This window comes from Bos indicus x Bos taurus, chromosome 11, assembly GCF_003369695.1.
Source record: "Bos indicus x Bos taurus breed Angus x Brahman F1 hybrid chromosome 11, Bos_hybrid_MaternalHap_v2.0, whole genome shotgun sequence".
NCBI classification, from domain to species: domain Eukaryota; kingdom Metazoa; phylum Chordata; class Mammalia; order Artiodactyla; family Bovidae; genus Bos; species Bos indicus x Bos taurus.
The window spans coordinates 30,686,781-30,830,959 of NC_040086.1; the positions used below are offsets into that span (position 1 = coordinate 30,686,781).

Here is a 144,179-nt window from a genome sequence, read left to right on the forward strand (position 1 = left end):
TACAAATACTACTATGTTGTCCTCTTTATTTATGCAGTACATTTTATCAGAGAAAAAAGTCACTGTCTCATTTGTATCTTTGCATGCCCTCATGCCTCTGATTCTGTAAAAATGTAAAAGCATCCATTTAAAATAGACTTACCACAAAACAAAACAAGCTCCGTAATGATTACCTTTGCACGATAGTATAAATGATGATAGTTTGGGTGGTGAATGCACAGAGAACTAAGAGTCCCAATTATTGTGGGCCTAGGTGCCCTTTTATTGGTCTCAAATAGTACTAGAAAAGAATCCTGAGTCTTGAAAAGTTGTGTAAATTAATGGTTTAAATGTTATTTTGGCCAGTGCCACACTAAGAAATGGGCTCCCCTGGTGGCTCAGATGGTACAGAATCCGCCTGCAACACAGGAGACTGGGTTTGATCCCCGGGTGGGGAAGATCCCCTGGACGAGGGCATGGCAACCCACTCCAGTATTCCTGCCTGGAGAATCCCCATGGACAGAGGAGCCTGGTGGGCTATAGTCCATGGGGTCGCAAAGAGCTGGACATGGCTTTGAGTGACTAAGCACCCACTAAGAAGTAAACTTTAACAACCAGTATGCATTTGCATGTACATAGATACATATAGCACAAATAGAAGTATCGGAAAATCATATCTGCTTTTAACATGATAGCCTCCTATATTTGATTCTATTCTGTTCATTAGAAAAAAGTTGTTGATGGTATTGGCCCTATAAGTTGTTTCACTACCTACTGATGGGTCATATTAAAAAAAAATTTTTTTAACCCATGTGTTAAAGATAAAATGAAACATATTAATCTATTTTAAAAGAGAAGATTATTCTCTAAATCCTGTAAGTTGTGAGTGTATCTGAGACCTGGCTTTAATATGGTATTACTTTTAGGAACCTCTTTATCATGTCCAAGCTTAACATTTCTTGTTACATATTTTAGCAAAATGTCATAAAGTGAGTTATATGTTCTTGTAAATACCATCCTACACCCTTTTATAGATGGTGAATGTGTCCCTAATAAAGAGGTTACAGTTTATTGTGTTATGTGAAATTCACATATCATGTATAGTAATTCCTAACCCAGACTTTTTCTCATGCATGCATCCCATAGAGTTTTTTTCTTTTACACATACTTTCCACCTCTCCCTGTCAACTGCGAAGATCTTGAGTTTGCATAGTTAGTCTCTTAGGGACTGACCAGCTGACCTTGCCTGGATTACCTTCTTACCTGTTTCATTCAATGTGCTATAATATATGTAAAAAAATCATCTGTATAGCTCAGACTTCATAGGGCAATGAGAAGCCAGTTCTGGCTGAGGAACTCAGTTGAAGTCATTTAAGTTGTGTAGCAAAACTAGTAACTTTAGAATCAATCAGTTCAGTTCAGTTAGTTCAGTTGCTCAGTCATGTCTGACTCTTTGCGACCCCATGAATCACATCATGCCAGGCCTCCCTGTCCATCACCAACTCCCAGAGTTCACTGAGACTCACGTCCATCGAGTCAGTGAGGCCATCCAGCCATCTCATCCTCTGCCGTCCCCTTCTCCTCCTGCCCCCAATCCCTCCCAGCATCAGAGTCTTCTCCAATGAGTCAACTCTTCGCATGAGGTGGCCAAAGTACTGGAGTTTCAGCTTTAGCATCATTCCTTCCAAAGAAATCCCAGGGCTGATCTCCTTCAGAATGGACTGGTTGGATCTCCTTGCAGTCCAAGGGACTCTCAAGAGTCTTCTCCAACACCACAGTTCAAAAGCATCAATTCTTCGGCACTCAGCCTTCTTCACAGTCCAACTCTCACATCCATACATGACCACAGGAAAAACCATAGCCTTGACTAGATGGATCTTTGTTGGCAAAGTAATGTCTCTGCTTTTGAATATGCTATCTAAGTTGGACATAACTTTCCTTCCAAGGAGTAAGCGTCTTTTAATTTCATGGCTGCAGTCACCATCTGCAGTGATTTTGGAGCCCAGAAAAATAAAGTCTGACACTGTTTCCCCTGTTTCCCCATCTATTTGCCATGAAGTGATGGGACTGGATGCCATGATCTTCGTTTTCTGAATGTTGAGCTTTAAGCCAACTTTTTCACTCTCCACTTTCACTTTCATCAAGAGGCTTTTTAGTTCCTCTTCACTTTCTGCCATAAGGGTGGTATCATCTGCATATCTGAGGTCATTGATATTTCTCCCGGCAATCTTGATTCCAGCTTGTGTTTCTTTCAGTCCAGCGTTTCTCATGATGTACTCTGCATATAAGTTAAATAAGCAGGGTGACAATATACAGCCTTGATGTACTCCTTTTCCTATTTGGAACCAGTCTGTTGTTCCATGTCCAGTTCTAACTGTTGCTTCCTGACCTGCATACAGTTTTCTCAAGAGGCAGATCAGGTGGTCTGGTATTCCCATCTCTTTCAGAATTTCCCAGTTTTTTTTGTGATCCACACAGTCAAGGCTTTGGCATAGTCTATAAAGCAGAAATAGATGTTTTTCTGGAACTCTCTTGCTTTTTCGATGATCCAGCGGATGTTGGCAATTTGATCTCTGGTTCCTCTGCCTTTTCTAAAACCAGCTTGAACATCAGGAAGTTCACGGTTCACATATTGCTGAAGCCTGGCTTGGAGAATTTTGAGCATTACTTTATAGCAGTGGTTAAATGGGCGGTGAGAAGGGGAATTTAGTGGGGGAATTTATTTCAAATTTTGTTAGTAGGTTAGTACAGTGCTGTTTGTCTGTAAATATACTCTGAGCTAGTTGGAAATTTTATAATTTGTAACTAGAAAGCTAAATTATAAATAGGAAGCTCATGGTAGCAACTCTTAGGAAGTAACTTGATATTAATAAAAATGTACATTATGAAAAAACTTTTTCCAGTTGTGAACATGTTTTATTGAAATCTTTGTGGCATAAAGATTCTTAATTTGCATGTGAACTTAATACATTTTTGAAAAAAACTAAAACCAGGCTCTTTATCATAAATGTTATAGCTTTTGGACAAAATGCCTTCTAAAAATATTTTGTAAGTTTAGATGAATTACTCCAAATTGATTAAATCTTTTTAGTCATTCTGCAGCGTACATCAAACATGGTAATAAAAACCCCCAAAATACAAGATAGAAATATAAATTTTTTGAGCACTTGATGTTTTATGTATGAGAGATTATGTAAATTAGGAACGTACACTTTCTATGAGACCATCTCATAAGGAAAATGCTCCTTAACAAAGATTGTTTTATATTTCAGTGATGAAAGTGAATCAGCTAAAAATATTAATTGCCTTACATGTAAGACTAGAATAGATATAGTGGGAGAAACAAAGAAGTAGGTGAGAAATTACTAAAGGAATTTATAATGTGTGTGAAATAAGAGATATACATGCAAGATAATAATACCGTCAGTGTAGAACAAAAAGAAGTGATACAGATGATAGGTGCTAAAGAAGTTTAAAGAGATAAACCATTGTGGATTACATATTATGTATGCCCTGCTCTATTTGAAGTAAAGACAGTGTCTTGACTTTAGTGGATTGGGGAGGGAATCTTGAATTTTTGGTAGGTATATAATAAGATGAGATAGGATTTTAGGAAGGTTAATCAGTGGTGGAAGAACTTTTCTTTGGAAGAAAAGTTATGACCATCCTAGACAGTATGTTAAAAGGCAGAGACATTACTTTGCCAACAAAGCTCCATCTAGTCAAAGCTATGGTTTTTTCAGTAGTCATGTGTGGATGTGAGAGTTGGACTATAAAGAAAGCTGAGGACCAAAGATTGATACTTTTGAACTGTGGTATTGGAGAAGACTCTTGAGAGTCCCTTGGACAGCAAGGAGATCCAGCGAGTCCTTCCTAAAGGAAATCAGTCCTGAATATTCATTGGAAGGACTGATGCTGATGCTGAAACTCCAATACTCTGGCCACCTGATGAGAAGAACTGACTCATTGGAAAAGACCCTGATGCTGGGAAAGATTGAGGGCAGGAGGAGAAGGGGATGACAGAGGATGAGATGGTTGGATGGCATCACTGACTCAATGCACATGAGTTTGAGTAAACTCCAGGAGTTGGTGATAGACAGGGAAACCTGTCCATGAGATGCTGCAGTCCATGGGGTTGCAAAGAGTTGGACACAACTGAGCGGCTGAACTGAAGTAAACTGAATCAGTGGTGGTGGGTATGAGAGTGTGGCCATAGGAAAGGTTAGATATGAATAAAAATGAGGGAGGTGTAGAAATACTCAAGAGGGAAGGGGAAATGGCCTGAGATGTGGGAATGGTGATATGAATGCAAAATAAAGAACTGATGTGGAAGACAATTTGAAGGGATAACTAATGAATGAAAGGATGTGAGGATGAGGAAGATAGTACACTATGACTCTTGTGTGTTAAAACTTAAATTATAATGTAGAAAGTAAAGATCAGTATTTATGGGAAAGGCTGTAAAAGTTATTTTCAGAGCATAGGTATAAGTAAGGCTAAAACAATAAAGGTATAATTTATAATTTAAAGTTATCTGTAAGGATATATTTTATTTTTTCTTTTGTTTACGTTCTGCTGTTTTGCTTGCTTAGTTGTTTTGGTTCTGTGATTTATTATCAATCAAAAAGTTTATTGTGTGTGTATGTGGGTGTGTATATAGCAACATGACTAATTAGCATTCTCTCATCATTGAGACAAATTCTAGAACACTTGCTTACAAGAGAGAGAACAGCATCTGAATAAAGACAAGCAACTAGTTGTGGAATAGAAAAGTCAGAAATACAAAAAACACATTATAGAAAAGAGATATTTTATAAAGTTTATACTTTTTAATAATCTACTTTGAAATACTTTGCAAAATGGCATAATGATTGAAAGCAGACTAAATGTGTGGAGAGTCTAGTTGTGATTTTACATTTATTTAACAAATGCCAAAGAAGAGCGAAAAACTGAAAATAACCCAGATATCCATTGATAAGAAAATAGAAAACAGTGTTATATTCATACAATTGGATACTATTCAGCAATGAAAAGGAATGAACTATTGATTCAAGCAGCAGCAGCAATGATGAATAGCAAAAACATTGTGTTGAGTCAAAGAGCTTTATACAGAAGAATATTAACTATATGATTGTATTTATATGAAATTCTGGAGCAGCAAAAACTCATCTCTTAGGAAAAAAATTATAACCATTATTATCCTGGGCTTCCCAGATGGTGCTAGTGGTAAAGAACCCTTCTGTTGATGCAGGAGACACAAGAGCCCCTGGAGGAGGGCATGGTAACCCACTCCAGTATTCTTGCCTGGAGAATCTCATGGACAGAAGAACCTGTAGGGCTGCAGTCTGTGGGTTGCAAAGAGTTGGACATGTTAAAATAGCTTAGCATGAATGCATTATTACTCTTGTTTCACTTTCATGTATTGGAGAGAGAAATGGCAACCCACTCCAGTACTCTTGCCTGGAGAGTCCTGGGGATGGGGGAGCCTGGTTGGCTTCCATCTATGGGATCGCACAGAGTCGGACACAACTGAAGCGACTTAGCAGCAGCAGCAGCAGCAGGGCAGAGGTGAGGGATTAATTAGGAAGTGACATGAGAAAACTTTCTGAGGGTGAGTGTTCTGTATCTTCATGAAGGTTTGGGTTACATGGGTATATACATTTCTCAAAATGCATTAAATGGTATGCTTAGGGTTTGTCTATTTCATCATATTTAAATTTTACCTTAAATATGTAAACAAATATTAAACTTCAGTTAATGATAAGCATACTGAAGGGTTTAAGGGCTGACAAATACTGATGTTTGTAACTTAAATTGCATCAGAATTGATGGATGGATAAATACTGGATAGATATTAATAATTATATAGAATTATTTTTCTTATCATGATATTTTCTAAACCAATATAGTAAAATGTTGAGTCTCAGTATATGGGTGTGCACTGTACAATTATTTCAACTTTTCATATATTTAAAAATATCACAATAAAATGTTGGGGGAAATTAAAAGAACTTTGAATACATATTAAACCTTTGGATGGCTATGATTTACCAATATGGGAGGAAAGTTATGACCAACCTAGATAGCATATTCAGAAGCAGAGACATTACTTTGCCAACAAAGGTTCGTCTAGTCAAGGCTATGGTTTTTCCTTTGGTCATGTATGGATGTGAGAGTTGGACTGTGAAGAAGGCTGAGCGCCGAAGAATTGATTGCTTTTGAACTGTGGTATTGGAGAAGACTCTTGAGAGTCCCTTGGACTGCAAGGAGATCCAACCAGTCCATTCTGAAGGAGATCAGCCCTGGGATTTCTTTGGAAGGAATGATGCTAAAGCTGAAACTCCAGTACTTTGGCCACCTCATGCGAAGAGTTGACTCATTGGAAGAGACTCTGATGCTGGGAGGGATTGGGGGCAGGAGGAGAAGGGGACGGCAGAGGATGAGATGGCTGGATGGCATCACGGACTTGATGGACGTGAGTTTGAGTGAACTCTGGGAGTTGGTGATGGACAGGGAGGCCTGGCGTGCTGCGATTCATGGGGTCACAAAGAGTCGGACACGACTGAGCGACTGAACTGAACTGAACTGAACTGAAAACAGTGTTAAAAGGCTGGCGTCCTGATTGAATCCTATTAGTTGAAGCTTTTATCAGTTTTGAGAACTTGGGCAAATTGTAATGGGCTTTCCTCTATTCTAAAATGTGAATGATATCTTCATCATAGAGTTTTATGAGATTAAGTGGGTTGAATTATATAAAATACTTATCAAGATGCTTGACATATAATAAACTTTCAGTAAGTTAAAGGGTCAAAAAAACTTACAAAAGCATTGCAATTAAAACCATAATTTTATTGTCCTATAAGAGTCAATTCTGATAAATAAAATACCTTCTAGCAAATATTGGATATATTTTTCAATACCTTCAAAGATAGAAACTATGAAAGTTAAATATTTTAAAATATTTAAACATTTTCTTTTACTTCCATAAAAGATAGGGCCCTAGAAAGAAAAATAAAACTTTTTTTTCTTATAGATTTCTTAACTTCAGTGTCATTCAGCACATTTGTTGCATGCTATTGCTGAGATCCTGAGCTAGGAGACAAGGAAGCAAAATTGAGACAGGGTTCCTACCCACAAGGAGTTCACAGCCTACTATTTAATGCTTCACTGCTCTTTAGAGACTAAATGCCAGACCAACAGGATGAAATACGCCTTTAGACGCTTACTTTACATTAATTTTAATAGTATAATTTAAAATTTTAATAATTATTAAGTTTAGGATCTAGATGTGGGATAAATAGATATCTAGGACAGCACTGTCCAATAGAACTTCCTGTGATGATGAAACTGTTCTGTATATGTGTTGTTCAGTATAGTAACCACGGGTCACGTATGGGTACTGAGCCCTTGAAATGTTGCCTAGTGCAGTTGAAAAGACACACTTTTAATTTAGCTTAATATAGCTGCCTGTGTCTTGTGGGTACCAGATTGGACAGTGCATCTCCAGAGTCTATATTTCTCAAACTGTCTGAGGAAAAGGACTAGTTATTTCAAATTTCAAATCTCTTATGGACTAATATTTTTGTAAAAATGCAGTAAAAATTACTGTAAGGATGAAATGAGAAAAAAAATTACAGTCATGCAAAACACCATCTCATTTTTGAAATAGTAGATACAGCAGACATAAAATTAATCTGTCAAAATCGCTGTAAAAGTTTCTAAACAATCTGTTGTTATCATGTGCCAGTGACAAATAGTTTTTTTTTTTAATTTAATTTTATTTTTAAACTTTACATAATTGTATTAGTTTTGCCAAATATCAAAATGAATCCACCACAGGTATACATGTGTTCCCCATCCTGAACCCTCCTCCCTCCTCCCTCCCCATACCATCCCTCTGCGTCGTCCCAGTGCACTAGCCCCAAGCATCCAGTATCATGCATCGAACCTGGACTGGTGATTCGTTTCATACATGATAGTATACATGTTTCAATGCCATTCTCCCAAATCTTCCCACCCTGTCCCTCTCCCATAGAGTCCATAAGACTGTTCTATACATCAGTGTCTCTTTTGCTATCTCGTACACAGGGTTATTGTTACCATCTTTCTAAATTCCATATATATGTGTTATTATACTGTATTGGTGTTTTTCCTTCTGGCTTACTTCACTCTGTATAATAGGCTCCAGTTTCATCCACCTCATTAGAACTGATTCAAATGTTTTCTTTTTAATGGCTGAGTAATATTCCATTGTGTATATGTACCACAGCTTTCTTATCCATTCATCTGCTGATGGACATCTAGGTTGCTTCCATGTCCTGGCTATTGTAAACAGTGCTGCGATGAACAGTGGGGTACACGTGTCTCTTTCCCTTCTGGTTTCCTCAGTGTGTATGCCCAGCAGTGGGATTGCTGGATCATAAGGCAGTTCTATTTCCAGTTTTTTAAGGAATCTCCACACTGTTCTCCATAGTGGCTGTACTAGTTTGCATTCCCACCAACAGGGTAAGAGGGTTCCCTTTTCTCCACACCCTCTCCAGCATTTATTATTTGTAGACTTTTGGGTCACAGCCATTCTGACTGGTGTGAAATGGTACCTCATAGTGGTTTTGATTTGCATTTCTCTGATAATGAGTGATGTTGAGCATCTTTTCATGTGTTTGTTAGCCATCTGTCTGTCTTCTTTGGAGAAATGTCTATTTAGTTCTTTGGCCCATTTTTTGATTGGGTCATTTATTTTTCTGGAGTTGAGCTGTAGGAGTTGCTTGTATATTTTTGAGATTAGTTGTTTGTCAGTTGCTTCATTTGCTATTATTTTCTCCCATTCTGAAGGCTGTCTTTTCACCTTGCTAATAGTTTCCTTTGATGTGCAGAAGCTTTTAAGGTTAATTAGGTCCCATTTGTTTATTTTTGCTTTTATATCCAATATTCTGGGAGGTGGGTCATAGAAGATCCTGCTGTGATGTATGTCAGAAAGTGTTTTGCCTATGTTCTCCTCTAGGAGTTTTATAGTTTCTGGTCTTACATTGAGATCTTTAATCCATTTTGAGTTTATTTTTGTGTATGGTGTTAGAAAGTGTTCTAGTTTCATTCTTTTACAAGTGGTTGACCAGATTTCCCAGGACCACTTGTTAAAGAGATTGTCTTTAATCCATTGTATATTCTTGCCTCCTTTGTCAAAGATAAGGTGTCCATATGTGTGTGGATTTATCTCTGGGCTTTCTATTTTGTTCCATTGATCTATATTTCTGTCTTTGTGCCAGTACCATACTGTCTTGATAACTGTGGCTTTGTAGTAGAGCCTGAAGTCAGGTAGGTTGATTCCTCCAGTTCCATTCTTCTTTTTCAAGATTGCTTTGGCTATTCGAGGAAAAAGAAATAAAAGGAATCCAAATTGGAAAAGAAGAAGTAAAACTCTCACTATTTGCAGATGACATGATCCTCTACATAGAAAACCCTAAAGACTCCACTAGAAAATTACTAGAAATAATCAATGACTATAGTAAAGTTGCAGGATATAAAATCAACACACAGAAATCCCTTGCATTCCTATATACTAATAATGAGAAAACAGAAAGAGAAATTAAGGAAACAATTCCATTCACCATTGCAACGGGAAGAATAAAATACTTAGGAATATATCTACCTAAAGAAACTAAAGACCTATATATAGAAAACTATAAAACACTGGTGAAAGAAATCAAAGAGGACACTAATAGATGGAGAAATATACCATGTTCATGGATTGGAAGAATCAATATAGTGAAAATGAGTATACTACCCAAAGCAATTTATAGATTCAATGCAATCCCTATCAAGCTACCAACAGTATTCTTGACAAATAGTTTTTAGACGGGCCATGGTCATGGACCACGTTTTGAGCTAGGTAGAGAGTCTTTTTTTGCCTGATGTGCCTAACACATAATTTCCTGAAACCAACTCTTTGTTAATATTACTGGTGGAGATAAATTTTTTTCCATATTTAAGTATAATTCAGTAATGTGTTTACTGATATCACAGTTAACATTCCTTATAGCAAGTCTTGTCCAGGACAGCTGAATATTGACATTGTAATGTAGTCAACTTGAAGGTAGACCGGGAGGGCTTATTTGATCCAGTGAAGCCATTTTTGCAGTTGGAGATATAAGCTGAAAAATCCTTCCTCCTATAAAGTTCAGCTCGATATTTACAGCAGCCAAATTTGCTCAGCAACAGAAAGAAATCCCTTTGGAATGCCTTTGTGAAAATTGCGTACAGAAACGGATTGGCGCATGAATTGACAGGATAAAAGAGAACCAGTAGAACCTTTGAGTTGGTTACTGTAATGAGGGGCACTTTGAAGGCAGCTGAGATGGCAAAGAAAGAGATTGGTGCCATGCAGGTGAAATCGGTGAAGATGAGGACTGCCATTTTCTTAGCAATCTTTGTATCTTTGTTGGTAGCCATCAGCTCTGGATTTTGAACTGCAAAATAAATTTTAATGTAGCAAGCACAAATGATGATGAAGGCCATCACGTTGAGAATCAGGATGGTTAAGATGTAGACCTGTGAGAGAGTGCTTTCCACATCCATGGGGAGGCAAATGCTGACCTTCATGTAACTGCTGACACCCACAAGAGGCAACATGGCAATGAGAGTAGAAAAGAGCCATCCTCCGAGCATGACTGGAATGGCATGTTTCAGTCGCAGCTTTTGGTCCAGTTGAATAGCATAGGTGATGGTGTGCCATCTTTCTAGTGTGATGACTGTGAGGGTGTAGACAGAGAGTTCACTTGCAAACACAGTGAAAAAGCCAGCCACGCTGCACCCACTCCCTGTCTGCCAGTCTATGGCATGGTTGTAATACTGGCCTTTGGTCTGGGCATCGACTGAGGCAATGAGCAGCAGGTAGAGCCCCATGCAGAAGTCTGCAAAGGAGAGGTTGCACATGAGAAAGCGGGGGACTGTCAGTTTGTAACGACTGGTCAGGAGAACAAAGAGGACAGTCACATTTCCTGTGATGGCTAGGATATTAATCAGCCAAATCAGGACTCTAAGGAAGTCGTAGCCCATAATGTCTTCACAGGGATTGAAAGCATCTGGTTCAGGAGCACACTGGAGTGTCTTGGGTAAGCAGAAACCATAGTCATAATCCCAGCCACTCAGTTCACTCTCAGCAAAGATGGCAGAATAACTGTAAGAAGAATATTGTGACTCAGTGTAAACTTAAGAGATTTTCTATGATTCTGGGTATTGAAAAACATTTAGAAATCGCCCCTAGTGGTTTTTTGTTTTCTTTTTTTTAAGGAGAGCAAACTAAAGGAAATGAAGTCAAAACAGCCTCAATCTTATATTTATTTGTTATCTGAGAACTCTGAATTGGCGTAGGAGTTCCTTAAGAAGGGAATGAAAAGCCATTTAGATTTTTTTTTAATATGCAGATTTTACACAGTGATGCAAGGATTTAATGAAGCTGTTTACAGAGCATTCTTTTCTTTGGAAAACAAATTTAGAGACATAATCTATGCTTGCTCAATCTAAAAAAACTTTCTTGACATTTTCTTAGCTATTTATCTCCTTTAGTTGCTAACCAAATTGCTATCAAGCTGTTTGTCTGCAGTAGAACACAAATGGGATTGAAAGGCTCACACTGTTGAAGATTATCAGCTTTGGGAGGACATGCTGAAGTCCTTGGCTAATCAGGCAGCCCAGTTGAGAAATGGAACCAAGGTTACGTTACTCAGAAGAAATTTAGGAGCAGAGGAAGAATAGAGTCATGAACAATAGAAAGAAATAATTGAAAATAGATAATTCTTAGGATATGAGTCAGATTCAGAGAGTGGACTGACTGAAGAGGGACTGTGTCCCTAGTGAAGGAATGGTTCCACTCTGGCACTCCCTTTCTCCCAACCCCACTGCTACTGCTTGAGTTCAGATTTTCATTCTTTCTAATGGGACAGTTACATTAGTTTTCTTCTTGGCATCCTTCCCCCAATTTTAGCCCTCTTCCTAGTCCATCTGTATATTCCTACTGGAATGGCTTGTCTTACGCACATTACATTAATTCAAACATTTCTTAGTTTCTCATTGGCTATGGGATGAACTCCAGACTCCTTGTGAAGACCTCTGAGTCTCTCCTTGATCTGCATTCTGTCTCCTCTTGTAACCTCATCACTAAGAAGCTGCGTGTGTGCGCGTGTGCAGGCACACCCAGTCGTGCCTGACTCTTTGCGACCCCATAGACTGTAGCCCACCAAGCTCCTCTGTCCATGGAATTTTCCAGGCAAGAATACTGGAGTGGGTTGCCATTTCCTATTCTAGGGGATTTTCTTAAACCAGGGATAAAACCTGCATGTCTTCTGCCTTCTGCATTGGCAGACCTGTTCTGTACATGTAGCTTACCTGGGAAGCCCTTAAGAAGCCGTAGTGCCGTACAGTTCAGAACATAGGCTCTGGAGCAAGACTGCCTGGGTTCCAGCTTTTACCAGCTGGGAGAGTTATTTAACATTTCTGTTCTTTAATTCTTCATTTGTCAAATAAGGATAGTAATCACACCTCCCCTCACTGTATTGTGCTAAAGGATTAAATGCATTAAAACACGTAAAATTTTTAGGATAATGCCTGATACCTAGTAAGTACTCAGTGACTGTTAGAGATCCTTATAATTATCTCTTGCAAATCCTTTGTGCAACCCTTTGGTCACATGAAAAGACTTGTGGCTTTCAGAACAGGTTTTGCTGTCTTGTCCCTTTGTCTTTGAATGTGTTGTTTTTTCTTCCCCCGTCTCCCTCATTTCTCTGGAGAATTCCTCCTCATCTTTAAAGATAATCGTCTCTATGAAGCCTTTCTTGATTCTACACCTCTAAGGAGTTTATCACCCCTCCTCTAAGCTGCATTTACTATTGTAATTCTCAAACTAACATGGCCATTATGTGATGATACATGGCTTATTTAACAGTATATGAAACTATTCTTTAATAACTATGAAGGCAGGGGACTCCATCTTGTTTATGTTTGAACTCTCAGTGCTTCGCACAGTTTTGTCCCAGAGTATTCATTCAATAGATGTCGTGGGATGAATAAACCGGGGTGATGCTGGCTTGGGAAGGGATCATGAGGCTGCAGGAACAGTGAGCGATACAGGATGATGCGTGTGTGTGCTGTGCACTCATGTCTGACTCTCTGTGACCCCATGGACTGTAGCCCACCAGGCTTCTCTGTCCATGGAATTTTCCAGGCAAGAATACTAGAGTGGGTTTCCATTTCCTTCTCCAGGGGATCTTCCCAAGCTAGGGACTGAACCCACATCTCCTGCCTTGGCAGGCGGATTCTTTACCACCCGGTAAAAAAGCCCCATGATGCATGTAGGCTTTACAAATTTTCTCTTTGCCCACAGTCAGCTAACATAATCTTGAAAGGTGGAGAAACGGGCATAATTTTTCTGTCGGGGCCGTTACAAATATATATCTCACCCCAGAGTTTCTCACACATTAAAAGAGCATTTTTCTCTACTCTCAAAATGTAACTTCTCATTTTCTGTAGAAGGGAGTGTGTACCTAATACTGTTACTGGATAAAATGATATATTTGAGCAACACAATTACCTAAGGGAAAGAACATAGATTTCCAAAAAAGGGAAAAGAAATCTATGACCTGGGACACCAAAAAATGTGCTACAATGTCATAGAAACCAGGTTGAGACTGGAAAAGTACTACTGCCGCTCACAGGAGACTGTGTAGGAAACTCACTCGTTTTATTATTAAATATACCTAGCATATTTGTTTGTACTCATCCCATGCACATCAGTATAATTACCTAATTTTTAAATCTTTAAAGAGATAATGGTGGCTATCAGAGTGATGAAGGACCTGGGAAAAGCCCTTCATTTTATTGGTAAGGAGACCAAGATTAAAGGAGGTAAGTGCCTTGCCCAGGCCCCTCAGCACTGACCTAGTGGCAACACGAGGTCTTCATATGCATCGTCCAGGGGACTTTCTTCTACTCCACCATCTCTCAGGGTTTTTCAAGGTGTGGCCCTTGGACCACTTCCATCAGAATCACTAGAGTGTTCATTACAACGCAGATTCCTTGGCTTCACTTCAGACCCTGAATCAAACTCTCTAGAGACAGAGCCCAGGAATGTGCATTGTAAGCAAGTTCTCTGGATGATTCCTACAAAATAATCACCTTCATTACATCACATGAGAACTTTCCAACTATTGTTGCCTTGGTTTCCCTTACTACGTTCCCCTTATCAAAATAACTCCAGCTGCTACTAAAAGCACTAATTTAAAGACGTTAACAATTCTGCCATGGTTTCTGAATAAACTTACATCACTAAGAGATCAAACAGGTTTCCTTTTCCACTCCCCTGGTCCCTCGCTCTTTCTTTTTTTGCCCTACTGGCATTCATCTAGGTTTTTCTCCCTGCTGATTTGTCTTCGGACTGAATACCTATCTGCTGCTACTTACATTTGTGCCCTGGGACGACTCCTGAGGGCATCAACATGCTTGTTGGCAAAACCCTGCATGGAGCTGTCTTTAGTACTGAAGGCTGTGCAGAGAGTGTGAATGGACTTGGATGGGCTTAGCAGCATTGAGGCAGAGGAAGGAGCAACAGTAGCACCACTGCTCCAGCAGCAATCAGCAGACAGGAAAAAAGACGGGGGTTTTAGGAGGACAGTGGGGCCAACCACAGCAGTGAGGACACCAAAATATCTTAAGAGCAGATAAGACTCAGTGGCTGGCTCTAGAATTTCTGAACTCCAGACACTCAGGAATAGCAATCTGGTGGGAAGGGAAGGAAGGGGATTTATCACAAGAAATGTTTTCACAGGGAGCACATTCTTTTTACTTAGATTGTGTGTTAATTTTTGGTAGTTTTGGGGGATGCTGAAGATTGCTGCTGCTGCTAAGTCGCTTCAGTCATGTCCGACTCTGTGTGACCCCATAGACAGCAGGCCACCAGGTTTCTCCAATGCATGAAAGTGAAAAGTGAAAGTGAAGTCACTCAGTCATGTCTGACTCTTAGCGACCCCATGGACTGCAGCCTACCAGGCTCCCCCGTCTCTGGGATTCTCCAGGCAAGAACACTGGAGTGGGTTGCCATTTCCTTCTCCAATGCATGAAAGTGGAAAGTGAAAGTGAAGTCGCTCAGTCATGTCTGACTCTTAGCGACCCCATGGACTGCAGCCTTCCAGGCTCCTCCGTCCATGGGATTTTCCAGGCAAGAGTACTGGATTGGAGTGCCATTGCCTTCGCCATTGCTGAAGACTAGAGGACTTGCAGTGTTAGCATGGCAGACTCAAGATTGGATGCTTACTTGGGAAGGCGTGGAGTGGTAGGGGCTGATGGTTATTGAGACTGAGCTAAAGTCTCCCCTCCCCCTAAAACACCCCTTGATGGTACCACAGACTATACCCAAAAGTCGTTTCCTACTGATGAAAAAAACCCATATGATTGCAAAAGTGTTATGTGGAAGGTGATAATGGAGAGAGTATTGCGAGAGGAGTGGGAAGGGTGAGGAAAGGGAATGCTGGAGGATAGATGGTGTCAGACCTAAATGAAAGGGAAAAAGTATAGAAGAATAGAGACTATAATATAAGGTACCCTAGCTGTCACAGTCTTTAAAAACTCCCTTTACTCTCATGCTTCTGAAAGCCAAATGATGTTTCTATTGTCCCTTACAGTTGAGGAAAAAAGTCTCAGAAAAGATAAGTATTGTCAAGGGAAACCTAATGTTACAGGAACATTAGTGCCAAGAATTCATATCCAAGTCTGAGGAGCTCCAGAGCCCAGGGTCCTTCCATCATACCACCCTGTGCCTCTATATATCTTGCAGATTGATAGGGAAAAAAGGGAAAAGACAAAAAGATGTAGAAGAGAGAATGGAGATTGGAAGGGTGCCTTAGAAGGGCATCTGGTTTGGTTTTGTAGCCTGAGGGGCATGGAGGGGGGGATGGGAGTGGAAGGGAAGTAATAACACTCGCAAATCACAGCAACTGTGGCATCGGGACACTTTTGAGGCACGCACCTTTACTGCTGCACCAAAGTGTCATGCCTTTGGGTTAAATTTCCCCTCAAAGAACCAGCATATTAAGTTATAATTTATAGCCTTTTCTATTTTAATGTGCCTTGACTTACTGAGCCTCATTCTCGTATCAGTGGGCTTCCCTGGTGGCTCAGATGGTAAAGTGTCTGCCTGTAATGCGGGAGACCTGGGTTCGATCCCTGGGTTGGGAAGATCCCCTGGAGAAGGAAATGGCAACCCACCCTGGTACTCTTGCCTGGAAAATTCCATGGATGGAGGAGAGAGCCAGACATGACCGAACAACTTCACTGGTTCCTTTACAATTGAAGGTATATGAAATGCCAAGGCAGTAGGAAAACGTTTTTTTTTTTTTTTTTTAAGTCAGGGGCTTCCCTGATGGCTCCGTGGTTAAGAACCTGCCTGCCAATGCAGGGCACACAGGTTTGATCCCTTTCTGGGAAGATCCCACATGCCGCAGAGGAACTAAGCCCGTGTGCCACAACTACTGAGCCTGTGCTCTAGAGCCTGGAGGCCGCATCTGCTGAGCCCATGTGCCATAACTGCTGAAGCTGGTGCATCTGAGAGCCCGTGCCCTGCAACAAGAGAAGCCACCACAGTGAGAAACCTGCCCACTATGAGAAGGGTAGGCCCCGTTCATCACAACCAGAGAAAGCCCGAGCAGCAACGGAGACCCAGTACAGCCCCAAATAAATAAATCTTTTAAAAAATATCAGTCAGTAGAATAGAAATGCAGCTCCCATCCAATATGTGTCAGTGATAGTGTTAGGTCTAAATAATTTTAAGCTCTAGAGCATAATGATCAAGGTGGCCTAAGTCTCTCCGAAGGGGAGTGGCTGCTTCTAGAAGCTGTCTACAATCAGTTAATCTTTGTGGAATGCTGACCACATGACTAGTGAAAAATCCTTACAAGTGAGGCTATCATTAAACAAGTCCTTAGTGACATCAGAATACCTGCAAAGAAAATTTTAATTTTGGAAGAGAATTTAATATGACTGTAAAATGAATATGTAGGTGTGTTTTTACAAGTATTTTTGTAAACAGTTGAAGAGATAATTGATCACCTGGACTGCCTTGTAAAAAACACACACACACACACACACACCCCCCATTTTAAAGCTATTAAAATATGCTCTGCAAACATGGCCCCAACCAAGACTTTTATGAAAAGAAAATCGTTGGCACTGATAACGCTAAGGTGCCCACAGAATGAGACATGGCTCCCCGAGTTTCCTTCCATGCAAATACTTACAGTGTTTCATTATTTGGTCTCCTTGCTGTGCTTTCACATTGTTTGGAAAAGTTTTTAAAAATGGAAAATGAAAAATTCTGCCTGAAAGAGGTAAAAAAAAACAAACAAAAAAACCAGTTGAGCTTTTGGTCTTTAAGCCTGCTCATGTCTGTTTATGCTTTGTTCTTCCAAATTCTTTCCCTATTACACCTGCGTTGTGTTCTGTACCATTGTCCTAACTGAAACACTTCCAGGGGAGAGAGTGAAGGCTTCCGAGTTGTCATTAGAGTGCTTCCAGCTTAGATAAAATGCTTCTGAATGCTAAGTGTTTTGTGTGGGCTCTAGAGATGAAAAAACTTAAATTTGTCTCATTGAATCCTGGATTTTTCAGTGCTCATTAAAAGATAACTTTGTGGCATATTAAGGTTTTCTACTCACCACTCTCCTCCCCACATCGGCCTTGATGAACAAATAACCATTCAGAGTTCATGGCTTTGAATTATAACTGGGAATCTCTCTTGTAAAGATTTGAAGATTCTGGACCTGGCTTTAAAATGATGTGAATTTTCAGCCTTTTTGGCTTATGTGCAGAAATATAATGTGGTTGCTCCCTATTCCTCCATCTTTCCCTCTAAGAACTTTAGCCTGTGGAAAGGGGTAAATGTCAAGAAATTAAAAGAAGGCTATACTTGTATTCCTAAGATGAAACCGTGGTGAAGCACAAAGGAAAACTGGATGGAGAAACAAGAGAGAAGAAGAGCAGGCTGTGCGAATTCCAGCCTTTCCTGAAGAGGAAAGAGGAATGTAATTCAAGATGGATATTTCTATTTATTATTCTTCTCCAACATTAACAGGGTTTCTCAGGTGGCGCTAGTGGTAAGGAACCCTCCTGCCAATTTGATCCCTGGGTTGGGAAGATCCCCTAGAGGAGAGCATGGTAACCCACTTCAGTACTCTTGCCTGGAAAATGCCATGGACAGAGGAGCCTACAATTGCAGCCTACAGGTGGGCCACAATCCACAGGCTGACACAGTTGGACAGGACTGAAGCGACTTAGCACGTTAGCGATATTACTGAGGCAATCCCTTGTAGGAATGACTTTGTGTAAAAGCAGGATGGTGGGGAATACGTAAGGACTGTTTGACCTACTGGACTCACTTTCAGAAGTTACTCAGCTGATTATTTCGCCTTTGCGAGAAAGCGGGAGTGAGAAAGAGAGATTGTGTGTGTGTTTGATGCTGACTCTGCATCTGATACTTAGAGATGCTCCACATGAACCAATCTGCAATTAACAGGAAATGTGGTTGTTCTTGGCCTTCAGCTCTGTCTACTCTCTCTCTCTTGGAATTTTAATCAGAGACACCAAGGAGAGTTTGGGGGCCATCTGCCTGGGCAGCTGTGTGGGTTATCCAGGCTCCGCAGCTGCAGGGCAGAGGGCTGACCCAGAGTTTGCACAAACATCCACTGGCCCAGCTTCACGCTCTCCATCCTCACTAGCATCCAAGGTTTCTGACTTCATTGATAGAGAGGGGGTCAGCTGAAACTTGTCATCCTAATCAAGACAACTGCTGTGTGACTGCATTACCCTCTCACTTGGTGCTGGCCCACAGCTGTGTAATGCCCCCCCCCCCCACCTGCCACTGCTTTTATTTTAACCCATAGGTGGTAGTCTCTTCTTTCATCTGCTGGAATAAAACACCCCTGAACTAAAGCTTTAACATGTCAATGACTTCAGAAGGGATGCAGCCTCCTTTCCCACAAAAGTGGAAATGTCCAGAATCAGCTTTATCCCAAGCCAGCATCTGTGCTGTGTGGTGTCCCCGATGTTCTCTCACCAGCTTTGCTCACTCACAGCCCAGAGCGCTGCTTTACAGAAGCAAATCTGAGTGATTCTGTTCTGAGTTCTCCAGTGGCTCCTCATCCTCTCAGCGACTTGGCCTTACACTCATCATAGCTCACCTCTCCCTGGCCTCCTCTGCTCACTCGTCCTCCTCTCTGTAACCATAAGCTGCCTTGTTCTGGTTTTTCTGAATGACTTTCATTCCATGGTCTCTTGCCTTCGTGCCTTCACAAAAGCTCTTCCATCTTCTTGGCATGCTTTCTGTCACACCTGTCTAGCTAATTGCTACCTGTTCTTCAGAGCTCAGCAGAAGACTGAGCTTCCTGGGGAAGTCTTCCATAAGCCCTGTTGCCATTTAGAAATTCTCCCTCTGTTCTCGCAGAGTCCTGTGTTCTGTTCTCAGCTGTATCATAACAATTGCTGGACTGCATCTAAGTATTGGCTGTCTTTTGTGTTGTCCTCAAATAGCTGCTTATGGCTCTGATGGTTGGGATGAGCTCTTACTCATCTTTGTAGCTTCAGATTTTTGCACAGTGTTTTTCTGGAACACGGCGAATACTCAGATAATGTTCTCTGAAGCTCAGTTAGTGGCACACAGCTTTCTGGCACAGCAAATGGCCTGTCTTCTTGGTTACCCCGAAAACTTCAGGTAGCTCCATACCTCCCTATCTATTCGAGGTATGAAGTGGGTGTACGAAGATAACGTGCTGGTTGATTAACTGTAAATAGGTTGATCCCCAAAACAGTTGCCTCCTGGTGACACTCTCTTAATGCCTCATCTAATTAATTCTTTGAGAATCTTCTTAGGCTGTATAATATTCTTTTAGGGCAATGTTTTTCCAGCTGTGAGTTGTGACCCATTGGTGGGTCATGAAAGCAATAAGGTGAATCAAGACTAGCGTTGAAAGCAAACAAACATGAAATAAAATAGACAAGAGAACATAGTGTATGCTGGATAACCAGCATAACCGACAAGGACTTCCTGTATAGCACATGGAACTCTGCTCAGTGTTAGGTAGCAGCCCGAATGGGAGGGGTTTTGGGGGAGAATGGATACACGGATACGTGTGGCTGAGTCCCTTCACTGTTCACCTGCAACTATCACACCGTTGTTTGTCAATCAGCTATACCCCAATATAGAACAAAGAGTTAAAAAAAATAAAATTATGCAAAAGAAAGAAAAAAAGAATAACAGTGTCTCACATGTAAAACAGTTAAGTAGTGCTCTGTTTTATTTCAGTTACATGTGTCGTGTTTACTGGTTGCAATGTAAAAAAAAAGTACTTCTTTGTATGCATTACAGTGGGAAAAAAATCTGGAAGAGAGTGCTTTAAGGAAAGAATAAAATCCTTCACACCCTGCCATTCCGTTCCGGACTGAAGTGAATTAATTGAATCAGTAAGACCACCCCACCTCCCTGAAGCCAGCACTGGTCACAAACCCACAAACCAGCCAGGAGCTTCTGCCTTTTCCATTCTCATACCAAGCTAATCCTTAGGGAGCTAGGATTCTGTTCTATAATAGAAGATAGTCTTCTGCCGGGAGAGAAATAGCTTTTTTAAAAAAAGCAGTGAAAACCTTCTGTAGTGTTCTGTGTATTTTTTTTAACTAAAGATTAAGACATTAGGTAAAATTGACCTTATTGAGCCTACTTCCCCCACTTCTTTAGAAATGATGCTCTTTGATAAGGATTAGAGCTACTTGATCTTTGAGGTACCAGTTTTGTACTTCATTTTGCAACTGTAGTTATAGCCTGATTTAAGGCTCTAATTGAATTAGCTCAGAATAAGTGACAAGGGTCTTTTCGCTGCAGGGTGAATCGACTCTTTGGAGTCAGTTTTCAGGAGGCACAGGACAGTTCGTTTTCTTCTTGTCTGTCTGAGAGTGACCCCATGACCACAGGTGACTGTGGTGCTGGTTTAGACGGCAGGCAGTAAAAGGGCAGGATGCTGCTGACCAGCTGACTATTTTCAGATCTGAGTTTCTGCCACGCTTGGCAGGCTCTACCTTTTGTTTTTTTACTTACTCGTTTGTTGGCAAGTTTCTAAAAGCACAGCAGTGGCTGGGGTAAGTCAGTGTGGCATCCAGGAGGTTGGTAAATTTTTCTCTCGATGGCAGTTTTTTCAGAGAATAGGATGATGTGGCAATTAGTGTCTGAATGGACTCTAGCCCATAGGTAGGCAGGGCCTGCAGTTTAGTGGAAGAAATATCCCTGAAAAGTAAAAAAAAAAGAGAAAGGCTTACTTATTTATTTAATATACTTGATTCATAGAATGAAACTTTGTCTCAACAATAGCATCATTCTAGGTTCTGAGGCATTTTTTCTCCATCTTGCTTTCTCCCTGATTCTCTGTTTCAGTTACTCTCATTAAGATCTGAATTCAAAAAAGCTACGTTGTGTTTTCCCTCATATTGACCCCACTATCCATTCATTAGAATTTCCTTTCTCCCTTCTCCTGCTTCCTTTCTCCCTCCCTTTCCTTCCCGCCACTTAGCCGAAGTAAAATAACCACTTGCTTTATGATAGAGCAGGCACATGCAGTGACACCAGCTTTGTGCTCTAGCCCAGGGGGAAGTATTTAGGGCTTCAGATGCCTCTCTCTTTGTGGATCAAGCTCCACAGAGTAGGTTTTCAGGACGCACAGGCTGCTTATGCTATTAAGAGCCACTGTGTGGCATTAGCCATCATCTACCTTCTCTAAAGGCAAACTGGATTCATCAGTCCAAAGCAAGCGAATACTCATGCAAGCAGAATTGTGTGGAAAGCTCAGGGTTTTTCAAACAAGGTCCTGAACCCCTTAGCTTTTCTAAACCTGAGGCAATGTGCAAGAAACCTCCAAACAAATTAAATGTGAGAAGGAAGAATAAGTGGGCATTTAAAAATTCTTCCTGTCTTCCTGCTGATACACTGTGAAGATTTTCAGGCAGCACCACCCCCTTCAGCACCCTGACCCAGTACTTAGTGCCCAGCGCATGGGATGGGATCAGTGGGTGATCGATGGACAGATGAACTTGACACCATGGAGTGATGACCAGGGTTGGTCCTTGGTGGAGTAATCAGGGTGGCAGAATTTGCCTCCGGGATGGCAGACTCTTACTGCTTTTCTGCCCTTATTGATTTAGGTAACCAGTGTTCTCATTCCGTTTTACAGAGTATTTCTGTTAGATGTATTAGGAATTGAGTACCTGATTCTTTACAGGACTGGTGAATTTTTTTGTTTTTATTATTTTGGAGTGGAAGTAATATGTTTTAAGTTAGGATTCTATAAATGTCAAGGTCTCATTACAAAGGAGTAAATCTCTGATGATAGATTTTCCGTTTCACTGAGTGACTTATGGGGGAAATATTTTGGGGGTATGGATGGGAGGGATGCTTATAAACCCTAAGGGCATAATGCGGATAATCATTTGGGTAGTAAAGAGACCTAGGCCTGGTTCCACTGTTCTGAAAAAGTCAAAGTAAATGCCCGCAGGGCTCACAGTCACTTCCAAGCAGGCGGGCTGAGCAGCTTTTCAAGGGAAAAACTGTCACGCTGAGTGTCTTACAACCATGCTCACTCATTCTTGTACCTGACCAAAGGCAACTCTCCTAGCTGTTCATTGCCCAAGTAGGTGGCCAGTTTGCTGTAAGAACTCTGCCTGTAGGGTGTGCTAGCCCGGAGTACTTTGAATACAAGACATGTAGACAGGAACCCCTATGGTAGGATGGCAGAAGCTGAGAGACAGCAGAGAAAGCAATGAGCAGGAGCCATGAGGAAGTGGAAGCCATGAGGAAGCAGAAATCATGAGGCTGAGTGGAGAACAGAGAAGTAGGACTGATGATGCCAGAAGTTAGGGAGTGGAGAAAGTCAGGAGTTTTGGTGGCGGGAGTTAGGATGTCAAGAGACTCAGGGTAATAGGAAAGAAGTAGAGTCAGACTGATAACAGGAGTTGATAGTGGTGGGAGCTAGGAACCAAAGGAAGTCAGGAGTTGATAGGAAAGAGGAGTTAGGGAGGAGTCAGGAGTTGAGAGTGGCAGGGGCTAAGAAGTAGAGTTTGGGGCTTATAATGGGGGAATATAGAAAAGTAGACAAGATCATGAGTAGATACTGGCAGGAGCTGGGGTATAAAGAGTAACTGGGTCAGTTCATTCCTTCCTCTCATCAAAACCTTAGCGCCTCCTCACCTCACTCAAAGAGTAGCCATAGGCCCCTGACCTGGCTCTCGCCACCTCTCTGCCCTGCCCTGGGCCCTTCCCCTTGGCTCACTTGGCCACACTGTTCTCTTCTTTGTCCTTCCAACACGTGCAGATCCTGCCCAGTTCCCTCCAACTGGAATGCTCTTCCTGCTGATGCCCACACAGCTTTGCTCCCTCCTTTCTTTCAGGTATTTGCTTAAATATCACTTTTTCAGGACAGTCTTCCCTGACCATCCTCCTGAAAATACTAACTGCCCCTCCTGAGAACTCTCTTCGCCCAGCCAGCTAAGTTTCTCCACTCCACGACCATCTGGTGTAGTACATATTTTCTTTACTCATTTGATCCTTGTCCATCTTCCCCACTCTATGAAGGCAGAGACATTTGTCTTTTCTTACTCACTGCCATTTCCCTGATGCCTAATTCAGTGCCTGGCACATAGTATGGACATACAGTTATTGGAAAAATCAATGAATGAATGAATAAACAGATGAACTGTACTACACTGCTCACTGTCTTTCTAGTACTTTTCTCATTTTTAATAATTATATTTATTTATTTTAAGTTGATTGATGATTGCTTTATAATATTGGTTTGATTCTGTCATACATCAACATGAATTAACCATAGATATACCTATGTCCCCTCCCTCTTGAAACTCCTACCCACCTCCCACCCTTTCCCACTCCTCTAGTTTAATACAGAACCCCAATTTGAGTTCCCTGAGTCATACAGCAAATTTCCATTGGCTCTCTATTTTACCTATGTTAGTGTATGTGCTTCCATGCTACTCTCTCCATTCATCTTAATACTTTTCTCATTTTAAAGTCATGTGCCTGTTTATCACTTTGCCTGTTCATCATTCTTTCCCCTCCATAGTGCAATGTTTTTTTATAGGGCATCAACCAGAGCCCACCACTGTCTCTGCAGCGTGGTGCCTGGTAAACAGGATGTGTTCAAGCCGTGCTTGAAGGCATTAGTGATGGGGTGCCAGAGTAGGAAGTAGTGGGCCGGCACCTCTGCGGAGAGGTGAGGCGGCCTCTGCTGTGAGAGCTGCGGCGTGTTTGGAGCCCTCTTGCATTTCTCCCTGAAGTCTGGCTGCAGCTGCAATTGTTTTCTATAGGATGTTTCTGGCTTCCCAAGGCATTGTCGGGAGACTACTGGTTCAATCTCCTGTTTGTCTTGATGTTCCCATGTGTCCTTATGTTCAATGCCCATTAACTGAGGGAACTTCGCTCTGCTCCTTGCATCCTCAGAGAGCCTGACACAACAGCAGCTCACTCAACCTTAATTCTCACGAGGGAATACCAGGGAACACCAGACCCCCTCTGCCAGCACGTGAAGAGGCCCGCCATATTTGATGCTGATTGAACTGTGTCTCACCCAAATTCATATGTTGAAGTCCTAACTCTCAGTACCTCAGAATGTGACCTTAATTGCAATAGGATCTTTCCAGAGGTAATCAGGTTACAATGAGATCATGAGGATGGGGCCTAATCCAATATGACTGGTATCTCTATACAAAGGGGGAAATTTGGAGACAGAGAAACACATCGAATACTCTGTGAAGACTGGAGTTCTACTGCCACAACCAAAGGGAGCTACCAGGAGCCAGGAGAGGTCTGGCATAAGTCCTTCCCTCGCAGCCCGCAGGAGGAAGCCGGCTTGCTGACAGCCTCGTTTCAGACTTGAGCCTCTAGAACTGCAGACAGCACAGTTCTGTTGTTTCAATCCCTAGTGGGTGGTGCTTTGTTAGGGTAGTCCTTTCCCATGCAGAGACTGGTTCCCCTGCAAACCCAGCTGGGGATGATGTGATTGGACACCCTGAGCAGGCTTGTTGGGGTGCACCGGGCAAGGAGGGGAGGCGGCACCAGTGTACTCACAAAATGCTAGGCCCCGTGGCCCCCCGGAAGGCGTCGTTGTGCATCTTCTCCAGGCGTGCATTTTCCTTCAGCTCCCTGTGGGGAAGGACAGAGCCCTTAGTGGGTTTTTCAGCTCATATGTGAACAGTCAAAGCTGTGCGCATGCACGTTCGGGCCAGCCCATGTATGTGGTGCTCGGGGGTGGAGGCGAGAAGGAGGGGCTGTGGGTAAAATGCAAAAACGGCATTCTTGTCTTTGGCACAACTGTGAAATCTTGGGTGTTTGACTCTGCCCTTTCCCTGCAGTTTCCCCCTCTCTCAGTGGAACCCTTTGTCCTACCACTGAAAGCACTCCCACTGCTGCCCTGGAGCTGTGCACGTTTACTCCAGGCAGCTGGGCAGGGCAGAAATGCTGCTCCAGCGTTCAAGGCTGAAGGGTGCGGGTGCAGCGCGCTCTGTACCAGGCTCGCAGCCATCGCGACCTTGGAGAGCTCAGTGTCTATTAATAGTAATATACTGAGGTTTGCAAATCTTAAAAGCAGCGTCCGTTCAAAGCTACCCCCTTTCACCGTGTTAACTGGACTTTTTCTTGCAGCTGTGTATTTCTCCTTGGGCCTCCCAGGTGGCGCTAGTGCTCAAGAACCTGGCTGCCAATGCAGGAGCCATAAGCGACTGGGGTTCGATCCCTGGATCGGGAAGATCCCCTGGACAAGGGCATGGCAACCCACTCCAGTATTCTTGCCTGGAGAATCCCATGGACAGAGGAGCCTGGCGGGCTACAGTCCATAGTGTCACACAGAGTCAGACATGACTGAAGTGACTGAGCATACATGCATGTACATTTTTTCGGTGGGTGACAAAGGGGAAGAAGAACAGTCTGTATAGAAAATTGCCTCCTACACCAGTCTCAGCTATGTGTCTGATCATCACTAGGTATGTGTGTTGTAGGAAAAAAAGGGTTGAAGGCCACTACTCTTAAGGAACCCAAAAGCTGCAATGGGAGTAGCCACCTGAGGGCTTCTGGTTCCTTTTAGGGCTCCCCTGGTAGCTCAGATGGTAAAGAATCTGCCTGTAATGCAGGAGACTGGAGTTCGATCCCTGGGTCAAGGAAGATCCCCTGGAGAACAGCTACCCACTCCAGTATTCTTGCCTGCAGAATTCCACAGCTTAGAGTAAATTTCTCAGGACCAGCTTGGCCTGGCCCCACTGAGCAGCTCCCATCTGGGCCCTGATGGTGGTGTCTCCAAGTACAGGCCCTTCTGGATGGACAAGGGAGCTGGGAAAGGAGTCCCTGGGCTCAGACTTGCCAGATCAAACTTTTGATCACTTTCTTCCTACAAGAGAAGAGTGGTATTTCAAAGAACTTTCTGGAAAATCCTGGACAATGGGCACAGTGTCCATTCGTTTTTGGCATGATGATTTTGAACACGGGACATGATTCTTCTAGTAGCACTGTTACAGTGGTGAAAGAAATATACCAACACCCGCTGCCCCTCCCTTGCAAGATCCTGTGTAATTAGGCAGCTCATCTCATAGCTTTACATCTTCTTTATCATCTTTCTGCAAGACTCCACATCACCCTTGCCATTTAAGAACTGCAAAAGCCCCTGCATTTCACCCATTGGTGGCTGTTTTCCATATGCTTCTACTAAGCATTTTCCTTGGGAAGCCTCAGCCCTTTCATCACAATGCACCCGTCCGTCTCACATCGTCCCATCCCCTGGGTATATTTCCACTTTCAAAGCAATGAGGTTGTCAGAGTCAATTGGTATTTAAAATCTAAATCAAAAGAAAATTTCCTTCCCAAACCTCCCTGGCTCTTCTTCCTGATTTGGTTTGTTTTAATTATGTTCAGTTGTGGTCATAAATCATGGAAACCAGGCTCTGTGAGCAAATAATCCTCGTGTCAGCCAGGTCAAATTAACTGTTCAAATTTTATGACAGCTTTTCGCATGTTTTATTAAAACTCGGATCTTTCTGTATAATGATAACTCTGCGTTATGTAACTCGGCCAAAAAGAAATCAAATTTATCTACCACGTTTCCTGCAGGTTCCTTTGGGAACTCTCCCAAGTGGCATGGCCATCTAGGCATGAGAGACACAGGCAGACAGGATGACCTTGTGAGGTACAGTGGGAGAACCCCCAGATTCCAGCCAAGGCTTCCTTAATGTGGGTGCCCAGGGAATGGTAGGGAGGGACTCTGGGACCCCTGGAGGTATCTGAGGGTAACCGTCTGAGGTTGCTCCCCTCCACCATATCTGCCTTAGTAACTAGCATATTTGAGGACTTTGCAGTGCTCTGGTGTCATTGTTCTGGACAGCTCTGGACAGGCCTCTACACGAGGAAGGGGTCAGAAATGGGGCTGGATTTATAGTTGGAACATTTTGCCCAGTTCTTTTGAAAACTATTCCCTCTGCCCTGCTCAAACCCTTCAGTGGGTCTCCTTCCCCTCAGAAGAGAATTCAGACCCCTTCCCATGGCCCCTCAGTCCTGACGCCTTGCTCCTGACATGTCTCCATGATGATCTCATCCAGTGTCCCTCTTGCTGACGGCCCTGCAGTCACACCAGCCTCCTCCCAATTCTTGGAGCTTATCAACTTCTTTTCTTGCTCAACTCAGGCCCTTTGCACATGCTGGTCCCTCTTTCTGTAACGTGCTTCCTCTCATGATTGCCAGGGCTGACCCTTTGTCATCCTTAAGACTCAGCCTAAATGTTATATCCTTGGTGAGGGCTGTCCCTGAGCACCTCACCTAGAGTCAGTCTCCTGGCTGTGGTCTCTCAGATCTCAGTAATGAGTTATTTTCCTTCACGGTATTTATCACTGCCTACAATGAGTTCATTTATTTTTTGCCTTTTGGTCCATCTCTTCTGCTAGAAACTTCATGAGGGCAGGGACTGTTCCCACTGTACCGCTGCAGACCCAGCCCTTAACACCATGCCTCATATATTGGTGATGCTCAATAGATGTGACGTGTTGAATGAATAAATGAATGAAATAGGTTTGTGTTCTTGGCAAACTGATTTGTGATCTTGGTTTCCTCTTTCTTGAAACTATGAGGTATGGGGCATTCATACTAATGCGACTTTGGGACCTTTTTAAGTCCACACCGGTTTCAGTGCCTCTAAAGGGGTTGACCAGGACCTCCCTCCTTATGCCCTGCTTTCCCTCACCGCCCAAAGCTGCGCCCTGCTGGCTGCCTCCTCACCTCTGACTTTGCTCTGGCTTCTTTTCCTCATCTATTGCGTTCCCTTAATTGTACCCTCAGTCCTCCTATTTTTCCTCCTTGTGCAGCTGACCAGGGCCACACAGGACTTCACGTACCCCCTCTCCTCAGGGACTTCTGACTCTGTGTCTGCCCTGGTCTGCCCCTTCCCTCTGCTCTTCTAACCCTCTGCCCTTTCTGCTAACCCATCCACCAACCTTCCCTGAGCAGCCCTCTCATACTTTCTACCCCAGGACTTTCAAAGGCTTGTTTTCTACAGCAGAGTCCAAGTTATTTACCCCAGCATCGAAGGTCCTTCCTGCTTTGTCCTTGATCCACATCTAGGACTTTTTAAATGCTACTATTTTCTGGGCTATGAGCACATCCTAAGCACCTTCCTCTGGGCTTTTCTTGTCCTCTGAACATAGCACATTTTCCTTCTATCTCTGCTTGTCCAAGTTAAGCCCAGCTCAAGGTCTGCGTCTCTCATGAGGCTTTCTCTAATTCCCTTCTCTTCTGCCCCTGAAATCCCAGAGGACTTTACCTCTCTCCAGCCAGGCACCATACTTTGCCTTCTGTTTTAGTAACTACTTAGTGTACAGTTTACATACCATTTAGGAGTGTTTCTTCCTAGGCTGTAAACTCCTGCAGGGCAAACACCAGGGCTTAGTCATCTTCGTTTCATCTCAAAATATAGCAGGTTCCTTCAAACACAGCTGAAGCCTGGCAAACACTCGTCAATACCAGTATGAGGCCTCTGGGAGTGCTGTGCCCGGAGAGGATAGGCCTCTGATTTTAATTCAGCAGAAACAGATTCAACTGGCCAGAGTGAAACCTGCATTGAATTCAAGTCCACCAGAAAATGAGGGAAAATCTACTCCATGATAGGAAGGACAGCTTTTTAAAAAGCTGCCATTTCTTGAGCACTTAGAATGTGCCAGACCTGTGTTAAGTGCACGAAAACATAATCATATTTAGTACCATTCATTCATAATTAATTATGTAATACAGATAATAAGTGAGCACCTACTCTATGCTACACACTGTGCTAAGTACTGAGGATACAACACAGAGCTTTTCATTTTGGTGGGCTATCCTCCACACAAACCCATTAGCAGCTCCATTTTATGGATGAAACACTATGGTTTAGACTGGTTAAGTGACTTGCTCAAGATTAAGGTGATAAATGATGGAATTGGAATTTCAGTCCCAGTTAGTGACTGTTAGATCTGTTTTCTTAGCCACCAAGCTACATAACATGGTATCAGTATAATAGGGTCTTTAATTAATATTTATCATTAAAGTATGTAGTGTACTATATTTAGACTTGTGCTACTCAACTCCAGACTGGCAGCATTAGCATCTCCAGGGAGCTCGTTAAAATTTCAGATTTTCAGGCCCCACCCTAGACCTACTAAATTAAAATGTCTTGGGGTGGGGTCTGGGATCTCTGTGTTAACAATCTACGTGTTATTCTTATGTTTGTTAAAGTTGGAGAAGCACTGGTGAAGACCATGGTTTACACATGATAAGTGAAAGTGTTAGTCACTCAGTTGTGTCTGACTCTTTGCAACCCCATGGACTGTAGCCTGCCAGGCTTCTCTGTCCATGGGATTCTCCAGGCAAGAATACTGGAGTGGATGCCATTCCATCCTCCAGGGACTTTCCCGACCCAGGGATTGAACCTGGGTGTCCCACATTGCAGGCAGATTCTTTACCGTCTCAGCCACCAGGGGAACCCAAGTTTATACATCTGACTTATTAATGATAAAAGCCTTTCCATCTGTTTGCTTTCCTCAACTTTGGCTTTAGTTGCGCCTTTCACATGTTGTAAGGTTTTACTCTCGACAACTGTAGGGTGATGGTCATCTTACTTGGTACCTGTTAAGGTTCAAGCAGTGCACCCCTCCCTGCCCACCCCCTGCACCACCAGCTTTGTGAATGAGCCACTTTTTTTAGTAAAGGGGCCACAGAAAGAAAGAGAGGCTGAGGACAATGAAGGAAGCAACAGGGATGCTTCTCTAGAGTTGAAGGCTGTTCACAATGGGGACCAGGGTAGGGTGTGGTGAAAATGCAGGGCTCCCTCACCTTGTGAAAAATGAGCTCCGTACCCACCCCTGCCCCCAGCCCCCGCAGCAGGGAGATGGGATTCTGTGTGGGCCTGTTGAGGCTGATTAGGCTGGTAAATGGCCTTATCCAACATCTTTGCAGTGGGGCCAGGAGGAAGAATTTCTTCACTGAAATCGTGCTGCCTCTAACACACCATCAACCCAAGTGAGGGGACTAGAGAGGGGGGCTGTGAGATGGAGGAGCTTAAAGGAGGGTGTTGAATATTTCAGCAAACTGTCAACTTCAATGTATCCAGGCTGCATCTGTTTTTGATATCAGGGTGCTCTGGGGTTTCCAGTCAGCCAGTTGCCTAGTAACACTCGTGCTACACTGAGGACCAGGCACTTGAAAGTTTATTTTTGTCCTGAGTTAGTTGCTGAAGATTGAATGTGATCTGGTAGCCAGAGTAATATTTCATTTTTATTCATGAGCTGGGGAAACAAGCACATACTTACAGGGAAATCAGCGTTGTCCCATTGAATGCATGACTTTGTATTTCTTCAAATCCATTTCCATATAGTTTTCTGAAGAGGGAGGAGAGAGATTTTAGAAACGAAAGAAACACAGTTTGGAATCACACAGTCTTCTTTCTGTGACATTTATTACTAAGATAATTACTGGCATTTACAATACGTAGCTCAGTTTTTCTAGCATTTTAGATCCTCAGGGCCCACTGAGATGAGACTGTTTCCTTGCTCCAGTTTACTTCCATCTCCACCACCAGCACCACTACTAATCTGTTAAATGGTTGGTAATAAACACTTAATAAAATATATGCACAATGTTCTGCATATGTCTTATGCGTTAATCCTCATCGTCATTCCCACCATTCGGATCAGAAACCTAAGCCTTCGTGTTGCCGTGCAGCTTGCTTAAGGTCAGAGAAAACAGTGGCAGAACTGGAACTGGAGGCTTGAGCCATCTAACACTTAAGTCTTCTCTCTGGCTGTCCGGGCCAGTGTGGGTGTATGGGCTTTCCAGATCACTGAAAGCTGAGGGCAGAAGAAGGCTCCAGTACCGAGTTACTGTTTCTTTTTCTTAGATGAGTCTTTGGTGTTAGTGATGCCATATTTTGTTCCACAACCAAGATTTCAGGGTCTGTGAATAGTTATTTAAGACCCCTTGGATAGTGACATCAATTTAGTTGGGTGCAATCAGCATTTAACAAAATGAAATAGAACAAACCGGAAAATATTAGAGTATGTTGCATGTAATCAGGGCAGTGCTGTTTATGACATTTTGTGCCACCGCTGTTTGTGTTATGTACGTAAAAGTATATGTATACGTACATATATATTAGTCTGCCCAGACTAAGACTAAGACTCAGTTCTAGTCTGAGTTCAAAGACGCCTTAGAACACAGACACTGGGAAATGTTAGAGCCAGAAAAGAACTTGGAGAGGAGCAAGGTGCATCCTTTCGCTTCACAAAGAAGGAACGGGGCTCAGAGAAGAAAGTGGCCTGTCTAAAGTCCACAGTTGGTGGAAATGAGACCAGAACACACTTTGACTGGGGCTACTTCTAGCACATCACTTTTGCTGGTTGATGTGCCTTTTCTTCCCTGAAATATCCACATGGCCCCTCTTCCTCCTCCTATAGAACTATGTTTAATGTTATGTTCTTGGTGTGGCCTCTCCTGACTGCCCTATTTACCACCCTTCCCTTCCGCAGCATTCCAGCATTCTCCCTCTCCCTTCTCTGATTTACTTTATCAGCATCTGACCCATGATTATATTGTTGTCTACCTCTCCCAGCAGAATGTAACCTTTATGAGAACAAAAATTCAAATTATTCTGTTCACTACAGGATTACCTGTATGTAGAACAGTGCCTAGGACCTGGGAGGATTACAGTGAATATATGTTACATGAATTGAATGGACAAATGGTAATATATAAGATGAATTTCTCAGTGTAAACCATAGCCAACCAAGTTGGAAAGCCACAGTCTCAAATGGAAATGTTTGTGTATGTTCTCCATAAACAATGGCTTAAGACTCAAGTAAGAAAGGGCTGTGGTGTGACATAAAATTAAGCTTCTGCATCTGGCAAGATGCTCACTTTGCTTTTCAGTGTTGCTGGCAGCTGCATGGGCTGTGTCAGGGACAGCCTGGAAGGGGTGACGTGACAGTCTCCCCCTACTCCTCAGGTGGCTGCTGTCTGCAAGGTTTCTCTGCTGCTGCTGCTGCTGCTAAGTCGCTTCAGTCGTGTCCGACTCTGTGTGACTCCATAGACGGCAGCCCACCAGGCTCCCCCGTCCCTGGGATTCTCCAGGCAAGAACACTGGAGTGGGTTGCCATTTCCTTCTCCAATGCAGGAAAGTGAAAAGTGAAAGTGAAGTCACCCAGTCGTGTCTGACTCTTCGCCACCCCATGGGCTGCAGCCCACCAGGCTCCTCCGTCCATGGGATTTTCCAGGCAAGAGTACTGGAGTGGGGTGCCATCGCCTTCTCTGGCAAGGTTTCTCTAGCCTTTGTTAAATAAAACTAGCACAGGATTTCACTTCATTGTATCTGTCTGTGTGTAATATGTATGTATATAGTGTGTGTGGGGGGGTGGGGAGGGTCCCTTCCTTTCCATCAACACAGCTGAGACAAACCAGCATATAAGTAAATATAGGTGGGACTCAGTGTTGAAGCATGGTATTTAGAGACTGAAATTCAGAAAATATAGAGATTACAAAATAATGAGTTCAGAAATTGCAGGGGATCGTATTTAATTCATTTTGTAAACCGCCCAGATCTCTCATAATGCTATTATCTAGCAGGAGCTCAGTCAACAGGCTGGCGGCAGCAGTAGCCTTGCCCTTCCACGGGAGAAAGAGCCTTGACTGGCTCCCTCTGCTCTCACAGTTCTCCTGTTTCCAGTTTCACACATGAACTCTTAACTGTGTTTGGTAATGGATGATCGGATGCCATTTTCAATGGTTTCCTTCACCATTTATATTGTAGAATCTGAGGGGATTGGTATTTGGATTATGTCTGTTGTCTTGTGCAATTACACACAACCTTCTTACCTCCTCCACACAATCCCACTAGAATTCTCTTTTTCTTTTACGCTTTGTCACCCGCTTGTCATCTTAGGGGCTGAATGCCTTTATAATAATCTCTTTTAGATGAAGAAATCATACCTGTCTCTTCTCTGAACTTTTGAAATTGGATCTTTTAGAGTCTAGTCTACTGTTTGTCGAATCTGCCTCCTCCATCCATTGACTCAGCATCATCTGGAGTTGCTGGCCAGAAATTCAGACTCAGACCTACTGACGAGGTGCCCTGCAGACCTAGAGTCAGAACCTGGCTGTGGTAGCCAGTAACATGCACATTTTTTGGAAGTGCGTATTATTTTGTCATGAGTTACTTTCCTTTTTAACAAGTAATTATCTTTTGGCTGCACTGGGTCTTCACTGCTGTGCACAGGCTTCCTCCAGGTGCAGCAAGCGGGAGCTACTCTAGTTGTGGTGCACGGGCTTCTCATCGCAGTGGCTTCTCTTGCTCTGCTGTGGAGCATAGGCATGCGGGCTTCAGTAGTTGTGGCTCCTGGGCTCTAGAGCATGGGCTCAATAACTGTGGTGCACAGAATTAGTTGCTTCGCGGCATGGGGGATCTTCCCAGGTCAGGGACTGAACCCATGTCTCCAGCATTGGCAGGCGAATTCTTAACCACAGTGCCACCAGAGAAGTCTGCAAAGGCACTTTCATAGCAAGCTCTCCCAGTGAGCTTTGGGCATGCCACTTTGCAACCCCTTGCCCTAGGCTGTATGTAATAGGATGCTGCAGCTCTCATTGTTTTCATGGTGCAAATCAGATGGTCTGTTGGACAGCACTGAGTCCAGAGTCTGGTCCTGCCTTCTTAGTGGTGGAGCTCCATTGTAGGAAAGGTAGTCCCTACTGTGCTTCTTGCAAAGCAAAGCTGCCAGCACTTGTCTGAATGCCCAGTCCTCACCACTTTTGATACATCTTAGGATCTTCCAGTTGACTTTTTTGTGGGGCCTACAGTGCCATTGCTCTAAGCACAGCCTTGCAGGTAAGTCTGCAAGCCCCAAACCCAAGCCTTACCTGGCCTTGAATCCTAGCTCTACTGCTTATGAACTGAGTTGCTTTAGGCAAGTTACTTAACCTCTCCGGGTCTCAACTTCCTGATCTGAAAATAGGGATGATAATAATAGTCTTGAGCTCAAAACACTGTTGTATAGATTAAAACAATATACATACATTAAGTGCTTAGAACTAGGTTCTGGAACAAAGTAAATGCTTAGTGTGTTGCTCCTATGATAATTATTATTATCATATTTAACAGTGGCTTCCAGATCTCTGGCAGAACAGAGGGAAAGATGTCCCTTTCCATGCTCTGAACAGCCTGTCCTGAAATGCAGTGACCTGTTAAATTGAACTGTCATTCTCCTCTGCTGAGGTGGGGGCCTTTCTTCTCCTGGATGGAGCAGGTCAGCTCAATGGCCTGGGCTGCTCCAAATGTACTCATTCCCTGGGGGCCCTCAGCCACCTCTGGTCTATGTTGGCATCATTGCATTTTTGTACTTGAAAATTTTTCCTGTCTTAAAAAAAAATTTTTTTTTTATACTCTGGGTTCTGCTTCTTCCAACTTTCCAAAGAATCTGGCTCACTATTTCCTTTTCAGCTGCTGTTCTTCGGCTCTGTTCTTAACATTTGCAGACAATAGAATGTGCTGCCTTGTTTTGATTAAATGAGTGGAGAAATTACAGATGTGAGTGGAAAACCTCATGCTGTCAGCCTGCAGAATGCTTTAAATGCCCTTTAAAACATCTGGAGAGTCACTTCAGATCGTTTTCTCCAAAGCATCATGGTGTCAGAATTAAATGAGGAGGGCTTCCTTTGCCTTGAGGATGCTGTCACAGGCATAGAAATGAATTTTTCTCTCTCATCTATTACAATAACTGCACCTTACTTTAAAGCATTGTCTAGGTTCTCTATTCAAATGTCAGAAATTGTGACTCAGAAAGAGTGGCACCTTTTTATTCAAAATGAGATTCGGGCTTTAGAACTTCATCACAGATGACACTCTAATTCTGAATGCTGCCTTATAGCAAACCCCAACTATTCCTGGGGCTTTAAAAGTATTTCTGGGGTTATAGTAGCAGTCTCAGACATTCTGCCATAGTTCCCACTCAGATCATGAAGCCAACTTGTTTTTGAATGATTTCAAAGAAGAAAGCTTAGCTTAGGTTTATAGATCCTCAGGGTCTCAAAGAGTGCCCCCACTGAATGGGGAAGTATCACATACCTTAGGATCTGGGGTCCTCCCATGTCTTTATTGAGGACACAAGATACATAAGATCCATGTCCTTGCATGCTTAGTCACTGAGTCGTGTCTGACTGTTTGCAATCCCATAGACTGTAGCCTGCCAGGCTCCTCTGTCCATGGAATTTCCCAGGCAAGGATACTGGAGTGGGTTGCTATTTCCTCCTCCATCCATGTTCTTGAGAGGATCGTAATCTCAGTGAGTGAAAACATGAAGTAATGAAAGAATAATACAAACCAGGAGACATTCCCTGTGAGCATGTGTGGTGTGCAGAAATGAGAAGTCTTGGAGAAGTTCTCTGGGGTTAGAGAAGTCAGAGAAGCTGCATGGTGGACTCAGACCTTGTGGAATCACTAACACACTCTTCTAGAAAATCTGCCCTGTGGTGGTATATCTGTAAGCAAATTTTTATCAGATGACCATGCAAACACCATCCTAAAGAAGAGGGATCCTAAAATCACCACTTTCTTCTTATAATACTTTGCTGAAATCCTTTTATATCTGAATACTTCTTCATGCATGAAGACACTGCTTCAGTGGGGGCCCTGGCAGTGGTCATGTGGATAACTGTCTCTGGTCACTGCTGGATGCTGCCATGACCCTAGTTTTGGATGTTCATCAGAACTCTCCCATATTTGTGGGACTCACATTCTCTGTAGCAAGGAATTCCTCCCTCTGATATGAGCACACCTCTTGCTTTTCAGCAGTACTGAGTTTTTATGTTTCCCTCCACTACGGCCAAGTTTGTGCCAGCTTACCATATGCAACAATAAAAAGGTGACATGCATTCAAAATAATAATGATAGCAATGGAGAACAATACATTGAATAACATTTTTGAAAAATCCATGTTTTGTAGTGATACTTAAAAAGAGAGAAAGAGAGGAGAATGAAGGGAAAAAAAACCCCTTTTTTATACAGAAGAGTGCTGGCTGATAAATGTAGAGGAGTGATACATTTAAAATTACCATTTTATAGCTCTCTATAATAACTGAATAATGAATGAATGCTGAAACCATTAGGTGAAAGGTTGTTGGCCAATGGATGGTCACATGAACTCAAAGTATCCCATGATGGTTTGCTGAATTATGACAAAGGGAGAAACATGCCCTTACAATGAAGAGGTCTGGCAGTACCTCCATAGCCAAATGGCCAAGGAGTGGCATCGCGTGACATGATGCACCTCCTGGTCTGATGCAGAGAGAGACATTTAACATCTAATCAGGACAGTATAGTTGGAGGAGTCCAGACAACTGGCCTAAGCCCTCAAAGGAATTTGTGTTTTGCAGAGCAGAGGAAGTCAGGAGGGCAGTTCTCAGGGGGTGAGGTTGGGAGGACTAAGGGACATAACAGCAAAAATGCTATGGATAATGTTTGAATTCTGAGTTTTAAAAAAAATCTGTCAAAGACGTTTTCATTTGAACACAGACTGTAAGTTGGATGATGTCATTAAATCCATGTTGATTTTCTTAGGTGTAATGGTGTTGTAGTTCCAGAGAATGTTTCTGTTTAGGGAAATACATGCTGAAGTATTTGGAAGTATCATGTCTATAAACTTCTTTTGGATGGTTTGGCAAAAGGGAAATGTGTTGTATATATTTACATATACAGGACGGCGTGGATGTGGCAAGACGATTATAGTAGGTGAAGCTAGGTAAGGTGTGCAGGGGTGTTCATGGTGCTGCTCTTTCCTTTCGTCAGTGGAAAGACAAATGAAAAGTGATTCTATTTGTCAGTTAAATTTTTCAAAATAAAAAAAAAAGTATTTAAAAAGAGATGATGAGACACGTTTTCATGATGGTGTGAAATAATCGGCTTGCTAAATATGAGCTTTTAAGTGGTGATACAGTGTGGTTGTCACAATGTGACTGAATTGAGTTTGCACGAGGAGGTATGAGTAGTCCCATTGGAAAGTTTGTCGCGGGTCTGTGACTTGGCTTAAACCAGGTGGACTTAGAGCCAGGGCTAATGCCCAGGCTTTTCTACTTGAGGGCCCAACAATCTCCTCACTGCGGCTCATCGCGGGTGCAGCCAGGGATCTTGTCCTCCTTTGCCGGGCCACCCTTCTCTGAAGGGTCTTAGAGAATTGATTGCCATGACCTTTCCTTCTCTGTGAGGAGTTCAGATGTGAATCAAGGTTGACTCCTTTTTTGAGCCTGGTATGACAAGTCATTTAGAATATTGTAAAGGTGGTACAGCCAAATCCTGCTCATTCAGGGTGGGGGGCATTTCAAGGTAGCCTCTTGAGGAGATTTAATGAAAAGCAAATGGCTTTAAAGGGACATAAGAGCATAATGCATAGTTTTAGCATTAGCCCCACTGAGCTTCTCCAGCATCAAGTGAAGTGTTTTGTTTTCATTAAAAGAGCTCACAGTTGGTAAAGATCTGGGTGGGGGGAGGGCAGGAACCCTTCCATAAAAAGCGAAATCTCAACTACAACTAATAATGAGAAGAGAAGGCTTGCCTTCATTATTTTCTAATTAGAGAGTTGAACTTTATAGCTGAGGAAATAAGGTTTTCCTCTTTGAATGTAATACCCTTTTCCAGCGGGGTGCTCCACATGATTCTTCATGTACAGAAAGGCCCATTCAGCTGAGAATAAGTGCCAAGCAAATGACTAATCACTCCCTTCCAGATGAAGGGCCAAGAGTGAGGAGGGAGATGGAGGCACAATCCCTCATGGGCTCCCTGGGCGAGATGGAGCTGCAGTCCTCGTTAACTTCAGAAGTGGGGCAATTAGGCCCTGCTGGTAGGCACTATTCTTCTTAAAATCATAACTAAAATAAGTTAATGGCCCCTAATAAAAACACTGTGCAGCTCCTGTACACTGTACAAGATGCTGAAATGTGACGTGTGAGAAGAAATCGTTGGTTTCCCCTTGGGTTTTGTGAGGCGGCCCCATCGTGTGAACTCATAGAGCCCCATGGCTTATCTCAACATTCATTTTCTTATTGGTCTTCTTCCCCATCTTCTGTTCTTCCTCCCATTCTCGTTGCACTCCTCTCCCATGGCTGTGCTTATATCTGGGAGGAGTACTTGCTACTGTTTTCCTGATTACTTTCAGATTTAGGTCAGAATCAAAGGAAGTCTTGGCTATTTGTGATCTTTGAATAAAAGCTCTTCTACTGAGTGGTTTCTTCTTAATACTTTTTTTTTCAGGGTTATTTCTAAGCTGTTAGCCCCTTAACCCTGCATTGAAAATGCTCTGCAATCCAGTGTTTCCTCCACCCCCCCATTCATCTAAATGTCTTTTCCAACTGCCAATAGATATGCCTCATCCTCTTTTCCTCCTTCCCACTGCCATGCTTTTGCTCATGTTCACTTGGAATGTTCACCCCCTTTTTCTCTGTATATGGTACCACATTAATGGTTAAGACCATGACTCTGGAGCCAAGACTGTCTGAGACTAAAGCTTGACCTGGGGTGAATTACTTAACTTCTCAGTGTCTTGGTTGCCTCATCTAAACATGGGGTGGACAGTCCCTACCTTGTAGGGTTGCAAGATTTAAATGAGTTTTTTAAAAAGTACTTTTAAACAGTGTAGGCATTTAATAGGAGAAGGCAATGGCACCCCACTCCAGTACTCTTGCCTGGAAAATCCCGTGGACGGAGGAGCCTGGTAGGCTGCAGTCCATGGGGTCGCATAGAGTCAGACATGACTGAGCGACTTCACTTTCACTTTTCACTTCCAGGTATTGGATAAGGAAATGGCAACCCACTCCAGTGTTCTTGCCTGGAGAATCCCAGGGACAGGGAAGCCTCGTGGGCTGCTGTCTGTGGGGTCGCACAGAGTTGGACACGACTGAAGTGACTTAGCAGCAGCAGCAGCAGGCACTTAATAAGTGCTATATAAATATTAGCCACTTTTATCATATTTACTCATACAGGTGCCACTGATTCTGCAAGGTCTCACTCAGGTCTGCAGCCTGACTTCTCAGCCTAAGAGAACCTCTCCAAGACTTCTCATTTCTGTGTACCACACACTCACAGTGAATGTCTACTGGCTTGTATTATTCTTTCATGTTTTCTCCCATTGAGATTGTGAGCTTCCCAAAGACATGGGTCTTATATGTCTTTTGTGTCTTCGGTAAAGACATGGAAAGACCCCAAATCCTAAGGCATGCAGTGCTCTGTAAATGCCCTGTTCCTGACAGGGGACATGATGAATGAGTAGTTCCTGATCCATAGGTGATGGTGAGTCAGAAAGGCTTTATGAACAGCTAGAAGAGCTACAGTACCTGAGGGAAGTGGAGGAGTAGAAAGACTCTAGAGAAGTTTTTCTAGGATCTAGACTCCTTTCTGATGTGTAAGAGATGCAAAGTAAGAATTTGAGTTATTTTGAAATTATTTCTGGTTGCTGCTCTGTATTCTTTTGATTGCAACACTCTTGAGTCCAGGCTGTATTGGCCACAGTTTTGTAACATGATAACTGTATGTGTAGAATTATACTTACGCACAGTAAAAGCAAAATGGCTGTCTGGGGAGGCCTTACAAATAGCTGTGAAAGAAGAGAAGTGAAAAGCAAAGGAGAAAAGGAAAGATATAAGCATCTGAACGCAGAGTTCCAAAGAATAGCAAGGAGGGATAAGAAATCCTTCCTCAGCGATCAATGCAAAGAAATAGAGGAAAACAACAGAATGGGAATGACTAGAGATCTCTTCAAGAAAATCAGAGATACCAAAGGAACATTTCATGCAAAGATGGGCTCAAGAAAAGACAGAAATGGTATGGACCTAACAGAAGCAGAAGATATTAAAAAGAGATGGCAAGAATACACAGAAGAACTGTACAAAAAAGATCTTCATGACCCAGATAATCACGATGGTGTGATCACTCACCTAGAGCCAGACATCCTGGAATGTGAAGTCAAGTGGGCCTTAGGAAGCATCACTACAAACAAAGCTAGTGGAGGTGATGGAATTCTAGTTGAGCTATTCCAAATCCTGAAAGATGATGCTGTGAAAGTGCTGCACTCAATATGCCAGCAAATGTGGAAAACTCAGCAGTGGCCACAGGATTGGAAAAGGTCAGTTTTCATTCCAATCCCAAAGAAAGGCAATGCCAAAGAATGCTCAAACTACTGCACAATTGCACTCATCTCACATACTAGTAAAGTAATGCTCAAAATTCTCCAACCCAGGTTTCAGCAATATGTGAACCGTGAACTTCCTGATGTTCAAGCTGGTTTTAGAAAAGGCAGAGGAACCAGAGATCAAATTGCCAACATCCACTGGATCATGGAAAAAGCAAGAGAGTTCCAGAAAAACACCTATTTCTGCTTTATTGACTATGCCAAAGCCTTTGACTGTGTGGATCACAATAAACTGTGGAAAATTCTGAAAGAGATGGGAATACCAGACCACCTGATCTGCCTCTTGAGAAACCTATATGCAGGTCAGGAAGCAACAGTTAGAACTGGACATGGAACAACAGACTGGTTCCAAATAGGAAAAGGAGTGTGTCAAGACTGTATATTGTCACCCTGTTTATTTAACTTATATGCAGAGTACATCATGAGAAACATTGGACTGGAAGAAACACAAGCTGGAATTAAGATTGCCGGGAGAAATATCAATAACCTCAGATATGCAGATGACACCACCCTTATGGTAGAAAGTGAAGAGGAACTAAGAAGCCTCTTGATGAAAGTGAAAGTGGAGAGTGAAAAAGTTGGCTTAAAGCTCAACATTCAGAAAACGATCATGGCATCCAGTCCAATCACTTCATGGCAAATAGATGGGGAAACAGTGGAAACAGTGTCAGACTTTAGTTTTTTGGGCTCCAAAATCACTGCAGATGATGACTGCAGCCATGAAATTAAAGATGCTTACTCCTTGGAAGGAAAATTATGACCAACCTAGATAGCATATTCAAAAGCAGAGACAGGAGAGGGACAGGGTGGGAAGATTTGGGAGAATGGCATTGAAACATGTATAATATCATATATGAAATGAGTCGCCAGTCCAGGTTCGATGCACAATACTGGATGCTTGGGGCTGGTGCACTGGGACGACCCAGAGGGATGGTATGGGGAGGGAGGAGGGAGGAGGGTTCAGGATGGGGAACACATGTATACCTGTGGCGGATTCATTTCGATATTTGGAAAAACCAATACAATATTGTAAAGTTTAAAAATAAAATAAAATTAAAAAAAAACAAAACAAAAGCAGAGACATTACTTTGCCAACAAAGGTCCATCTAGTCAAGGCTATGGTTTTTCCTGTGGTCATGTATGGATGTGAGAGTTGGACTGTGAAAAAGGCTGAGCACTGAAGAATTGATGCTTTTGAACTGTGGTGTTGGAGAAGACTCTTGAGAGTCCCTTGGACTGCAAGGAGATCCAACCAGTCCATTCTAAAGGAGATCGGCCCTGGGATTTCTTTGGAAGGAATGATGCTAAAGCTGGAACTCCAGTACTTTGGCCACCTCATGTGAAGAGGTGACTCATTGGAAAAGACTCTGATGCTGGGAGGGATTGGGGGCAAGAGGAGAAGGGGACGACAGGATGAGATGGCTGGATGGCATCACTGACTCGATGGACGTGAGTCTGAGTGAACTCCGGGAGTTGGTGATGGACAGGGAGGCCTGGCGTGCTGCGATTCATGGGGTCACAAAGAGTCAGACATGACTGAGCAACTGATCTGATCTGATCTGACAGTAAAATTACTAATCAAATGCAGTGCACCATTGATAGCAATTTCTAGAATCCATTGTATAAAAGACAATCCTCTGAGATGGTCTCTTCTCTTGTTTCACAACTAGCTCCTCATCTCTGCATCATCAGCACATGCTCTCTCTTTCTTTAAGGACATTTAAGGTTATTGATTGTCTTATCATGATCCTGCCATGGAATGTAACCGAAGCAGAATGAGTGAGAAGATGTGGATGTGGGAGCAGAATTGAACACGGGTCACCGGGCTTTGGAGATAAATGAGACATGGTGTCCAGGATTCTGCCTCTGAATGGTGGAGCCAAGGAAGGTGGTTCATGTGAAGAGGGCAGGGATCTAACGGGAAGGAAGTCAGGCAGGTGTACAGTGAAGAGAATAAGTTGGGTTATCTTAGCTCGAACTTTAATGTGATGTGAATCACTTCGAATCTATTAAAATGCAGATTCTGAGTCGGTGCGTCTGGGATGAGCCTGAGAATCTGCGTTTCTTACCAGCTCTCAGAAGACACTATAGATGCTTGTCCATGGACCATATATTTAGTAGTGAGGCCTTACGAAAGAGCATGGAAGGGATTGGCTTGTGTGCCTGGTACCCTGATGAGTGACTGCCAGATGAGAAGACATTATTTTCAAGTATGAAAGGATGTAGGGAATGGGCATAGTTGGTGTTCCTTCAGAAACAAAGTAAGCAGGTTCCAAGGAGAAGGTGAAAAATAACTGAGAGAGAGAGAGAGAGAAGGAGCAGGGTCCTTTGATCAGCTACTCTACCTACTTGAAGAATATCCTTCCAACCTCTTCTCAGTTGAAACTTGAAATTTTTGTGCTCTCTTGTTACCAGGGCAGTCACTGCTCTCCAGGCTGTCTGTTTTTAGCTTCAAAGCAGTCCATCGATGTAGTGAACAATTTCATCAGCTGGAAATTCGGTCACTGTAAATCCTCAGGGCCCATTTGATTAATTTTGAACTTAATGGGTTGGTTGGCTGTCACAGGAACAGATGACCTAGCTGCCATCCCACATGACTCCTCTCACCCTTGGCATTTTAGGTCAGAAAGAATGTCAGCAGTGAGTTAGGAACGTGATGAAAGATAAGAAAGAGCCCACCTCAAGCTAGAAGTGGGAATAGTAGGAGCTGCATGGCAGGGCCTGAATTTGCGCATTTACTTACAGCGTTATGGATTCGTTATTCATCCCTTGAAAAGCATTTCTTGGTATGGTGGTTATGTGTAAGTTATCACAAATTTCCCTTGAGGAATGAAATGAGAAATATTTACTTTCTAAATTTCAGCTGCAAATAGGAAACTCTTATGCATAGCAATCAGCCTGGTACTTACAGAATGAAATTAAATTCAGAGGAGAAGATCTTCGTAACATCTGGAAGCTTGTGGATGCCTGTATTACAGATGCTTCTGTGATTTGGGGCAGGATGGGAATGTGGGCAGAGTGAGTATAGGGGATTGTTACTAAGGAATAAAGATAAAAACAGTAGAAAGACACTATGCAGATAACTCTTTTCACTAAAATGTGGAGTTTGGCTCTCTCAGTAACACTTCTGGCTGTTGAGGATCAAAATTAAAAGCCCCTAACACTATGGGGGAAGTTGCTCCTTTTAGAGATCTAAGGGATGGGGCCAAACTCTTCTGTCTTTCTCATTTGCATTTGTATTTCCAGCTTGTCTTTTTCCTATTGCATCAATTGCAGTTTCCTATTGTATTGCGTTCCATTTCCTTTTGCTAATTAGTGTATTCTGTGTTCTTAATGATTCTAGAAAGCATCTCTCACTTTAGAACAGGTTTTAACTCAAACACTTCAGGAAGATTAATCTCCATGTGAGAAATCATATCCTCATTATTAAAAATCTCCCTTTATTTAGCTACCTTACAATTCAGGGAGTTCTTCCCTGTATTTCACTGATCATGGAACATTCTTTTGGTTTTGGAGCTACTCAAGGCTCTTCCTCTTTTCCTCCCACCTTTTACTTAGCCTTCAAAGAGGAGTGAGACTTCAGTGATAGGTTAGATTGAAGGATATTTTATTACACAAGAATGGGACTCCTTGAGAGGAGTCCAGCGTCTGGATCTTCCCAGCCGAGTTTTAAATTCACCAGTCATGGATTGTGGACAGCTGAACTGAACTGCCCAGCACTCTGGTGATGAAGAAAGGAGTCCAGGTTTCTCTTTTGGCTCTCTCTGGTTCTCCTCCCTACCTGTTACAGATCACATGGAATCCTTGTCCTCTCTGTGACTGGTGAAGGCAGTGTGGGCTTGGACTGCAGTGTGTACTGGGTTGGGGGAATATTGTATTTTAGGGGTGAAGATGCTGTTTAATAAAAGCAGTGATTCTTAGATAACAAGGGGCTGCAGTGGTCAAATTTGGTTTGGGGATTTTCTTATGTTTTTCCAATGTATTTGATACTGCAGATGCTTATGCATCCTGTAGATCCCTTGGAGGTCTGGAAAAGCAGTACACTTGAGTTAGGAATTGTCATCCAGAGTTAGAGCAGCCAAAGGGGCTATGCTCGTGGCCCAGGGCAGGGCTGCTAGAGGTGGTGGACTTTGCTTCCTCTGGGGATTTTATGAAATTTAATTCATCAGGAGGAAGAGAGAATGGACATCTATATCAGAGGGTTAAATGTTCATTTTTTTGTCTGTGAATAAATGATTACTTGATATGTGAAAAGATCCAGGGTGACTAGTTTATAGATTTGTATCCCGTTACAGGGATTCTTGTTTTGCTGGCAAGGTGATGAATCTGCTAGGCTACAGTGGTAGTCAACTTGTAATGCTAACTAGTGGGCTTAATAAGGTTTAATGGGAAATAGAAAATAATGGTTTGGTTTCTATGGCACAAGGCCTACTCAAGGCAATACTTTAAAATTCGCTGAGTGAATGAATGAACACATGAGGGAAATGAGGTCAGGAATTTTTAACCATGGATGGGGGTCAAATCAGAACTGCCTCTCCACTTTCACCTGTGCCCTGTCTATATCACCACCTCACCTTAGAGAGTCCGACTTACCCTTTTTAAAGTGTCCTGACCTCCCTGCCCTATGCCCACCATCACTTTGAAAATCATTGCAAGGGGGTGATATCCTTTTTGGAGGTTTGGGACAAAGAAAACGTCGGGAACCACTTACATGTATTCAAAAGCACCCAGCATAGTGGTTAATAGGAAGTGCTGATTAGCTTTTAATCAGAAAGCTGAAGACAGACATGCAAATAATGCTAAGTATGTGGTTTAAAAATTCTTCCCAACCTTTTAACTGTTTAAGTTTTCATCAGATGCCCACATCCCCTGCCCCTATTGCTTAAAAAGGAAAATTCCTCACAGGTATTTTAACCGAGGGAGATTTGTAAACGCTCCAGCCTCAATGTGCACCAGGTTTTTAGTGTTCTGGATCAGTCTGTAAAGAGAAATGGAAAAACAGGCAGCAGTTTAATAGATGTGCTTTATTTGGACTGCACAAGGCCGTGGTCACCAGAGGGTGCTGGCTGAAAATGGCACCAAGAAAATCAAGTGACTTTCTTGTGCTTGAGGGGTGCTCCCGAGACCCTCGGGGTAGAAACGGGACGATGAGAGCCCGCCGGCTACTGCCAGGAGTTCTGCTTTCAACATCTTGCTGAGATAAGTGTAAGCATTATAGCTGGGAGTCTGTTCCATTCTGCCTGCTCTCCTTCCTGCCCCCGAGTAATAACCAACATCCAGGGCTCCTGGCCAGCTAGATCCTGCCCAACCATGGAGCCAGCACACTGGGGGTGACGGGCAATTTCACTCTCAAGAGAAATGAATGAATTGGCTGTTTGCTCTTGGAGACAAACTGGTCATCTTCGTAGTGGCTGGCAGTCACACTGACCGGTTATTCAGATGGGCACTCAGCCTTTGGAATAGCCCAGGGCTGATGCTAGGGGCTTGCATTTGGGGGTTATTACATCCATTCTATAGATAACTGGTTGTGTGATGATGCCAGGCCTTCTAACGTCCCTGACCTAGTGCTCCCTACTGTAAAATTAGAATAATGATAGCACTTCCTCTGCCTCACAGGTTGGTAGGGAGTAACATAGCAGGTAGAGATAATGCACAAGGCAGGGCTTGGCAAAATGGAAAAGCACAGCACTGCAGTGGTATTAATGCCTTTCCTCCTAGTTCCCCAGTGACTTTGAAAAGCAGCTACATTTACTGTCTACTATGGATTCAATAAAAGGTCAGTAAATGTCTCTGGCTTTTTAAACCCAGGCAACAGCCACGGAAGGAAATGATAATTCCTCTTGTTCTGTAGAGAAAATCTAGAGTATTGGTTAGGTGGATGGACTCCGGTGTCAGCTTGGTTTAACAGGCTGGTGTTACTAGTCGTATGACCTTGGATGCATCACCTGAAGCCTGACTTCCTCATAGAGTGGGTTTTGAACGGTGAATGTGCGCGTCTGGTTCACAGTGAGCCTTCCAGTGTTGACAACAGTGGATGAAATCAGGACGCTGAATGACTGGTCTCTAATCACAGAACTGAGAAGTAGCAGAGCTTGGAGGTGAACACAGCTTTTCCAAATCCAAGTCTAGCGTGTATTCCACCTTACTATAGTTTCCCATCATGGTGTCGATTTCTGTCCTTTACATCCCTTTGATTCTTTAGAGGTGAGGGACTTTTTGTTGAAATTAACTTTACAACAACTAAGTCAAGCAGTCTTGGGCCATATAAGACATTAGGTGGGTAGGATGGAAAGAACTTCTGTTTCTTAAGACTCTTTTGGAATCTGACCACTCATCCATCCATTCATTGAACAAACATTTATTGAATACCTCCATGTACCAGGCACTGTTCTAGGTGCTGGAGATCCAGCTGTAAACAAGGCAAAGAGAGCTGTGGGGAGCTGACATTCTAGTCTCAGGGCCTTCCTTTCCTTAGAGCACTTTATTTTTCTTTCTGTATTAATAAATTGATACTTTATCTATCTATAAATTGATACTTTATCTTTACATCTATATAAAGATAGATATCTTTATCTATTAAATAAAACTGCTTTACATCATGAGCAGTTTTATTTATCTCAAGCTGCTGTGGTTCAACATTGCTTGGGAAGTCTGTTAAAATGGATGCTTGGGGCTAGTGCACTGGGACGACCCAAAGGGATGGTATGGGGAGGGAGGAGGGAGGAGGGTTCAGGATGGGGAACACATGTATACCTGTGGCGGATTCATTTTGATATTTGGCAAAACTAATACAATTATGTAAAGTTTAAAAATAAAATAAAATTAAAAAAAAAAAAGAAAAAAAAAACCTACAGATTTTCAGATTTCCAGGTCCAGGTAGGACTGGTAATGGAAATGATGTAACAGAAATGACCTTCCCCTACCCCACTCCCACCATGAAATTCTACTTCCCAGCGAAGTCCAGACTATACCTTTTGCACTTAAATACCTGTTATTTTGGATTTCCCTCTGTTTGGTGAATTAGTCTTACTTCCCTGGTTACACTGTCATCTCTTGGGGGAGATGTAAATTTTACCTCCTCTGTATTCCAGGATCATTTGACCCTTAGTTGGACATGTGTACCCACATACTTATTAATTCATTATCCTCTCTAGATGATTGCTAATTGGACCATTCATAGGGGGGGCCTTGTGGTACAGTGGAAAATACACAAGCCTTGAAAACATGGGCTGGGGTTGAATTCCAGCCCTGGCATTGTCGAAGGTGCCACTTTGGTCAAGTTACTGACCCTTCTGAGCCTCCATTCCTTCCTGTGAACAAAAGGGATAATTACCCCACTTTGCAGGGCAGCTGCAAGGATTAAATGACACAACCTAGAGGAAATAAAGGCTGAGAACGAGTGCTCAAAATATTTGTTGCTAATATCTTTTCTGCTTCCTTAACTTTGGAAACTCCTCTGCTGATGCAGCTTGTAGAAGTTCAGATTTGGGTCAAACTGGGCAGCAGTAAGAAGCCTGGTTTAGGAGTCACATGACCTGCTTTCTAGTCTTATTAACTCTGGCGCTAACTTGCTGTGTGACATCTGAAAATTGAATCAAGCTAGTCTTCTCCCATTCCCCCTTTTTTGTAAATTGGAAGAAAATGATAATTTGGAAAGGATTATTATTAAGAATCAGTTCAAAAATGTCACAACAACAAATCCAACATACACGTGTCAAACACTTTTACATGGTAGGTTTCTAAGAACCATTTACTAAATAAGTGAATATGCCCAAATAGTCCCCAGTGAACTAATTCATGATCTCTAAGTGAAAGTGAAAGTGAAGTTGCTCAGTCGTGTCCGACTCTTTGCGACCCCGTGGACTATAGCCCGCCAGGCTCCTTTGTCCATGGGATTCTCCAGGCAAGAATATTAGAGTGGGTTGCCATTTCCTTGTCCAGGGGATCTTCCCAACCCAGGGATTGAACCCGGGTCTCCTGAATTGCAGGCAGATGCTTTATCCTCTGAGCCACCAGGGAAGACTCTAAGCTCCTTTCTAAATATTCCACCACCTCAAGGACTCCATACCCTTCTTTCCAAGGTAAGAGCTACTTGGCAAGACTCCACAATGTCAATTTTAATTTCCAACTTTGTGTTGTGATGTTTCAGAATTTATACAGCTCCCAGGGAGAAGCAGTTGTCACCATGGCAACCTGCAGGACACTGCAGTGACAGAAATTGGTGCCTGCCCAGACCTAGTAATTGCTGCAGTCTTTTCCTCTTGGATTCCTAGCTATGGATGCTTGAATACAAATACTGAGTGGGCTCCAGCCAGCGAGGGTAATAGTGTACAGCAATAAACTATCTGTTAGCTGATGCTTACATTTCAGACAAATTGAGGAGGTTGTCAAAGGCATTAGCTTCTATCTTTTCCAGGGAATCACTCTGAGAGATTTCACTAGGGGAGAGAGAGAAAAAAAAAAAAAGGAAAAAGAAGCATGAAATAAATGATTGTTTCTGCATGATAATAAGTTGTATGCATGACCCAACAATGGGTGGGGGGTGTGTCCTTTTAAAAAAGAATAGGGATGCCTTAAGTTGTCCTCACATCATAACGTGCTCACACCTCCCTCTAGGAGCCCGAATGGGCACCTACAACCCAGATGCAGTTGAAATGCAAGTTTCAGTATTTCCTGTTAATGTGACCGTTTTGCTTATTTATCTGTGGACTCAGAGTTACAGATTGTTGGAAGTAGACATGTCCTCTGGGGAAATCCAGTTGGATTCCCTTGTTTTATAGCTTTGGGCATTAAAATTCTGAGAGGAGAGGCAAATAGTGCTTATAAGAAGATTCGGGATCAGGATCCAAATGTCTGGGTTCCCAACTCCATCACTCTAGTGAGGTTTTAATTTGGGTTAGGATTCCTGGTTTCTTGACTCTTTACCCCTCTCCCAAATCCTCTTCTGAGGCAGCTGCAGAGTGGTCAGCTCCTGCATGAAGTGTCCTTATTGGGTTGTGACTGTCTATTTGTATTTGACCATTTTCCTCACTTTGTTAGCAAACTAAGGACAGAGACTATGTCCTAGTCACTCCTGAATCCCTAGTGGCTTCGTATAGTCTGGCATTTAGGGTATCAATGAATGAGTAGATATGTGAATGAATTAATTTTTTTAAAAAAGAAACACAAAAGTAAAGGAACCAACTTTGCCATATATCACCCCCAAGCATGTGGGTAATGTCAATGTTACCCTAAAATCCCCATATAAGCTATCATTTGCTGCCAGCTGAGAAAAGAGTCTCAAATTCTAAGGTTAACATTCACTGAAGGTTTCAGACTTGATGAGCTTTAGCCCACAGGAAGGCTGAGTCTAAGGCAGTTAAGATCTTTTATGAAAACACAGTAGTGGATAGTTCTAGGCTGATTCATCTTATTCCTACCTAATAGTTTTGCTTATTTAACTGTGGCTGCTTTTCTCACTAGGAGGTCTTAATGCATTCAAAGTTTTCAAAACTCAACATTTAAAATTCTTGAGAGCAGAAGAGTAAAGGTTAGCCTCAGGCAAACTGACATTTCTGTAACCTGCAATGAATTTCCTATAATACGCACTAATTCTTAACAAATTATTTTTAATGTTCCTATGGACGTGAGTCTCAGTGAACTCCGGGAGTTGGTGATGGACAGGGAGGCCTGGCATGCTGCGATTCATGGGGTCACAAAGAGTCGGACACGACTGAGCGACTGATCTGATCTGATCTGATTGCTTGCTAATACCCTAAGAGCAGTCAGAGATTCCCCCGCAGAACCAGGACTGATGATGTAGCATCTTCAGAGATGCAGATCTGTTTTCAAAGCCCTGAAAATTGTTAAGATGCTCTCTGGAAGCATCTAAATGGCCTCTGAGGTCCTGTGACTCAGACTGACATTAAGGAGGATGCTGGAATACTGGACTCCATACTCCCTTTCCATATATGGGCTTTTGTGTCCTAGAAGCTGACCCACGAACATAGGATTGAAGTTACACATTGCACTGAGAGTACATTGCATTGTCAGGCTGCTTTACACTTTTGATAAATGCCTTTTATCAATATAGATACAAATACTGTATTTGTTATATACTTATTATTTAGATACAAAGATAGTCTTCTGATGCACAATAAACTTTCAACACATTTTCTTCTATGCGGCTGTTATCTAAAAATGTGACATGAGGGAACAGCCGCTCTAGCAGAGGGAGTTTTTTATGATTGGAATCTTTTTTTTTTTTTTTATTGGAGTAGTTTATCATCACCTATCAAAATGCATTCAGTTTGTTGAGACAAGGTTAATTATCTGAATTTTAATGACTCTTGAAAATCATCCCTTTTCTTCAAAGGTCCCTGGATATTATTTGTATTTTAAAGATAAAAATACTAGGATTTCCTAAACACAGTTTCTCTCCTAGAAAAATTACCACTTTTCAACTATGTGTTCTCTGAGAAAAAATTTTATTTCAATTATGAATGTCTTTTGATATGCAGTATCTTACTTACATTTTTATGACCTCATTAAGTCCTCTGAAAGCTTGAGATGGGATTACTTTGATAGGGAGATAGGTGAGTGATCTAGAAAAGAAAAAAGGAAAGCCAAGAGTTTAAGATTTAAGATTCGGTGCCTTTTAAGTTCATGAATGAAATGTGTGTGTATGTGTGTGATCGCAGAGTTCCCAATAGCTAGATTCAGGTCAAAAATTCTAACTTCTATCAATAAAGAAATGTGCCATGACTAATTCTTGGTCTTTATCAAAAAGTGTGTAATTTCGTGGTTAAGATAGTGAACCTTGGGATGCACCCAGGGTCAAATCTCCACTCTTCTACTACCTGGCTACAAGACCCTAAGCATACTATTTAGATCCTCTATTTCAGGTCCTTTGTCTATAAAATTGAAATAATAATTCCTATTTCACAGGGTCATTGTGAAAATTAATCAAGATAACCTGTATAAAGAATCGGGCTTGGTACCAAGTAAGCAGTTAACACATAGTTTTAGAGTGGACATATAGGCTTGTTGGGAGGATAGAAAAGAAGCTGTCTTGGGTAGAGTGGAGAAATGGATGGTGAAAATACAATTGAAAACCAGGCAGGTAGGAGAAGGGAAGATTCACTAACAGCATGCTCCTATTTCGCTCTATACCATCTTCCCCAGGCAGCCCATTTTAATACTATCTCAACCAGACCACTTTGCTCCTATGGTTAATCAAATGCCATTTTGATTTAATGCCATTTAATCTCATGCCATTTGAGGGAAACATCTAAAGAGACTCCTTCAGGCTCTTACTTATATCCAGAAGAACAATCTGAGTGTTCTTGAATTGAGATCAAAGTTACGCATTACAAAAAGTTGAGAAAAGAGTGACCACTCAGCGAGAGCAAAACCAGAATAGGACAACGTACGAGTGATAAAGGAGCCTGGGTTAAGATAACTCAGGAGAAAGCATCTGCAAGGCAGAGATGAAGGTTAACCAGAATTTATCAAGCACTTACACTGATTGAAGGATTTGGCCCAGGGACTGGAAGAGAGGCGGGGAGTGGACCAGGAATTTCAGGAGGGAAGTGAGTATTGAGAGTATGGAGAACAGAAGTGGAGATGCTGCCTTGCTTTTCTGTGTATGCAGCAGAGCCTGGCTTACCTGCTGGGAGAGCGCACCTCCTCCATGATGAGCAGGTAAGAATCAGTGAGATGTCTTACAGTTCCAGAAAGGACTTGCTCCTGGGACTTGTAACATGCTGTGTAAACTATGCACACCCACTTCTAACCTTATCTTATCCACTTAACAATGGTGTGAGGCAGGTATTTCCCTTCAATAGCCGAAGAAACTTGATCAGAAGAAATTCAGTAACCTGGACCAGGTGACACGACCAAGCTGACAGAGTCCAAATGTTCTTTCCACTGTGCAATATGGGCTGAAGTATATGGCTCCTAACCCCCACACTCTCTCTTCTTTTTTCCCAACTTTATTGAGGGATAATTGACAAATATAATTGTATATATTTAAAGGGTACAACATGATAATTAGATATATGCAAATTAGATATATACATACATTGTGGAATGACTACCAATATCAAGATAATGAACACATCCTGTCACCTCAACACATCGGTCACATCTCAGTTAACATGTATGTGTGAGTGTGTGTGTGTGGTAAGAGTATTCAGCTCAGCAACTTTTCAAATACACAATAGCCACCTATTCTTTTTTTTATTAATTTAATTGGAGGCTAATTACTTTACAATATTGTGGTGGTCTTTGCCATACATTGACATGAATCCACCACGGGTGTACATGTGTTCCCCATCCTGAAACCCCCTCCCACCTCCCTCCCCATCCCATCCCTCAGGGTCATCCCAGTGCACCAGCCCTGAGCACCCTGTCTCATGCATCGAACCTGGACTGGCGATCTGTTTCACATATGATAATATACATGTTTCAATGTTATTTTCTCACATCATCCCACCCTCACCTTCTCCCACAGAGTCCAAAAGACTGTTCTTTACATCTGTGTCTCTTTTGAATAGCCACCTATTCTTAACTATAGCCGCCTTGCGGTACATTAGATCCTCAGAACCTATTCTTCTTATAACTGAACGTTTGTACCCTTTGACTTGTATCTTCATTTTCCCTTGCCCGTGGTCACTGGTGACCACCATTTCTATTCTCTGTTTCTATGAAATTGTTTTTTTCCCCCTAGATTTCAGAGAGAAATAATACCATGTAGCATTTGTCTTTCTCTAGCTTATTTCACTTAGCATAATGCTTTCCAGTTTCATCCATGTTGCTGCAAATGGCAAACTTCCTTCTTGTTATGTCTGAAAAATATTCTGTTGTGTATATATATACACACACAAGGTATATATATATACACACACCATATTTTCTCTGTCCATTCATCTGTCAAATAACTTTAGGTTGTTCCTATATCTTGGCTATTATGAATAATGCTGCCAGGAATATGGGATGCAGATGTCTCCAAGAGTAGTGATTTCACTTCCTTCGGATGTATGCCAGGTCACTCACTCTTTCTCACTGAGCACAGGGAAAGGACAGGCACTGGACCCTCGCTTCTCTTGAGAAGAAGCATGTTACACTCTTGCTATTCCTCCTGCAAAGCAGCTTACCAGTAATTCCTCTCTAGGAGCTAATGCAAAGAAATTTCATTGCAGAAAAACACTTGCACTCAACAATCTCTTAGAGGTACAACCTAGAACAAGTAATCCAAACTTGGTCCTCTAATTTTATTCCTGAAGACAGTCCCACCAAGCATATCCTTCAGTACCCAAACTTATTTGACAGAACATCTGAGAAGAACAGGGACAGGACAGGGAGAAATCTTCTTATGATGGCATGTTTGCTTCCTATATTTCTTCTGGAATCATGTCTGCTTGGCTTACTGATTAAAAACACAGTTTTATTGCTCTCTGCACTGCCAAGTCAATAAATTTCCAGAAGAGAAAGCTGTATTCTACTGTACCCCATGCAACATCAATAAAACTGACAGCCAAATTCTGATTCCAGAATCTTTATTGCTGGGGATAATGCAGTGCCGAACATATTTTGGAGAGTGTTTACATAAAAGCTTCAACTGAACCCTTCAGAGCTGTTTATTCATGCAAATGCAGCTCAGAAGCTGAAGCCTCTTAGCAGGCAGCTTTCTCCTCCAAAAGGGAGCACGTGTGGCTCCCAGGAGAGCAGTTTGGCTTAGAGCTGACCCAGGGAGGACACCTGAGTGTTTGATTGATGGAGGGATGAGGGGTAAGGAGCAAGGGTTGGAGAGAAGTGAGAGAAGCTGTAGATCATCACTGGCTGCTCCCAGTGACTGTGCAACAGCCCTGGTGCAAGATGAAATTTTGTAGAGTTGATGTTGATGCTGCAGAGCAGGAAAGGCTAGTGATGAGAGTGAAAACAGAGTGCCGTCCATAAAAGAGACACCGAGTGAACAGCAGGTAGCTTTATGGATGTGGCTGGCCCCAGAAAAGAGGCCCGGGGGTCAGAGGATGGAGGGAGAGATGGGGTGAGACAGGTGCACCAAGCTTTTCACAACAGAAGTATTGGCATGAAGTGATATGGGGAAGGTGGGCCTATGAATCCCGAACTGTTTCCTCCACAGACACATTTTTATTTTAGTGACGTCATGTATTCCTTCCTGATTCATTTTCCAAGGGCAGCAGTTCCGAAGCATTCACGTGTCTGTATCCTGTATTTAAATGTTTGTTCATGTGGCCCATGATTTGTTAATAACCATCTCAATGTACTCCCTTTGGAGGCGATCCTTTTCCTGTTTGATGCTTCTGTGATTCTACCCATGAAGCCAGAAGCTCTTAGCAACGTGGACAATTGTCCCAATAACCCTGCGGTTCTACTCCTGTATACATCCCAGAGAAGTTCTCAACACTGATACTTAAGGAAACCTTCACAAAGATTTTCTTGAGGGAATGGTGAAATGTGCACACTTACCTAATGGGTCAGCAGGTAGGAGCAAGTGTGTAAAGGTACACGGAGCAGTGTGTGTGGATCTTAGAATCATGGTGTTAAGAGAAATGCCTTCATGTTGATGCATGGCAAAACCAGTACAATATTGTAAAGTAATTAACCTCTAATTAAAAGAAATAAATTTAAATTAAAAAAATAAAAAAAGAGAAATGCCTAAGAAATTAATGACATATATGCACAATACTACTTGCAGAATTAAAGTACACGCACACCAGACATTAGAAAACATATGAACATACATCAGGATGGTTGCCTATGGTGCACCTTAGTACCTGAAACTATGCTCCCCCTGCACTGGTACTTATTTTGGCCTTGATTTCTTATCCTGTACCCTGCCTGGTCTCCCCAAAGTCCATCCAGAAGGAAAGCCTCTGATCTTCCTTTCTGCCAATCGCCAGATCTTGAGCCCTGTATTTCTGCCTCTCAGAAGACACTGCTGACCTGGATAGGTTTCTAGGTACTATCTGGTTCAGCTCAGTTCAGTCACTCAGTTGTGTCTGACTCTGCAACCCCATGGACTGTAGCATGCCAGGCTTCCCTGTCCATCACCAACTCCCAGAGCTTGCTCAAATTCATGTCCATCGAGTTGGTGATGCCATCCAGCCATCTCATCCTCTGCTATCTGATTAGGATCAATATAATATCTCTCACTGCTGGGTTCTCACTTGCAAACTGAGTCCCATGGCGTAAATGCTGACCCTTTGCTGGGGCCACCCAGTGCAGCTGGGTTAATTCCTCTAGTGGATGCTGTGGTAGGCTGCCACAGTCTTCTTTTAGGACTGAGGTGCATTTTGGGAAGCGATAAAGAATCTACCTGCAATGCAGGAGACGTGGAGACATGGGTTCTATCCCTGGGTCAGGAAGACCCCTTGGAGAAGGAAATGGTGATCCACTCCTGTATTCTTGCCTGGAAAATCCCATGGACAGAGGAGCCTGGCGGACTTCAGTCCATGGGGTTGCAAAAGAGTTGGACATGACTGAGTGGCTGAGCACAGCAGCCATTCCCCCAGACATTGGGAGAGTCGGCAACTGAAGTTCTTGGCTGAGTTGCCCTTCTCGAATTCCTGTCAGCCTTAGATTGCCACTTCACTCAATATTAGGCCTTCTTTCCTGGGTATCCAGTGACTGGTCATGCCTGTACTTAGTTGTGCCTGACTCTTTGCAACCCCATGGACTATATAGCCTGGCAGGCCTCTCTGTCCATGGGATTTTTCAGGCAAGAATACTGGAGTGGGTGCCATTTCCTCCTCCAGGGGGTCTTCCTGACCCAGGGATCAAACTGGCATCTCCTGCATTTGTAGGCAGAATCTTTACCTGCTGAGCCATCGGGGAAGCCTGGATGCATAGACTAAAGGTCCAGCCCATTTGTCTTGCCTAATGTGGAACTGCTCATGAAAGCCATCCTGCTTTCAGACCTCCTTTACATCAACTCTTTCACCTGGGCCCCGACTCAATGCCCTTCCTAGCCAGCCCCAGTTGTCAAGGCACCAGCTCACCTTCTGTCAGAGCCCAACAACAGATAACAAATAGCATTCAGATGAACCTAGTCCCCTTGAAGAAGATTATCAGGTCCTCCTTAATTGTTCCTAATGTCTCTTTGAGGGATCAAGGGTGGGGCTTGGGCCCCTCTTATTTTTTTTTTCTTCTGAGTTTAATAATACAGATGACCTTGGAAGAAGCCAGTTTGTCCAGCTCACTGGTTTGTTAATGAACGTTCAACATAATGTTAGCAGGAGAGTTTCAGAATCAGGAGTTTCTTTGTCCCCCTTTAAAGAAGCCCAAGATTTAGAAATCCTTGCTTATAAAAACCTGTCCATTGGGAGACATTTGTGTTATTAAAGAGTTCTTTGTTCTACAGGAGGATCTGATGAAAGGCTCCTTTAAATAGCAAACTCCCTAGGTGAATGAAAAACACGGTTTAACTGACACACTCTCCTTTTAAAGATAGGTATTGCCTCAAACCAATTACAACTGTAGGTTCCCCCACTTCCCCCTGCATTTTAGGAGCTTGGAGTGCACAGATGCTTTCCAGGGTAGGACCACCTGCTGAAGCCCACAGGCTGAGCAGGACCAGAGGAAGACAAAAGCCAGGGAAGAAATCCCATGCTAATCTGGAGTCCTCAAAGCCTGGATGGGGTCTTGTTCACCTTGCTGGAGCCTTCACCTCTTCTGCTCAGAATGGCAGAAATGAAATGTTTTCATTCATTTCCCTCTAATTGTTTAGAAAAGCCATCTGTATTACCAATTTAAGAAAGCTACAAACATCCAGCCATTTTGCATAGCTACACACCCTGAATTTTAAAACACTGAAAAATCAGAGGAAGAGAAAAAGACATAAACCCGGGATGGTCAAAGATATGTTTGCAAATGAACTCAGAAATGGGAGCATTAAACACTGAATTGTTCAACTTTAAAAGAATGTTAATGTTTTTGTATTTATTACATAAGACCTTGTTCTACATTGAACAGAGACTTGAGAATTCCTGCGTTCTTTTCAAAGTCAGTCATTATAATAAACTTGCTTTCATCTTGGAATGAAATAAAAGTGGCTTTCCCCTTCACAAATGATTTTAAACCATTATGCTTTCAAATGCATTAATGTATTTGGTAACTTCATTACTGAGTATGTCTTCTTGTATTGGCCTCTTGTCTTTAGCATTTACCTGGAGGAAACCGAGATGTCAATGCTAACTGAAATATGAAGTCAGTATAGATGGGCATCCAATATGTTAAAGTTTTACATCAGAGAATTTGGGAATACACTTTTAAGCACTTCCTGCATTAGATTCAGTGAATCACAATAGAAAGGATTGCTTGCAAGTGGTTTGGTCCAACCCCTCACTTTAGATGAAGAGTCTTAAGTGGGGAAAAGTGAAATGACTTCCCCGAAACGGCAGGGCAGTTCAGCAGCAGACCGGGACTAGAACATGGGTTACTCTGTTCCTGGCCCAGTGCTATGTCCTACGTTAGTCAAATCACGACAGTCCTGTTCCTTAGGGGTGTGTTGATACACCCCACTACACAGTCCTCTGGTTCTTCTGCAAAAACCTTGCTTCTGTTAGAGCCACCAGCTTCTTGAGGGTATGTGCTCACAGTCTTTAACTTCAAAGTGTGAGTCACTCAGTCATGTCCGACTCTTGGTGACCCCATGGACTGTAGCCCACTAGACGCCTCTGTCCATGGAATTCTCTAGGCAAGAATACTGGAGTGGATAGCCATTCTCTTCTCCAGGGGATTGTCCCAAGCCAGGGATCAAACCTGGGTCTCCTGCACTGCAGGCAGATTCTTTACCATCTGAGCCACCAGGGAAGTCCCCTAACTTCCTGTTTTCCCATGAAGCTTTTAGAGCCTACCAGGGTGCTCTTTCTTCCTCTCCCCTGTCTTCCTCAGCACTAATGGCTACATTAAAAATAGTTTCTCTTTTTCTGCACTGTTTTTTGAGAATTCACCAGGTGTTTTGTATGAGCGTTTCCTCTGTTCACCATTGAACTCCTAGTGTCACAGCCCCTTTCTTCTTTCCCCACTGTCGTTCTCCTTGGCCATTCTTCCCCTTGGCTGCTCCGTAGTCCACATATTGGTTTCTCTTCACGCCATCCTGAGTTTCCTCTGCCTAGTAGGGCCTTTCCTGGTAACTCCCACCACGTCACTCTAATGCTCAGATTCTTCTGTCCCTCCTCTTGACCTGTCTACTTTTCTACAAATGTCTCAGCCTTGCATTCGAGGCCCCTGAAACAAAAGCTTAAACTTCCTTTGCCAGGCCTATCAGCCACACTTCCCCTCATATAACCAATACACCAAACTGGCCCTGTCCAAAAATGCAGCCGCCAGCCACATACGGGTATTGAGCACTTGAAATACATCCAGGCCAAACAGAGATACACTGTAAGTTTCAAATACACACCAGATGTCAAAGACTTGGCAAAGCAAAATAAAGCACCTCATTAATAATTTTTATATCGATCGACGTTGAGATGTATGTGGCTGAACCCCATTGACTCTGTTTTTCTCAGCTCTCTCTTAGGCCCACAGTCTTACCCCTCTCCTTTCTGCATGGCTGACCTTTAGTGCACTCAGAAGGAATGCACACAAATTGGATGAGTTTTCTGTCACCTTTTACCCTTGTCTTCATCCAAAATGAAAACTGGAAGAATGCCTCCTGCTGATGCAGATGATTAATGGTCATGAAACCCCCAAGCGGAAGGAAAAACCCCTGGTTCCCATCTGGTGTGGACCTGCTTCTCCATGGCAGTCAGGTTCTATTTTCAGCTCTGGTCCCTGTAAAGCCCCCGTACACCCTTTTCCACACCCTGCAGTATGGAGTACAACTGTGCATGTTGTCCACTTAATCCCACCTGTATATAAATTACCCTCAATAAGCTTCATAGTTGCACTTCATGAAGATGCCTGTTTTGTTTTTCAATCTCAAGTTTAGAAGACATTATTTAATATAATAATTTTGCCTTCCAACAAAAATTCAACATTGAATATTCAAAATTTCAATATTCAATTGAATATTCAAAATTCAATATTCAATTTTGCCTTCCAACAAAAATGATTTTGTACATTTGGATTAAATAAAATATTTTACCAACCTAGACAGCATATTAAAAAGCAGAGACATTACTTTGTTAACAAAGGTCCGTCTAGTCAAGGCTATGGTTTTTCCAGTAGTCATGTATGGATGTGAGAGTTGGACTATAAAGAAAGCTGAGCATCGAAGAATTGATGCTTTTGAACTGTGGTGTTGGAGAAGACTCTTGAGAGTCCCTTGGACTGCAAGGAGATCCAACCAGTCCATTCTAAAGGAGATCAGTCCTGGGTGTTCATTGGAAGGACTGATGTTGAAGCTAAAGCTCCAATACTTTGGCCACCTGATGTGAAGAGCTGACTCATTTGAAAAGACCCTGATGCTGGGAAAGATTGAGAGCAGGAGGAGAAGGGGACAACAGAGGATGAGATGGTTGGATGGCATCACCAACTCAATGGACATGGGTTTGGGTAGACTCTGGCAGTTGGTGATGGACAGGAAGGCCTGGTGTGCTTGCAGTTTATGGGATCGCAAAGAGTCAGACACGACTGAGCGACTGAATTGAACTGAAACTTTATTTCACCTTTTTAAACCTTTTAAAATGTGGCTATTAAAAATTAAAATGACATTTGTGACTAACATATTTCTACTAGACAGTGCTTCCCTAGACAAATCAGACGTTCATGTTTCCTGAATTTGCCTCATATTGTCCTGCCTTCCAGAGAAGGAGATGGCACCCCACTCCAGTACTCTTGCCTGGAAAATCCCATGGACGGAGGAGCCTGGTGGGCTGCAGTCCATGGGGTCTCGAAGAGTCAGACACAACTGAACGACTTCACTTTCATTTTTCACTTGCATGCATTGGAGAAGGAAATGGCAACCCACTCCAGTGTTCTTGCCTGGAGAATCCCAGGGACGGGGGAGCCTGGTGGGCTGCCATCTATGGAGTCACACAGAGTGGGACACGACTGAAGTGACTTAGCAGCAGCAGCAGCAGTCCTGCCTTCATTCACACTGTTTCTGCCGCCTGGCACATCCACCCTTCTCTGCTGGTTAGATTCTACCCTTGGTTAAGGTCTGTCTTGGGCGCTGTGTACTCTATGGAATGTGTCTTCATTGCCATGTGCATGTGCTTTCTCTCTGGGCGGCAGCATGGTGGGAAAGTGACAATGTAGACTCAGGAGCCAGACTGCCTGGGTGCATTTCACATGTACAGAGTGATGATGATACTAACTACTGCACAGATTTTTGAGATTCAGTAAGAAAATGTTTATGTAATATTAATACAGCATCTTTCACAAGATTAGAGCTCAATAAGTACTTTTAATTCCCAGCTGCTTGCTGTGAAGGGTTCAGGTTACCCCAGCCATGCCTCATGACAACTCTGCCTCCTTGCTGGGGATGGGGTAGGGTGGACTCAGTACTTTGGAATGGTTTCTTGTATTGTTTGTCCAACCCTTACGTCGACAAAGTGCCTGTGACTTGTCTCCAACTCTTTACTCCGCAGATTATACATAGGACAACTGAGAGAGAGGGTGGACATTCCCACTTGGCACCTTTCCGTTGAGCTCAGGTATTCCTTATAGACTGTGTCTGATAGCCTTTTAAAGAAATGATAAGGAAACGATAAAGAATAACCTTCCATTAAACATTTCAACTCTAGGGAGCCACTCTGCAGAGTTCTCATTTGCTCATTGATTCTAAAAAGTGTGGTCAGTTGCAACTCTCCCGCTGGAAAGTACAATTTGAGTGACTCTTCTTTAAGACAGCCTTTGCAAAGCACCCGAGAAGCTTGAGGAGTTTATGAATTACAATGTGAACCAAGAGTTTCAAGAAGATTCCCTGGGTGATGGATTTTCCAAATCATTTGTACAACAACTAAATTAAAAATGTAAAGCCTCAGAGAAAAATGGTCAACACATCTAAGCCCTTACTCAAGACCCATTTCTAAAGACACAAAGCAAAATAACCCAATCTCTACCCCCAAACTCGAATTCTTCTAGCAATAATATAACATGACAGGAATAACTCTGGTAAATAAAACTACATGTTGAATCTTCCCCAGGGAAGGTGTGCATTTTCTGTAATGATTTCTCAAAAATATTTCTTAGAAGCAGAGAACATTATGTTGTCAGGGCAGTCACATTGCAGCTATGCTTCGGGAGCCTCTTTCATTACAAGATTCTGTTTCCAGACACTTTTTAATTTTTTTGGTGAGCCTGTTAAAGCTGGATGCAACTGATAAACTACATGCTTTTAATTAATTTGATGGAATGGGTTTGAATTGCCTGAAATTATTGGCATGTGTACCTTCCCTTTTCACTAGCTCCTCAGATCTGGTAGACACGTTTGTGTGGTTGCCTGGTTCACAAAGGCCCCTTCTCTGGAAGCATCTCAGTGCTGCTTGCAGCAGCGTGGAAGCATCTCATTGTCTGTGCTCCAGTCTCAGCAGTGGGATGGGGCACCCTCAGATTCTCCCTCTAGGAATTTGAAACTTGTGATAGGTCTTTGGAGCTGATTCATTACAAAGGTGGAATCTAGAGAAAAGTTCCCTGACCTCTTGCTGCTAAAATGCCAAATTCTCCCTGGATCTTGCTCACATCTTTCTAGCTCCTTATTCTTCTGTTAAGTTAATCTCTTATGATTAAATCTGTCAGAATTGATTTCTGATGCCTGCAAATAAGAAAAGCCTTCATCAGAGCCACACCCACTGTTTCCAGGGGAAAGTCATCCACTCTCCATTGATGATCCATGACACAGACAGGGCACATGCCTGGTGGTCCATGAGAGAGCAGAAGGCTTTAAACAGTGATTCCCTGGTGGCCTCACTAAGCTGGTTTCAAAGGCCAAGATGGAGTCTGTGGGATAACCATGTTATCCCACTGCCCCTGCAGAGAGTGAGGCTTAAAGAACTACAGTTCAACAATCCTTTCACCAAGGTGTCTTTGTTACTCTGGCTAGAAGGGACAGAATCTTTCTCTGAAATCTCACTAGACTGTGTGTGTAACCTTCATCTGGCTTTTATCACCTTCTGCATTTCTGTCAGTTACCTGAGAATGAGTCCTCTCCCTCCTATGGCTGGAAGACTGTAAGCTTTTGGGGGGCAGGGGCTGGTCTGTGGATCCTGTGCATCGCCCTATACATGTCAGTACCTAGTTCCTGAGTGGTCAGCAAGTCTGACCTGAAGGTTTTCTGTGTGTCCAGCCGCAGGCTTAGGGAAGGGGAAAGGACCTAGAATAGGCTTGGGTGCTCTAGCTGGACAGGTAGGACTGGCCCAGTTGAATGATAGAAAACAGAGTACAATCATGTATTATGTGACGTGTTTGAGAGGCCGCTCAGCCGGTGCTGAAAAGACCAGCATATATGAGTTCCAGGCAGTAATGAGCTCTGGTGTTTCAGGATTCTAACTTATTTACCTTCCAGGCTGAGAAGACCCCGTGGGTCATTTTCTCTAATTAACACCTCACAGGAGCAAAACTATTCCATCAGGCTTCCATCAGCCTTTGCAAAGGCTGTCTTAACAGTAATAGATATTTACTGTTCAACTTCACATACAGGCTGTGGGTTTTTCAGGTCTTCTCTGCATCATCAGATTATTACAATAATCCTTTGCAGTTATGGAAAACCTTTATTTCCAAGTACTTTTGGCCCTGCTGTCTCGGTTTTCTTCACCACAGTCGACCCCACTCAGGGGTAAGAATCATGATGCCCCTTTTACAGACAGAACAGAGGTTTTCTTGCTGTCCTGAGTCCACACTGCAAATTAGAGAAAGGGGGACCTGGTGCTAGGACTCACGTCTGCCTGGTCCATGTCCTGTTGATCGATTCAGATAATTTGGGGGATGTGCTGGGCCTTACCCCATCGTACCAGGGTGTCTTCACCCCTGTGGGATCAGAAATGCTCTCTACTGCTGCTCCCGAGGTAGAATTATGAACCCGGGACTCACCTCATTTTATCAGCGTCAAGGACAAACTTAACAGCAGCAAGGGATAAAGCTTTCCTTCTGAAAGTTCAGTTTTACTTGTAGATTGGACTTTTCTGACTCTGGCTCAGGTGGCATTCAAGACTCGTGGTTCAGGGCCACCAGAGAACAGCTGTGAGTGGTGTGCCAGCATGGAGGGGGCGGCATCTCCTAGTGAGGCAGAAGCTGAGAGTAAATGAGGACCATGTGGGGAAGCAGCTAGAAGCTTCCCACTAAGTCAGGGAGCCCACCTGCCTGGTGGGTGGGATTATTTTAATTTCCTTCTTAAAAAAAAAAAAAAAAGAACTGGTGTAAAATTTGTTAAAATCTGCATTAAATGTGATTTTTTTGCACATTAAGGGGAGCTGCCAGAATGGAACACATATGCTCCCATGGAGCCAGCCCTCTTGGGTCTGGTTGGAGAGCAGCAGGGCCTCTCTCCACCACCATGACCCTGGCTTTAAAATTCCATGTGTAAGATCAAAGTTACACATGGCCAAGACACTGCCTGGTGCCGCCAACCTGGGAGATTATATTTTGGAAAGAAAGCTTTTGTGTCTCATTTTTTAAGACATGAAAAGTAGCCAAATTGAGGAGATTAGAAAGAAGGTAGAGGTGGGTGAAGGAGCAGAACTGGAGCCCTGAATTAATCTAACACACTACTTTTGAAATAAGAAAAAGGATAATGTAGAGAAAATCCAAGGAATTATTGCTCTGCAAGGGGAAGGCTGGATCCAATGCCGAAGGGATCTGTGTGTGGAGCTTTTTGGCTCCACACTTCCACTGAGATTCTGGGAGCTCTGCTGCTTGCATTTTAGTGTCCTTCTAGGGGCCATCATTCACTTTCCCCAAAAGGATGATTTCTAAACTAATAAAATCTGGCCCTTGCAAAGCTTCTCCCAGGGAGTCTGTTTATAGGCACAGCCAGGTTTAAGAATTGTCTTGAAGATAATAACTGGGAGAGCTGAGTCAGAACTGAAGTTCAAGATCAACCTCTATCTTGGGCCTTTCTTTCTGTTTTTGTGGGAGTGAGGTAGGAAGGTGGAACATGAGCTTTCAGAATTCTGAGTTGTTTTTTTTTTTGAGTCTGGTTCAGCTGCAGGTAGGGCCAAGCTGTTTTACTTGAAAGAGTTTAGTAGGCTTCCCTCTGTCCTATGGACTCTTACCTGGTGCCCTGACCCGGGAACCAATAGGTCTCAATTCACGTTGCCCTGGTGGTTGTTTTGTTTTCATGGGTCCTGGGCTGGGAATTGATTTTTTTCTAGTGAATGAGTTAAAACAAATTGACAACAAAAATTAGAACAATCTATGGGACTGTTGGGATACACGATCAATAATATAGGTAAGCTTCCAGTCTTGCTTCTCTGGATGGTCCTTTTAAAGGACAGAAAATCTGGGACCTGGATGTTGATATAATAGAAAGAACCGCCTCTGATACTCATAGCACCTCACCTTCCCATTTTCTAGGATGGAGATTTTTTTTTTTTCATTTATTCATTTTTTAAATTGGAGGATAATTGCTTTGTAGTGTTGTGTTGATTGCTGTCATACACCAATGTGGATCAGCTGTAAGTACACATATGTCTCCTCCCTCTTGAACCTTGCTGCCAGCCCCCACCCCATCCCAGCCTTCTAGGCTGTCACAGAGCGCTGGGTTGGGCCCCCTGCGTTACACAGGAACTCCCCACTGGCCATCTGTTTGCACGTGGTGATGTGTGTCTCAGTGCTGCTCTCTCCATTCGTCCCCCTTCTCCTTCCCCTGCTGTGCCCATGAGTCTGTTCTCTGTGTCTGCATCTCTATTCCTGCCTTGTACATAGGTCCACAGTACCATATTTCTAGATTCCGTATATATGCATTGATATATGATGTTTGTTTTTCTCCTTCTGACTTACTTCACTCCTCACTAGGACTGATTCAAATTTGCTCCTTTTTATGGCTGAGTAATATTCCATTGCATATATGTACCATAACTCTTTATCCATTCATCCATAGGGGGATATCTACATTGTTTCCATGTCCTAGCTATTGTAAATAGTGCTGCAATAAATATTGGGGTGCATGTGTCTTTTAAAATTATTGTTTTATCAGGGTATATGCCTAGTGGTGGGATTGCTAGATCATATGGTAGTTTTATTCCTAGTTTTTTGTTTTTTTTTTTTAACAAGTCTCTAGGATGGAGATTTTAAAGTAACAGTTAGATGCGGTACGTGCTTTCCTTTTGCACTGGTTCATTGTTCCTGTTCAGCTCAATTTGATCATCATATAGTTCAACAGACACTTTAATCACACTACCTGTGTGATTAATCACACTACTACTTTTGGAAATCCTGAGCTGAGTAAGACCCCTTCAGGTGCTTCTCACTTTAGCACAATGATTCAAAACCATGGTGGGGTAAGGTGGGGACACCCACTCCCCGCCCCAACACACACTGTCAGCAGGGGCATTTGACTAATGTCTAGAGAACTTTTGTTTGTCATCATCTGAGAGGGTAGTGCTACTGGCATTTAGCAGGTGGAGGACAGGGATGTGCCTGACACCCTGCAGTGTACCAAACAGCTGCCCACAACAAATGATTATCTGGCCCCAGAGAACAGCTGTGTTGAGGTTGAGGAAGCCTGCTGTTGCAGAGAGGTCCATGTGGAATAAACAGTTTATATGGGAGATATGCAAAAGCAGATATAAGTACAAAGTATCAGAGCAAGGGTATATGGGACAGAAGGGCCATGGGGAAAACTTGTTGGGAAGCGACTTCAAATCATGATTTTTATTTAATGCCTTTGTAATCAACTATCCAAGAATGACTCTGAAAGTTTATTAGTCGAGAACTACATATTGGGAATTTTTTTTTTTTCTTTTTGCACAACTCTGGGTAATTTAATCAAACATTCCTGATAACTTTATATTTCCCCTTACAAAAAAATTTCCCCAAAGAACCAGGGAGAGGTATAAATAGGGAAGAATACATTCAACCTTATTCTTGGCTTCTCAGCAAGGAAATCTCTAGTCCACTCTGAGCTGTGCTTTTCTTTCACCTGGACTCGCCTTTCCTTCTCTCCTTCAAGGTTTAGCCTCATAACCCTTAGTCCATGATGCTTTCCCTTGGAGATTTCCATGCATAGGGAGTGGTCTATTCCCTGAACTCCTCAGAGCCTCGCTGCCTACGCTTCTCCTGGGTGTGAGTGTGTTTCTGCCTAGACTGTGGGCTCCTCAAGGACAGGGACCACCCCCTCCATTGGTATATCCCTCTACAGCACAGAACATGCTCTGGATCTCAATTTACACTCAAGGTAGGAGAAGGAGAAAGACATTCAGGAAAGATGTTCAGAAAATTAACATCTTCCTGTGACACTGGACTGACAGATACAGCATATTTTCTCCTTCTAAAGTCTCTGGATTGTGTCTTATAATAAAGTCTAAAAGTTTAATCTCTGTTTAGTAGGCACAACATGCAAAAAATAAACTGTCATTATTATTATTAGCATTTTCTTACTAACAGATTTTTCAGAAGCTGTTTCTATATCAAGCAGACCAACCTTTCTGTTGTCATAGAGACAAAGATCTTTATATAACCATAGGCAAGGTGAGATTTTTTTTTTCTTTCTCTCCTTCTACTTGTCTGGAACTAATAAGAAAAGGAAAAGGAAAAATTTTTAATTAATTCTTTTAGATTTTTTTTTCTCCAGTTAAAATGAGTGAACACATGGGAGGCATTTTTTTTTTTTTTTGTATTATATTTTAGATTTTAAATTCTTAAGTTTTTAATAAAATACTGTTGGGCTAGAAAGATCTGAACAACAGAATGATGCCATTTTCAAAATTTGCAAGTAGTGGGCTTATTAATGATAAGCAATTATTATCTATGTTCCTTTTTTTTTTTTTTAAACCGAATAGTGGACTTCAGATGGAAGTCTTATAAGGCAGGACTGCTGCTGCTGCTGCTAAGTTGCTTCATCATGTCCGACTCTGTGCGACCCCAGAGACAGCAGCCCATCAGGCTCCCCTGTCCCTGGGATTCTCCAGGCGAGAACACTGCGGTGGGTTGCCATTTCCTTCTCCAATGCATGAAAGTGAAAAGTGAAAGGGAAGTCACTCAGTCGTGTGTGACTCTTCGCGACCCCATGGACTGCAGCCCACCAGGCTCCTCCGCCCATGGGATTTTCCAGGCAAGAGTGCTGGAGTGGGGGCCATTGCCTTCTCCAAAGGCAGGACTACCAAGGCCTGAAATGACTGAAACATAAACTAGCATCCACTGATGGACCAGTGATGAATTCTAAGGTGCTCTGTGGTTCTCACCTGTCCAACCCCCAGAACTGAGAGAGCCACCCCTCACTGCACAGAATCAAACCCTGTGGATGACTTAGTGCAAGACTGCATCCTTCTTATCCTTTCTCTCATAATTTTAATTCTCTTTTTATGAACTCCCAATAACTTGTTATTTGTGTCATTTTCTGTCTCATAATTACTGTTTACCACTTCATTCATCATTAAGAAAAGAGGATTTCAGCATGAACCCATTCACTTTTTCTTTCCTTTGCCTCAGTGTTAAATTACACCTTTATCCATCTGTCTTCTTCTCTCAGACTCAGAAGTATCCCTGTATTTTAAGAATTACCCCTTCCCCTTTAATCTGATGCCAGTGCCTTCCTCCCACTCACACTGACATTTTATACCATCATTCCTTGCATCTTCAATCAGTCCTTCTCCATAGATTCCTTCCTCTACTCCTTTTTGAAGACAACACCAGAAAAATAAAACAAAAAACTTTTCTTAATCATGTTAATTTTTCCATATGTCTCAGACTTTGAGGTTTTAATCTGATCACAACTGCCTTTTTTTTTTTTAATAAATAGATATTGTCTATGTATGTGTGTGTGTGCTGGAGTGGATGTTGGAGGAGATGGAGAAGAGAAGTTTATGGCACATAGAAGTTCTAAATATTCTTCTTGCTTTCCAGAAGATCATATCCTCCATGGAGAGCAACTGGGATTTCCCAGGTGTGCTAGTTTTAGAACCTGCCTGCCAATGTAGGAGATGCAAAAGATATGGTGTTTGATTCCTGGGCTGGGAAGATCCCTTGGAATAGGAAATGCGCAACCCACTCCAGTATTCTTGCCTGGAAAATTCCATGGACAGTGGATTCTGGTGGACTGCAGTCCACGAGGTCGCAAGAATTGGACATGACTGAGTGACTGAGCACTGGCGAGCAATACCTTGATGCTCAAACTTTAGCATCTATCAGAATCTCTCAGGGAGGTTGTTCAAATGCAGACTGCTGGACTATACCCTCGGAGTTTCTGATGTAGTAGATTGGGGCTGGGGGCTGAGAGCATGCATTTCTAACATTTTCCAGGTGATATTTATGCTGCTGGTCTGAGGAACATTGTCTTAAAGAAGCTGCTGCTAAGCTGCTAAGTCACTTGAGTCGTGTCCGACTCTGTGCGACCCCATAGACGGCAGCCCACCAGGCTCCCCCGTCCCTGGGACTCTCCAGGCAAGAACACTGGAGTGGGTTGCCATTTCCTTCTCCAGTGCATGAAACTGAAAAGTGAAAGTGAAGTTGCTCAGTCATGTCCAACCCTCAGCGACCCCATGGACTGCAGCCTTCCAAGGCTCCTCTGTTCATGGGATTTTCCAGGCAAGAGTACTGGAGTGGGGTGACATTGCCTTCTCCGCTTAAAGAAGCTACACTCCTATTAATTCTTATGCAACTCTCGTGTCATATGCATGTTTAAATCACCTTATCATGCTGAGAAACTTATCCCCTTTTGGCCTTTATAGGCTCCACCTCCATAGGGTTCTCCCTTGAAGTCATCTCTCAATTATCTGATCCTCGGGAAGCCTGGCCTTGTGAGGGTCAGAATGTGTGCTGAACTAAGGGGTTTAAAAGTCTAGGAGAAGCTGCTGCTGGGGTGTATGACAAAACAGTGCATGTGAAGGGAGGAAGGTCAAGGATTCTGTAGCATTCCCCAGGGATGGTCAGGGCTTCAGAGCCCGGGCAGTTGGCTCCTTTTGGGGAATGCGACTAGGATTAGCCGGCCCCAGCATGCTAACAGCGCTTATACTGTGCCTGCTTCCCACCTTCATCCCCAAACCCAGTCAACCTTATAAATCTTTCTGAGGGGTTCGAGGCTTCTCTAAACTGTGCTGTGGGGCAGTGAGAGAATCTGTTGAGTTTTAGTCTTTTCACTTCAGCCTACTCCAGGGAAGAGGTACTACCTTCCTGAAACCAGTGAGGGTGTGGCAGCAGGAACTGTTGAGAGAGCTCAGTGAAAAGCTGAATCTGAAAGGAGCTGGGACTTGACTCTCTCATTCCTGTCTTCCACCAGCAGGTTCTCTGTGCGTGCGTGCTCAGTCACTTCAGTCGTGTCTGACTCTTTACAGTCCTATGGTCTGTAGTCCGCTGGGCTCCTCTGTCCATGAGATTTTCCAGGCAAGAATACTGGAGAGGGTTGCCATGCCCCACTCCAGGGAATCTTCCTGAACCAGGGATCAAACCCATGACTCCTGTGTCTCCTGCGTTGCAGGTGGATTCTTTACCACTGAGCCATTAAGGAAACCCACAGGAGATTCTCTACTCAATGCCAATTTGGAAAAACTGAGAACTTTTTTTTTTTAAGGAAGGGGTAATTTTCTTACAAAAATGAGGAAATATTAACAGCAAGTTAAGACCTTTCTTGGCAACTCAGTAGCTGTGGGACCTGGGGAGGTTTTTATACGTCTTTGGGTCTCAGCCTCTTATAACCTGTATGCTAAGTAATGCGTGAGTGAGAAAGGCACAGTGTTAGTGGCACAGTCATCCATAAAAGCAAGATGGGAGGCTTGTCAGGGAAGGACAGGGGCTGGGACTTGGAAGGCAGTTTTCATGGATTTATTTATTGATTGAAACAAATTCTATCAGCATGGTCCTTACCTTCAGGGAATTGAGCTGACAAGATAATTAATGGAAACCAATTAATATAAACTCTTCAACCTTTACACTGTATCTCTCAACCACAAATATTCTCCAAAGGCCACTAACTCTTCCAGAGGAGAAGCTCAGCCCCTCATGCCCTTGAGGAGAAGTGGGCTCCTCACAGACTTCTGGGAGCCCATGGAAATGGGGTAGGGGGATCTCTCTCCTCCCCCAGCATGGAATTCCATCACACTATTGGTTAGAACAGAACCAAGCCCTCCACCAGCCTGGTGCCTTTGGTACACCTTTACAGTCCTCTTCTTTCTCTTTCCTTCTCTCTTTTATCACCTCTACCAAGATGAAATTTATATACAATACAACTCACCCATTTTAATTGTACAATGCAATGTTTTTTAGTTTGTTCAGGGAGTTGTGCAACCATGACCACATCGAATTTTAGATAATTTTCATCACCTCAAAAAGCAACAGCCGTTAGCAGTCACTGGGCCTTCACTCCAGCCGGATGGCTACTAATCTCCTTTCTCTTTATCTGGACATGTCATATAAATAGAACCATGTACCTTGTGCTACCTTTTTCCCAAATCGAAAAAGTCTGCTGACACTCTGATACACTTGTATACTTGTCTCCTCTTTACCCCATCAGTCTTTACCCCGGCTTCCTCTGCCTGCCTGCCAATGTGTCCAGCTCCCTAAGGGGTGGTGGTGTGCCAGAGCTGGGACTCAGGGCCTCTCATTGATTAGGCAACCAGATTGAAATGCAGGCACATCTGGTCAGCCAGCCAGGCTGAAACCCAAGTACATCTGAGGTTGGGGTGGAGCCGTGGTTGGTATGCTCAGAGTTGTAGGTGGCCCTGGTGGGCCAGCAGACCCCAATGAGTGACCAGGTCACCTCTGGCCATCAGGTCTGAACACCCCATTTCTAGAGGACCACAGGGTCCTCACAGGAACCCTCGCCAGCCTGGCTGGCCCAAGGCTCAAAGACTACGCAAGACTTCTCGTGTCTCATGCCCCATCCCCTTTCAGCAGTTGCAGGGAGAGGCCTTCCCATGTGGCCTGTGGGCAGCTCCACGCCCCTGGCCAAGGTCCCAACCAGGGCGAAAGAGTGGGTCTGGGGCCGCCAGGGGCTGGAGGGTGCACGGGGCCCAGGCGCGGGAGAGGGTGGCAAGGACAGCTCCCAAGCTTGGGTTTCTCATCACCCTGAGAGGTGGTGGAGTTCGACAGGCACCGCGTCTTTCTCCAAGCATCCAGGTAAAGGGGGTCAAAGAGCAGGGAGGCCAGGAGGCCGGAGGGTGCCTGGGCGGGGGCGCCGCATACTCACAGTCGGCTGAGGCCGGCCTGCGGGCCGGGGCAGCGCAGGGCGCCGTCGGGCGGGCAGCTGCAGGGCTCTGGGCAGGGCGCCGGGCGCAGCGCCCAGAGCAACGGCGCTGGCGGCGGCAGCAGCAGCAGCGCCAGCAGCAGCCTCAGCGCGAGGGACGGCCGTCCCATGGCCCGGAGCCTGAGCGCGGGCTCCTGCCGCAGGGCGGGCCGCCGCCCCAACAAGTGCGGCGGGCGCCCCTCTCCCCGCCCCCTGGCCTGCCCTCCCTCCTCCCTCGCCGCCCGCCCTGGCCCCCCTCCCCGGATGGCGCCCCGCCGCTGAGTCTCGCACTCCCTCGACTCGCGACAGTGGCCGGAGGGACTCCATCACCTCCTTTCTGCTCTGTTCCCTGGCCCATCCTGTCCGTCTGCAAGTGGCCCTAGGTACGGGAGGCAGCATGTGGAAATGGTGAATGCTTTGGATAAGGGAAGAGGACGGAGTTCTGAATTCTCCTGGCTCTGCTGTAACTGTGTGTGAAGTCCAGGGAGAACCTCTCATTTCATCCGTGAGAGGGGCACACTGATAGTCCATACCAGCTCTGTCCACCTCAGAAGCGGGAGAAGTGCCGAGCTCAGACGCTCCTCCTCCTCCTGTCTTTGATTCTCAGCCCCCAAATCCGTTCCCCTTTTCTCCCACCAACTCTCTCATCCTATAGTTAATCTGTGTCCTCCCAACATCCCCAGTAATGTCTCTGTATTTCTCTCAGTAGTAACCACTTTTCTCCTTATAGTACAGGCATTTGAGTGTGTTCTCTATCTTCACTATAGATTGTGAAGTCCAGTTTGGGTTTATTTTATATTTCTGGTTTCTACATGGTAATTCCTCAGTAAAGATTTGCTGAATGAATGAAACTGCTATAATAATGAACAGAAGCTGCCCCAGTGGGAGGCCCAGGATAGGCTAGACCCTGTGACAGGCTCTCTTCCTCACATCATGTCTAAGTTTCACCATAAGCTGGAAGGGTGTTTGCAACGAGCAAAATGATGTCCTGAGAGGTGATGTTACTTCCTTGAAGTCACACATCTCGTAAGTGGTAGAAACGTGTTTGAACTCATGTCTATCACCTACTTTATCTTGCCAATAAAGAAAATTAAGTGTATGATCTGCAAACCAAGGACTTGGAAAGGAGATGTTTTATGGTTAACTGCCACGATGTAAAATTTTCCCTATATAATTTCATCATTAGAACCCTTGACCTTTCCTCTTTCCTAGGGCTCTGTTTGGACTCTGAAACTTTGAGATTTTGAGAGCTGGGAAGATGTCTAAGACTACGGACAGGAAATAAAAGAATGGAATTCTTTCTGACTTGAAGCTAACTCTCAAGGTCAGAGTGGCTAAGTCACTAATCTGCATCTCTTGTGAGTCTCTTGCCTGAGGAAAGTAGATTAAAAAAAAAAATCGTTTGGCTTTGGCCACATTGTGCTGGATGGCATGAAAAAACAAAGCTTCTGTGTATAATATTGGGCCCCTCTCTTTTACTGCTTACCTGATCTCCTCACCCTTTCATACTACTGTATATGCTATTCATTTACCTGGAATGATTTTCTCTTCCTTTTCCATATTCTATTAGGTAAACTTCTGGCTGTCCTTCAAAATTCAGCCCAAAGTCATTTCTACCATAACACCTTCTTGAACCCAACTTAGCTGAGTAGTTGTACCCATAGCACTTGATCTTATAGCCCATGATATAACACTCTGTAAGATCCCTTGGAGAAGGGAAATGGCGACCCACTCCAACATGCTTGCCTGGGAAATCCCATGGACAGAGAACCTGGTGAACTACCGTCCATGGGGTCACAAAAGAGTCAGACATGACTTAGTGACTAAACAACAACAACGATAACACTTACTGCTTTAGTTTTGCTTCCCCCTGACTATTCATCTTAGTATTGTTAGGACATGTCATAGTTTCTAGCTCCTAGTAGGTGCTGCTCAGTATATATCTGTTGAATAACAGAATGAATAAATGAAACCCAAGCACAAATCTATAGTAGATGTTTAGTAGATAATCTGAGATGAAGTTAACAGACTTGCTTGATTAATTCTCAACCATTATGGATCTATCTGGTAAGTACAAAGTATGCTCATGTCTGGGGCTTCCCAGGAGGCACTAGTGGTAAAGAACCTGCCTGCCAACGCAGGGGTTGGAGTTCACAGTCCCAAAGACGTAAGAGATGTGGGTTTGATCCCTGGGTTGGGAAGATCCCTTGGAGGAGGGCATGGCAACCCACTCCAGTATTCTTGCCTGGGAAATCCCATGGACAGAGGAGCCTGATGGGCTACAGTCTACAGAGTCACACAGAGTCAGAATGACTGAAACGACTTAGCAAACATGAATGAACTGATGACTTTGAGATCACATTTCCTCTCTTTTAATTTGCCAGATTTTGGTAAGGGAGTTGGGGTAGCACTGGATTTTTCAAAGGTTTCCACCATATAGGCTGAATTAAGGAGAGAAGAAATGAATAACTCAAGGTGGCCAAGTGGCATTTGTTTCAAGTCTTATGTTTTATGTGGCTTTTTCTTTTTTTTTTACTTCAAAGCACATCTGTTATGTAAAATGAATGGCTGTTCCCACCCACCCCTGAAGAGTCATTTGATTCGCTGCTTGGATATCCTTGGGACTTCTTACATTCCAGTAGGAGAAGTCTTGGGCAGTCAGGATATCCTGACTGTCATCACTAGTGTGACTTGGTCTTTGGTTTCCTCATCTGTAGGAGAAGGGGTTGGAGTTCACAGTCCCAAAGTCTCTTCTAGCTTTGAAGCACAAAGATTCTGTGGTTAGCACTTATGTATTGGTGGTGGAAGGAGTTGGATTGGGTACATTGATTTCTTATTGCTTGTCTTGGATTGGAAATACAATCCTGTTTGTGAAGAGATGCAATTGTTTATTTGGAAGAAAACTCACAGCTATAACGAGTTTTCATAGAATGTTTCTATCTCTAATTAATTTCAGTTGAATCTTAATCATTGCATTAGTTTTTGCAATGTACCTATTATAACCAAATCTTGTGGAATTGTTTGCTGTAATCATGAAAGTTTGTTACAATGGAATTTACCTATCCTGTTCATTAATACGTGACCTATTTAGAGTGAATATTTTTAAATCTGAAGGACTTCTGTGTCATATAACTCTGCTCATAGTTACTTTTGTCACAGAACTTCAAAAGAGCATGACCCACAAGGATTGCTAATTATATTTTGCTGACAAACTAAAGTTCATGAAATTCATAAGAATTTTAATTCTACCTTCGAGATATAAAAATATCTGACACTACAACTCAGAAATCCTAGTAAAGCTCTCCAGAATTCTAGAACAGAACTTCTCATAATGTGGGGTTACAGAAGTACATTTGGGAAGTTTTAAAAACAAAGGTCCCTGGTACACTATCTAAAAAGATTGTGAATCGATTGGTATAGACTGGGGCCCGGAGTCTGCGTTTTAACAAGCACCTTATATAATTTTGATGCATGGAGTCCCCACAGCATAATTCGTGAAACTCCAAAATGGAAATTCTAGAATTGCTAGAGAAGACAAAGTTCAAGAATCTTTACTAAGAACTCAGGGTGAAGCCTAAGAACTGTGATGCATTGTTAAAGAAACCTGGTGTAACATGCATGCAAATAGTATTGTCTGTGTGTGAGTGCATGCGCGCAAAACTGCTCAGTTGGTTGTAATGCTGAAGATTTTTTCCTTTTAAGTAGCAATTGGTTTAAGTGTTTTCTTTTTTGGTGGAAGCGAGTAATTTTAGAAGATCATGGATGCTGTTTTTCTCCATGTCTTACTAGATTAACTCAACAGCACTTAATGTCATACTAAGACACTGGAGTTGGAAGAAGTCAGCAAAGTAGAAAAAACAAAACAAAACAAAACACCTCCGGTAGAATAGGCAAGATTTTGTGACTTTTGAACACATACCCATTAGTACTATAACTTGTACTTCTTCCTATTAAAAGCAGTGGTGTTAACCTTTTCCTCAGAAGAAAGGTGAATGTAAGGGCAGAGGAAGGAAAAAAAAATGTATAAGAAAAGAAAAAAACATAGAATGATGTCTGTGAGTGATCCACCCTTGCTACTTGAGACGAAAAACAAAACAAACAAAATTTTAAAAGGTGACCCCTGAAAGTTATACTCTGAAACTTTGTGAACCTCTTTGTTGCTTGATTAGAAATTTCATCACTGCCTGTATGGTGTGAAAACAGAGATGTGGTCAGCTGTGGGCCACCTCCAGGGTGGCCCTGGGGTTCCTGTGGGCCTTGAGATGAACTCAGAACTAGAGGCTGATGAGCACCTGGGCCCTGGTCCTAGTGACGGATCTGGAAATAGAGGGTGAAGGCTGATCTGGCACATGAGAATCCTTCTCCAAGGCTAACAGACAGACAGAGAGAGAGAGAGAGACAGTGAGAGAAGGGGGCCTTGCTTTTATGATTATGTTGCTGGAAGACTGAATAAATTGAGAACTGCTATTTTTCTTGTCTCCTGGCAAAAGCCTGTCTTTTCTGGCCGTGACTCAAGCTACAGAGAGAAAAACAGAGATGAGAGACAGATGGGGCGAGCGGACCTGAGGCTAGCACCTCCCTTGGACTTGCCAATGTAATAAGCCAACACATCCCCTCTTTTGCTTAAAAGCTAATTGAAATAGCATCTCACTCATTTGCAGTCAAAATTCCTAATCTCCACTGTCAGCCTTGCCATGACCTTTATTTGAACTGCATGCTTCCACCACCCCTTCTCAGTTGGGAAAGAAATAGGACTTTTCTCTTTTTATATCTGTCATAGGCCTCATCACAAACACCAGTGAATTTTCCCCCTTTACACTGGCAGAACTTATCACAGTGCTTCAGGGAATAAATGAGTGGAGTGAGTGAGTGAGTGAACAAATGAATGAATGATGAATGAGTGAACAAAGAGGCAGTGACCTAGAACCACATTATTATTTCTAGAGAAGCTGCATTTGGCTAAAGAATTCACATGGCATTCTTTGCATTTTAGGCAATGCCTCCTAGCAAACTGTGACCTTGGTTTAGAAATTAAATTTCAAACTTAAATACTAGCTAGAGTCTATATAAGGAAGGAGAGAAAACTTTCTGAGATAATGAAATAAATCCACAAGGAAACAGGATTTGATTTTTTAAAAGCAGATGTAGAAGTAATCAAATTGTGTACTATAGGATACTGGTTGCCTGCAATGCTCCTTGGAAATATTTAGGGGAAATGTGTTAAAGTTCAAGAAATTTGGTAAAAATTGGATTAAAAAGTTAAATAATGTTCTTTACTAGACAGTTTCTCAGAACTTTTAACATGCATTCTAAATCTCCAAGAGGGTCATAGTATATGGCCCTGTGACTGTGGAACATGTTTTGAGAATGTAGATTTGGGAAAACAGGTTGAGAACACTGATTTATTCACAAATGTTCAGGCACCTGACTTTTATGGCAAAGAATCCCTTCACTGAACTAGAAGGCAGAGCTGACATTAGGATGGATTGAGCCCACTAATGTGCGGCTTTGGTAGTGAAAGGCAAGGTTGCCTGGATCCCTCTTCTCCCTATGATGTGGATACTCAAGGTCTAGATATCAATGTATTATTTTAGGTTAAGCATCACCTTCCCCAGGCCTCTTTTAAAACTGAAAACACAGCACAGGATGAGGGCACATTGATTTGATTGCATCTTCACCTGAATTATTAATTTTCAAGACTACTTTTTTATGGAGAGTGTAGGAGATAGATGCACTTCGCTAGCAGAGAGGGAAGCGTTTGCAGAAAGCTTCTTCCCATTAGAGCTGCGTCAAAAACCTGGACTCTGATCTGCCTTCAGATGCACTTAAAACACAGAGATCAGGGCCTGGAGGGTGAAGAAAACCTCTGTTTTGCTCCGAGCTGCTTTGTGTGGAGGAGGTGGCCCTCTTCTCTCACCCCTCTGCTCACATCCTGTCCTGGGCGGGCATGGTGATGGGCTGGCAGGCGCACTGAGAGAGCGCTTCCTAGGGTGCGGCTCTCTTAGAGATGCACAGAGAGCCACCCCATCTGTCTGCCTGCTGCTGCTATCTGTCACACTGAGTTATGCTTTCTGAACATGATGTGGCATGCAGACAAACAGGAAGGCCAGTCATTACCCTCGGGTCTCCCAGGCCTTTATCCAAAGAGGAATCGCCTTCAAAGAATAGTTTGGAAATGGCCATCAGTTTTGAACTGTGCACATGGGGCCCAAGACTGGAAGAGTGGTGGTTCTGTTTTCATCAAAAGGGAATACAGCGGGAGCCGATCTGCGGAGGGTGCCTGTGAGAGAAGAGCCAGGCTGCAGACGAGCAGTGCTATTAGGATGTGAGTCTGAGGCCACATCAGGCTGGAGAGACCCAGGAGGCCACTGAACTGCACTGGTGCAGAGCAAGGAAAACACTGAAACGGGAGAGAGAAATCTGGGTGTCCTACCTCAGTGGTTGTCAGTCTCAGAATCACTTCTGAGAAGTTGCTCGAAAGGCAGATTCAGGGAACTTCTGCTTCTGTGCATTTGGCATCAGGCTAGGAAATGTGCGCTTTGAAGGTGTCTCAAGTGACTTTTTTGGGAGAAGGGACCTTGTTCTACTCTCTGAGAAACATTGCTCCAGAGTGATTAATGAAACCCTGGGAGAGATTGCTGGAAGAAAAAAGCCGTGGGCTCAGGATAGCATGGTGGGATCCCTACCAGGAAGGAGGAGGAATCAAAGGCACTCTTGGAGCCAGCTCTGCAGCAGAGAACGGATGATCCATGCAGGCGCAGAGAACAGGCGATCCATACAGGGACTGAGACAAATTATAATCAAACATAAAGGCAGAGGCTTTCTACCTTGAATTTAAAGATACCGAAAATTAAAGAAAATCCTGTGCATGACTTTACTTCTGCTAAACTAGTCAATAGAAAGGTCAGTTAAAGGAAACACCAAATGGTGGAGAAATAAGTGTAAAACAAATATACTCCTGCATTTAAAGTGGTTTAAGCCTTTTGGAAAGCAACATGGTAATTCTCATCTCAGTTCAGTTGCTCAGTTGTGTCCGACTCTTCCTCTGTCATCCCCTTCTCCTCCTGCCCTCAATCTTTCCCAGCATCAGGGTCTTTTCAAATGAGTCAGCTCTTCACATCAGGTGGCCAAAGTACAGGAATTTCAGCTTCAGCATTAGTCATTCCAATGAACATTCAGGACTGATTTCCTTTAGGATGGACTGGTTGGATTTGGATCTCCTTGCGGTCCAAGGGACTCTCAAGACTCTTCTCCAACACCACAGTTCAAAAGCATCAATTCTTCGGCACTCAGCTTTCTTTATAGTCCAACTCTCACATCCATACATGACTACTGGAAAAACCATAGCCTTGACTAGACGGACCTTTGACAAAGTGATGTCTCTGCTTTTTAATATGCTGTCTAGGTTGGTCATAACTTTCCTTCTAAGGAGTAAGCGTCTTTTAATTTCATGGTTGCAATCACCATCTGAAGTGATTTCGGAGCCCAGAAAAATAAAGTGAGCCACTGTTTTTTCCCATGAAGTGATGGGACCAGATGCCATGATCTTCGTTTTCTGAATGTTGAGCTTTAAGCCAACTTTTTCACTCTCCTCTTTCACTTTCATCAAGAGGCTCTTTAGTTCTTCACTTTCTGCCATAAGGGTGGTGTCATCTGCATATCGATCTAGGCATATGTATATGTTCCTCAATCCAGTGATCCTAGAATTGAGGATTTTCCAAGGAAATAATTGAATGGACTAAAAATGCCATGAGAATGGAGATGTTCAATATGGTCAATTCTACATTACACATTTGAAATAACCTGAATATTCAGCAATATTGCAGTGATTTAAAGAAATGATGATTCATTTAAGCAATGTTACTGTGCAGTCACAAAATACTTTGAGAGACATAGGAAAGTTAATGTGTTAAAAAGTCAGATTACAAAGTCATGTTTGAACTGTAAATCCAGTAATGTATTCCTGTTCCTTTGAGGAGAAAAGCAATTGTTATTTTCTGTCCCAATCCTACACCTGTAAGTCTGCTCAATACATATCTATTTTACATATGGTAATTTAAGTTTCCACGTTACTCTTTCCATACATCTCACCCTCTCCCCGCCTCTCCCCATGTCCATAAGTCTATTCTCTGTTTCTCCATTATTTCCCTGTAAATAAATTCTTCAGTACCATTGTTCTAGATTCCCTATATATGCGTTAGAATATGATATTTATCTTTCTCTTTCTGACCGACTTCACTCAGTATAATATGTTCTAGGTTCATCCACCTCATTAGAACTGACTCAAATGCGTTCCTTTTATGGCTGAGTAATATTCCATTGTGTATATGTACCACAACTTCTTTATCCATTCATCTGTCAATGGACATCTAGGTTGCTTCCATGTCCTAGCTATTGTAAGTAGTGCCACAATGAATAATGGGATACATGTGTCTCTTTCAATTTTGGTTTCCTCAGGGTATGTGCCTAGGAGTGGGATTGCTGTGTCATATGGTGGTTTTATTCCTAGTTTTTAAAGGAATCTCCAACTCTTGCCTCTTTATCAAGCTTAGAGTGCCACCTCCAAGCCTCCTCACTTTATATTAGCAGCTAGCTCTGCTCCTGACTTTCATCTTCCCCCAGGCCCTGCTGTGACTGGTTGTTCCAGTATCAGACCATCTCAGGTATTAACCCCCACATCAATGGTCCTTTAATGCGTTTAAGTTTTTACTTTAAAAGATTATATCAAAGTAATGTTCCTGCTAAAATTATTCAAATGGCTTTAAACAACTAATATTAAAATATAAAATACTTCCTCATATCCCTCCCCCATCCACAGCCTTTGCACTTGCTTCCTTTCTAAATAATTGCTGTGTGTTTTGTTTTATATTTTCTGTGTGCTTTAATTATCTATTGTTGTGTAACAGATTACCACAAACCAAGCAGCATAAAACAACACGTATTTGTAATTGCACACTTGCTGCGGACCAGGAGTTTGGGCCTAGCTTAGCTTATGGAGCGTGGGCAGGATTTGGGAGAGGAGATGGTGGCCTGATCTCTCTGGATTCAGATTTTTACGGGATGAAGCTGTTTTTACCCCCTCATTGCACCCCTCTTCCCGCCTTCTGCAATAAGTTGCATCTCCAAGACCCAATTGTTTCTGGATCTGCTGGTGGAATTGGCTCAATGCCTATCACCTTTCCATTCCACTGCGCTTATGGGTCACACAGCTTACATCAGCTCCTGCTCCTCCATCAGCTTGTTATCTTCCAAATATTTGCTGAAATCTTTTACTTGCAGTTATGCAATAGTCTGGTCTCCCAAGAGGCAGATTTCAAGGTGATATTAAGTGTGCAAGGGTTTTATTAGAGAACTGCCTTTTTGAGAGAATATGGGGCGGGAGTCAGAAAAGGCCAAGAGAGCATGAGACTGAGATGAGAATGAAGGAGAGGAGGGAATAAGGCTGGTTGGAGCACCCCAGACCATGGTGCAATGCAAGGGTGTTCAGCAAGGCAGGCAGGAGTCCTTGAGCCAAAGTTGGCTTTTGGAAGAGTCTGGTGTCTGCTTGGAATGGTTTTGGCTTAGTTCCTTGCCATACTCAGTCATCAGTAGGGAGCAGCCCCGGGGAAGCATGACATTGGCCCAAACTCAACTACGGGTTGTAGGTGACTTTCAGAGCCCAGCAGCAGGGCCCTTAGTCAATTACATGCCCATAAATGGAAGCCTGAGCAGTCTCATGGATGCCACAAATTATTTCTTTTCTCATTCTCTCTATCCTTTGGATGATTCCTTTTTTGGGGGAGTAGGGTGACTGTGTTTAAAAAATATTCTTATTATATTTTAGTGGCATCTAGAAAAGGAAAGGAAATGGGTCGGTGTAGTTCCATATTCATTTTCTCAATCATTTGAAATAACTTTCTCCAAAACTTAACATATTTCTATTTGAAAAAAAGTTTAAAATAAGAAGGTAAAGGTGATCAGAATTGTCACATTCAGAAAGCTGGAGAAAGATGGAGACTGAGAAAAGGCCATGTGATGTGCTGACTAGGAAGTCGCTGGTGGGTGAGCTTATTGCTGGTTCCACAGCTGTGGGGGTGAAAGTCAGCTTAACAAGACTGAGGAGTGAGTAGGTGTAGACAAGTCTGTCAAGAAGTCTGGTGGTGAAGGGGAGAGGAAGAGAGAGTTAACCCAGGGGTGAGCTAGGTAGAGGGAAAGGAGCTCCTAACAAGTTCATTAGTAGATATAAAGGGCCAGAATGGAGGCAGAGATAAAGGGTGCAGATAAGAAAAGACATTATGAACAGGATCTAAGAGGAAGCAGGGGTCAGGGATAGGATCAAGAATGGATTTGCAGGGCTTACTCAGAAAGCAGAGAGGTGGGAGCAAAGGAGGAAGGGCGGTGCAGACATAAAGAAATGTTTCGCTGGTCTATCAGTTAGGATTGCTTCTAGCTACAAGAGGCAGAAACTTGACTACTGTGGTTTTGGAAGTAGGGATTTATGTGATAGGCAGTTCAGAGCAAAGATGACAGATAGCAGTAAGAGGCTGCCAAGGGCTCAAGATCCTTTCATCTTTCTGCTTCATCTTGCTCCATGAATGAATGAATGAGCAAAATATCGGGAGATAAGTATCACATTCCTATTAAGACTTTTCTCATTTAATGTTTGACCCATAGACTGAATCGTAGTAAACATCTTTTAAGGAATAAATGCTACTCATATGGATTCTTAAAAAAAAAATTGAGGAATTTTCTCTTTCAGTGAACAACAGTGTGAGTGACCAAACTATGATGATTTGTTTAAATAATCTGGTATGCTAACAAACTGAATATCACATGACTTTTTAAAACTATGTAAATGAAGTCAGGACATGAAAAAAATCTAGATTCTGTGATGTTAAGTAAATAAAATCTTAAAATAATAGGAGTACATTGATAGCAACTATGAAAAATTATATTTGTACAATATTAAAGCAAGGAAGGATCCTTATGTCTTGATACTAGTTTAGATTTTATGGTAAAGAAGCCTGGGATTTTCCTTTTTTCTTCTCCTTTCCCCAGTTTTATTGACATATACAATTGTGTAAGTTTGAGGTGTACAGCTAAATGATTTGACTTCCGTTCATAATGAAATGATTGCCACAATAGGTTTAGTTAGCATCCATCATCTCATATAGATACAATACATAGAAAAAGCATAAAAAAAGTATTTTTTTCTTATGATGAGCACTCTTAAAATTTACTCTCATAATTACTTTCCTGTGTATCATCAGGCATCAGGTTGTACATTACATCCCTAGTGCTTATTTATCTTAGAACTGGAAGTTTGTACCTTTTGAGCACTTTTCTACAAGCTGCCCTCCACCACCCAGCTGCCTTCCACCTGCCCTTCCGGCAACTAGAAATCTGATCTCTTTTTCTGAGTTTGGTGGGTTTTTTTGTTTGTTTGTTTCCACATATGGATGAGATCATACAGTATGTCTTTCTCTGTATGACTTATTTCACTTAGTATAATGCCCTTAAGTTTCATCCATGTTGTGGAAATGGCAGGATTTCCTTGTTTTCCTATGGCTGAATAATTTTTGATTTTGTACATATATAATAAATATAAATATATAAATGTTATATATATATATATATATATATATATATATATATATGGGCTTCCTAGGTAGGTCAGTTGGTAAAGTATCCACCTGCAATGCAGGAGACCCAAGTTCAATCCCTGGTTTAGGGATTGAATGAGGAGCCTGGCAGGTTACAGTCCATGGAGTTGCAAGAGTTGAACATGACTTAGTGACTAAACCACTATCATATGTGTGTGTGTGTGTATGTATATATATATATATATATATATATATATATATATATATCACATTTTCTTTATCCATTCATCCATTGATGGACACTTAGGTTGCTTTCATGTCTTGGCTATTGTAAATAATATTGCTATGAACATGGGGGTCTAGATATCTTTTTTAAGTTAGTGTTTTCACTTCATTGGGTTATACTCCCAGAAGTAGAATTGCTGGATCATATGCTGTGCTTAGTCACTCAGCTGTGTCCAACTCTTTGCGACCATATGGACTGTAGCCTGCCAGGCACCTCTGTCCATGGGGATTCTCCAGGCAGGAATACTGGAGTGGGTTGCCAAGCCTTCTTCCAGGAGATCTTCCTAACCCAGGATCAAACCCAGGTCTTCCACATTGCAGGCAGATTCTTTACTGTCTGAGCCACCAGGGAAGCTGAGATCATATGGTAGGTCTATTTTTAATTTTTTGAGACTCCTCTGTACTGTTCTCCACAGTGGCTGTACCAGTTTACATCCCATCAACCATGCGAAAGATTTCCCTTTTCTCTACATGCTTGCCAGCATTTGTTATCTTGGCTTTTTGATGATGGCAGTTCTAATAATCGTGAAGTGATACCTCAGTATGGATTTAATTTGCATTTCCTTGGTGACTTGATGTTAAATATCTTTTTATATACCAGTTGGCCATTTGTATATCTTCTTTGGAAGCATATCTATTTAAGTTGTTTGCCCATTTTTTTTTTGCTACTGAGTTCTTGGTGTATGTGTTCTTTATATACTTTGGATATTAACCCCTTTTTAGATATATGGTTTACATATATTTTTTTCCCATTTTGTAAGTTGTCTTTTCGCTTTATTGATTGTTTCTTCTGCTGTATGGATTTTTCTTTTTGAGGATTCTGTTTATATTTCACTATAAAGTTGTTAACTTATAATTAAAAAGTTAAAGAGCCCCTGTGGAACATTCTTTAAAGCTCACCTAGAAGAAAGGCACTCTATAAATATAAACACGGTCATCAAAATATTATCACATCATAAACGTACATTAAATTCTGGTAACTAGCTAGGTTGCAATTAGAAAGCTGACTGAGTCTCTGTGGATCCTCTTGCAATGGTTAGCCTGCAGTGAGGTTTCTTGGGGCTGGGGAAGGGTGGACCCCATGGTGTCACCTATGTGATAGCTGAGGGCCTCTTTCCCAAGTATTTCTCAACCTCCCACACAGGTCTGCAATTCTTTTTTGGGAGGTGGGGAGGAGGGAGGAATGTTTTCCTTTGCAGCAGAAGAGGCTTTGAAACCTTCACACTACATATAAATGTTTATGCTTTTCTAAAGGAAACGTTTCAATATCTGTGAAGGGAAAAAGTATGCAAAAGGAGAGACTGGATTCTCTGAAATCTAACCCATTCCTGAATGTGCTGAGGTTCAATCTAGACCCCAGTTCAAATGACCTTTGGTCTGTCACTCTTTAATTCTCTCCCTCTCCTCTGACTGCTTCAAATTAACCCCCCTGCCTTTTATCAGCAACTTGAAATCATTCCAGGGAAGAAAGTATCTCTATTCTTAAACACCAGAAGAGCATGTTCTTCAATATCACTCAATCATACATTCTCTGTCTGGCAAGACTCACCCCAGAAATGCTTCCATAAGCTAAACTTCCTAATCTGAATTTCTTACCTGCAAGTTACAGCTGTTTCTTGTTGGATGCCATCAGAGGTTGAGAAGCCTTAATCATAGCCTCATAGACCTTTAGAACTCTTATCTGGAAGCTCTAATTAGGTGAGAGGTTATCTAACTTTCCTTTGCTAAGGCTGGGCTCAGACACCTAGGAACTCAGAAGCTGATGGATACTCTTTCTAGGTCTTAGTTTCTTTCTCTGAAAAACAAGAAGAACAATATTCACTGCTTTCCTCCTTGCGTGGACTTTGTAAGGACCCAGTAAGGTGAGTAATAGTACTCTGGGAAATATAAAAAAAATTCAGGATATTATTTAAATTCTTCTTACTTTCCCCTCAAATCTTTCTTTGCTATTGTTTAAGGCTTCTCTGCTCCTACAGCAGCTGACTTTGGCACTTTCTGACGTTTCTCTCAGGCGCCTTATAGCCCTCCAGCCAGCCTTCTGCTCCTGCTAGCAGCTTGAAGCTCTGTTCAATCCACAGCACTGATTATTAGGGCTGAATGGATTTCCTGGTCCACACAGATTCGACTCAGGTTAGTCCCTTCCTTTACTTCTTTTGTAGCTTGCTAAATCCCTCTAGACATATGGCTGTCACCTCTAGGGGACTCTCTTCCCTTCCACCCCTTCCCATGAGGGGACATTGACATCTGTCATTTTTGGTCGTTATTATTGGTGGAGTGGTTAATGGTTCTCCTCACCAATTCCAGCTTCTATGCTGTTTTCTCCCACATTAAGCCACTGTCTGGCACTGGCTGAGTGTCCTGCCATTCAACTCAACTCTGACACTGTCTACCCAGAGATGGTATCAGATTCCAAAGGTTAAGGACTCAGTCCTACAAGACTCCCCTCCACTTCAGATGCCAATTTCAGGCCCAGGTTGTTACCTGTGCTTCTGACCAACTGACTATAAATCAGAGGTTTCCACAACCCCTTCTTTAGGTTTGATTAATTTGCTATAGTGGCTCACAGAACTCAGGAAGCCTGTATACTCACTGGGGTTATCAGTTTATTATGAAGGATATTAAAGGATACAAATCAACAGTCAGATGAAGAGATACATAGGGTGAACAAAGGAGCTTGTCTCCTTGTGCAGTTTATGGCAGCCCACTCCAGTATTCTTGCTGGGATAATCCCATGGACAAAAGAACATGACAGGCGACAGTCCATGGGGTTGTGAAGAGTCAGACATGACTGAGGGACTGAACGTGCGCACAAGGTGGTGGTTGGAAGTATTCAAGTTCCCCAACCTGGAAGCTCTCCAAACCCTCCCTTTAGGTTTTTATGGAGCCTTCATTGCATATGCGGTGAAATTATTGGTCTTTAGCGACTGATTCAACCTCCAGCTTCTCTTGTTTCCCCAGAGGTGAAGGCGAGGACTGAAAGTTCCGACCCTCCAGTCCCATGGTTGGGTCCCCTGGTAACCAGCCCCCATCCTTAGGTTACCTGGGTGCTTTGCAGAAGTCACTTTATTAACCTAACAATAGATACTCTGGTCACTCTCATTACTTATGAAATTCTCAGGATTTTAGGAGATATGTGACAAGAAGAGTGGATGAAGATCAAATGTTTATGTCTTATGATAAATCATAATATCACACGGTGCTACTGGTATGTAGTGGTAGAGGCCAGGGATGCCACCGGACATCCTACAATGCACAGGACAGCCCCTCCTATAAAGACCTAGCTGGCCCAAAATGTCATTAATGCTGACACTGAGAAACTGGGCTACAGATTAAGCTCCATGAATGACATGGAGCTTTTATTTTAAACGGCCTTATCAAGATACAATTGATACACAGGAACATGTACATATTTAAAGTGTGCAGTTTGGTGAGTTTTGACATCAGCACATGGAAAGCTATCACAACAGAATGAACATACCCTTCCTTTGGTCACTCAGTCCTCCTCTTGCCACCTGTCCCATAACCCCATCCTCAATCAACCACTAATTTACTTTCCATTACTGCAGATTGGTTTGCCAATGCTAGAAGTTTGTATAAATGGAATCATACAACTTATGCTCTTTTTTTTTTTGGTCTGATTTCTGTCATTCAGCATTGATTATTTTGAGATTTATCCATGTTGTTGCTAAACTCCTTATTCCTGAAAAAAAACGAGATAAACTCATGGTTGAGAACAAAGGGGGTATGACCTCTAGGCTCTCAGGTCACCCTTAGATACTTCTCTGACGATTTTAGTTCCTAAATGGGATACCTCACTTAGCTGTTCTATACTTTATTGTTTTCTTTTCTTTTGTTTTTGTTTTACTTTCATAGTACTTTCCTCGTCATGATTCTCAATATGTAACCAATGAACTATTAACCCTCCAGTCTCTGGTCTAGTCTCTACTTCTTTTAATTCATGGAACCCTGTTTTCTATTTTCCCCCTCAAGAAGATCTTAAAGAGCTAAGTTATAGAATACCAATTTGAGAAATGCTGCCCTGATGTTGCTTTTTTTAAGAAAAAAAAAAAAAAAAACAAGGAAAGAAAAAGTTCTACGTGTCAGGCTTCGTGGCTGTGCAGGGCACACACAGAGAAATAAGTCTTGAGACACCATTTCCATGTGGCAGTGGTTACCTGGTTTTGCCCGCTGTGCCCTCAGAATCTTCCCTGAAGTCATATCCAGTCACGATACCAATATTTAATGATTACAGGATGAATTCTTTAAGAAGCAACTTTGTGAAGTCCGTAAAGAAATTAGTTGATGATGATTGAACTCACATGTACTTATGAGGACTACGTGTATTTTATCACACAGTTAGCTGAAGCATACTTTTATACAACACTGGCGCCTGCTTTTGGAGTAAGATTCTTGAATAAATCTTAAGTAGCATCTTTCAAGACAGTTAATGAAATCTTTATCCCTAAGAAAACGTTTCTCTTTTTGGTGTGCTCTGTCGTTTTCTTCTGCAAGCGTTTTCAGATACCCTCACCCTATAGGTTGTGGCCTGATCTTTTCTCACACAGTTGCTCTGGGGTTGATCATGTTCTTGCATTAATGCTGATATTCTTTTTCATAAGCTCTTGGTTTTTACATCTGCAGATCTTCCAAGGTTATGTAAGAGTTGTGCCATTCACGTGAGCGTCTTTTTCTCTCCTCCACACACAGTGCTTATCCCCTGGAAACCTGTTACTTGGGAAGCCTCAGTCTTCCCAAGTCTGTGAGAGGCACTAGTCATTTTGTCCGTCCAGTCTCCCTTCATTTGGTGGCAGCACTCTGCTTTTCTTTTATGGGAACTCTCCGTCCCCTCTTCGATGTGTCTGGTTAACCTATTGATCTAAGTACTCCTTGGCCCTCAACTCTCTTACCCAAGGAGTGGCAAGCGCATGACCTGGGTTAGGCCCATCTGACTCTCTCCTGGGAGTTCAGTCGGCAGTGGAAAGACTCAGAGAGGCGCCAGAGCTGAGTCATTCTTCTTTCATCTGTGAGATCCTGACTGAAATTCTTGGAACTGCCCTTTTCCTGTCCTTCTTGAGGACTGCTTGTTCAGATCTTCCTTCAGTCCTCATACATTAGCCAATAAATTATTATTTTGTCTATATTTTTCAGAGTCAGTTTCAATTGCTTACAAGCAAAGAACCTAATCGTATACAAAGTCTCTCTTCTTTCCACTCGTGGTCTTTTCTGCTGTTTGCTGCACTGTCTCAAAGTAGAAAGGACCACTGCTCCCTCCTTTCAGCAGGCAGGTTGACTTCCTAATTGTGGTCTGAGTAAGATTCTTCCATGACCATCTTGGTGACTTCATTGAAGAGACTCTAATGGTTGCCATCAGGAACAATGAGAGGAGTGGGAGAGTGAGTTCCCTAAGACTTTAATAAGCACCAGGACTGGTAGGCGGCAGGGAGAAAGCTTGGCAAGGCTTGGGCTCAGCAATGTGAGGGCTTTTGGCCCAAAATGGTGACAAGATTTTGAGAGGGGTGACTGATGAATCTAGGGAGGCTAACTTTAGGCTTCTTTTTTCACAGTGGTAGAAAAAAAAAGCTTTTCTTCTGGCTGGGCATGGAAGCAGAGAGATACCAGACTTAAAGACTTTACTGCAGGGCACAATGAGGATGTCAGCAGTGACCATGATGGGCAGGGTAATTGAGTCCCTTCCCTTGCTTTTTTGAGAAAGCCTACTGGATTCTGGGGAGGCCTGAGGATGAGTGAGACTCCAGCAATACCTGAGGTTGAAATTTTTGCAAATTTAGGAGGATGTGAACTCAAAAAAGAAATTAATTTGATTTAATGAAAATGAAGAGATCATTTTTTTGTATGTCTCTGTAGATTGAGATTCATAATGACTCTAATCCTTAAAAATTTCTTATCCATAGATTTATGAGTGTAGTCAGTGCCAAGTCTCTCCTAAACATTAGCAAGACTCTGTGGGTAAAGCAAAGACATATAGGGCTTTGCCTTAGTTGGAGAAAGAAGACTTAAATAGTTGGAGAGAGAAGACTTAAATATATATCCTTAAAGAGGTAGTTATCAGCTTCTGACAGTTTAGGGTCTACCCCTTATGCCTAAGTCAGGAAGATCCTCCGGAGAAGAGAATGGCAACCCACTCCAGTAGTCTTGCCTGGAAAACCCCATGGACAGAGGAGCCTGGCGGGCTATAGTCCATGGGGTTGTGAAGAGTCGGACATAACTGAGCAACTAAAGCAGACACTTGTGCTTAACTAGTGAATGAGTGGCCTGGTCAATAAGCACTATGAATTCACTGGCTGTGACATTAAAGGAAAGTCAGCAGAAAGAAAGAAAAAATAATGCTCTTTGTTCCAGTAAGGGTGAGTTTGCAGGATTGCTTGTTCTAGGAAAAAGAATGATTTGTTTCTGCAGCTCACCATTTCCCAGGGAACCCATGCTTTGCCAGCCTGTGGTCTCAAGGGTCCCTCCTCTGGAGATGGGTGTCAGGCCGACTAGAACAGCCTGCAGAAATCAAGCAGGTCTGCTAATGCACTTAAAGATGTTTCTGCTGTCCTTTTCCCCTGTCTTCTCAAATACATAGCACTTGTCCTGGTCAATGTCAGAGGAGCTTATGTTTCTTTTAAGCAGTAAGAGCCAGCAGGCAGGGAATTGCTTGGGGATTAGGGAAACTCAAAGTGGCTTTGTATGTCAGGGAGATGAGTCTTTTCTTCCATGCCTGTATCTAGCACACGGTTGTTTGAAAGCCTTGCTTAAAAAAACTTCAAGTTGGGACTTCCCTGGTGGTCCAGTGGTTAAGAATCCACCTTGCAATGCAGGGGACACAGGTTCGATCCATGGGTGGGAAACTAGGATCCCACATGCTGCCTACACACCATGTGGAGCAATTAAATAGAGAAATATTAAAGCCAAATAAATAAATAATTTTTAAAAAATATTAAAAAAAATCTCAAGTTATGGCCAACTTGCAGCTCTGGACATTGATGTAGGCAAGATGAAGAGATCAGATGAAGTTCTGTAGAGATCCAGGCCATGAGGTTGAGTGAATGGGGAAGGAATTGGAGGGCCGGATCTAAACAAATAGCTGGGTTTGTCCTGGGCTATTCTTGGATGAGACACAACTCCCTTTTGGAGCTTGTTTTTTAAATCTATAAAATGAGTATAAGATATAGGTAAAGCTATGATCAAAACCAACCACAAACATCTAAATATTCTACATTAACACATTCAGGGGTATCATTCACTTTGCAAAAAGGATTGTCCCCTTTATGAGAATTCACAGTAAAATAAATTTACAGGTCAGTTGCTTTTCATTTACAAGTGGAATTTGGTTTTCAAAATGTGACTGCAGTCTTAGCTTCTAATGAAAATACCAGTTGCATAAAGGGAGTTCTAAATGTCTTATTCTGTTCCTTCTTCAACCCTCCCCTAGTATTCTCTTTTTCCCATAAAAATCATGAAGATGTTTATAGGCTTAACATATGTTTAAGATCTGAGTTGAAAGATCCAAATTGATGGTAGACTCATCAGCAAAGATAAACTGAGATTCACTCTCCAGTGGTTTCTGGATTAGCAGTGGCGGGCCTGGGTTCTGGTCCAGGCTTTGCCTCTAAGCTGCTGGGTTCCTTTCGACGAGTCTTGGAATTGTTGTACCTTTGTGTCGGAATGGAATTAAGGGCCAGTTAGTCTAACCTCCTGTGAACAAAGGTGTTTCTCTACAATATTCCTGCCTGGTGAGTATCTGATCTCTCTAGTTTTAGACCTCAGTGTGTCCATCTTTATGATTAGGAGAGTTGATCTTCAGTTTGAATCAGGGCCCAGGGTGAGAATGGGAGAGATGAGAAAGCAGAGGCCAGGACTCTGAAGTCTAAATATACCAACATTACAGTCTAGCAGAGGCCAAGCCCTACCTATAGGGTATAAATAAGAACCCTTGGGGAATAAACTCCATACATTCCTTCCTTCTTTACAGGTCTGGCCAATAGTGAGGAGAAGTTCTGAGACCTTGAAGTGCTTGGAGTTTGATCTGGAACTGTGCGTAGGTACCTCAGTGATTTCAAGGAAGGTGAAGTCAGCATGTCAGTTGAGCTCTCTTCACATGTGAGCTGAGTACTAGTCCAAGATTGAGCAGACTTCTTCCTTACTTCAGGCTTTCTCTTCTTCCTTTCCCTCCATTCCCCTTCCAACTACGTTTTTTGTTTCTTTCTTTCATGGCATGCAAATTTCAAGGATGTGCAGTTGGATCTTGCTGAAATCAGCCAAGTGTTTACAGGATTTATCCTTGGAAGTGCCTAAGGTCATTGTCATGGCAATTTTGATAGCCCTGACAGAGTGCAGATGTGTCTATCCAGGGCAATCCAAGAATGCCTCCTACTCTCTCTCCAGCCTCAGTCACTGTTTGGGGAAAATGGGGCTTGCTTACCCTTTTTTGGGTTATATATTGCAAAAAAAAAAAAAAAAAAAAGAGTTCTCAAAATTTCAATTATAAAACCCCTGTAACAAAAAATTCTATCAAAAACTTCATATGGAACAAGACTCTGCAAACCTTGGATGAGTCACTAAAGGGATGGGACAAATAGGCCATTCTGCATCGCTACACTGGTTCTTCATTGTCTGTTAACAGGTTATTCACCCTCTCCAATCCCACCTCCCGTTGCTGTATTCAGATCCGGAATATGAACTCCTTAAGACTAGTTCATCTTGATGTCTCCAATTCCCAGCACTGTGCCTAGGCACTTAATAGGAATTTAATAATGTTTGCTGGATGAATGAAGAGGTGAGCATAAGATGGCAGAGGGATGTATAAGGTGACCCTGGTAGGTAGATATTGGATGAAGGTAGGAATGAGTGGTATGAAGAGACAGGGGCTTTCAGTCCAATTGCCAGGACAAAATATAGAAGGGAATGAAGCTGGTAGGGTGTACTGGGGATGCCACACCATGAATGGCAGGCCCTTAGCCAAGGCTCTTGAGCATGGAATGGAAACCATGACGATCAATGCCAAGAAAAGTAGACCTGGTGTCAAAATATGCGGAGACCTAGGGTTGGAGAGAGTTTGGAGGCCATGAGACCAGCAAGGAATGAATGTGAGTCGGTTTGAAAAAGTACAGAGTGGAGAAAGCAATGCTGGGGGAGAAAGCAGTCCTGGGGGAGCCTGAGAGAATACAGGTCCATTCATAGTGCCAGGAGCACAGCCAGGAGAGAGACTCAAATGTCGAAAGAGTTAGGCACCAGCTTAAACATGAATGTTCACAGCATCATTATTCAAAATAGCTGGCAAGTGGAAACAACCCAAATCTCCATCAACTGATGGGTGGATGAACAGACGGTGGTGTACCTATATAATGGAATATCATTTGGCAATAAAAAGGAATGACATAGAAGAACATGCTATAGCCTGAACCTTGAAAGCATTGCATTAAGTGATAGAACCAGTCAAGATATGCAAAGGTCTTATCTTGAATTATTCTATTTATATAAAATGTTCAGAATAGGCAAATCCATAGAGATAGGAAGTATGTTAGTATTTGCCAGGGCCTGAGGAAGGGAGCGGTGGGGAGTGACTGCCAATGTATACAGGGTTTCTTTTTGAGGTGATGAAAATGTTCTAAAAGTATTAACAAATAGTGATGATGGTTGTATGTGAATATACTAGAGCCCATTAAATTATACACTTTAAAAGGCTGAATTGTATGGTAGTGAATTATGTCTCAGTAGAGCTGCTATTAAAAATAAAAGAGTCAATCACTTGATCTGAGGGTTTAAGGGCTCTGGAAGAGAGGATGCAGAGAATAAGAGGTAGCCAATAGACCCTTACAGCAAGTTGTTCATGTTAGTAGCTCGTGTGTGTGAACCAACCAATTCACAAGTCTGCAAATGGCCATCCCCTTTTTTCTTCCTATCTATTCCAAATGTGGGCTGGTTCAGATGTAGCTTGGGTGGGGTCCACCTGTGTGGAGTGCTCAAGTCCCCCCAGCTCCTGCTAGCTGTACCTAAGTGAGGGAGCCCCAGGGTTCTCCTGGGCTGTTGCTCCACGTGGCTCAGAGATCTTTATAAAGCATCTCTTTCAGGTTTCACCTGCTCTTATTTTAGCCGCTCTTTCTCTAGGACTCAGTTTCTGTTGGAGGACCATTTTAAATGATAGACACAGTTTTGTTTTCAAGATGGCCCCTCCCTTAAGGAGATCCTGAAATCCACTTGTGAACCATGATACAGAATGACAGGCTTCTTTGGAAGCTACTAGTGCTGTGACCATAAATCAGCTCTCCAGAAAAAAGATTAAGTCCCAAATGGCAGAGCAAAGACTAGAGCCTCTGTCAGTCAGACTCCAAAGCAGGTGCTTTTAATCACTGGACTGTCTTGCTTCTAAAACACAAGAGTTCACAAGACCTCCAGCTGTAAGGGCTCCAGGAAGAAAATGGCCCAAGCAAAGAGGCATCTTCAGATCAGATCAGATCAGTCGCTCAGTCATGTCCGACTCTTTGCGACCCCATGAATCGCAGCACGCCAGGCTTCCCTGTCCATCACCAACTCCTGGAGTTCACTCAGACTCACGTCCATGAGTCAGTGATGCCATCCAGCCATCTCACCCTCTGTCGTCCCCTTCTCCTCTTGCCCCCAATCCCTCCCAGCATCAGAGTCTTTTCCAATGAGTCAACTCTTCGCATGAGGTGGCCAAAGTACTGGAGTTTCAGCTTTAGCATCATTCCCTCCAAAGAAATCCCAGAGCTGATCTCCTTCAGAATGGACTGGTTGGATCTCCTTGCAGTCCAAGGGACTCTCAAGAGTCTTCTCCAACACCACAGCTCAAAAGCATCAATTCTTCGGTGCTCAGCCTTCTTCACAGTCCAACTCTCACATCCATACATGACCACAGGAAAAACCATAGCCTCGACTAGATGGACCTTTGTTGGCAAAGTAATGTCTCTGCTTTTGAATATGCTATCTAGGTTGGTCATAACTTTCCTTCCAAGGAGTAAGCGTCTTTTAATCTCATGGCTGCAGTCACCATCTACAGTGATTTTGGAGCCCAAAAAAATAAAGTCTGACACTGTTTCCACTGTTTCCCCATCTATTTGCCATGAAGTGATGGGACCAGATGCCATGATCTTCGTTTTCTGAATGTTGAGCTTCAAGCCAACTTTTTCACTCTCCACTTTCACTTTCATCAAGAGGCTTTTTAGTTCCTCTTCACTTTCTGCCATAAGGGTGGTGTCATCTGCATATCTGAGGTTATTGATGTTTCTCCCGGCAACCTTGATTCCAGCTTGTGCTTCTTCCAGTCCAGCGTTTCTCATGATGTACTCTGCATGTAAGTTAAATAAACAAAGAGGCATCTTAGACTAAGATAACCAAGAAAATGGATACATTCTGAAACCTCCACTGTGGCTGATTTCAAACTACCAGTGTGACGTCAGTGAACATAGGATAGGGAAGAGAGGAGCAAGATTGGCTCTTGAGAGATGGAATGAGCCTGCACCGGGCCAGTACACCCTGGTGGCACTTTCAGCAGCTTTTCAGACACATTTAGATGGGTTTATTTAGGATATTCAGAACACAGGAAAGGTTTCCGCTTTTCCCCCCATGTCCATTTGTTTGATACTTGTGCAGGCACACTAGACAGGGATGAATTACTAATGAGGAAATGATATACAGGTTTGATGTGGACAAATTACACAGCAAACTATTGATAGAGGTGAGATTAGTTTCCAGATTCCAATGGACCCAAGTTGGTTTGCTACTCTGTCAATTTCAGAAAGCCTGTGATTATATAGGATGAATCTGTATAAATTTATAAGGGGTTTAAATGTAAACTGGTGGACTCCTTTTTGCATATTCTTTCTAGTTCCTAGTCTTCAATCTGGTGGACAAACCTAAAGTTCAGCATGCCATCATCAATCACATTTTTTTAGGTTTCCATCCTTACTTTTGCATTTTTCTTAAATTAAAAACTTTTGAAAAGTATTATCACAATCTAATATTAGAACATTTTAAATGACCTCCAGAAGAAGAAACTATATACTTTAATAGTTAATATGTGTTACCGCTCCCTCTTCACACTGCCCAGGTCCATTTCTAGGCCCTGATTTACATTCTGTTTCTGTGCATTTGCTTCTTCTGTACATTGCTGATAAGTGAAATCATATGTGGTTTGGAATCACAAATGGTCATAATATGTGGTTTTAGTGTGTCTGGCTTCTTTCATTTAGCATAATGTTTTCACGTTTCCTCCATGTCATAGCATCTGTCAGCACTTTATCCTTTTTTATTGCCAAATCACATTAGGTTGTAGGGATATGCCACATTTTGTTTATCTGTTTATGATATGATGGACATTTGGGTTGTCTCCACTTTTTGACTCTTATGAATAATCCTGCTATGAACATTTGTGTACAAGTTTTTGTATGGATGTAAGTCTTTGTTTCTCTTGCGTATATACCTAGTAGTGGATTTGCTGGTTATGTGGTTATGCTTTAACCTTTTGAGAAATTGCCAAACTCTTTTCCATCATGGTTGCACCATTGTACAGTTACACCACTAGTGTGTAAGGGCTCCAGTTTCTCCACATCCTCACCAACATTTGTTACTGTCCCTCTTTCTGATTACAGGCATCCTAGCTCATGGTAAGTGGTCTCTCATTGTGGTTTTGGTTTATATTTACTATTGATTGCTGAAGCTGAGCTCCTTTTTATGTAATTATTGGTTGTCTATCTTCTTTGGAGGAGTAGCTATTCAAATTCTTTGCCGATTTAAAAATTGGATAATTTTTTTTATTGGTAAGTTGTAAGTCTTCTGGGTAGATCAAACATGTATTGTCATATGTATTTCTTGCAAATATTTTCTCCTGTTTTCTGGGATATCTTTTCACTTTCTTGATGGTATCATTTGATGCACAAAATTTTTAACTTTGATGAACCCCAATTTATTCATGTATGTTTGTTGCTTTTGTTTTTGGTGTCTTATTTAGGATATTTAAGTATAACCCAAGGTCATGATGATTTATCCCTATATTTTCTCTTTAGAGTTTTGCACTTTTAGCTTCTACAGATAAGTTTATGATCCATTTTGTGTTCATCTTTGTTCACAGTGTAAAGTAAGGGTCCAACATTTGTGTTGTTCCAGCCCTGTGTCTTAGAAGACTATTCTGTCTCCGCTGAACTGTCTTGGCATGCTTGTGGGAAATCATTTGACCATAAATGTGATAGTTTATCTTTGGATTCTCAATTCTGTTTCATTGATCAATATATCTATCCTTGTGCCAATATTACCCTGTCTTGATTGCTTTGTAATAAGTTTTGTGGTTATTTTATCATAAAAGGATGTTGGGTTTATGTCCAATACTTTTCCTGCATCTATTGAGATGATCATGTGGTTTTTAAATACTTTATTTTATTAATATGGGTGTTAAACCAACACTGAAACTCCCTTTTCCTTTTTTTTTTTTCAGTTTATTTATTTATTTTTTAAATTTAAATTTATTTATTTTAATTGGAGGCTATGAAAAAGTTGGAAAAGCCTGGCTGCTATCTTCTGTTGCTTTTTGTGATTTTGGTTTTGAATTAGGCTCAGCCTAAAGGTGACTGTGTGTAATTATCTTCCTAAGCCTAGCCTGGGATTCAGTCCCAGGAGAAACTGGGATCTGACAGCTGTGTATCCTTTGGAGGTGTTATGGGATGAATGTTTGTGTCCCCTCCCTTATATGTTGAAATTCTAATCCCATGTATTGGGAAGGTGACCATGTCTTGAAGGTGGAGCTCTAATACTGGGTTTCAGTTCAGTTCAGTTGCTCAGTTGTGTCTGACTCTTTGCAACCCCATGAATCGCAGCACGCCAGGCCTCCCTGTCCATCACCAACTCCTGGATTTCACTCAGACTCACGTCCATCGAGTCGGTGATGCCATCCAGCCATCTCATCCTCTGTCGTCCCCTTCTCCTCCTGCCCCCAATCCCTCCCAGCATCAGGGTCTTTTCCAACGAGTCAACTCTTCGCATGAGGTGGCCAAAGTACTGGAGTTTCAGCTTTAGCATCATTCCCTCCAAAGAAATCCCAGGGCTGATCTCCTTCAGAATGGACTGGTTGGATCTCCTTGCAGTCCAAGGGACTCTCAAGAGTCTTCTCCAACACCACAGCTCAAAAGCATCAATTCTTCGGCGCTCAGCCTTCTTCACAGTCCAACTGTCACATCCATACATGACCACTGGAAAAACCATAGCCTCGACTAGATGGACCTTTGTTGGCAAAGTAATGTCTCTGCTTTTGAATATGCTATCTAGGTTGGTCATCACTTTCCTTCCAAGGAGTAAGCGTCTTTTAATCTCATGGCTGCAGTCACCATCTGCAGTAATTTTGGAGCCCCCAAAAATAAAGTCTGACACTGTTTCCACTGTTTCCCCATCTATTTGCCATGAAGTGATGGGACCAGATCTTCGTTTTCTGAATGTTGAGCTTTAAGTCAACTTTTTCACTCTCCTCTTTCACCTTCATCAAGAGGCTTTTTAGTTCCTCTTCACTTTCTGCCATAAGGGTAGTGTCATCTGCATATCTGAGGTTATTGATATTTCTCCTGGCAATCTTGATTCCAGCTTGTGCTTCTTCCAGCCCAGCGTTTCTCATGATGTACTCTGCATAGAAGTTAAATAAGCAGGGTGACAATATACAGCCTTGACATACTCCTTTCCCAATTTGGAACCAGTCTGTTGTTCCATGTCCAGTTCGAACTGTTGCTTCCTGACCTGCATACAAATTTCTCAAGAGGCAGGTCAGGTGGTCTGGTATTCCCATCTCTTTCAGAATTTTCCACAGTTTATTGTGATCCACACAGTCAAAGGCTTTGGCATAGTCAATAAAGCAGAAGTAGATGTTTTTCTGGAACTCTCTTGCTTTTTCGATGATCCAGCAGATGTTGGCAGTTTGGTCTCTGGTTCCTCTGCCTTTTCTAAAACGAGCTTGAACATCTGGAAGTTCACGGTTCACGTATAGCTAGAAGAGATAAGAAAGCCTTCCTCAGCGATCAATGCGAGGAAATAGAGGAAAACAACAGAATGGGAAAGACTAGAGATCTCTTCAAGAAAATTAGAGATACCAAGAGAACATTTCATGCAAAGATGGGCTCGATAAAGGACAGAAATGGTATGGACCTAACAGAAGCAGAAGATATTAAGAAGAGGTGGCAAGAATACACAGAAGAACTGTACAAAAAAGATCTTAAATGACCCAGATAATCACAATGGTGTGATCACTCACCTAGAGCCAGACATCCTGGAATGTGAAGTCAAGTGGGCCTTAGAAAGCATCACTATCAACAAAGCTAGTGGAGGTGATGGAATTCCAGTTGAGCTATTTCAAATTCTGAAAGATGATGCTGTGAAAGTGCTGCATGCAATATGCCAGCAAATTTGGAAAACTCAGCAGTGGCCACAGGACTGGAAAAGGTCAGTTTTCATTCCAATCCCAAAGAAAGGCAATGCCAAAGAATACTGGGTTTAGTATTATTATAAAAGAAAATCCAGAGAGCTCTCCTGCCTTTTTTTTCCTTCATTTGAAGACATAAACAGAAGTCAGACATTTTTAAACCAGGAAGTGGGCCCTCACCAAACACTGAATCTTCCGAGCCTTGATTTTGAACTTCCTAGCTTTCAGAACTAGGCTTCCAGTCAATAGTATTTTTTGTTATAGCAGCCCAAAGGGTTTAAGACAGGGAGCAGTGAGATGGATAGCTGTCTTATCCAAGGAATCAGAAGTGGAACTAAGAGGGGTAAATCCAGTGCGTGGTCAAGGGGTTAGAACTAGGAAATCATAAGTGGCCTGAGATTCATGACTGGACGTGAGTGAGCTTCACAGGCAATTGCACAGAGCTGCATTTGGGCAACGACCAGAGTGGAAAGGAGAGCAAAAAAGGAGTGGGGGACACTTGATGAAGTAAGAAGATAGGACCTGAGGCAATGTGGTTTTACAGCTTGCGTACCATCTCACCTGGGACTGATCATCCATCTAGGCTTTCAACCATTGTGGTCTCAGCGTCTCATCTAGAATAATACTGGCTTTCTTTCAACACCCTCTCCCAACCACCGGCCCTTCTGCATGGTTCTCAGCATGACTGTAGATAGGTTTAGGATGACATCCACTTTCTTGTATTAATTTAGTCCAAGGAAGCTCTTGGCCTGGGATTATTTCCTTTCTGAAGGTCTTATGCCAGGGATCTTGTGACCTAATGTGAATGTTTATGAATGAGTACAGCAGTCCAATGATTAAGAGCACCATCTTTGGAATCAGAGAGACAAACTCTGTCATTTGCTATTTAAAAAAAAATATTTGTTTTAATTGGAGGCTAATTACTTTACAATATTGTGTTGATTTTTGCCATACATTCACATGAATCAGCCATGGGTGTTGTCATTTGCTATTTACTCAATCTTTCTAAGTCTCCGTTTCCTCATCTGCCAAATGGAAATACTGAATGCCTTCCCAGGTGGTGCTAGTGGTAAAGAATCTGCTTGCCAATGCAGGAGACTTGGAAAGACATGAGTTCGATCCCTGAGTTGGGAAGATCCCCTGGAGGAGGACATGCAACCCACTCCAGTATTCTTGCCTGGAGAATCCCATGGACAGAGGACCCTGGTAGGCTACAGTCCATAGGATTGCACAGAGTTGAACATGACTGAAGCAACTTAGCACGCATGCACCTAAGTTTTTCCTGAGGTGTATATAGAGTTTGTAAACAGTGTCTGACCCTTGAGTGACCAACAGCAGATGTTGCTATAATCAATGATAATTTTGATGGCACAGATGTGCTGGCCCCTTCACTTTCTCCTAATAATTCTCTGACATAGGATCTGGTGTATTTTGGAGGGTATAGTAAGTGGCTTTTGAACCTGGAGATAAAAATGGAAAAAGAAGAAAAGAAGAGAAAAATTTATTGACAAGTGTGTGCAAACTCTTGCATTTGCATTTGATTTAGTTTCTCCACTGAAAAAAAATGCTAATGAATATGATTAAATGGCTGTGCTTAATCCTATAACTCAAGAGGGAAAAGAAATCATTAGCAAGTTGATTATTATTATTAATACTCAAGGTAATCAGGTTCATTTATAGAGGCTGATTAAAAGTGAATGCCAAATGAACATATTGGGTTTAAATTAATAAAACTTGGAGCCCCAAATATTTAAGACAGTAATCTCTGTTACCACAATAAGATTAAAGTGATTAAATTAGTGGCAATATTTGCACAGGAACATGTGTGTATTTTTTCTGTATCTCTCTAAATAAAAATGGGAGAGTGGGAATTTCCAGATCTGTTCCTTTAATAAAACCTTTTCATTTTTCTTGTTCAGTTAATAGTAGTTTCCATTCAACAACTTTGTTCCTTGGCTGACAATCACAGTTCTAACCAGGCATGATAGAAATGCCTCACTGAAAACTTTTTTGAGTCAGCTTACCATCAGTCATTCTTTATTGACTTACACTTTTACATAAGATTAAACACTCAGCACCAGCTTACACATTAGATGGCAGATCCTGGCAGGATACCGTGACTCTTGACAGGAGAATATTACCTAATTTTTGGTTATGCTGCCCTTCAGTCACTTGCTAAGACATCAAAGCACTTAGTACTGGCATATCTTGCTTTAGGAAACATGTGTTTTCCAGAAAATGAAACGTTTGCAAGTTAAATTCTATTTTAAATGTAAGGTGGCTCTCCCCATGAATTATCTAGTGTATGCTCTATAAAGAGCTGTCAGGCGTTCTCTTCTTCTTACACCTTCAGTTGCTCCCTTTGTCTTACTTCTTTTCTGCCTGGGAGGGTGCTCACATGACTCCAGTATCCAAAAATCCCTCCTTTCAGCCCCTATCAAACACCAATCAACTCTCTGTTTCTATGAGTTCAATTTTTCTTCAATTCCATGTCTGTATAGGTGAGATCATATAGTGTTTGTCTTTCTCTGTCTGACTTACTTCACTTAGCAAGATCCATTCATGTTTTTCCAATAGCAGGATTTCCTCCTTTCTATAGTTGAATAATATTTCATGTATGCGAATATATATATTTTCCCATTTTCTTTTTCCATTCATCTGTTGATGGAAACTTAGGTTGTCTCCATGACTTGGCTATTGTAAATGATGCTGCAGTGAGCATGGGGGTGCAGATATCTCTTTGAGATAGTGATTTCATCTCCTTTGGATATATACTCAGAAGTGGAATTGCCAGATCAGATGTAGTTCTGTTAATTAACTGAGGAACCTCCATGCTGTTTTCCATAATGACTGCATCAATTTACATTCCTGCCAACAGAGCACAAGGGTTCCCTTTTTTTTTTTTCATATCCCGCGGGCATTAATCTCTTGTTTTTTTGTAGTAGCCATTTGAACAGGTGTGAAATGATATCTCATTGTGCTTTTGGTTTGTGTTTTCCTGGTGATTAGTGATGTTGAGCCCCTTTTCAGGTACCTGTTGTATGTCTTCTTGGGGAAAATATCTACTCAGTTCCTCCACCCTTATTTTATTTGGATTACTTTTTTTTTTTAATTTTTGCTATGAGTTATGTGAGTTCTTTGTAAATTTTGGATATTAACCCCATATCAAATATATGATTTGCAGATATTTTCTCCCATTCAGTAGGTTAGTTTTGCATCTGTTAATTATTCCTTTGCTATGCAGAAACTTTTAGTTTGATGTCATCCTACTTATTTATTTTTGTTTTTGTTGCTTGTGCTTCTGGTATTATATCTAAATATGGCCAAGGCCAGTATCAAGGAGTCTTTCCCCTGTGTTATCTTCTTGGAGTTTTATGGTTTCAAGTCTTACATTCATTTTTATTTATTTGGAATAATTTTTGTGGGTGTTAAAGTAGGGGTCCAGGACATTATCCTTCTCAGTGTTTCCTTGCTATATACCTTTACTCAAGCATCTAATACCCTCTTACTTTTTTCATTTCTAGGCAAGTCATGTAAATACTCTCAGCCTCATCTCAGATGTATAATGAGCATTATATTAACGATCTCCTGTGTAATTGTGAAGGTTAAATATATTAGTCCTACATAAAAATATGTATAACATGTCTAGCACAGTTCTAAACATATAGTATCCACTCAATAATTGTTCCTTATTTTTTCCCCTTTTTTCTCCTTTCATAAACTCACTTTCAAAACATGGCATTAAAAAGACTGTTTAATGAGTTACCATTTTTTGTGGCATTTGCATGTCATTCTAGATAGCATAATCATTCATTCCTTTATTCCATATCAATGGATATTTTTTGAGGGGAGGCACTGTATATAATCCAGAAACTATGTTAACAGTTAAAAATTAAGCAAAAAATTAAGTTTAAAGTTGGGGGTCTGATATTCCTGAAATTTTACCTGAATTTGAACCTAAATACACAGACATGGTAAGATACTTGAGTTATCTTAGTAGTATGTTACAACTTACTTTATCGGGGTACCCTTCCTAGCTGAAAATATCACTGTCATTGAAATGCCTAACAACAGTCATCAGAGTTATAAACCTTATCATCTCTGAAGGCAAGGACGAAAAAGAGACACAGTAAAGGCAGCACACCAAACACGTCTTCCCAAATGTTGCTGTTTTGTCTTGAGAAGTCTCTGTTTTAATAGCAAGCCTATATGACAGGCGTTATTCTTTAAGGATCCTAGACCTTGTGATAAAATGATGTCGAATATCCTGTAGCGAGAGGCACTGTGATGAGTCAGAGATTTCCTTGGGGCTTCGTTAGCTGTAACAGAGATAGGACCATATGCAGAACTAGGGGAATTCTGGAGACAAGACATTGAAGGGCTGGGCTAGTGCTATAGGGGAGGGTATGGACGGTTAGAGCAGGGACACAGTCCTTCTGTGTTTCTTAGCACTTTTTAATCCAAAGACCTAAAGTAATCTCTCAACTTCACTTGCCCGTGAAGAGAGAACTGGCATAATTTATTCCTACTTGACAGGTGAGGAACTGAGAAGCACAGAGAGATTCAAGGCATCTCTTCCCTGGCTCCAGCTTTTCTGTTCCTCAGTATCCATAGTACCTTAGTATCATCTTCTGCAGCAATCACACACAAAAAAAGAAAAATCATTCCCCAGTTTTACAGGATTCCCCTCTTAGCCCTGATGTAAGAGAGGACAGTGCACTGATCCCAGTTTACAGATGAAGAAACAGAAGCTTAGAAAGCTTAAATGACTTGCCCGAGCTATCTGATTAGTCATGGCAAAGTGGGGACAAATTTCAGCCTCCTGACCGTCCATTTCCTTGACCTCTCTGCCCTTCAAAACATAGGGAGGTGGGGTTCTAGAAAGCCCCCTCAGTGTACACTGAAGCTGTACTCCCAGGACCACAGACAGAGCAGGTGAAGAAGAAAGGAGGCACTACGTATCCATCCAGTTCTGTGTCCTCTTTATCTATGGATTCTCCTTTTGGCAACTTAACCACTTTTCAGAGTCAGCACTTAGTGATGGTTGTAAAAACACAAACAATTTAGCACACAACACTCTGAACTGTAAACTCTGGTAAATAGGATCAGGGGAAGATTTAAGTAGAGGGGACAATGGCTATAAAGACTTAACAGGAATTCATTAGGCTCCAAAGATAAAGCAGATAAAAGATCCATAACCACATGCAGGAAGTGAAAGGAGAGTTCTAAATCATTAAGATGCAATGAGGTCCTGCCACAACTCATTAATCAAATCATCCTCACGGGCGCCGGGCTCAAGTGTCCAAAGGACCCCAGAGCAGGAAGGCTCCTGTGCCAGCCATTTCAGATGGGAGCAGGGACTTAATGGCAGGCATGGCTGTGTCAGAGATTTAATGCCATCTGCCCAATTCTACCGTTTCTCCTTTGATCATTTCTTTCTGTCTCCATATACTGTTATTGCTTCTTTCTCTCTCACCTTTGCTCCTTTCATTTCTCCTGCTTTCTCCCTTCCCTTCCTTTAAAAATAGAATCCCATTTCCCTGTTTTCTTTTTTCCCCACCTGCCTCTGCCTTTACCAGCTGTCCCCCCACCTTTTTTCCCTTTCTAAAACTCTTCCATCCTTCTCAGACGCTCTCACGGCTTGCCTCCCTCCTCTTCCTCATCTCCTTCTGCCCTGAATCCCCTCCCTGGAAGATTCAGTGGTTCCCTGTGTCTGCAGACTTGGGGTGGGGACGGATTCACAAGTCTCCATCTTTCTCGTTTGCTTTTCCTTCAGCACTTTTGTGTGGGAGGTCTGGGGTGATGAGGGGCAGAGTAGAACATAACCAGTGAATTGGGTCCTAAACGTTTGCTTTTATCATCAAATCAGATGTCCTCAGATTTCTCTGTAAAAACCAAACAAAAGTAGGCTCTCCGTTTTTTTGTTTTTTGTTTTTTTTTAGAAATATAAAGGGACACGACTGAAAAGAATATTAACTGTTAGGAAATGCGAGGCGCATATTTCTCACCTCACGCTAATTAGCACAGATTTTTTTCAGAAGAGAATTCTGGTGGGCTTTCCATCCTCCTATTCTCTGACCTCCCCTCAGAAGAGATATAACAGATTCTCAAAAATTGAGCAGTATTTTACTGCAGTTTTTATACAGTTTTTTTGGCAGTAATTTCTTGTAAGTGGAAACACAGAACTAAAGAACTTTGGAGCAACACCTTCTCACTTCCAATCAATCAAAAAGGAGGGCGAGTAGGTGGTGTTAAGTGACAGGGGAAACTGCTCAGAGAACAAAGTGTGTGTGTGTGTGTGTGTGTGTGAGACTGTGTCTGTTTCTGCAGCATCTTGAAAATCCATCCCAGTCTCATGAGTTCTTTAAAATTGCTGACGAGCTTGTGGGATGATGAATACCTGTGCTCCCTTCATAATAAGGCTCTGGATGAACCCTTCACACATTCAGCCACAGTAAAAAAGAAAAAAAAAAACAGTTTTCTGTACTACAGGGGGTTACGATTTGAGCTCTGTAATGATTAGTGATTTCATCCAGGTGTACTTGACCCTCTGCTCATTTTTATATATTAAATGTTAAAAAGGAAAGGGAGAAGGGAGGGCTGGTTAATTGAAATTTCAAGAACTTTCCTGTAGATAAAATTTATTGAGAAAAGGGAGGGTGCTAGACAGGGTGAAAGAGAGAGAGAGAAAGAAAATAATTATAACAGAAAGGCCCCCCAAAGTCTTTCTGATTGTCAGTAATGTTTATAAACTTTCAAGGCTGTTTGGTGTGTTGGCTCCATAGTTCATGGGTTCTCACCTCCTGCTCATGATGTATGCCCTCTTCTTGCTTTTCCTCCCCACTTACTCTCCCCACCTGCTTCTTTTCCTCCTTCTTCCATCCTCTCCTTGCTGTCTTTACTTTTCCTCCAGAAAGAAGTTGTAAAATGCCTTCCAGAGGGGCAGACTGTGTAATGTTGGCTGTTTGTCATGGAAACATACAAACGCCAAGACCTTGAATCCTGCCAGAGTGATCTAGGATCAGATCCTGCCTGGGTCAGAGGCCAAGGCTGTCCTTGAGATTTCTGGATAAGGAAAGCCAGAAGATACAAGTTCATGTGAGGTATAGGTCAGTGTCCACATTTCTTCTGTTTCACACTGTCCATGATCACGTTTGCTCTTAACAATATAAGTAAATGTGGTGAGTATAAGACGTTGAAAAGATACAGAATAATTGCAGCATTTTAAACAAATAATCTATTTATTGATTTCTGACTGTGCTGGGTCTTCATTGCTGTGCGGGCTCTTTCTGCAGTTGTGGTGAGCAGGGCTTCCTCTTTCCTGTGGTTCATGGGCTTCAGCAGGCTCAGTTCCCAGGCTCTAGAGCACAGACAGATTCAGCAGTTGAGGCGCACAGGCTCAGCTGCTCCGCAGCACGTGGGATCCTCCCAGATCGGGGATTGAACCTGTGTGTCCTGCCTTAGCAGGCAGATTTTTTACCATTGAGCCACCAGGGAAGTATTTTCCTGATGATTCCTTATTTATAAAATGATATGGTTCATGTCTCTGAGGACAGTCTGAAGAATTTTCTGTCTATTTTCTCCTATCAGACCTGGTGCAAGGAATTACTATTTCAGTAGAATAAAAAAGATTAGTTAGTTTTTGAGATGCCAAAGTTGCCTTTGTTTCCCACAAATCAATAACATCACATCTGTAAAGCACATCAAGTTGTTTGAGGTTATTTCATTTTGATTCACTATTTTAACTTAGCTAACAGCGGTGTCATCCCTGTCTCAGGCCAGGGTTCCAGAGTGTTCAGTTTTCCTCTCTCTTCAATGAAAACACAAGTATGGGGACTTCCTCTCCAGTGTTCTGTGTAGTGATGAGGGTCTCACCTCTTTTGGAGGTTTTTGTACTTTTCTAGACAGGGGCAGAAGTAATGGGCGAAGTAGATGGTGACAAGTAAGCAAAATTCACTGAATTCTGACCTCTGTTAATGCAGGGAAGATCATCTTTATTTCAGTTTTTCTCAGAGACACTCCTCTTTCCTTTTCTTGCTCTACACACTATCCCCAAGCCAATTTTCCTGCTGTTCATTCACAATTAGATTCCAATGACCCCGGAAGCCCAGAGCCCAAATCATTTAAAACTAATACTCTTTCTGTGATGGTGAGAGAATTTGCTGTTCATGCTGTCTTAGAAGATGAAGGGAGTGTTTATATTCTACCCTTTAGAAAAATAGCAACAAAAAATGCAGTCAAGTTTGCAATGAAAACAGCTCACCAAGATTTTGACCATATAGTCTACTTTTTTTCTTTAAAGAGTTCTGTGTGTTATTTTTTTAAATTGAATTTGTTGTGACATTGCTACCGTTTTATGTTTTGGTTTTTTGGCTGTGAGGCATTTGGGATCTTAGCTCCCCAACCAGGGATCAAAGCCACACCCCTGCGCTGGAAGTTGAAGTCTTAACCACTGGATGACCAGGGGAGTCCCAATCTAGTCTACTTAAAAATACTCTTTCCTCCAACTTGTTCAGTAATTGGTGATTGCATAAATGTGAATTAATTGGTGAATGCTCTTGTCAGTTGACAGATTTTATTCAGTAGGAACTTTTGAGACATATAGGATGATTTTGTTAGGCTCCCAGGAATGGAAGGGAGTCATCAATTCCTGTCTGTGATATCTCCACAAGGGCTGATTCAAACTATCTTTAACATCCTCACCGCCTGGCTGAGAGACCCCCTTCTTTCGCACGCATGGCTCTCTACCAGTTATCCTCCTCTCTCTCAGCTTTGTCAAACCCCAAATCTACATAGATTGTTTTCATTCAGCTTCTAAATATGTTCAAGTCTCCCCTGCTGCTGCTTAGTCGCTCAGTCATGTTCGACTCTGTGCGACCCCCTGGACTGTAGCACACCAGGCTCCTCGTCCATGGGATTCTCCAGGCAAGAATACTGTAGTGGTTGCCATGCCCTCTTCCAGGGGATCTTCCCAACCCAGGGATCGAACCCGGGTCTCCTGCATTGCAGGCAGATTCTTTACCACTGAGCCACCAGGGAAGCCCCAACTCTTCCCTAACCTTAAAAAAAAGCAAAGAAAATAAATGGGCTTTCCTGGTAGGTCAGATGGTAAAGAATCCACCTGCAATGCGGGAGACCTGGGTTTAATCTCGGGATTGGGAAGATCCCCTGGAGGAGGGCATGGAAACCCACTTCAGTATTCTTGCCTGGAGAATCCCATGCACAGAGGAGCCTAGCGGGCTACAGTCCATGTGGTCGCAGAGTCAGACATGTCTGAACAACTAAGCACAAGGAAATCAACCAGACATTGTCTTCCTTTATCAACCATTCAAAAGCTTTCCTTCCCTCCATAGCCAAATGTTTCCTGATAGTATTTATTTATTGTGGTAAAATATACTTAACATAAAACTTAGCATTTTAGCATTAAAATTTTTTAATTGGAAGATAATTGCTTAACAATGTCTTGTTAGTTTCTGCTGTACAACAGTGTGAATCAGTATACATATATCCCCTCCCTCCTGAGCTTCCCTCCAACCCATTTTAGTCTTTTTTAAGTGCTCAGTTAGTGGGCTTTCCAGGAGGTGCTAGTGGTAAAGAATCTGCCTGCCAATGTAGGAGATGCAAGAGATGTGGGTTCGATCCCTTTGTTGGGAAGATCCCTGGGAGAAGGAAATGGCAACCCACCCCAGTATTCTTACCTGGAAAATCCCATGGACAGAGGAATCTGGCGGGCTACAGTCCTGAAGTTGCAAAAGAGTCGGTCATGCCTGATCACACACGCACAGTGGGATTCAGTACATTTCCATTGTCATGAAACTGCTACCACCATCAATCTCTAGAACTTTTTGACTTCCCAAGCTGAAAGTCTGTACTCATTAACCGATGACTCACTATCCTCCCCCCTCCCCTAGTTCCTGGTAACCATTCTTCTACTTTTTGTCTCTAGGTCCCTGCTAAGTAGAATCATGTAATATTTTTCCTTTTATATCTAGCTATTTTACTTAGTATAATGTCTTCAAAGTTCATCAATGTTGTAGCATGTGTCAGAATTTCATTCCTTTTTAAGGTGGAATAATATTCCATTGTATGTATATATCACATTTTGTTTAGCTACTCATCTGTTGATGGATATTTGAATTGTTTCCAGCTTTGGCTATTGTGAATAATGCTGCTCTGAGGGTTGGTGTATCTGTTATCTTCTCTGCTCTCAATTCTTTTGGTATATTTCTATATGTGAAATTATTGATATAGCCAAACTTTTACCTTTGTTTGCTTTTTAAAGTACTTATTTATTTGGCTGCACCAGGTGCTGGTTGTGGGATGCAAGATCTGTAGTTGCAGTGTGCAAACTCTTAGTTGCGGGGTGTGGGATCTAGTTCCCTGACCAGGGATCTAACCTGGGCTCCCTACATTGGAAGTACAGTCTTACCCACTGGACCACCAGGGGAGTCCCTTGTTTGCTTTTTCAAGTAGTCATATATCTAGTTTTAAAAGTCAAACACTGCAGCTTATAACAAGGACAGCAGTTACCTGTCCTGTAAAAGATCCCTTTTTCAAAAACAACCACTTTAAACTCTTCTGCTATTTGTTCTGTTTGCCATATTCCTAAATTACATACTGATTTGCTAATTTTTCCACATTAGACATTATACTGATTTCCCTCTACAGAAGACAAAGACTTCACGCTCATATACCATTGTAGAAAAGTGATTGAAAAAATGGCCACATCACATTCTCTCATCTTGTATGCATACCTCTTTGCAGTGTGCCTTTGTAGCTCTTCATATCAAGAGGAAGAGTCTATCTCCTGACCCTCTGAATCTGGGCTGGCCATGGGACCTGCCTTGACTAATAGTTGTACCGGCAGTGATGCTGTGAGATTTCAGAACTAGGCCTGTAAGAAGTTTACACCTTTGTTCTCTTTGAGAACACTGCCCTGAGGCTCTTAGGTACACGAGCCTGATCTGACCTACCAGAGGGAGACAGGCTACAAGAAAACAGGCAGGTGTTTTGACCTACCATCAGAAGAGAGCCTGTACCAGCCCCCAGACATGACACTCTTTTAGTTGAGTCCCCAGATGTCTACAGTCATGTTAGTGGGGAACTGCCAATGTGAGCCCAGTCCAAATTGCTAATCTACAAACTCATAAGCAAATAAAATTGCAGTTATTTTAACTCACTAAACATTGGGGTGGTTTGCTGCACAGAAATAGCATGCGTGCGTGCTTAGTCGCTCAGCTGTGTCCAACCCTTTGTGACCCCATGGACTGACCCCATTGGCCAGTCTCCTCTGTCTATGGGATTCTCCAGGCAAGAAAACTGGAGTGGTTGCTCTTTCCTTCTCCAGAGGATTTTCCCAATCCTGGGATCGAACCCACATCTCCTGTGGCCCCTGCATTGGCAGGTGAATTTCTTTATCACTGAGTCACTTGGGGAGCCCACACAGAAATAGATATCTGATATAATCATCCATCAGTCATACATATTTCATTTCCCTGTATCTTTCTAGTATAACTTTACCATAATTTGATACTATTCACATTCATTATTTTCACAATTAATCGTTATGTTACAGTGTTCACTTCTTGAGCCAAGAGGTATGTTATAAATGCCTGTCCTTTCTCGTTCAACTTTTGGTTTGCCTATAGTTCTTTTCCTCTTAACATTTTTTAAACTCAGGTTTCATTCATCTTTTGCTAAGTTTTCCTATATCCTCCAGTGGTTTTATAAAGTGACTCTCAATCCAATTTTCCACACCATAAACCTGTCAGAAGATCTGTCAGTTTTATTTTCTTCTGGAAACCTCTGTCTCAGTGGCTTTCCCCCTTCTGCTTCAGTCTGGACCGGTTGCCCTCTAATATGGTGGCTCAGCTGCTGTCGTGGGACTTTCCCATCATACTAGAGATTCTCTTTACCTCTCTCACTCTTAGATTTCAATTATATGGCTCCCACTTCTTCCTCTTCCTTGTTTTGTTGTAACTCTTTTTTTTTCAGGAACTTATCCTCTAGAAGTTTTTTGAGAAAGCATGCTTAGGAGGTATTTTTTTAAGACCTTGCATGTAAAGAAACGTCTATCTTTATTTTTGATTCAGAGTTTGGTTGAGTAAAGAACTATAAGCTCAGCATTATTTTTTTTTTTTTCAGCATTATTTTTAATGACCATTTTGAAGACATACCTCACTATCTTCTAATTTACAATATTGCTATTGGGAGGTCTGATGCCATTCTTATTCCCAAGTCTTCATATCATTTGTTCTTTCTTCTTAGAATCCTTTGTTTATCCTTTGGATTCTGAAGCCTCTCAATTATGTCCTTGATGCAAATCTTTTTCATCATTATTTTGGGCCTTTGTGCTTTTCAGTCTGGAAACTCATTTCCTTCTAGAATGCATATCATATAGTCTTGTATTTTTTTTCTTGGACTATTTCCTCCTCTGTATTTTCTCTGTTTACTCTATTTGGAACTCCTTGCTTGGGATATTGGTCCTCTTAGATCTCGTAGTTTTCATTTATTTACCTTTTTGATTTATGTTCTATGAGTTTTGCTCTGGATTGAATGTTTATGTCTCTCCCAAATACATATGTTGAAATCCTACCCCCCAATATGATGGTGTTTATAGGTGGGAATTTGGGGAGATAATTGAGGTTAAATTAGGTCAGAAAGTGGCCCTCATGCTGGGATTAAAGCCTTTTTAAACAGAGGAGGAGACATGAGAGGTCTCTCTCTCTGTTTACCTGGGTGCACCAGGGAAGGGCCATGTTAGGACCTAATAAGAAGACAGCCATCTATAAACCAATAAGTGGACCCTCATCAGACATTGAATCTGATGGAACCTAGATCTTGAAAATCCAGAACTGTGAGAAAGAAATATTTGCTGTTTAAACCACTTAGTTTATTATAGCAACCCAAACTAAGACAAGATATTCTTAAGTTTCTTTTCCAGCCTTTTTTCTTGATTTGAATTCTAGCTGCCTGCTTGATATCAACATGTTTTTATGGGGCTTCCCTGATGGCTCAGATGGTAGAGAATCTGCCTGCACTGTGGGAGACCTGAGTTTGATCCCTGGGTTGGGAAGATCCCCTGGAGAAGGGAATGGCTACCCACTCCAACACTCTTGCCTGAAGAACTCCATGGACAGAGGAGCCTAGTGGGCTACAGTCTATGGGGACACAAAGAATCAGACATGGCTATTTTTTATATCTGCTCTCAAATTGAGCCAGTTCAGGACTGAATTCATCTTCAGCAAAACTGCATGTTTTCCATCTGTCCTCTGTCTTGGGGAATGGTGCTACCAAATGAAAGGAAATGCAATTCTCATTGACACTCTTCTTCCTCATCCCCCAATCCAAGCCCTATTTATTCTACTTCCTTCAGTTCAGTTCAGTTCAGTCGCTCAGTCGTGTCCTACTCTTTGCGACCCCATGAATCGCAGCACGCCAGGCCTCCCTGTCCATCACCAACTCCCGGAGTTCACTCAGACTCACGTCCATCCAGTCTACTTCCTTAATGAATATTAAATGTATCCGGTACTCTTTATCCCCATTACTTCTGCCTTAGCTTTGGCTGTTGCCATCTATTTCCTGCACTAGAGCAATGCCCTTTCCACTTATATCTCTGATTTCTGCTGCTGTTGCTAAGTCACTTCAGTCGTGTCTGACTCTGTGCGACCCCATAGATGGCAGCCCACCAGGCTCCCCCGTCCCTGGGATTCTCCAGGCAAGAACACTGGAGTGGGTTGCCATTTCCTTCTCCAATGCGTGAAAGTGAAAAGTGAAAGTGAAGTCGCTCAGTCATGTCCAATCCTCAGTGACCCCATGGACTGCAGCCTTCCAGGCTCCTCCGTCCATGGGATTTTCCAGGCAAGAGTACTGGAGTGGGGTGTCATTGCCTTCTCCATGAGCTCCAATTTCTGGGTGATTGCGATCTAAGATTTTCCAATCTGCAACCAAACCTTGAGATTAAACTCAAATGTTTCTGCCCCACCCTCCACTCCCCAGGTTTTTATCCTGTGTTTTTCTTATCTCTACAACTTTTCACCCTGGGTATTGTAGTTGCCTATCCCCTTGCTTGGCTTCCACTCTACACCTTGAATGACGTAAGGGCAGGGTGGTTTTTATGGACTTCCCTGGGGGTTCAGTGGTAAAAAATTCACCTGCCAATGCAGGAGACGTGAGTTTGATCCCTGGTCCAGGAAGATCCTCTGGAGGAGGAAATGGCAACCCACTCCAATATTCTTGCCTCAGAAATCACTAGCCCAAGGATGCTGGTGGGCTACAGTCCCTGGGGTCACAAAAGAGTTGGGCATAACTTAGTGACTAAATAACAATGATAGTAAGTAAGTGTAAGTGTTAGTCAGTCAGTTGTGCCCGACTCTTTGCGACCCCATGGACTGCAGCCCACCAGGCTGCTCTGTCCATGAGATTTTCCAGGCAAGGATACTGGAGTGAGTTGCCATTTCCTTCTCCAGGGAATCTTCCCAACTCAGGGATTGAACCCAGGTCTCCTGCACTGCAGGCAGATTCTTTACCGACTGAGCTATAACAGAAGCCCAAACAACAACAATAGCTTTTATTTATTTATTTTTTTATGAGCAACAGGTTCATAATAAATATTTATTACAAAAGTCTCTTCTTCCTTAGGTAGAATATTTGAGGTAGAATATCCAATGAGTCATCTTTGGATAACTCTTTCTATTAAAATATTTTCCCTCCTACTGACCTAGAATTTATCACCCTAGAATTTGTCCTTATTCACTGTAATTATATTATATAATCATAAGTCCCAGATTTTCTAGAACACGATATCTGATTTCAAATATTTACTGCCTTTATAAAGCATCACAAAGTCCTAGAAATTTTCAATTTTGCATATTCAAACTCATGCCCTAAATTGTTTCTCACACTTGAAAGTGACACAGATATCCTTTGTCATGGAATGTGTTCTGATTTTTGCTTTGGAAAGTTTGGGAACTACACAGTCTAATGACTCTTCTTGGTGCAAGAATTGTGTCCCTATTTTCTCTAGACTAGTACTTTTCAGGCTGAGTCTCATGGATGTTTTTTATGCTCATCCTTGGATCTCTATGCCTCTATTTAAAGTGTGTGGTGCCACTGGCACATCTACCTGTGTTCAGTTCAGTTCAGTCGCTCAGTCGTGTCCCACTCTTTGCAACCCTGTGAATTGCAGCATGCCAGGCCTTCCTGTCCTATCACTAACTCCGGGAGTTCACCCAAACCCATGTCCATCGAATCGGTGATGCCATCCAGCCATCTCATCTTCTGTTGTCCCCTTCTCCTCCTGCTCTCAATCTTTCCCAGCATCAGGGTCTTTTCGAATGAGTCAGCTCTTCACATGAGGTGGCCAAAGTATTGGAGTTTCAGCTTCACATCAGTCCTTCCAATGAACACCCAGGACTGATCTCCTTTAGGATGGACTGGTTGGATCTCCTTGCAGTCCAAGGGACTCTGAGGAGTCTTCTCCAACACCACAGTTCAAAAGCATCAATTCTTCAGCACTCAGCTTTCTTCAAAGTCCAACTCTCACATCCATACATGACCACTGGAAAAACCATAGCCTTGACTAGACGGACCTTTGTTGACAAAGTAATGTCTCTGTTTTTAATGCGTAGACTGGATCAGACACTCCCCTCCCTGTCTCTGGACACTGACTTGCTTTTGGCACAACCCAGTTTGCTTTTGCTCTCTCTTGGGGTAGTCACATTGTATGTGTGACTCCTAGTTTTTGCCTTTAGTTATTAAGCTATATCTTCTACATGTTATACTTAAAAGTTACATTTATTTCTGTAGAAAAAATATATGGTTATGTTGGGGTCACCATACAGTTTTGTGTTTTACTCTGGATTCCAGTCCTGGCACCCATGTATTCTCTGGTTGTCTCAGACTTGTGGCATCAGAACGATACTGGTTTGAGTTGTTGGCCTGTAAAGTATGACCGGAACTTTAAAGGATATTTGTTTAGTTAGAATTCTCCTTGTAGGTGGTTTTTCCTGTGATGCCATTTGCCTTGTGAATACCTGTTTATGTGTTGAAATTCACCCAGTATTGTTTTTCATAGCAGGAACTTGGAGTCAAAAAAGCGTCTTCTGAGCTAACACATAATTAAGGAATATAGTTTCTCTAAGAAGTAATTTTCTTTCATGATAGAATGACAGGATATAATCTTATTCAAATACGTATTCAAATATTTGCTTATTCTTTTTGTGCCACATGCACACTTGCAGATCTATCTTAGTAATAAGACAACTAGTTAGACATCCTTTTTCTCTATTTCTAATCTGAATATTAAAAAAAATAGATTTTTATGTCCTCAAGGGCAGAGATAATATTTTATACTTCTCTAACAGTCTATACCCATAAAAACTTTCCCCAATAATCAAACAGTTTCCTCTTTCCTATGTCTATACCCTCCCTCGTCCTAGCCATCTTTCTAGAATGTCTCCTCGCAACATACTCTCATGGGCTAAGATTTCTATCATTTTTCATAGCTTAACTTAAATTTCATATCCTTTCAGAAACCTTTCTCCAGATTCAATTGAGTACCAGTGTCTCTGTACCTTGAATATAGGATTTATATATGTTAGTATTTTTTTCTTTTAACTGGATTGGAAACTCCCTGAAGGTGGGGACCATATCTTCTCTTTCTGTGGGTTTCCTTGTTCATCTCTGTGGGCTTCCCTGGTAGCTCAGCTGGTAAAGAATCAGCCTGCAATGCAGGAGACCCCAGTTCAATTCCTGGGTCGGGAAGATCTGCTGGAGAAGGGATAGGCTACCCTCTCCAGTATTCTTGGGCTTTCCTGGTGGCTCAGCTGATAAAGAATCAGCCTGCAATGCAGGAGACCCCGGTTCAATCTCTGGGTTGGGAAGATCCCCTGGAGAAGGGAAAGGCTACCAACTCCAGGATTCTGGCCTAGAGAATTCCATGGACTGTATAGTCCATGGGGCTGCAAAGAGTTGAACACGACTGAGCAACTTCCACTTTTCACTTACAGGGACATCATATACATCTAGTTGAATTGAAATTTTGCAAAATCTAAGGAAGGGAATGATTTCTAGAAAAGCTGGGATCATTCTTTTTCTTTAAAAATACACCGATGAGAAAGAATAGACTTTTTGAAATTGCTGGAGCAATGCTTTTCAGTGCTGCTGCTGTTCCTCACAAAAGCATTGTAAATCTAATTTGAGTATTTGTCATGACAGGAATTTTCATATCCTTCTAGGGCATCATCAGACAGGAGAAGGACCATGGAGGAGAGGCTGTGGTGGACAGCCCCGCACGGGGCAAGGAGGGAACCTGCAGTTTCCAGGACCTGGTAGAGCACAGTGGGCATCTCTCTTTAGTGTCAACTCAAGGACACATGATTTCATTTTTTTATGTTTTATTACTGTTTTTTTTTTTTTTTTTTTCTTTTTGCCAGGAAAAAATGGGAGAAGCCTTGACTATTTTAGGAGAGATTTATCAGTTTTTAGTTGAGATCAACTATTTGTTTTCAAGGTAATAGCACATATTTCTACCACTCTCATCCTTCCCAGCTAATCTGGGAGGTCAGTGCTAAAGGATTAGGTTTGCCTCTCTTGGAAGAAAAAAAAAAGGCCCTCGGTACAGTCAGCTGAAGCAGGTCATTTCCCCTCCCAAAACACTGCTTAAGCAATGGGACCATTCAGTTTTTTTCAGTGGATGTTTGACATTTATCAAATTCCTAAACTGTGCTATGCATCTGAACTTCCTGTCTGCTATCAGTGACTTGTGCATTTTTAACACTTGCCAGATACATTTTGGTAATTATGTAGTGAAGAATTAAATTTCCCCAAAGAGAAGTCTCGTGTTTGTCCCTGCTCGTAACTCTTGAAATCTCCAAAATGACAAGAGAGTCTTTGCTCTTCGTGGGGGCCCCTTAGAGCACACCAGATCATGGTTTACGTTAATGCAGAGACTTAGGTGGGTCCTCAAGCAGTTTGTGCTAACAGGATAACTCAGGGTGGCTTTTGGCCACACCAAAAGACCAAGCATGTGATTGGATGGTTGGGGTGGTGAATTTCTCTGATTGGCAATACTCTGGGTAAACTGCCACAGATCAATGCTGGGAGGGTAATGCATATAAGGATGGTAGAAACTTTGTGTTTAGAACCTTCTCAGACCTCATACAATGCCTGTCTTCCTTTCAGTTCAGTTCAGTTCAGTTCAGTCACTCAGTTGTGTCCGACTCTTTGCGACCCCATGAATTGCAGCATGCCAGGCCTCCCTGTCCATCACCAACTCCCGGAGTTTACTCAGACTCACGTCCATCGAGTCGCTGGTGCCATCCAGCCATCTCATCCTCTGTCGTCCCCTTCTCCTCCTGCCCCCAATCCCTCCCAGCATCAGAGTCTTTTCCAATGAGTCAACTCTTCGCATGAGATGGCCAAAGTATTGGAGTTTCAGCTTTAGCATCATTCCTTCCAAAGAAATCCCAGGGCTGATCTCCTTCAGAATGGACTGGTTGGATCTCCTTGCAGTCCAAGGGACTCTCAAGAGTCTTCTCCAACACCATAGTTCAAAAGCATCAATTCTTTGGCGCTCAGCTTTCTTCACAGTCCAACTGTCACATCCATACATGACCACTGGAAAAACCATAGCCTTTAGCTGGTTCTAATATGATCCTTCTGCTATACTAAAACCATAAGCATAGCACCTTCCTGAATTCTGTGAGTCATTCTAGCAGATTATCAAACCTGAGAATTGCTATGGAAATCCTTGAAATTTTAGTCAGCTGGTATGAAGTGAGGTTGGCCCTGGGGACTTCAAACTTGTGACTGGTGTCTGAAGCGAGAGCAGTCTTGTGAGGACTGTATTCTCAAAATGTGCACTTTGTCTCACTCATTGTAGTAGTCTGCTGAGAAACAGAAAATGAAAGGACAACAGAAAAGAAAAAAGAAAACAAAATTAGTTATATCAAACAATAACAGGTTACTGAAAAAAAGTGTTTTCTTTGTTTTTTTAATCCTCTTTCTCCTAAAACAAAGTTAGAGGAAGACAGGAATGTATTTTTGTTCTGTGTTTCGTCTGTTGGATCTTAGAATTTTTGAAAGAATGCCCTTATTTTTCTAGGAGAAGGGAAGTATACTACACCCTTTACGTATTTAGGGGCAGAGATGTGGGAGTTCTGGGTGGGTGAAGATGGGGGTGGTAGGGAAATAATTCCCCCTTGGAGTTAAATGGGCTTCTCTTTTATGCAAATGGAGATGCCCTGGGCACCATAGACTCAAGGACTAGCCTGTACTCCTAGTACTGACAGTGTTAGTGTATCTAGTACATTAACAATGACCCTTCATGACACCTATCTCGTCCCAGGGGGGGCCTTCATCTTTTCTGGTCTGCACAGAATAACCATAATGGTACATATTGTCATAACCCCAGTAGTCATGTCACAGTAAAAGGAGGCATTTTCCTATTTCTTTCTCTCCTCTGGCTTCCTTGAGCTTTGCATTCAAGATGCCTTCGCTCCTGCTGTTCAAAATCTTTCTTCTTATTCCTCCACTCACATACGAACCTAAACACTTTTTTCAATAAGCTGCCTATTGATAAAGAACTGATAAGCTAAATTGTCAGAAGGTGCTCCTGACTAAAAACAGCTCAGTGGGTAGTTCAACTTTGGAGTAACAGTGCTTTCAACCCAAATGAGCCAAGCTTGAAAGGTGGCTTTCAGTCACTGTTGCAGAACACTGGGAAGATATTTTGGGCCAAAAAAGATCTCCATGGTTCCACTGAAATCATACATGGAAGTAACAGGTTATTTCAGTCATGCCTGCATGATGCCCGTCTCATGGTTGGCTGCTTGGGCTGTAATAGAGTGAGGAGAGAGTGAGGGAAGGTCAGTTCCTGCTACAAAGCGTCATGTTCCTCCATTACTGAGCTTCTTTTTAGGGGGCTGCCTGTGGTGGAGGGGAGGGAGCAGTAGGTAATGCTTTGCTACAGTTTGCTAGGAGGTATTCAGAGCTTTAGGGTATGCATGACAATTCTTCTTAGGGCATAAATATTTTCTTAAATATTTAGGGGAAAATTGTAGTATAATTATTTATTGAAACATTTATGTTTTGTTTTGGAGGCAGTTGTAGGATTAGAAACAGTGAGAACTATTTGTATATTTTTCTGAATTTGGAGAAGGTCATTGTGTTTCCTTTTTGTGGTATTAATAACATCTTGAAGATAATCTATTGAGTTGGATAATCTATTGGTCATTTGGAATGAACTTTTTGGCCAACCCAATATTTTCTGGTTTTTTTTTTTCCTTCAAAACCTGGAACTCTGAAATTATGCTAAAGTTACGGGTGTGTGTGTGTATGGGGGGCTGGAAGGGTGGAAGTGGTGAGAGAGGGGAAAATCCCGGAACCTGGGAAGAGAGGGAGAGGTATGAGGGGGCCCAAATGGGAGCTTACAGACCTGCAGAAGGGCTCCAACTTTGGCAAAAATCCCAGCAGGGGCCAGGCTGAGGCTTAGCAGAGAAAGTGTGGAGCTTCCCGATGTCCTAACTCCACGGGTCACGCATAGCTGGACAATGGATTGATTAATGGTGAACAGTACAAGCCAGCAACTAGAGGCTTTCCCAAATATTCTGTCATAAACACCCAGGACTTTGATAAGACCCTAGAGGAGTTGATGTGGGTAGAGATTTATAGGCCTGAATAAGGTTATTTCCTACCAATCTGGCAGGGGAAAGAGGAGAAGGAGGCCTGCATTCAATTTAACTTTATAGAAAAAATTTTTGGTAATTGTTGAAAAATTGTATATTATCATCTATCATTATGTAACAAATTACTGCAAGTTTTAGCATGTTAGTACAGTCAACCCAATGCTCAGCTGGGCACTTCTGGCTCGGGGTGTCTCTTGAGGCTACAGTCGAGGTATCAGCTCTGGGAGAAGTCATCTCAGGGCCTGAGAGGGGAGAGCTGGTCCTCAGTAGGCTCATGTAGCTGTAGGCAGGCCTCCGGTCTCCTGTGGGTGTTGGCTGGGGATGCTGCATTCTTGCCCTGTGGTCCCTTGCACAGGGCTGTGTTCACAGGAGGGCAACTGATTCCCTCAGAGCAAAGAGGGAGAGAAAAAGAGAGAGAGAGAGACAGAGAGAGAGAGGGAGGGAGGAAAGGAAACTGGGAAAAGGAAAAGACAAGATAAGATGGGGGAGAGAGAAAGAAATAGATCCTAGACAGAAGTATAGTGTTTCCAAAGTCCAGTCTCAGAAATGACAGTCCACGGCTTTCTCCAGTTTTATTAATTAGAAGTGAGTCCACAGACTTATCGTTTCAGCCTTTTATAGAGTTCATGAGGTTCTCACGGCAAGTATACTGGGGTGGCTTGCCATTCCCTCCTCCAGTGGATCACGTTTTGTCAGAACTCCCTGCTATGACCTGTCTGTCTTGGGTGGCCCTACATGACATGGCTCACATCTTCATTGAGTTATGCAAGCTTCTTCATCATGACAAGGCAGTGATCCATGAAGGGACGATTGCTGGACAGCATCACCGATGCAATGAACATGAACTTGGACAAACTCCGAGAGATGGTAAGGGACAGGGAGACCTGGTGTGCTGCAGTCCATGGGGTTGCAAAGAGTCGGACATGACTGGGCGACTGAGCAACAACTGCAGACTTAGAGAACAAACTTATGGTTACCAGGGGAAAAGGTGAAGCGAAGGGATAGTTAGGGAATTTGAAATCGACCTGTACACACTGCTGTATTTAAAATGGATACCAACAAGGACCTACTGTATAAGACAGGGAACTCTGCTCAGTGTTATATGGCAGGCTGGATGGGAGTGGGGTTTGGGAGAGAATGGGTACATGTGTATGTATGGCTGAGTTTCTCTGCTGTGCATTTGAAACTATCACATCATTAATAGGCTATGTGTGTGTGTGTGTATTTAGTCACTTAGTCCTGTCCAACTCTTTGTGACCCCATGAACCATGTAGCCCACCAGTCACTTCTGTCAGTGGAATTCTCCAGGCAAGAATACATGGGAAGGTTGCCATTCCCTTCTCTAGGAGATCTTCCCGACCCAGGGATTGAACCCAGCTCTCCCACATTGCAGTGGATTCCTTACTGCTGAGCCACCAGTGGCACAGAAGTGACATGGGTAAGTTGGAGTGACGCTAGGAGATAGAATAGAAAATGGACTGAATTTAAACTAACGTGCACAACAAACGCTCTTTATACCAAAGACTGGTGGTGGACATAGGGGTGGGCAGGGCACAGTGTTGGAAGGACCTATCTAGTATTGGGGAAAACATGAAGAGAAGGGGAGACCTGGCTGTATCTGGAATTGTCAGGGTGGAGGTGGACAATTTCAGGTACATTTGGTTGTTTGTCCACCAACACAGGCAGGGCTCTGAAGAGGGAAGAGGAGAGCTGTATTTGGCATCTGACTAGATTGGAGAGCAGGTGTCTGTGCAGTGTGGGACCTGGCTTTTCCATCATTGTCTTGTTCCTCATCTTCAGTGTGTTTTTGGGGTGTCTCTTTCCTGCATAGCTTTGCAGTGGGTGGCAATGGAGAAGCCAAGAGCCAGTAGTGACCTCGAAGAACACAGGCCTCCTTCCAGGTTTCCTGGGGCACCCATTCAGCCTTCCTTACTCACCTTTGAACTAAATTAAGTTGGTTAAACCAGAGAAAGGGAAATCCTTTTCTTTTCCTAGAAGGGATCATCTCTGGGGGCAACAGGTTAATTGTCTGGTTGAAAACCAAACAGTTTCTTCTTCAGAGAAATGATGTTTAATCAAGGATCTCAAAGAAATAACCAGCTGTTTTATTTATTTATTTTAGTTAGATAAAATTTTATTTTTTTAAAATTTATTTATTTTAATTGGAAGCTAATTACTTGACAATATTGTAGTGGTTTTTGCCATACATTGACATGAATCAGCCATGGGTGTACATGTGTTCCCCATCCTGAACCCCACTCCCACTTCCCTCCCCATACCATCCCTCAGGGTCATCCCAGTGCACTGGCCCTGAGCACCCTGTCTCATGCATCAAACCTGGACTGGAAACCAGCTGTTTTAAACTAATTGAATGTAATTCGCTACGTACTGTAAGGAGTTCCAAGGTGCACACTTATTTTTAGGGTCCCAAGGAATCAGGAACTTGTTTGAAGCTTGACATTGAAGGTAGATCTAGGGTTCTCTGAGGTGATGGGCACAGAGACCAAATTAAAGGCTTTCTGACCTTGGAATTTGTGTGATTTTTAAGGGGAGGAAAACTGTCTTCATTTTATTCCCAGGCTGGCTCGTCAGACCTTAGATGTCACAGTTTGGGGATTTAATGAGTTGGCAATTTCAAGCTAACTTTTAAGTTAATCTTTGCTCTTACAGGTATGCTCTTATAGGCTTGTCCTTCCTTCCTGATCCAGAGCCAGTAGTGTGAGATCTGAGTCCTAATTTTCTAACCTTCCTGGGACCAGTACTGGGCTCTGAAATGGGTGCCCAATGCTGGACCACCAAGGCAGCAGTTGGGTGAAGGCTGAGGTTAGCAAAACCAGTTTTGCCTCATCAAAATTCAGACGTTGTAATCTTGTGTCTCTGTTTGCCCCCCCAAACTTTTTAGGTATATACTTCATTCTTTTCTTACCTCATGGTAAAAAATTGGTCTTTAGATAATTGTAAAAGAAGATAAAAATATGCATTAATATTTATTTATCTATCTCAGTTCAGTTCAGTCACTCAGTCATGTCCGACTCTTTGCAACCCCATGAACCACAGCATGCCAGGCCTCCCTGTCCTTCACCAACTCCCGGAGTCTACCCAAACCCATGTCCATTGTGTCGGTGATGCCATCCAACCATCTCATCCTCTGTCGTCCCCTTCTCCTCCTGCCTTCAATCTTTCCCAGCATCAGGGTCTTTTCAAATGAGTCAGCTCTTTGAATCAGGTGGCCAAAGTATTGGAGTTTCAGCTTCAACATCAGTCCTTCCAATGAATACTCAGGACTGATTTCCTGTAGGATGGACTGGTTGGATCTCCTTGCAGTCCAAGGGACTCTCAAGAATCTTCTCCAATACCTACATATTTACTTATTCACTTATTTAAAGCAATTGTTCTTATGTTAATGTGAACTTTTAGGTGGACCCCAGTCTCTGGGCCAAGACTTCTCTTTGAGAACATGTTGCTGATTAGAATTCTGTGTTTCTTTCTTGTATAAACCAGTCCCCCCAGTGTATCAGCTCTGATTCTAATTTTACGTTTTTTAAAAAATGGAGTGAAAGTTATATTCAAAGTAGAGTATATGCTTACAAAGTAGATTCTTAAAATTTTACCATTTCTTCCACCTCCAGTCTTTTGCAGTTGTCTCATTCATATCTAACTCAATAACAGTTTGTATTAGCAAATTATGTTTGAGATTTTTTAAAAACATCCTGCTTTGGTTTTTATAGAAAGAACTCTTTTTTTATACTCATATTTTATCAGTATGTACAATATTTCATTGAATTAGATACTTAAAATTAACACATAAATGTTACATTTAAAAGTTACATGTTAAGATGCTTAAATGGTACATGAACACAGTAAATGCCAAAATACTTTTGGAAACCGTTTACTCTTGGAAAGTATAAAACTCAGTTGGTGGGAAGAAATAGTGTATTACTTATTATTTGCTAGCTTTGAGCTCAGAGTGTTGTATATTTTAAAGGGAATAGAAGGTTATCAAAAAGCTTTCTGTAAAGGGCCACATGGTAAATTTTCGGGCTTTGCAGATCATATAATTTCTGTATCTGTGAACTCAGCTCTGCCATTGTAGCATAAAAGCAGCCATAGACAATGTGTAAATGAATTGGTATAGAAATGTTTTAATAAAACTTCATTTATAAAAACAAGCAGTGGATGGGATTTGGCCTGAAGGCCGTAGTTTGCCAACTCCTTGTCTAGAATATCAATAAATTGGCAATTTAAGAGACTTTCTCTCATTATGATTCAATCCACCAGATGTCTATTGAGTGCCAACTATGTACTCAGTCTTTCATATGTAGTCAAGATAAGAATGTGACTTTTTCTTTAAGCTTTATTTTACATTGGAGTATAGCCAATTAACAATGTTGTGATAGTTTCAGATGGACAGTACAGGGACTCACCATACAGGTACATGTATCCATTCTTCTCCAATCTCCCCTTCCATCCAGGCTGCCACATAACATTGAGCAGAGTTCCCTATGCTATGCAATATGTACTTGTTGGTTATTCATTTTAAATATATTAATAACAGTGTGTACATGTTGATCTTAAACTCCCTAACTATCCCTTCTCCCCATCCTTCCCGCTAGCAACCATAAGTTCTTTCTCTGAGTCTGTGTAAGTCTGTTTCTATTTTGTAAATACATTTATTTATATCATTTCATTTTAGAGTCTGCATATAAGGGATGTCATATGATTTTTCTTCTTCTCCTTTTCTTACTTCACTCAATATGCCAACTTCTAGGTCCATCTGTGATTCTGTAAATGGCATTATTTCATTCTTTTTGATGGCAGTGTAGTATTCCATTGTATATATGTAAGGAATATATAGGAATTTTTCCAACCTATAATATAATCCATACCTTGGTGCTTACTCATCTGTGGGCTAGAGTACTTTCCATGCATTTCTTCACCTGGCAAATTTCTGCCTCTCTTTCAAAGTGAAAGTGAAGTTGCTCAGTCATGTCTGACTCTTTGTGACCCCATGGACTGACTGTAGCCTACCAGGCTCCTCCGTCCATGGGATTTTCCAGGCAAGAATACTGGAGTGGGTTGCCATTTCCTTCTCCAGGGGATCTTCCTGACCCAGGGATTGGACCCGGGTCTCCCGTGTTGTAGGCAGACACTTTACCATCTGAGCCACCACAACTTATAAGCACATCTCAAAAATCACCTCTGTAGGAGAACATCTCCAGGGCTCATATGGCCCTGCTTCAGGTTGACGAGGGATCACAGTGCACTCCTCTATCACAGAGCTTAGCATGCCACATTGTAAAAAATGGTTTCCATCTCTCTCTTTCCTTCTAAGCTGTGACCTTTTGAAGGCCAAGGCTCAGTCATGTCCATAATTGTTTAGTACACAGCAGGTGTTTTCTATAAACGTTTGTTGAATGAATGACAAAATCAGTCTGGCAAAGCATGAAATTGACTATTCAAGTAGCCTTCGCTATCATTTATGTGTATGTATTTTGACCTTGTAACTTTTTCTCTCTTTGTATTTATTGCTAAGAAAGTGGATGGAGGGGGCAGGTGTTCTTAACAACATTTCTCATAGAAACTTAAATTTATTTATTATTTATATACATTAAAAAATAAAAGCAATATGTGTTTGAAGATTTTAAGGTCAAATTGTACTAGAAGATTTCGGAGACTCTGTTATGCGTTTCTACACAGCCTTCTCAACCCCTTTCTCCTTTGCTTGCTTGCATCACCGAGGATGAAAACCCAGACCTTCCCTTTACTGGCCTCTGTCAGCTGAGGGTGCCCATGTGACCCAGTTCTGGCCAATGAAATGTAAGAACAACTCTGCAGGGCTCTTCCAGGAAAGATTTCCCCTTTTGAACTGTGGTAGAAACTGGGAGTCATTTACTGTCTTGTTCTTCCCTTTTTAGAACCTCCCCTCCTCCGCCGCGCCCCCACCCCCGCCCCCTTTTGCTGTGCATGTGGCTAGGAGGAATAAATTCTATACTCTGTAGCCTCCCCAGTAGCTACTGGTAACTTTGTGTGTAAATTCTGGCCAACAGTCTAAAGCAGAAGTGTTTTGTGGCTACTTTCAGGAAATTTCCCTAAAAGAAACCTCTCCTGTGCTGCCCTTTTATTTGTAACTTCCTCCTTCCCACTGGCTGAAATTTTGACATAATGGCTGGGAGCAACATCTAGAACCATGAGGTGGCCTTGGGAATAGGGGCTGTGTCTAGAGGAGCAACGAGAGAAACAGAGCCTTGTTCTTTGAGGAGATAATGAGCAGAGCCCTCACAGCAGCCCTGGACTACCTACTTCTACTCTTACGTGAAGCAGTTTTCTGCTGGTTCTAGTCACTCTTTGTGTCTCTGTTACATGAGGACGGCTTTCTTCCTTCATCATTGACTGCTCAGCTCTCCACGTCCTGTCTGAAAACATGATGCTCAGAGCTCTGGCAGCCATTCTGTGACCCTGAGTTTTCAAAGGTGAAAAGTAGCACACTGAGGATGACAAAACCCTGGGGCCATCTACTTCTGCATATATTTAAAATAAACAACAAATATCCTATGTGATAAGCCACTATTAGTTTAGTTTCCTGCTGCTGGTAGCCAAAAGCATCTTCATTAATTTAGTTAAACGAAAGCAATAGTCCTTTGCCTCTTGCCTGCTCATCCTTATTCTACCTCTTACAGGAAGCCACTTTCACCACTTAGCTCTTTTCCTCTGCCATTCTTCTAAATACCTAAAATCAAATTTTGAGGATTTTGTTCTCTTAAATCACTTCCTTTACACACTTCCCTAATGTCTCTTCTTCTATCTCCATTTAGCTATCTCACTATTTTTGTTCATCATGACTTTGTCAATATCACTCACAGCTGAGTCACAGTGTTCCAAAATTCCATTTCTTTGGCAACTTCTTTTCCTGGCATTGTTAATTGACTTGCTTTTTCATTTGCTTCATTTTTTATGTGTCTATCAATAATTCATTCCCATATATGGAATATGGGAATTAATATGGACCCCATATATTCCACTGGAGCGGTAAAACTCTTTTTGTTCCATTTAAACACATGAAGTAATAATTCCTTTCTCTAGAAATCATCTCCCCTGGAGCCTTCCATTTGACTCCTGCATGTGGGTGCATTGTTATTTCTGATTGCTGCACAGTTTGCTGTCTCCAGTGCCATCCTGGTTTTCTCTTGGCCTCCTTCCTGTGCTGGAGTCTCTGCTCCTGGACTCTTGTTGTTTGGCTACTATACATCTTCCTGAAGCTTTCTAAGAAAGAATATTTTTTTTAAAAGAATCTATGATGCTAAAGCTGAAACTCCAGTACTTTGGCCACCTCATGCGAAGAGTTGACTCATTGGAAAAGACTTGGATGCTGGGAGGGATTGGGGGCAAGAGGAGAAGGGGATGACAGAGGATGAGATGGCTGGATGGCATCACTGACTTGATGGACGTGAGTCTGGGTGAACTCTGGGAGTTAGTGATGGACAGGGAGGCCTGGCGTGCTGCAATTCATGGGGTTGCAAACAGTCGGACACAACTGAGCGACTGATCTGATCTGATGTGTCTGAAAATACCTTTACTTGACCTTCTCACTTGGTTCGTAGTTAGGCTGGCATAGGATTCTTGGCTGGAGATTATTTTTCCTCAGAATTTTGTAGTCATTGCTTTATCATCTTCTAATTTCTTCTGTTTCTGAAAATTGGATATGATTTGTCTTACTCGGTTTTGTTTTGCTTTTTGTTTCCTTTCCTGGGTACTTTTAGCATTTTCCCTAATTCCCATTGTTCTGAAATTTCATGAGGATAGTTTGTGTATTTTTTTGTTTATTGTATGGAATATTTGCTAGATTCTTTTAATCTGGAAAATTTTTAAATATAGGTATTTTTCGTTCCAGTAAGTTCTTTGTGTTATGTCGTTGACCATTTTCTCTCTACTGAACTTCTTATGCTTGATTTCTGGAACTTCCAGTCTGATGTTGTATCTTCTGGATTGGTCCTTTATTTTCTCATTTCTCTCCTATTTTCCATTTCTTTCTCTTTTTGCTTTAATGTAATGTGTTTTTTCAACTTTGTTTTCTAGTCAACAGAATTTAAAAAATTCTTTCTCTACCTTCAGTGGAATTTTTTTTTTTATTAATGAATGCCTTATTTGTATCCTTTTATTAGCTTTGATTATCTTCTTTGAAAGTGAAATGAAAGTGTTAGTCACTCAGTTTTATCCGACTCTTTGCAACCCCATGAACTGTAGTCAGGCTTCTCCATCCATGGGATTTTCCAGGCAAGAATACTGGGTTGCCATTTCCTTCTCTAATACTGGAGTGGGTGGCCATGCCCTCCTCCAGGGGATCTTCCCAACCCAGGGATCAAACCCAGGTCTCCCTCATCACAGATGGATTCTTTACCATTTTAGCCACCAAGGAAGCCAATTATCTTCTTTATTAGTTAGTTATCAATTAAGTACAGAATAAAAAAAAATCATATATAAATACAATGTGAAACAACACACATACATGCATTAACACACACAGAACCATGAAGGAAATAAAGGATAAATCACTCTTTTGACTCCACTTTTCCAGTGCTCTCCCAGGCTTTTTCTAGGCACTATATGAATACTTGTATCTTCAAAATAAGGCTTTTGGAGTGTTTAAATTTTTCTTTTGTTCCTTGTTTTGTCTCTTTTCTTTTGAATTCTTTTTATTTTGTTCCAATATCTCTACTTTTTGTGTGAGATTTCTCGCAAATGGCTTTCCATTTTATTTAAGATGGAAGTGCTAAAAAGACGATTGAAAGACTCACACGAGAGAACAGGGATTGTACCAAGTGACGGCTAATCACATGGGGACTTACCTGTTTCACTGGAGGACCCCTAAATACCACCATCTGTAGTCCTTTGTTCTTGGGTTGGTCAGCTTCTGTAGAGCAGTTCTCTGTATTTTCTGCCTGGAGGTATAAGCTTGGCAGCCAGAGTTCGGGAATTGGGAGTAGGGTGATATCTTACCATTGAAGATGCTAGTTTCTACTTGCGTGTGTGCGTGCTAAGTTGCTTCAATCGTGTCTGACTCTGTGACACTATGGATTGTAGCCCGCCAGACTCCTCTGTCCATGGAATTCGCCAGGTAAAAATACTGGAGTGGATTGCAGTGCCCTCCTCCAGGGAATCTTCCTGACCCAGGGATCAAAGCTGTGTCTCCCGCATTGGCAGGCGGGTTTTTTACCACTAATGCCACCTGAAAAGCCAGGTTTCTACTTAATCTCCCTTTTTTTGTACGATTTTGTGTGTGGTGGTGTGATTTTTGCTTTTTCTCATTTAACAGATTTGCTGAAGTATAATGGACATAACTTTTTGCATTTAGTGCAATGACTCACCTCATCCTCTCTTGGGCAAGCCTTTCCTTTCTTCTGCCCTGGAGAAGGAGTCTTCAGAGGCTCCTAATGATTCTAAGTCAGGTTTTCTAGGGTCTGCAGCACAAAACTGCATGCCTTTTAGTTTAGGTCTCAGCTTCTCTGGTCTGCTAAGTCACTTACCACTGCATTCTAGCATCCACTTCGCCCATCTAGCATCCACGGTTTAAGCATTGTCCTCATTTTAATTGGACTTGAGGAAAAGTGGAGTAAAATGCAAATGTCCAATCTGTCACATCTAACCAGAAGCCCTCCCAGTTGGGCTAACTGGTTTTACTAACATTAATATCATCTGTTCGCACTGCTCAAATGTGGGTCCTTGAACTGTCTGGAGGTTAGAGGTCAAGAGTAAAGGATATACGTACATATGTGCTTGTTTGTGTCTCTTTCTGTGTATGTGTGAGGCTATGTATGAGATGTATATGTACATGTGTATGAAAATGAGTACAAGTGTGTTAGCCAAGGAACTGTAAGTAGGCTTGAGGTAGTGAGTGAAAAATTAGAAGCATGGGGAGTAAAACATGGAAGAGGGGGAACCTGCAAGTTTTGGAGTGATATTATGTCTCAGTGGAATATTTCCTTCCTTTTCTTAACCTGGCTCTTCAGCTCATCTCTTTGTCAAAGTGTGACATTCAGCATCATTTCCCTCCCCAGTGCCTTTAAAGCTCTCTCTACCCTTCCCTGTGTTCCTCTGGATTATCTTGTAATTTTCTGCTTGCCCGAATTTCCACTTTACTCTTACCTTCCATTTTGTGCTCTCTACTTATGCCCCCTCCATGCACAGAATATGAAAGTACAAAGTGTCTTCTTTTTTACATGCATTTGATATCTCACTTAATTTCCATATTACCTTATGAGGCAGGTCTAGTTTGTTCTACGTGGTAGATGAAGAAACCAGTGCCTGGAGACATGTGGTCTCTTTCCTAGAGTCACACATATAATAAGGAGCAGAGCTGTGATTCGATTTTGGCTGCTCTGGTTTTAAAGTCCATGCTTAATCAAAACCACAACGAGGTACCATCTCACACCATTTAGAATGGCTGCTATCAAAAAGTCTACAAACAATAAATGCTGGAGAGGGTGTGGAGAAAAGGGAACCCTCTTATACTGTTGGTGGGAATGCAAACTAGTACAGCCACTATGGAGAACAGTGTGGAGATTCCTTAAAAAACTGGAAATAGAACTGCCCTATGACCCAGCAATCCCACTGCTGGGCATACACACTGAGGAAACCAGAATTGAAAGAGACACATGTACCCCAATGTTCATCACAGCACTGTTTACAATAGCCAGGACATGGAAGCAACCTAGATGTCCATCAGCAGATGAATGGATAAGAAAGCTGTGGTACATATACACAATGGAGTATTACTCAGCTATTAAAAAGAATGCATTTGAATCAGTTCTAATGAGGTGGGTGAAACTGGAGCCTATTACACAGAGTGAAGTAAGTCAGAAAGAAAAACACTAATACAGTATATTAACTCATACATATGGAATTTAGAAAGATGGTAATGATAACCCTGTATGCAAGACAGCAAAAGAGGCACAGATGTAAAGAACAGTCTTTTGGACTCTGTGGGAGAAGGCGAGGATGGGATGATTTGGGAGAATAGCATTGAAACATGTATATTACCATATGTGAAAGAGACCGCCAGTCCAGGTTTGATGCATGATACAGGGTGCTCAGGGCTGGTGCACTGGGATGACCCTGAGGGATGGGATGGGGAGGGAGGTGGGAGGGGGGTTCAGGATGGGGAACACAGGTACACCCATGGCTGATTCATGTCAATGTATGGCAAAAACCACTACAATATTGTAAAGTAATTAGCCTCCAATTAAAATAAATAAATTAATTTAAAAATAAAGTCCATGCTTTTACCAATACATTGGATTGCCTCAGTATATCTAATTTAATGAATATCCATTCATAATTCTACATGAAAATTTTTATATATAAGGAGGATGCATTAAAGTCAGTTTATAAACACATTGGCATTTGATTGTATAAGGTACAATACAGATTCTTGCTGAGGTTAGAGTATAGCTGTTAAGAAGAAAGGCATCTTCTTTACCTTCAAAGAACTTGTTGTTCAGTCACTCAGTCATGTTCGACTCTTTGTGACCCCATAGACTGCAGCACACCAGGCTTCCCTGTCCTTCACCATCTGCCAGAGCTTGCTCAAACTCATGTCCATTGAGTCAGTGATGCTATCCAACCATCTCGTGTTCTGTCGTCCCTTTCTCCTGCCTTCAATCTTTCCCAGCATTCGGGTCTTTTCTAACGAGTCGGCTGTTCACATCAGGTGGCCAAAGTATTGGAGCTTCAGCTTCAGCATCAGTCCTTCCAATGAATATTCAGGACTGATTTCCTTTAGGATTGACTGGTTTGATCTCCTTGCAATCCAAGGGACTCTCAAGAGTCTTTTCCAACACCACAGTTTGAAAGCATCAATTCTTTGATAAGGTGCTCAGCCTTCTTTATGGTCCAACTCTCACATCCATACATGACTACTGTAAAAACCATAGCTTTGATTATATGGACCTTTGTTGGTAAAGTGATGTCTCTGCTTTTTAATATGCTGTATCGGTTTGTCATAGCTTTTCTTCCAAGGAGCAAGTATTTTATAATTTCATGGCTGCAGTCACCATCTTCAGTGATTTTGAAGCCCAAGAAAATAAAGTCTGTCACTTTTTCTATTGTTTCCACATCCATTTGCATGAAGTGATGGGACTGGTTACCATCAGCTTAGTTTTTTGAATGCTGAGTTTTAGGCCAGCTTTTTCACTCTCCTCTTTTACTTTCATCAAAAGGCTCTTTAATTCCTCTTTGTTTTCTGCCATAAGGGTGGTGTCATTTGCATATCTGAGGTTATTGATATTTCTCCTAGCAATCTTGATTCAAACTTGGGCTTCATCCAGCCTGGCATTTCTCATGATGTACTCTGCATATAAGTTAAATAAGCAGGGTGACAATATACAGCCTTGACATACTCCTTTCCCAATTTGGAACCAGTCTGTTGTTCCATGTCCAGTTCTAAATATTGCTTCTTGACCTGCATACAGGTTTCTCAGGAGGCAGGTCAGGTGGTCTGGTATTCCCATCTCTTTAAGAATTTTCCAGTTTGTTATGATCCACAGAATCATCAGCCAAACCTTTTCTGGCTTCAAAGGTGTGAGGATAAAGATAGATAATGGATATAAAGGTTTTACTACAATCTTATGACAAATAATGCAGGTATCATTATTTATAATGTTAAGCATAAGGAACATGAGGACCTTGGTGTTAAGATGCTTGCACAAGTTCACATGACTAGAATCTAGTCTTCTGAAGGGCAGCCCAGGGCTTTCCCTTTTCTCATTAACATTCTTTTCAGTCTTATGTAATTTTCGAAGATGCTGCAGCCCTCTTATGAGGTGGGTAGGGTAGGGAATATCTCCATTTTATGGATGGAGAAACTAATGTGAAGAGATGTGTTCAAGGATGCTTTTAGTAAATGCTCTTTTAGGGTGTACATGAATGGAGTCCCTAAATTCTGAGCAGTTTGGGCCCATAGTATGGGAGGAGAGGTATGCATCTCTAGGAAGGAAAAAAACCCAACATTTATTGTGCTTTTGTTGTATGCCAGACAGCCGGAGACTGTAGCAAGGATTATATATAATCTTGTGAAATCCTCTAATTATTACTGTGCGTTTAGTAATTTTATGTTCTTTGCGCAGAATCTTAGAGAGGCTGTGAAACTTTCCCATCATCACACAGACCATCCAGCTATCATTAAATGGGTCCATTTCATACAATACCAGACAAAGTTGATATTTGATCCCAGGACCATATTATTTTAGAGCCCATGGGTGTATGTGTTGTTAAGCTTTTCCTCAGTGTCTGCAACTAATCATTGAAATATCTGTGGCTTCTTAGAGCTGAAACCAAAGATAAGCGTCTGCAACCATTTCACAGAGATTGCTCTCATTTAAAGAGCCCACTCATGTACGTTAGGTACTGTTCTGGGAAAAGGATAAATCATGTGTTTGAGGAGATGTTCCTTCAGTGGCTACTTTAATAAAGGCTTTTATGTTTTCCTTCATTCTGAGCCCATAGACAATATTTTTAATTACCCTGCTTATTTCCCTGAGTTATAAAAGTCATGCTATAAAAGTTATAAATGTTAAAAATTTTATTCATCTGCTAAAATCTCTGCCTCAGAGTATATTCTGTTGGTTTGGATTTACACAGAAGTGTTATAAATAAATGATTTAAATAGAAAATGTGTTTGATATGGAATTTCAATAGTTGAGAGACCCACAAAGCTTGCCAGATGTTTGTGTGAGGAGCTAGCAGTTCAGGTGGGTGAGGATTTATTGCTTCCTGGAGAGTCATATGAGCTGATGGGGAGTCATGAAGTGAAAAAAAGACCCTCATCTGTATTGGGGAAGGAGTGTGGTGGCACTGACTTCATAATTAGGAAAAAGCTAAATGTGAGGATACACCAACACACAAGTCTCCTGTTTTAGAATATCCTTTTATTTTAAGGATAATGACTTTTTTCTTTTGCTTATGATGTTATTTTTTTTTTTTTTTCAGGGAATTCAAGCTTTGGGTTTTGAAGGTGATCTCAGGGGAAGTTCTATAGACACGAGTTTAGAGTTTGTGAATTGTAAGCCCATTTGTGGAAGCACATACTGGCTGTTATCATAGATGAAGTGAGTGCCTTGTCGCTCACATCCAAGGGCCGCTTGAGCCATTCAACCCTCTCAGGACCAGTGACTCTTGGTGAGATCCAGGTGGAAATGAGTTCTGCTCCCTTATTGTACGTCACAAAGCCATTGAAACACATTCCCAAATTACTGTATTAGAAACACTTTTCAGTGGGCTCATTTTCTTGTTTCTTCTGCCTAAAGAAAATATATGTATATTATTCTAAATTTTCTAATTGTGCTGAAATGAGAGGTGGTACTGAATTGGCCCAAGTGTTTTGTTTCTTATTTTCCTCTTTAGAGCACACCAGGCACATTTTGAAGACATGCATTAATTGATAGTTTGCCTAAGAATTGGTTTGGCACTTAGAGGAATACAAAAGAAGTGAAAATCTCCTGGATTAGGGTGACAATGATTAGGTGAATATCCTCCAATAATCAGAGGGGAACACAAGGCCTAAGTACCATGTACACTCATATTTGTAGTTAACAGGGGCTCAAAAGTTATTGTTTCTTGGGTAATTGAGAGGAGACGATGATCTAGAGGCATGAAATAAGCATGTTTATCTTCTAATAAAGAGGTTATAATAAATAAAGAGGTTGTAATAAAGAGGTTTAGGGAGGACGCAGGCTTTAATCTGGATATTGGAAGATCAGCTGCAGTTAAGTGGATAAGAGGTAAGTCCTGCCAACCAGGGAGGAACATTGAACAATATGAAGAGGTGAGCAGTGGCTTGATTCATGAGGGGGTGAGTGAGAAGATCTATATGAATCAGTCAGAGTGTGATATTTGGGAGAAATGAAGAATGATTTTTTAAAAACTGTACATCCCTGCTTCTCTCCCTTTAAATCACCCTGTCCCTCGTTAGTCACTGTTATCTTCTGTCCTTTGGCATGCCTAGGCTGTGGGGCTTCATCTCTTCTATAAGTGGCAGGGAGCTTATTTAGAAAGGAACAATATATAAGTATAGGAAGTGACTTTGGATCCTATACGGTGTGTGGGTGCTAATGGAGAGAGGAAATATTGAGTCCCTAAACCCAGCACCAAACATTGGGTAGCTCATGTCAGCATTTTCTTACCATGAATTTCCTCCTTGCAGTCTTGTGTTGTATTTCAAACTTACGCAAAGAGGTTTTTAGCAGCATAACAGGGATGCTTAGTTACCACTTTATTGGGGAGTAAATTAGACGGTTATAAAGTTAAATAAAACCCAGAAAGTTCCTACTGCGTTTTCTTAAAATCCTTTGTCAAAACAAATAGCCTTGAAATGAACATAAAAATTTAAATGGCATTGACTCTAATGAAACAACAAGGAGCCTAATGAAGTTGAAGTACTGTGAGAGTTCTGGGAAAACGAGGCTGCTTTTATCTTATTGGAATGTTTATGTCCTTGCACGTCTCCTAATCACACTGTGGTAACGTCATTCCCAGAAAGTGCTTTAGGGAAGATTGCTAATAAAAAACAAAAATGATACGACTGCAAATTAAGAGTTCCTCAAGTAGTCAGACAATCAGTTGTCTGAGATAGGGCACTAGCCTGGAAGAATGTGATTGGCGATGGCGCCCATCTTATTTTGGGTTTTGTGGATATTTGGCGCCATCGATAAAGGGTTTTTCAACAGTCATGGGGACGGCCCCTCAAACTCTACACATGTTGGGGATTCCAGTCTCTACCATTCTCTTGGGAGCCAGCTTTCTCTTCACTGTCCCTTATTTTCACAAACGACTCTGTGCTCTTCCAGACATCCAGGCTTGAGGCTTGAAGTCATCCTTGGTTCCTTTCTCTCTCCTCCCACATCTCAAAGTTACTAAATTTTATCTCTCAAATGCTCCAGAATCCCTCTCATTCATTCCCTGGCTACAGCTACCAGCTCAACTCACTTTCTTGATTCTCTTCAGTCACTGGCCTTGGTGTTTCTCTGACTTCAGGCTCACCAGCTCCCACCTTCATCCTACCCCCTAGATTAATCATCCTCAGTCCCACATCATGATGTCATTTACCTAAGCACCTGTTTTTGTAGTTTAATCACTAAGTTGCTGACTTTTTGTGACCCCCATGAACTGTAGCCCCCAGGCTCCTCTGTCCATGGGATTTCCAAGGCAAGAGTACTGGAGTGGGTTGCTATTTCCTTCTCCAGGGGATATTTCTGATCCAGGGATTGAACCCACATCTCCTGCATTGGCAGGCAGATTCTTTATTGCTGAGCCATGAGGGAAACCCTCACCTGAGCACAACCCATAACACAATCCTGATAGTTAAGGCCCTTTACCAACCAGTTTAACCTGCGTTCCCAGCTCCGTCTCTTGACATTGCCCCAGACGGGCTTGGGACCACTGCCATCACAAGGTGGACACTGATCATTTTCCACTTAAATGTGGCTTGTTCATTCCCTCACTACTTTTTTCACTTACTTGTCCTCTTCTTTAGGATGTTGCTTTTCTTCCTCACTACTCATGCAATTTCTTGCAAGGTAATGGCTTGTAACTTTTTTAGTCACCCCTTTGAGAATCTGATGAAAGCTATCTTTTATCCCAGGAAAATGCATATCCAAAGGGTTCATTGACTCTTGAAGCTCGATTTATGTACCCATTAAGAGAACACTGACCTTAAATTAAGAATTGTTGTTCAAGGTAAAGTTAAAAATCCTCAGTCCTCCAGAAAGCCTTCCTAAATCACTCGGGCTAAGGATGAGAATTCCCTGACCCCCTCTTTTCTCACTTGAATTCCACTGAAGTTATCTCTTCCATTCATTTGATACTTACTGAAGACCTCTGTGTATTATTTGTTTTCTTTCTTCGCATGAGCTCTGTTTCCCCCTGTAAACTAAAAGCTCCTTGAAGGCAAGGCCCTGCCACATACCTCTTGGAATTGTATATAAATCAGTGCATGTTGCTTTTGTTGGTCCAAGAATACAATCAGGCATATACAGGAGTTCAAAGGGGCAGTGTTTTCTTCTTCCATTTTGGTTGGTTGCTGTGGTACATTTTCTGGAAGGGCCTCTGTTATACCCAAGTCATCCAGAACCTGATGACTGTGAAGGCCTCTTGATCCGTAACTTGATTGGAATGGTTACCAGAGTAGCCACTGGCCTGAGATCTCTGGTTTAGAAGGAGTGAAGGAAACTGGCCGTGCTTGATATTTAAGGGCATTTTGGGGTACAGTAAAGTATTGGCACTTACTATGAGATCTTGGCAAAATTGTGAAGATGATGAATGCATCCTTGATATACTTTCAAGACTCCGTCTTCCCTGACATCTTGTTCCTCAGGTATCTCCTCTCCCAACCTAAATCTGTACTCAGGAAAATATTTGCTGTAAATTATTTAGTCTTTAGTCTGAATAGTAGGCTTTCTATTCTTTATTTCAGAATTATTTACAAAGTCTTTCTTTTAACTATTGTGCCAGTGGTAAAGGACCTGCCTGCCAAAGCAAGAGACAGAGGAGACTCGAGTTTGATCCCTGGGTTGGGAAGATCCCCTGAAGGAGGGCACGGCAACCTCCTCCAGTGTTCTTGCCTAGAGAATCCCATGAACAGAGGAGCCTGGTGGGCTATAGTCCATAGGGTCTCAAAGAGTTGGACATGACTGAAGCAATTTAGCACACATGCACACAGTTCTAACTATGGCATGAAAAACTTAGTTTTCTAGTAAAGATAAATCTAGGGATCTGATAATATGCAAGGAATTTTGGGGGCCAATGACTCATACTTAAATCAAGCCATATAATTAACATCTATTCCATCCTTTTCTCATTACCCCCACAATGTACACACACACACACACACACACACACTCATGCTCTCATGACCGGAACTGGCTTCTGTTTAATCAATTATACAGTCTTAATAACACTGATCGTTCATTGAGGAAATCCTCATTATCCAAGTCCCCCAAATAATCTGAGCCATACTGCTTCACCACACCTCATTATGTTTTCCAGTAGAGAAGGAGTATGCACTAGAAGGGAAGGTGATAAGAAGTTGGATGAGCCAGGTATAGAGTAAGTATGAGTAGGTATAGAAATAGCACGTAGGAGTGTCTGAGTTACAAAGCGCAACAGCAGCACAGGCTACGTAGGCCTGAGCCAGCACAGAGGCCAGAGAGCCATCCCTCAAACTTGTCCAGGTCACGGAGCCCTCGGACAGGTTGGTGCTCTGGACTTCTATCATGTTGTTTATGGAGCACCATAAAATGTTGATATGTTTTCCCCTAGCAGGCAAACAAGGAAACCTTGCCTATATTATATGTATGCAATAAAAGCTGAGTAACAAAAGCACATTTCCACCAATATAAAACAAAGCACAGCACCTCTGTGGCAGGGGGAGGGGGAGGTTGGTGTCTCACCTGCTGATACAGAGACCAAAGGTCTTCAAATAACAGGTATGATGCCTGCATCCTCACGGAGCAGTGAACGTCGGGCAAAGTCAGTGGTCATGGCCAACTGCAGACAAAGGGCCCTGTCTTGGTTTTTGTAAAACCACATAAGCCTCTTGGTTCTAATTCAATCAAGGGAAGGTTGAGTAACTGCGAGTAGATTTATTGCCCACCAGTTGGGACTGAAAAAGATTTAGTTCGATTCAGAACAATAAGGAAATGGGATGTTACTCACACCCATATGCCATGAAGCAATTCATGTCACTATAGGTTTTTGGTCCTTGTTTCACAGTTGGAACTATTCTTTCTCAACAAGAGTAAAGTCAAGTCCTGAATCTAAGAATTTAAACTTTTCAGATTGCCTTGGTAAAGCCTTGAGTTTAAGAATTCCTCTCATTACCGTCTCGGAATCCGGCTTAAGTGTACACCCTGCTGTTAAGCTTCTGGTGATCACGTAAGCTGCCCTCTGTCTGGGTGTACTAACTAGCACATGGGAATAGATCCCAGAGGCTAGAAGATGAGGAAGAAACAATTATGCCAGACTTTTCCTGTGAACTGGGGAAAAACTGTCCTAGATCAAGTTCAGGCAAGAAATACCTGTGTTCAACTATCATTCAAGGTTGAGATCTATAATATGGAGCAGTAATTCTCAAACGTTACTCTACTGTGCATTACCCAGAGAATTTGCTAAAATGCAGATTCTGACTCACTGCTTCTGGGGGTTGGTTCCTGAGAGTCAGCATTTCTCAGAGGATGAGATGCTGTCGGCCCCTAGACCACACTTTGGGTAATAGTTGTCTTAAATATTGTTCTATGTCTGCCTCAGACTTGATCTTTGACCTTTAAGATTTATTTTACCTTTCTGGATCTCAGCTTCCTTAACTGTAAAAGAAGAGAATTGGGTTGAATCCTGAGAAGAACATTTTATATATTTTTCTACCAAGCATGGACTGCCCCTTCCTAACAGCACTTTGATTTTCTTCTGGGGAATTTGCTTCCCTCCTTTGTGTGCAGTGATGGTAGGTGGGCAAGTTTGGGGACTTTCCATTTCATCGTGGCAGCTGAGGCAGACTCTCCTGTCTCAGTTTCCACGAACTTCTTCTTATAGGCAGGGTACACCTAAGCTTGATTGGTTGTTTCTCTCCTGGAATTTTGACTCTTGAGCAGAGTGAACCAAATAGAAAGAAGCTGTTGACACTCATCATTCCAGCTGCATGGCTGCAAAACCATCTGGAGCCTCCTTGTACCTATCTGCTCCATGCTTTGTTGCCTAATTCTACCTTCAATCATGTGAGCAGCCCCATGGCTTTTTAGAATATGCTGTTTTTACTTGTTACCTAAAGTCCATTTCTGTTGCTTGCAACCAGACAGAGTATAGTTCTCTAAGCTTCTTCTGACTCAAGCATTGTAGGACTCAAGCCTTGAGCAGCCTGTTGATGAGTCTGATCACTGTTTTCTGAAAGGAAACAGAAAGGCATAAGAGTATTTTCCCAAAGGAAGATCAATTCCTTTGAAGTCTTGGGCATGGGTTTGGGTAGGGGTTATTGGTTCCAGAGACAGCTGTTGATTACTTTCCAGCAAGTTGGTAAGTGGAGGTAATCAGGTTGTTTTCCTTTAGCATCAGATTGGTACTCAGATGCCTCCTGGTGCTTCAGAAGCAAGTAGCAAGACTCTGTAGGACGCTTCTTTGTTCTATTTAAACTTGGAAATAGCAGGAAAGGTTGCTGTTTTGCTTGCTTTGACCCTACTCATCCTCATCAGTGTATGGAATTTTCTGAGAGGCTTCAGAGTTTCCTGTCTGAAATTGAGAATAGCAGCTAAAAGTAGGCAGAGAAGATTCTGGAGAGTAAGACCCATTGCTAAATAGTAACAGAACTTATAGCCTAGTCACCTTAAGTTGTAGTTTGAAGAATGAAGAAACCTGACACCTCACTCTCATTACAAAGTTATAACATATACACATGTCCCCCCTTCCTAACTCACAACAGAGCAGCCAGCAGCTCGTTGGTTAATTTCAGTCTTTCTCTTCCTGGTCTAGGGCTGCAGTACTGTAACGATTTCCTGTTGTCTGTCAGAGCCTAGTAGGAATGAATTTGTAGTTCATAAGTTCATTCTTCACCTTTCTTATCCCCACCCTATACAGGGATTTTTAAAAGGCCAGTAAAGGACACCCTTCTATTCTCAAACAGTTCTGAGGAGTCTGAAAGATGAAGATCACATGCCTGCTTTATTGATAAAACCATGTTGAAGGTATACAGCTTAGACCACTGGTCAGTTAACTCTGCAGAGCTTCACTTCTGGTCCTAGTCTGGCTGAAGGGCCCTGCCAACAAGGGGCAGTGCCTGCTGGGCTAAGCTACCTGGGAGAAGAGCAGAATGTGTGTGTCACGTGCAATACAAGGCAGAGAGCAGTCAGTGTGATTTGGGGCTGAATTACGTTAGGGTTTTCTGTTTTGTCGTTTTCAGTGACAGAAGAAATCATTTTTCTCTTTTTCAATCATCTTTGCAGTGTGAAATCGACCTGTTTGCCTTCTAGACTGTTTCTTCCTACTTCCATTAGCTTTAATCTCCCTTGCTGTCCCTCCGCATTTAGGGTCCTAACAGCACAAAAAGTATCTACCCTGAATGTAATGTTACTGGAATTCTTGATCACAATGAAACATGGCCTGTCTGAATACCAAGTCCTTATCAGCCATTTACTTTGTGTAATAGGGCAGTCTGCCAAGGAAGCACCGTGTTCTGTCCAGCTGGTATTCACTTGGCAGGGGAGGGGAGAGAAGGGGGAACCCTCTTTTCAGATGCAGTTCTGCTCAGGCTCTTTGGTTTTCATAAGAGAATGTCTCTTATGAAAGAGACATATGGAGAGGATGTTCCCATTCAACAGATTATTAAAGGATACAGATATTTCCTGGGATAGCTGTACTCCAGGTCCATTCTGGAGACCATAACTTTGAACTCTGTTGTTCAGTTCTTATTGAAAGCTCAACTGTAAGAAATAAAACTCTTAGAGGATTGTTGGAAGGTTTTCAATTCCTCCAGTAGCCCAAAATTTATCTCCAGATCAAGCCAGACCATCAAAGAAATATGTACTTGGAACACATTTTTTTTTTTTTTTTGGTCTCTCATAAACTGCTTTTATTGAGCTGGACTTTGGAGTGAGTCAGTGAGGATGCTGTAAGGAGAAGCCATATGAAAGTTTCCTGTTGTACTTATTGAAGGAGTTTTCAACTGTATTACATCATGACCCTTATGAGGATCATTAGGTTTTTTTTTTCCAGATCTAAATACGAGGAAAATCTACTGTTCTCCTCTAAGTTTGGCTGCTGTGACACTTAGGAGTAAACTTGGAACATTTAACCTTTGTATATGACATTCTGACATCCATGCTTTTATATTTTCAATTTGCTTATAGTTTCTAACACTATTTTACCCTTGTTTTGTCTTTGTTCTCTCTCTTTATCTACTTTCTTTCTTTACCAAATTGTCTTCTGTTTTGTAAGCTGATTCAAGCTCTCTTAATGGGAATGAGAATGTCAGTAAATGAGTTAATTAAAAAGTAAATGTGGATCCTTCACAGAGGAGAATGTTCTTACCACTTGCCCACACAGTAATTTTGTGCCTTGTTATCTGTCACCTCCGGCCTGTGGTGAAGCTTATTTTGTTTTCTCTTCTACTTAGGCCACCCTCCTGTCCACCCAGGTCATCTCATGGTGTCCAGTTACATCTCGAGGTCTGATTCCAATTCTGTGCCACAAGCCCATAGGTTCTATCATTCAAGACCTTCAATTCGGAGTCTGAGTTTTCCCTGCAGACTTGTGTCTCCCCATTTATCTCTGAGGTAGTGAATGGTGTCACCATCCCTGAAGATACCCTATCAAAGAACTGGGAGATACTCTAGACTTGTCCCTTCTTCAGTTCCTTTGCATCTAGTTCATCCACAGATCTGACTGACTTCTCCCTCTTGGATGTATTGCTAATTCTTTTACTCTTCTCTACTTCCACAACTAGTTCAGCTCTTGTCATTTCTAGCTTAGGCTATAGTTCTGCACAGAACCACTCTCAGCCCATTCTCTACACAGCTTCTAAAATTTATTTCTGAAATACAAACCTCAGCTGATAAAGAACCTTCAATAGAACCCTGTTCTAAAGGGATAGAGTTCAAACTTCTATATACTGCATGAAAATGCTGCCATATGTTGTGAACAGAATGATAGTCTACCACTCCAATCTTATGTCCTGCCACAGCTCTTTTCATCATCTTTATATTGGATGATTATGGATGATTCCCTGGGCTTTCTTTTTAAGGGATAACTTCCTGGTGCAAGCTCAAAATAAGAGCTAGCTTGGCTGCTCACTCATGATGGTACTGAGGGATAAGTAACCTCCCCCACTGCCTATCTGGGTGCTCATGATTCCCTGGAAGAGTTAATAGCTTAATTCTTCATTAACCATTACTATTTTGTGCTAAAGTGAATCAGTTAGATCCAGTAAGCACTTATGTAAAGAGTGTGACATAAAAATTGAATAAACAGGTTGGTGGTTGCCAGAGGCAGGAGGTTGGGTGGAGGAAATGGGTGAATGTGATCAAAAACTACAACAAAAGAAAAAGGTGAGGGACAGACATTAAGTTCATCTGGATGCAAGAAGAGGGGAAGGGAAATTCTGGCTGTGGGGTTCTGGGCAACTCTGTCATGTCCCTGGAGTGAGGTTGCCTTGGGAGCAGGATGAGGGCATGGAATGGAAGGAGGTCACCTATATAAGAAGCAAAGATGACCATGCGTTGTGCCACAGTTTTTCCAAAGATGAGAATGGATTCTGACACTTTCACTATATCCTAGAATAAAATTAGTTATTTGATGAAATAATTCTGTTTGTAAGGACTAGGTTGTGTGAGGTTGGGAGTGGGGCAGCGTGTGATGAAGAGAGCCTTGGCTAGTCACCATCAGCCTTTCATCAGGGATAGTGGGATGGGGGAAGCCACACCTCTATGCAGAAGGCTGTCATTTTAATGTGACTCAACAAGCATTTGTGGGATATCTTACTAGGCCTTGGAGGGGTATTTGTTGTCAAGGTGATAGAAAGTCCTCTCTCTTTAAAAGTAGGGTATGTCAACATAATGTGCTAAATTTAAAAAAACATCATTTTGAATTCATGAACTCAAATAGAAGTATCTTTTCCAGTTTTGTCACTTCCAAAAGTGGCCCAGCTGCAGAAGCAAGCCTTTTGGCCACTACTGACTCTCATATACACTCTTAGGTTCCCAAATATTGGCCCCTTGCTGCTGCTGCTAAGTGACTTCAGTTGTGTCCAACTCTGTGAGACCCCAGAGATGGCAGCCCACCAGGCTCCCCCATCCCTGGGATTCTCAAGGCAAGAACACTGGAGTGGGTTGCCATTCCTTCTCCAATGCATGAAAGTGAAAAGTGAAAGTGAGGTTGCTCAGTCGTATCCGACTCTTAGCGGCCCTATGGACTGCAGCCTACCAGGCTCCTCCATCCATGGGATTTTCCAGGCAAGAGTACTGGAGTGGGGTGCCATTGCCTTCTCTGATATTGGCCCCCAGTAGGAGCCAAAACTTCATGGAGGGGAAATGATTCCATGTCTTGGCACAGGAAAATTCAAGAATATTCTGTGCTTGCTTGGAAAAAAGTTTCTTCAAGGATGTCAGGTGGCTCTAAAAGGAAAC

The 144,179-nt window shown here is 42.2% G+C and overlaps 1 protein-coding gene across 12 annotated transcripts; it reads right to left on the minus strand.

Annotated features, from left to right (window-relative positions):
- Positions 1 to 9,697: 9,697 nt before the first annotated feature.
- On the minus strand, positions 9,698 to 72,207 carry LHCGR (luteinizing hormone/choriogonadotropin receptor). 12 transcript variants are annotated; one of them, XM_027555212.1, is made up of 11 exons: positions 72,023 to 72,207; positions 51,303 to 51,374; positions 49,155 to 49,229; positions 45,695 to 45,769; positions 43,701 to 43,775; positions 43,535 to 43,612; positions 30,883 to 30,951; positions 25,136 to 25,210; positions 21,104 to 21,289; positions 17,259 to 17,339; positions 9,698 to 11,152 (listed from the first exon to the last, which is right to left on the minus strand). In XM_027555212.1, the coding sequence occupies exons 1-11, from the start codon at positions 72,187 to 72,189 to the stop codon at positions 10,000 to 10,002; spliced, it is 2,106 nt and encodes a 701-aa protein (XP_027411013.1). In that variant the 5' UTR covers positions 72,190 to 72,207; the 3' UTR covers positions 9,698 to 9,999. The 12 variants fall into 12 exon arrangements, with proteins under 12 accessions (XP_027411013.1, XP_027411012.1, XP_027411017.1 ...); XM_027555211.1 differs by having other exon boundaries at positions 9,740 to 11,152; positions 43,701 to 43,829; XM_027555223.1 differs by having other exon boundaries at positions 10,656 to 10,886.
- Positions 72,208 to 144,179: the final 71,972 nt, after the last annotated feature.

What these genes read in the sequence shown, in the direction of transcription:
- LHCGR (XM_027555211.1), bottom strand. Translation starts at nt 72,189, where the DNA reads ATGGGACGGCCGTCCCTCGCGCTGAGGCTGCTGCTGGCGCTGCTGCTG. An exon ending in CTCCCTCGGTTAAAATACCT is followed by an intron (nt 43,830 to 45,694) that starts GTGAGGAATTTT and finishes TTTATTCCTTAG; the next exon opens with TAACAATCCCCTATACTCAC. An exon ending in AGACCAAATAATGAAACACT is followed by an intron (nt 11,153 to 17,258) that starts GTAAGTATTTGC and finishes TTCTTCTTACAG; the next exon opens with TTATTCTGCCATCTTTGCTG.